General features: G+C 43.6%; 1 protein-coding gene across 2 annotated transcripts; it reads right to left on the bottom strand.

Moving 5' to 3' along the window:
* Positions 1-33,473: 33,473 nt before the first annotated feature.
* On the bottom strand, positions 33,474-128,797 carry sema5a (sema domain, seven thrombospondin repeats (type 1 and type 1-like), transmembrane domain (TM) and short cytoplasmic domain, (semaphorin) 5A). Of its 2 annotated transcripts, XR_005114534.2 has the most exons (23): positions 128,214-128,797; positions 102,702-102,913; positions 93,798-93,897; positions 91,914-91,959; positions 84,322-84,384; positions 81,677-81,775; positions 77,854-78,067; positions 76,489-76,774; positions 74,331-74,466; positions 70,337-70,541; positions 67,690-67,897; positions 65,995-66,112; positions 63,125-63,306; positions 62,294-62,437; positions 58,928-59,075; positions 51,070-51,295; positions 43,841-44,050; positions 41,523-41,693; positions 41,173-41,328; positions 39,420-39,464; positions 38,652-38,863; positions 36,860-37,097; positions 35,604-35,736 (listed from the first exon to the last, which is right to left on the bottom strand). XR_005114534.2 is itself a non-coding variant. In XM_037455904.2 (22 exons), the coding sequence occupies exons 2-22, from the start codon at positions 102,847-102,849 to the stop codon at positions 35,617-35,619; spliced, it is 3,237 nt and encodes a 1,078-aa protein (XP_037311801.2). In that variant the 5' UTR covers positions 102,850-102,913; positions 128,214-128,795; the 3' UTR covers positions 33,474-35,616. The 2 variants fall into 2 exon arrangements, 1 of the variants encoding a protein (XP_037311801.2); XM_037455904.2 differs by lacking the exon at positions 36,860-37,097 and having other exon boundaries at positions 33,474-35,736; positions 128,214-128,795.
* Between the last annotated feature and the right edge of the window lie 15,382 nt (positions 128,798-144,179).

Here is a 144,179-nt window from a genome sequence, read left to right as displayed (position 1 = left end):
AGAAGGCCCCTTGGGGAAATTGTTCCCTGCATTTGACCCACTGGGGAAGCAGTGGGCTGCCGTAAAGACACCCGGGGATCAGTCCGGGTTTGGGTGTTTTGCTCAGGGACATTGAGCGGCTGGTTATGGAACTGCCGATGCTGCGATGCCCGGCCTCCCAGAAGGTCTTCCGAATGTTGCTTCATGGCCTTCTTATCCTATACCAGGGCCTGTTAGTACGAGTCAAATTGTCCCTTACCTGAAGGGTGCTCTGCAGTTCCTCAACCTGCTGCTGAAGAGTGCAGTTTTCAGCCGTCACGGTTTGGTTCTCTAATATAACTGCATTGTTTTTCTGCTCATACTCCTGTCTGCTTGAGAGCTTGGCTTCCAGGGACCGATGTTGCTTTCTCAGATTGTTATTCTGTTTCACTGAGACTTTTATACTGGCCTTCAGTGCTTTATAGTTTGCCTTACAGGCATCCAGATCCGTGAGACTGTCCATTAGAGCGTCAATCTTGTTTTTCCATTCAATCATGCTCAGCTGCAAGTTGTCATTTAGATCTTTCTGCCCGTCATACTCTGACTTCCAGTCTTTTTCCCCGAGAAGCTGGTTGGAGGCCTCCGTGTGGGCCTTGATTAACTGTTGATGCTGCTCTTCCAGAACAGTCTTTTGGACTTTCAGTTCAACTAACTGGCTCGGCAAAGATTTTCTGGACGTGAGCTCTTCATTGAGGTCCTGGATTTGCTGTTTTAAACAGTTGTTTTTGCTCTCCAAAGCGTCCCTGTCGTGCAGCATTTGGTCCCGCTCGTCACGCAAGATATTCACTTTTTTGACCAGAGGCTCGTGTTCCTGCTGCAGGTCTATCATTTTCTTGTTCATTTCCTTTTTTTCTGCAAGGAGAGCCGGAACCTGTATATTTAAGTCCTCTATCTCTGTTTTCAGCTCAGCCTTCTTACATTCCAGACGCTGGATATCCAAGCGGGTCGTAGCTCTTGTGGTTTCCAAGGAAGTCACCAAAGATTCAATAGTCTTCTTTTTTATTTCAAGCTGATCGATGTGCTCTTTATTAACACTGGACACATGTTTAAATTCATCTGATGCATTTTTCAGTTCAGTTTCAAGGTGTTTAATCCTTCTGTCGTGTTCCTCATTCTGTTTTGTCATGACTGCAGTGTCCATCACAGTTTTCTTTAAGTCGGTCAGCTTTTTCTTCTGTTCTTGCACCTCTTCTTGCAGTCTTTTCTGTTTAGAGGACATTTCTTCGTTTAATGCCTTTTTCTCTTGGTAAATTGTTTCAAAATATTGATGATTTTCCACCTTATCAATCAGACTCCTCAACTCTCTCTGAAGGGTTTCACAAGCTTTCCTTGCAATGTCTTCCTCCTGTCTGTGGTGCTCAAACTGATCGTTTTTTACCTTTAAAGATTCCCATCCTGCTACCTTTATTCCGCTCATATGAATTTTCATGCGAAGCATTTTAAGAACTTGGGAGATCTCCGGCAGGCTCATATCCTCTTCGCTGAGCCTTTGAGTTGATACTGATGATCCCTGGTTTAAAAGGGAAGCCAGTGTGTTTGCTTCAGCCATTTCAACTGTTGGTTTTAAATGTTGATTAAAATACTTCTGTGTACACGATACAACTTAAAAAGTGTGTTGTATTGTCAGTGTTCAAAAGATTATGAGCCAATGAACTGATTAACAATCAAGAACAGAGAATGTGTGCCCCAAGAACCAAGAATGTGTGCCTCAAGAACCCCAGTGAACTAATGATGGCTCGGAATGGCAACAACAACACATCAGGGCCAGTGACATCATTCCCTATGATGACATCATTCCCTATGATGTCACTGGCTGGAATGGATTGATGCGTGTAAACAAATTTGCTGTTGCTTAGTAACAAGGACACATCAAGGCCAGTGACATAATTTCCTATGATGACATCATTTCCTATGATGTCACTGGCTGGAATGGATTGATGCGTGTAAACAAATTTGCTGTGGCCTTGGCAAATAGTGTTTTTTTGTCGCTGGAAATTCTTAATATGATTTTTATAAAAGGCAAAGGTTTCAAGATCTGCCCGAATTTCTAATGAATGGGGTTTTGTCTTTGGGAGGAGTATAATCTTTTAAGATGCTACAAATTTGTTGAGAACAGGCCACATTAATGGACACAAATAATTTAATCCTGGTCTGACGGGATGTGTTAGCAGCAGCCAGGGCCGGCGCTAGCCATTTGGGTGCCCTAAGCACAAATGCCTGGTGGTGCCCCCCCCCCCAACCAACCAACCAACCAACCACCACCAAAGGAATAAGAACCATTCAGAATGTCTTAGTTAGGTTCTCTTTATTCCCCAAATAACTTCTAAACATAAATAATTAACATAAACAAACATGAAAAGAAATAAATGATATAAAAGATAAAATTATAAATACCAAATACCACCACAATTACTAAAAACACAGATTTGGAACTGATCATTGTAAATGCAGAAAGTATTCAAGTATATAACCGTGTAAGTAATGTGCACATTTCTTCTGTAAATAATATACACAAGTACAAATAATAATAAAGTGCAAATAACCATACATAAGTACAAACTGCATGTATCTAAGCATTGACCCTGCATTCAGAAATACAAGACAAAATATTAAGGGATTCTACTAAAATGCATTTTTGATTGAACCATCATACAAACATATTGCACACATTAGTCTTTGAGGTTTATATAGGCCTATGTGTCACTGGAACATTTAAAATTCAAAACTATTTTACCTTTAAAAGAGGTCTGATAAGGCACAATAAAACAATTCTGTACATAATTTGACAACTCTGTGAATATGAAAATCTACCAACACTGAGATTGTGTTTCCCCCCCCCCCCCAATTGTAGTTTAACCAACAGATGTCGCTTTGGCCTATGAACCTCTTGAAAATTACAGCACAGAACAACAACTGAACTTATCTAAAGCGGTCTAATTTGGCAAAATCACGTCACGTTCAGTCGAAGGGTTTTTCCAAAGTTAACCTTACCAAGAGCCGTTTCCCACTCATCATTTCATTACGTTGTGAAAGTGTCACTTGTAGCTAGGCTACTTTTCACTACACAATAAGATTGTTTGAACATAATTGATAACAAACGCAAAAAAAGCATCCTGAAGTGCAATGCAAACTAGGCTAACGTTACCTGACTATATCTCTGATGGCTAAAAGAAATAGCAGGCCCAATTTAAGCATAATCAGAAATACCATTGCTAGCTAGCTAGCAACCTAAGGAATGATTGTTAGTCTTATTGATAACGGTAACAGAAACGATAACTATGACATCAACGATAACAAAAACGTAAATGATAACATAAAAAACAAATGATAACAAAAACGGTAACGGTAGCAGAAACTTCGGGCGGCCCGCGGACGAGTACCGAATACGGCCCACCGGCGGTCCGTGTGGACATTATGAGGCGAGTACATGCGGCCAGCCGGCCGCCCGGTGACCGCTAGCAACGGTTCTCACGATACAAAGTTTGGGGACCACTGATTTAAAACACTGTCTTACCTGAGAGCGACGCGCGAGCATCATCCCGCTGTCTCTTTTTTCCGCCCCCGACTCTTGATGCCTTTTCGAAGCTATTTCAAAGCTGTCTGCCACATTTGAGATTTGAGGCATAATGGAACAAACCACTGGGAGGGGGGGGGGGAGGGGGGGCCGCACAGGAGGCTCCCCTTTTTGTCCACTAATTTGGTCTAGGCCTATTACTTTTGTATTGCTTTTGCATATTAAAATGCTTTAGACATATTTTATTTGTTATTTATACTAGTAGCCTACTGTGATGATTTTTCACGTCCCAGATTTTTTGGTGCCCCCCCAGGCACTTGGTGGCCTACGCGCAGTGCGTGATGTGCGTGTGCGTATGGCCCGGCGTCAGCGGACCGCCGTCGGACCGCCAGCCGCCAGCCGTTCGCGCCGATCGTCAGTGGTCCGCGTTTGTCAGTATCTGGCCCGAACCTGAATGGAGTTTGACACCAGGGCTGGACTGGTAATCGGGCATACCGGGAAATGCCCGGTATGCCGACGCACTTGGGGGCCGGTCGATAGGCCTATACAATTTTTTTTTGCTTTCGACCGGCCCATAAAGCAGGGACAGCGGCCCATTGGTTCATTTTCCATACTGACACTGGGCTGGCCCAATCATCTCCTAGCAGGCTCCACCCCCTCCCTCTCCGTGTGTCAGTTAGACGCATTCAGTGGCTCAGAGCCAGAAAGTAATGTGTGGATTAGGATGGAGAAACAAAAACTTAAGAGCCAGGGGGGTGCGGAGAAATTGCGGGCCAAAAAATAAAAAGGTTGATGCCTCAAGATGTTAAAAAATAACCGACATGTTTAGTGCTGTAGCTTCAGTTTCCAAAACTACTACAGTACCTGACGACATGTTGCAGAAACATAGGGTTGCCAACTCTCCCAACCCCAAATCAGGGACACTTTCGCGGGCTGACCGGGGGTGCTAGCGGTCGGCGGCCGGGCTGGCACAATCTATTTTTTCTTTGCAGCGCCAGCCTCACTGCTCATTTCAACAGATAGGACAGCTTTCACCCGGCACCCGCGCGCACACTGGTCTGATGCGTCACAGCTTCACAACAACCGAGATTTTTTCGCGCGTCATTGACTTAGCAGGCTGTGATTGGAAATCGGGACTGGAGCTGTCAAATCAAAATTGCCCATAATTCGGGATGTCCCGGGTAATACGGGACGGTTGGCAACCCTACAGAAACATTAGGTCAACATGGCACATGGAGGAGGAGAGGTGACTAGCCATAGCGATAGCGGTGCTTGCGTCTCGCAGGCAGCAGAGGAGAAGGTGCAGCAGGTGTCCGAGTCTGACAGTGAAGTCAAGGAGGGACAAAGTGAGCGGGAGAGTGGAATTGAAACGGTAAGCAAGCTGGTAGCTACATGAACAGGGAGGGAGTGTTAATCAGGGCGGGTACATGAGGATAGTGTGTGTGGGCCTGGCTGGGCCACAACGAAGATGATGGCGATTTAACAGTTACCTAAACTAATATTATAATAAGGCAACAAACATAATCGTTGTCGGTTGTTGCTATTATAAAGTCTGAGTGTCCGGTTGTCATTTGTCAAATTGTCACTTAAAAGTTACTGCAATGGCCACTCAGCTAAAGTCAAATAACACAGCATAAGCTATTTGGCACTGTTTTTGTAGCTAGCAGAGTTGAGAGTTCACTTATTCAATTGGAACTTGGGATATTCTAATGTAACCATTTAAACTCATAACGGCCCCTTCTTCTCTAGAAAAAAATTTAAATGATGCCATTTGATTATTTTAATTATTACTCGCCCACAATGAGTTACACGTTAGGAGAGGTAGCTAACGTATGTTATTTGGGGGTTAAAAACCCACTTTGCATTTTGAAAGCTGTATATTCAACTAACTAGATATTTTCTAATGTTTCTTCTGAATTTCCAATATCATTAATATGCAATATTACGGCAAATGAATACTCTGAATTGTATATACTATCAGGAAGTTTTGTGTAATTTGTTTGTATAGGTTTTTTATGGGAAGTATCTCAACAATTAGAGGTAAATGTTGTTTGGTGTCATAATCAGACAGTTGATGGACCCCATTGACTTCCATAGTATTTGTTTTTCCTACTATGGAAGTCAATGGGTCCATCAACTGTCTGATTATCAACATTCTTTAAAATATCTTTCTTTGTGCTTAGCAGAATAAAAAAAATATACAGGTTTGAAACAACTTGATGGTGAGTAAATGATGACACAATTTTCATTTTTGGGTGAACTATCCCTTTAAAACAAAGTAACCTATACTTGCAATTGTAAACTGGTCCATGGCACTTAGAGTAGTTCTCAGCTTTGTATGGGTTTTTGGGAACGGAACAGTAGATATGCTTATCTACAGGGACTGCAAGGATAGTGTACTGTTTGGTGGTTGTGTCCGACCGATTGTGGTGGGCCGGTCTGAGCGAAAATGCCAGGGCCCTTTTTTTGTCCCAGTCCAGCCCTGTTTGACACCCCTGCCATAGAACTTCTTCTCTTCTTCTCAAGTACTTTTTATGAAAAAATCCATACGAAGAAGTTCACATGAAAATCATTTCATGTTCTCCAAAGCAAATGCAGGTGTGAACTGAGACTTTATAAAAATTTAAAAAAAGAGCCACGAAAGAAGACATTTAGGAGCTTCAGCAGATGTTGTAATATTTCATGTGTCCACGTGTACTATAAACCTGAAAGCCATTTCGGTCATTGTTTTAAATGAGGTGGGCTTCTACTCTTCACAAGTTGTGTGAATGGTAATGGCAGTGCTTTTACCCGAGTCTTCCCATCGTCCTCTCGCTGAAACTTCGCTGGCACCAGTGACCGTCCTCCTCTTACCCGATGCCTGATAAGCAGCCATGAGCTGTCTGGTGAGTGGGGCAGATTAATGTCCATCTGTACTTCCCTGTACCATGCTGGGAAAGAGGTGAACAAAAGGGAGGCGGAAAGTAGAACATTGCAAAGAGGGGAAGATTGATTCTTAGTGCCTGGAAATTGGGTAAAATATAGACAGAGGAGCAGAGATTGAGAGATCTACAAAAAAGTATTTTCCTCTGAGGAGGGCAGGATGAATAGAGGAGGGTTAGTGGGGATAAAACAAGCACCGACAACAGGAACAGGCAGGATGCACAAGGTCCCTAACTCTGAATTTATTACCGTGCTTTCTGCACAGTGGGAGGTGAACCAGGGTGAGTTACGACATCGCCTGACCCTATTCCAGATTTGACTCCCGCAGAGATGGCCTCAGAAAAACACACACAGAGCCACACACACACACACACACACACACACACACACACACACACTTTACACCTCGAATTGATGGGCCTCTCGCGTTACAAGGGTCCAAGAGCAACGTGAAAAGTGATATAGCCTCTAAAGGCATTACAGATGTATTTAAAATGAGCAACTGTTCATACGATGAATCATCTGCTCACATTGCAGTGAGCATATATGGGACATCTGGGATTTTGCTCAGTAATTACTGTTTTATTGAGAATTTTTTACCTACAAATAATTCCAGCTTTGAGTATGAAGTACTGTTTTGGATACAGTTTATTAATAATCATAGCAGAGCAAACTATGAATTCGCAACGGATGTGCAATTTAAATCCATCTGTGTGTACTGCGACCTTTAAAAACAATGTCTCCCATATTGGCACATTGTGCTTAATTAATAATATATTATCGTTATTATTGTAGTGCAAACTATGATCTTTTCGCCTCTACAAGTACACGACAATCTGATGTGGGTGAGGGAAGAAATCATTAAGCACTGTCATGGTTGTGAAAGAGCGGATTTGTGCGGATGAGAGAACACTTGCAGTGCCTTTTGGTTAAGCTACCGGGTACCAATGGTGGCATTTGTGCCTAAAGGTTGCCTGCCCCTCAGTGAAATGATTTGCCATTTTCTGCAGAACACGCCGTTGGTTCCTTGGCAACCTCGCAGTGCCAAGACCTCAGGAGGATACGGCTGTCAGCCAAGAAATGCAACAAAAAAAGCACCAAGCAGACAGTAATTATCCTTCATGTTCCAGACCACCTGAATAAGTGAAGAATTAACTCTGGTTTTAGTTCTGTTTTTATTTGGCTGCTATTTATTGCACTCTTTAACCAGGTTTATAGTAGTCAAAAGTTTGGAAACATCATCTCATTGTAGGGTTTTCCTTTTTTTTTTCTTTCTATCCGCTCAACTTTTCTTCATCTTACAAAGATGGGAACCAAAAATGTGAAATTTGTCCAACATACAACAGATTTCCACTGGTTTAATGTCCATCCCTTGTGTTTATTGGCCCAAGCGATTCTCTTCTTGCTGTTGCTCTTCCTCAGTATTTTCTCTTTTCCACCATGAAGGGCTGATTCAGGCAGTCTCTTCTGAACAGTTGATGTTGATGTGTCTGCTACTTGAACTCAGCAAACCATTTATGTGGGCTCTAATCTGAGTTGCTGTTAATTTGCGGGTTTCTCAGGCTGGTAACACTTGAGGGTACATTCTAAGTTCTTCTTCTTCCGGATTGACTGACCTTCCTGTCATGGTGTGAGGTTATTTCCTGTTTTCGCTTTACTTTCTGCCCTGGTGTGTTTTTCCCTCCCTTGGTCTGCGTTGTCCCTAATTGTTCCGTCTTGTGTCCCATTGTTGGTTTGTCAGTTATTTTGTGTGTTTCCCGTCCTCCAGTGTAACAAATCTCCTATGATTTCTTGGTTTTTGTCGATGACCCTTATTGGGGTGTTTTCTTGCTTGCAGGCAATTAGTTTCTTTGATTAAAGTATTTTGTGTGTGATTCGAAAGAAGACACACTTCCTCCTACTAAACCTCACACTTCCTGTCTTAAAGTAATGGACTCGTTTATCTTTACTTAGTTCAGTGGTTCTTGCCATATTATGGATTATAACTTTATTGGTCAATTATAACCATGCTCAATGCACAACACGACTGATGGTCTCAAACACATTAAGCAGGCGAGAAATTCCACAGATTAACTCTTGACAAGGCACACCTGTTAATTGGAAAGCATTCCAGGTGACTACCTCGTAAAGCTACTTGAAAGAAGAGTGTGCAAAGCTGTCATCGAAGCAAAAGGTGGCTACTTTGAAGAATCTAAAATAGAACATTGTGCTTTAACACTTATTTTGTTCACCACATAATTCTATATGTGTTCGTTCTTATTAATCTACAATGTAGAAAGAAATTTAAAAAAAAAAAAAAAACGTTAAATGAGATATTAATAAATGAATTAATGAATGCTGTGTTTGGAAGCCCCAACCACTTGACAGGCCTTCTTGAACACTACATTTACTATAGTTTCAATTGTAACTCCGGTACTCCGTCCAAATGGACCAAGTGAGCCCCTTCTATCAGAGAGCAACGCTGTGAGAATATGAGCGGCACATTATAGAATGTATTGCATCGACCGACCGAACAATTGCACGCCCACACACTTAGTTAAGGATCGGATTCTTCCACAGAACCATCACGCCGGTGATCCGGAGCCGATGATCCAGAAGACTTTACACAATGCAGTCTTCTTTGTGAGCCGTTTTGGTGCTACAAGACAACGATGAGGCAGTTGCTAAGTAACTGGTAGAGAAATTAATCTTTTCATAATTACGCTAAAATTGAAGTGCTTTAAAATTCGCACTCAACACATTTTATTTTGAAACCAGTGGTAACAACGTGACATGCAAATGTGAAGGACGCTTTTTAAAGAGGGACCTCGCTAGTGGCTCTTTAGTGTAGATTTAGTTACACACTTAGGATGATTTTTTTTTCTTTTAATCAAAGGGTAAAATGCAATGGGTTAACCATAATGAGAATAGGAAAATACTCCACCTCCCAAGGTCTGAAAGCTTATTAAATGAATACTTCAGCTCTGCTCTCCAAATGTTATCAACTTTTCAACAAAGTAACAAGATTAAACATGCAATTCCCTGGTATTGATGAGGTGAAATGTAAAATTTACATTGATTATATTTTTTTAAATATGTCCTTGTCTTTTATACAACCGAAATATGACACCCATAGTACACCATAGACTTTTACATATATTATGCTCTAGTGTTCTATTGAGCCATGACAGCGGGATAGTTGGCCAACACGCACAAAAACCCTCCAACTGAAGCAGCTAAATGGAATTCAGCCATCGTTCATTTGATCATTTACATCTTTGACTATTTATTTCATGAGTATTAATTAGCTAAGATACATAAGCACTTTTTTATTCTAACAGCATGCTTCCATTGCCTGTTTAGTAACTGATATATTTGGGTTCTCCGTGATGGCAACAATCTGCAAGTTGCCATTTCCGGATGATTGATTTCTTTAGTCAACAACGATTTTGCTCGTCAATATGCCCGGAAGCAACCAATTTAAAAGAGCAGCCGACGCCTGGCAGATAATTCCCTTCTGGTGTGGCCGAACTCTCAGTCCGCTGCTCACGTGGAGCTCTCGTTCCGTGCATCCAAGGTGCTGCCACGAAACGTTACTGCAATTATGCCAGCGTCGTTCCATCCTACGGGTCTCGCTGATTTCTTTTTCTCTCCCGCCAGCCAGCTAATTGGCTTAATTGTGATAACCTGTGTGTCCAGGTGTCTCCTTAATCCGTCCCTGATTGAGTGGATGGGATAAAAAGCAGCACGCGTTTGGGCCAGCGAGGACTTGGGATCCAAGGTCACTGCTGGGGGTGTAGAGCATGTCATTACATCAATGAATTGAGAGGCCTACCGTGCTTTATAAAATCCTCATCATGTAATTTTGCTGTATGTGTCTACAACATATTTCCCACGAGAGTTGGCGGAAAAACTTGTGCATGCGTGTTTACGTGCTATGCGCGCACACACGCACACACACGCACACACACGCACACCTACCTCGGAACAACTGCTGATGCATAAATGTAGTCCTCTAATGCAATATCGTGAACATCACTCTGTGAGAAGGGGGACTGAGTGAACCCTTTGAGTGTTGAGAATATTAAATGAAAATCCAAGAGGAGGCAGGCCAACCTTTTGAGAGTCTGACTTTTGACAGTGTAATTCTTTAAGAAATACAGAATAATTTTTGCTAAATGCTCTGGTTTAAGACGTTGATTGCTGCTGAAATTGTTCAAACTTTACAGTACGTTGTTATTCTGTGTGCTACCCAGAGGTGTCACAGCTGTACTGTGAGAATATTTGCATGATAATTCTGGAGATTAAGAAAACAAACCACATTGTAGCTGTCATCATATGAACATTTGGGGCATTGCATTTAAAGCAGTACAAGATGAAGACAGAAAGCATCCCTTATCAAGCCCTTTAACAAGTTTTAATTAGAGGGTAGTACATCGAGCTTCTTGTCTTCTCTGGTATTCCCGGCATCCCTCCGGTTGGTTCTGTTTGATTGGGATTGTTTGAAGCTATTGTTGGGCCTCGGAAAAGCAAACTTTGAGGTGAGAGAGGAGAGCGCTCTGTGTTGCCACCAGTGCAGAATAAAAGTCAGATTTGTTCACTTTTGTGGACTACTAATGACTGTGAATTAGATTGTATGGAGCCAGACGTAGAGGTAAATTGGAGCATGTGGGCAGGAATCACACATTGCACCTAAAGCGGAAATGTATTAGGCACATTTTGAAGTATTGCATTAAAGATCCTGAATTCTGCCCTTCAAGCAGTTATACCTTCAAAACAGTATCGTCAGTCCCGTCCAATGTCTTAGAAATAAAAGGCAGGATAATGGTTGCTACATGACCCAGTGCTGCTTCCTCCAAGTTTGCTCCTTCTGCGGAGGAAGCCATGCCCACACAACATGCACACATGACCCCACCTTGCATAACAAAGGGTAATGGCTCTTAAAAGCAAACATCTCCACGATTATTGAGTTCTCCCTATCGAGCCCAACCTTTTTCTTCAAAGTCTCAACCATCTCATTGAGCGTAATGGGAAGTCGTGCTCGGGTCCTATGCGGACTCCCGGTAACCAACGGTTACTGCTGGGCTAGTCACGCCGAGGGGAGCGCGGTGTTATTAGTTAACTTTGGCACCAACGGGGTCTGAACAGAGAGACCTTATCTAACTACTTTCTGTACGCAGAGCAGAGTCAGCTAATTATGCATTCCTCCGAGTGGTGAAGATGATGGGAGGGCAGACAAGCGTAGAGAGATTTCTGAATAATATGCCACTCAAATACCTGAAACGTGGATCTCTCCAGCGGCCTATTTAATGGACCTAGTTTAATATGTAGCTTTTCGTTGGTCATGGGGGGGCGGAAGAGGTCAACATCCTTCCATTGAGTTTTAATGCAGAATCAAAAATTCAAGTAGAGAGGGAATGAAAAAATAATAATCATAAGAGTTTCATGTTCATGCAATTAAATTTAACGATGGTTTTTTCCCCACTGAAATTGTGGAATAATATTTTGGTATTATTCCAGATTAATTTTTCATCTGCAACCAAAGACCTTGAGCAACCAGCTTGAAGAGAGCTGGTCCCAGAGATGTCAATACGCTCCGGCCTGCTGAATTAGGAGCAAAAGAAAATGTTAAGTTAGTGAGAATATTTATTTTTCAAAGCGTTTTCCAAATTAAATCAGACGTTTTAGAATTTGTTGTATTCATTCATCACTATTTTAAATAATGAATAAATACTTGCAGATATGTGACAGGAGTTGTATTGACATGCCAAAAGGCTACAGTGCACATAGCTAATTGTAGAACAAAGATTATTTGGCTACTACAAGGTAATTTATATGGTTTACTCCTTATGGTTAACGAAGCGAGGCGCTTTTACCCCACAGAACTCAGTCATTGTATAACATTTTATCAAAAGGTATAAATTGATTCATTTCCCATTTCTTTGGCAGCCGATCTAACCAACAGGAAAGTGGTCATAAGTGGTCATAAGTGGTCATAATTTAATGAATACAATTAGGACCAGATGATGGCACAAGATGAAGAATGTTTTTGCAGTATGCAAGGTCTGGCTTTAGCTACTACTATTTTAAACCAATAAACAAAAAGCTAGCTACAACAACACAACAGTACAAGTTTTTTTTAGTTGTAGTCAAGATGTCAAACCTTAAAAACGTTGTCACAGTATTGTTACATTCCCTTGGCACATTAAGTAAGCGAGCCACGCCCGCGGCGGCCTTTGGAGCTTTTCACATTTGAAAAGTCCCTGTTTTTTTTCGGAATGGACATTTGTGTTCTAACAAACAATCCGCCATCGGGGAAATAAAAACCGGTTCGCCTAAAAGGCCGGTGTCTAAGCAGCCCAGGGATGCAATCAGAGTACTGCTGCTCCAGCCAGCGCCCCGCGGGGCCCGGAATCACAGACAAAAATTGTTTTAAAAAAAGACGTTCTTTTGGGCTTCTCATGTTGTGACAATAAGGTACGAGATAGACTGCTCTGATGCAAACTGGGGATTCTTTACCAACTATTAAAACTAGGGACTTTTAAGCATTGCGTGGATGCTGATTTTGTTTGTAATCCATGTGCTTTATTTTGGCCAAATCAGCACGTACTACTATTAATGTATGCGGTTTGAATACAGCCAGAGAGAGGAGGTGTGGGGGGGGGTGCAAGAGAGAGAGAGAGAGAGAGATGAAGACAGGTTGGTTCAACCTTGGTGTGGTCCTGAGGGAGATAATTGCTGGGGCCAGAGATGGAGACTAAGCGACTAATGAGGCAAGTCACTAATTAGCCACTTGTGTCATTGGCCTTTCTACATTCACATGGTATGTGTGTGGGATTGTGCATGTGTGCATGCTAGAGACAGATGAGGAGACAAAGAGTCATTATTTCAGCCGGTATGCATTCCTTAAATATTAAAGAAAAATAAAGAAAAAATCCCTAACTCAAATATTTTGTTCTAAATTGGATCTAAAATGCTAAAATGTATTTGCAGGTAATAGCACCTCACAGCAACATCAATGCATCAGGTTCACAGTCTCCCATTCATCCCAGTTTCATACCAGGTCTTTAAGATAGAGGCACATCTATGACAAATTGTGTGGAAGGTCTTGACCAAACAGTAAGGTTCAGTTACACATCGGTGGTGGCTGCTTGCTGGTCGTCATCCAGGTCCCCGATTTATCCAAAGCCCCCTGAAGCTTTTGTCGCTATCCTGCTAACCATGACGTCATCCAAATTTTAACCCCTAACCCATTCATTGTCTGTCAGGCTGATACTGGGGACTTTCAAAGTGGGCATTTCACAGGTCCATATTCTGTTGATGCTGCTGTGCAGATAAAGGGTGCCACATTTCCCCATTCCCCGTACTATGAGCAGTTACACAGGCCTGGCTGTGTCTGCTTCATGTCAGTGGTAATAGGTGTGTCCGCTGCTCCCTTATCTAACTGATCCTGTCTCAAGCCCGGGTCAAATATTGCTGTATTAGTCCTCTCGCTATAGAACCAGCCAGTGTGTAATGACCTTCAGACATCACTCAGCTTTTGCTGCTTTCTCTTCTTCAGCTCCTTATCTCAGGGGTGGAGGAGATGATGGGATGTTACTGTAATTGCTATAGAAACGACAATTGGAGAGCTGCCAATCTAGTTGATTCCAGTGGCCACAAGCACATCACTCAGTGGCTAGAAAAGCTCTCAATCGAATTGATTGGCTTCAAAATGGTTCCCCTTTGACGGCTGAAAGGGTTATTTAATACATCTTTTGTAAGTGTAATCAATGTTGTTAAAACAAAAAGGAAATGGAGTGTCCTTGACTGAGCTTTCTATACTCTTAAAGATGACTGCAGACAATCAATGGGAGTTATTCTTCAGATGGCAGAAAATAAAAATCAGGGATTTCTTTCCATTTTATCACAGTACTTTGTAGTATGCATTTTCATGGGTGGACGTATCAATTCAGCAGTCCAGCCACTGCCACCTTTTCAGTGCAAAACTAGGATGGGATGAAACTCACAGCCTTGTTATTGTCTTTGGAAGTGTGGCATGATAAAGACATGTGAAATAATGAGCCTGGCATTTTGCCCCCGGCCTCTCGCGGTGCTTTTAAACTCTCGTGGAGAGCGTGTTCTCCGTGTAAATGGCCGGGGGGGCCGCCGTCCTTTCCACTTCCAATTGCCCTTCCGTTGCTTCTCATAGGTAGCACAGCTTCGTCTCATACCACTGTGCCTTGTTGCATAATCTTTAACTAGCACATTAAAACTTTGAGATTGTCCCCCAGAGCCCTCAGGCGTCGATTGATTGGAATAAATATGTGGCACTTTTACCACCGCATCCTCTCCTCGCCGCTCAGCAGGCCAGTAAAATGAATCTTAAGCGAGGGATACAGAATACTAAAGTCTCTGAAAAGGTCAGTCAATATCTAATTGCTTTGTCAACTCAGTCTTTATTCAAAACTTAAATATTTAATATTGTCATTAAAAATGTAGAGGTGATGGTGCAAATCACAAGATGGTATCCGGGAAGATCTCATTAAGCATGTTTTATAATGAATGACATCTTTCCTTTCACTAACTGGCTGCTTAACATGGAAACTCACACCTCCAGGAGAGATCCCCTGGTCTCCGATGTGTGAAATGTAAAACAAAGGAAATGAGAAAGTGTTTTATCTCATCACCAGGATAAAAGATAAGAAACCCTGCTGCTGCTTTAGGCATATATGGCAATGCCAGCATTGTCTCCTTTGTGATAAAGTATTTATTTGATGAGATTTTTTCCTTCTTATATTCCTTCCTCCTTATCTCACACTTTTCCCAATATTAACACTTCACACGACTTATTTCTCTGTTGCCAAAGACGACAAATTCACTTTATTTTTGCACTCTGTAGACGCGTTCACTGTAAGACGAGTGCAGCATCCGCCATCGATCCTTGCAGGAGCTAAAGCGAGAGCGCAGATAAAACACCGGGCTGTGAGTCACACACTGAAGCGCAAACTTTGTCAAGCTGGATTAACACTCCCTAGCAGCAAGGCAATTACTTGTGTTAACACTGATATCCACTGCACCGCCCCCCCCAAGGCTGATTTCTCTTTGTGTGTGTTCGCGGATGTTTAATGTGTGTGTGTGTGTGTGTGTGTGTGTGTGTGTGTGTGTGTGTGTGTGTGTGTGTGTGTGTGTGTGTGTGTGTGTGTGTGTTAACCAGCGAGAGGAGATGAAGAGCTTTCCTCCATTCTTGCCCTACATGGTGTACACATCCCAAAGAGGGAGTGAATGCAATAAAGACAAACAAACAGTAATGAGGTACCACTGTGGATGTGTGTATCCGTAAGAGAGAGCCTAATTTGCACCTCTTGAGCACTCTTCCTTTTAAACTCCATTGCATTGGTAAATATATATGTATACCACGCACAGCCATGAGCCCGCTTTTCAACCACAAGAGAGTGATACAACCGACAAGAGCGTAAAGGAACTCGGTCAGAGACACGGAGAGGAGGAGGAACAGCAAGAGAGCGAAAGAAAACAAGGATGAGACGGAGATAAAAGCCAGTCAGAGACCATTGAGTGTGCAATGTAACGATGGCATTGTAAATATCGAGCTCTGTGTGTTGGCTAATACAGTCGAGGTAACAGTAGTGTTTGTATCGGAGCTGCAGGAATACGTGGGACTAGTGGGACGCTAGTTGAATAGCTGCCGTGGAACCGCTGGCCCACGGAGCCATTAAACACTAGAGAGCCTCTTAATCAGCCGGTGCAACCTCGACCCGGAGCCCCATCAAAGCCCAGTGGCAGCAACACAAACACAAATACACACACACGCACACACAAGCACAACAATGGAAAAGCTCATTTTTAAGGAGAATCAAGTGAGTTAATAACAGGCGAGAGAACAGAGTGGTAGAAGGAACGATGCCTTTTCTCCTTCTGTTAAGGGCTGTTGGTTCCGGTGTTTGACATTTACTTTGAGGTTTTACTTGGATGAATTATTGAGAGACTTGAAAAATGCAGTGAGCAGTTTCTTCACCTTCGAATCTGAAACCATCAATCAGGTTACAGTATGATTTTCAGAGTATTGTAGGACGACTTGGGAAATGATTCCCCATCTTTTATTTTTCTTCTATTTGTAATGTAAAATTGTCCTGCTATATCTTTAAGGCCTTTTCACGTCGAATAAGCGTTATTTTCTCAGACAGATTCATATGAATTCATTTGTCTGATTAATCTGAAATCACATTCAGTATATGTGGCCTGTATGAACATTATCAGCCTCAGACTATACACACTAAATCTCATTGTCGTCTATGGGCTCCTCATATCTTTGTCTACATTAAACAAAAAAATCTTCCAAAATGAACACTGTTTCCCATTTTCTCAATCTGTTCTCTTCAGATGTGATGTATTGATCAGAAATCTCCATGCGTCTCCTCCCGCCTGTGTTCATATCTGTGCTCAGAGATCTTTCATCACAATTTCCGTATTAGTTGAAGACAAGGAGCGATGGTGCACACGCCTGAGCTTCAAGCCGAGCCCCTGGATGGTGCAATTGAGATCTTTCTGGGAAAAAAATCAGCAGCAGCAGGATGAGAATCGTGTCCGACGGCTCTTGAAGCCGAGGACGTTGCTTCCTCTTCTGGACCCATTATTTCGTGATGATGAATTTCTGCTAATGGCTGGTCTCTCCTGTGCTGCTCTGTGGTGCTCACAATGGGCTTCTTGTTAATTGGCCTTTTGACAGTGAAGCCCACCCACTGGTGGCCAACTGGGGTTTGATAAATGAGGTGCTCCTTTTACTTTCACCGCCTCTTTGCTTAATATTTTTTAGAGTTGATGGAAGTGGGTGTTTGTTTTCCAGAGCACTTAATCAAAGGCAAAGTACGCTTTGATGCACACAACTACTCATAAAAAACGCACAATGCACTATGCTTGTTTGTAGGCTCTCTGCACACCCACCGTCAAAGGATTTGGCAATTTTAGTTCATTCATATGCTTTTGTATTGAAATCTAATTGTGTGATCGTTTGCTTGAACTGTTCATAAACCTGATGAAGCAGCTTGAGGGGTAAACTTTAATCCTGATTTTGCAGTTTTTTCTTCTTAAAACTTAAATCTGACTTTTGAATATTAAATATTGCAAAGAAACACAAATATTTGAAATGTTTGAATCATGTAGACAAGGTTTTAAAGTCGCAGAGGATGAAATGGGTCGTATGCTGCCATAATGTATTTTTGTGCACCGTGTAACTAATACTGCAGAAATGTCAACGTTGGTTATTAAACAGCTAGAATACCGTAGTGACCTCCACAGGGCACCGAATTAACCTCAGGTCAGCTTAATTTACCAGACACTCTATTGGCATTTCCACATTCATCTAACCAAGGTGGCATTATTTAATATTAGAAAAGTCCTGCTACCATTAAAATTCTCGCCATGCCCCCTCTCTCTCTCTCTCTCTCTCTCTCTCTGTGTCCTTGCAGGAATCATTTGTTGAAAGTACGGTTGCTTTTCAAACTTTATAAGTGGAGTTCAATCAACACGCTGTGGAATTTTTCGCTCTCGTTATGTCTACACAGGCTTCTGTTCTGTTCTTCATCGCTTCCTCTTCCCCTTCTCTGTGCCTCTTTTTACCATTTAGTTTTAACCTTCCTCTTGTGTTAGGGTCGGCACTGACCCGTTTTTGGTTTTTAAATGCATAAAAGAACCTCATTAATTTGTTTATTGCATCAAGGTTTTTTTGACTTCGTCAGGAATCTCTATTTCCACAAAATAAAACAAACATTTTTTTTCACTAAATTCTAAAATGCTCTGGTTAAAGTTATGACCTTTGTGTTGTTACGGTCGGTTTCGACCCAGTTATATTAATTAGAGCCTAAATCATAAGTGCACTGACAGCCAGCTCCTCTTCCAATCATGTGAGCTTCAGGGCATTCTCATTTTGCCTTTTTATCTAGTACACCGGCACAAAAACAAAACAAACAAAGATGGGCATGTGAGGTCAATTCAGGTGGTCACCAACTGACAAAGAAAAGGCCCAGACCAAAAATATTAAAAACAATATTTTCATGGATGAGGAAGACTAACAAGGTAACCAAGAGATGAGAAACAAATTGGATGGTAAATCATTGTTATAGTGTAGTTTACAGCTGACTTTAAGACAAAACCGAACCGTTACCATAATAGATGGTAAAAGAGAGCGAACACAAGAGGAAGGTTAATTCAGTCCTGTACTCCACGTTTCTCTGTACACTGTGTTTATATGTCCCCACATGCTGAGTCTTCGCATCCTAATGGATTGATCGAAGTGCTCTCCTGGTGCTCTGCACCTGCTTGTTGTTCTTCATTGCAGCGGAAGCTCGGCCTTGAGGCGATGCCGTTTCTTTTCTTTGTTTCCCCCGCAGTGGGACCACGAAAGATGCCCTTGATGAGGTGGACCCGTCGCAGTCAGACTCATTAGCCAGCAGACGGGAGGTGTCACCGCATATGACAGCAGGGACCGGTGGACACCTTTTTGTTTACAGGTTCTCTCTCTCTCTCTCTCTCTCTCTCTGTTATTATGCAGCAGTAGACGTCCACTATCTGCCTCTGTTTAAACTCGAGCCTTCAGCACACCTGAGCACAGGTAACACTCCCTGGTGGAGTCTCTGGGTAGGATATGTCACACTGTTTGATAATATTCGGGAGGACGTTCTCAACAACGGAGGAGATATGCGTCCTTTGACCTTCAAATCCTGTTTGGTCGGGTAAATTGATTAGAGCATTCCTATGTGAGGAGGCCAAATCAGATCATGTTCGCTGCTCCCAGTTTGATTACGAATTAATTGAAATAGGAACCAAGCCTTGTGGGAGAAGGGTGGAAATAACAGGGGTTACAAAGCTTCACACACGCTTCAGCTCCCTCTCGCTTTTTGCTATCTTTGGTTTGGCTGTGGCTCCCGAATTGCCTCTCATCAAAGGGGGAAGAACAAAACAACTTGCATGCATAGCCATTCATACTAATAATGTTTGCTCTCCTTGCTTAAAATACCTTTTAATTCGGCTGACATCAGTGCCTGTCGGCCTTTTCAAAGGAAACGTTAATCTAAATAACAGGCAGTTCATGTGAATTGTTTGCGTGCCTGTACCTCTGTGAGTGAATAAGTGAGAGTGCACACGACTGATGGTGGGGTTCGGCTGCATTATATTTCAGGTGGCTGACACTTTCTCAAAACACTTTCTATTTCTCTTCTTTTTTTTTTTTTTTCACCGCCATTGACTGCCTGTTGACTCTTCTCTCACCGTTATTAACTGGTGATGACACAGCTGAGTGCATCTTCCAAATCCCTTTTCACTTCTCTGTGCCCATGCAGAGACGCAATGGGGGGGGGGCGCTGTTTGTGATGTGTTTGAATACCAGCCAAGAGAACGACGCCGCTGTATCTCGGTATGTTTCATTTTGCTTCATGCAAGTGTTTTATACGATAACTTCAAGGCCGATTGCCTGCACACTACTTAGTGTAGCTCTCTACGAGGGTAATAGTGTTGTGGGCACAAAACAAAGCTATTTTTTTTTTCTTCATACATTTTTTACCCCGGTTTATAGAAATTGAGCGTCGAATTGCACCTTGGTTATGACCATATAAACTTGTAAGCAAGACATGCTGCAGATTATATTGTAACAGACAAACAGTTTGCTCCAATTCATATTTTGGAAAGGCCAAATAAAACTCTCTCTTCGGTCTCTGGCATCATTCTTACTACACCCCCATTCACATCACTTCAACATGTGGGGTAATGCAGAGATTGACCTGCTTTCTCTCTTCATATTTGCTTTTGTGGGAGGCTTATTCAATTACCATGGCCTTAATCTGCAAGATGGGATATGGGTTAACAAAATCACATGTGAATATAGGAAGACAAGAAGTTACCAACAGCCAGATCAGCAGTCAGCATCACATCCCACAAAGGAATAATTTACATGTGCAAACAAAGCAACAGTTTGTTACGATTGTATAAAGAATTGCACCTCACTGACTTGACATGATCCTTTGAGCGCAAACATTAAACGCCAATGGCCCACGTCCATTAAAAACTTAATTCAAACAGCGGTTGGTGTAAGTGCTGGAACAGGCACTGTATAAGTTGAAACGCCTCCGACCTCCTTACCCCACAGCAGGGGGGATATTATCACAGTATTACACTGTGAGAACTGCCTGATGCTCAGCCATTGTAAAAGGCTTGATTGCTGTCGTGCCGTTTAATGTGGGTCTACTACCGCCCGGGTTGCTCCATAAATCTCCCTCGTTCAGCTGCTTCTGCTCCTCTGATCATTGCTTCTTCCTTTGATGGAAGCCATTGACCAGAAACATTAATAAGAGGAAGTGCTTTAGTCATGGCCCGTAAAGTTAGACTCTGCACACAGTACGTCAGAGAACACATAGGGAGGGAAGCGTGTGTCGTACTTTTGGTGCGAATACCTTTCACAGGCAACAACAGAGTTTTTTGGAAAACAAGACAGAGAAAAAGAAAAAAATTAGTTCTGAAGCACTAAAATCTGTATTTGAAATGAGCTTTTTTGAGATACAAATGTGTCTTATCTTTTCATTATTCATCATTATTGGGTACGGTATTGGCTGCATGGTTGATGATTTTCCATCTGCATATCAGCTCAGCCAACTTCTGTGCTGTGTATCAGTCAGGGAGTCAGTATCCGCCCCTCTGTCCTCAGCGGAGAGATCTGATCTGAATGTAGACGGTCAGTATGAATTGTTTGTGTGTATGACTGTGTCCTTGAGGCGTGTGGACATGGGTCTAAATGTGAGGGTGTGCAATAACGGTGGTGTGTGTGTCTCTTTGTTGTTTCAAGACGAGCAGTGCCATCCGTCTTCTGGGCCCTGTAATGGGGGCTCAGGGTGGCTTATGCTCGGCCCCCCGATCTGTCCTCATTTGGTTGGCATTTCGTTAAGGACCAGACACTCTCTCCGTGACACGGGAAGAACCCCTCACCCCCCCCCCCCCCCCCCTCTCCATCTGCCATATTCTATTTTCCTTTTCTTTCTCTGATGCAGGGTTGATTGCCAAACTTGGTGGCTTTGACTGACGTGTCCTTTGTAGATTAAAAAAAAAGAAAGGGGGTTTGCAATACAAATAAAGTCCACTTCAAAGAAGTGTAACCTGGAAAAGAATATGGCATGCGCTCCAATGTAAGCTCAATAACCTGTGGCTTAAAAAGCAGAGCCGACAGCAGCCTCATCTCAGGCAATTCCCCTTCCCAGTGCTTTCTTTAGCCCCCGAGCCGCAGGGTCCAAAACAAAGCCGCTCAATCTAATCAGGTGAAAAAGTGAGAGGGGAAGGTACGAGAGAAATAGAGATGGAAGTGGGGGGGGGAAAAAAAGAGCCATTGCGTGTATGTGTGCGTGAGAGAGAGTGAGTGAGTGGGAGCTAGGGCTCTGCTACATCAACCCGATGAACTCAGAGGCCCCCGACTGGCTCTCAGAGATGTGTCTAAAATCCAGAATAATCCGGTCCATTGCTCACGCTGTCTGAGAGAAAAACTGGGAGGCGATGCTGCTTTTTCTCTGCCCACACTCAAACTTTTCCTCTCTGATTCAGCGTCGCAATATGGACGTCTCAGTTTGTGCATATAGTAACCCTGGTGTGCTTCTATAGAATGTGTCCTCCTACAGAACAACCCTCTTCTCAAGTGACATTTTCTACAAACTTTACACGGCGAAGCACGTCAAAAACACACAAAACACACCCACCGAACACGCACATGCACACTTCATGGTTGTTTCCAGGGTCGGCCCTTCCTATAGGCGACCGCCTAGGGTGCCAATTTGTGGGGGGGGCGCCCTCTAGGTGTACCCGTAAGCATACATCTTTCTCTCAATAACATTGATTAACAAAATATAAATGAAATAAAACCCTGGTGAAATAAAACCATCATTAAATCAAATAAACATGGCGCCCCCGCCATATGTTGAAATTCAATCTTATATGTGTTTGGGGAAGGGGGGGGGGGCCAACGATCCCGCGCAGCGGACCTTATGGTTGCGCGCTTATGTTTGCCTGCGTTGCAAGGCAATGGTCACACTCAAGCTCAAGCTAACGTAAAATCAACGACGAAGAGGAGGAGGAGATGAAGGCCCTGCATAGAGAGAGGTCTGTATCTCAGGCAAGTCGTTTCATGTCACACATGCGATGCTTTAGATTAACACTGTCGTTTACATAGCTAGTGCTGGCATTGTTGGCCAAACTGCTTCATGCCTTAAGGAGCCTTCCAACTAGCATAGTGATGGTGCTCTTGACACATTCTAATCACTAATCAAAGTACACCAGCGCCTGAATCAGGGTTGTATCAAATCATTCAGTGCCACTTACATTTTGCTCAAATGAATGATTACTTTTAAGAAAGTACCACATGGGTTTCAGGATCACTGACAGTAAAGCTGCTTTACATTTACAAGGGAAATGTCTGAGTGTAAAGAGAAAAGATTTGCAATGGGGGTGTCAAACATCCAGCCCACCGGGGGGTCCAGCCTCATTTTGTCCATCTCCGTCTGCCGGTCTTGCATCCGCCATCCCGCTTCTTTTTTTTAAAGTTGGGGCAGATGTTGTCAAGGACTGTTTTGTCGTCCTCTAAATCTTTGATCCTGGTGACGAGGATCTGATCTCCTTTGGCGAAGGTATCCTCCATCTGTCGGATCTTTGCGATCAGGCAAGACTCCGTGAAATCACTGGTGGAGACCCTGTCTTTGTGGGTCTCCTCTTGGCTCTTTTTTTTAACGCTGCCAGAGCCTCTGGTTCGATCTTCAGCAGTTTGCTTCTGACTGGTGGTTTTTGACCCTGTTACTTTAGACTCCAGGGACTGTTGTTTGTTATTCAGTTCGTTGGATGTCTTTTCCTCCAGAGCGTCATACTTCTGCTGCCAGGTCTTGTTGTTGACTGTGAGTTCAGCACTTTAGACAGACCAGCTGATCATAGGCCAGGTCTTTGGCTTCTAACTGCTGACAAAAATTGGCCTTCACAGTTTCAAAGTAGGCATTAAGGTCGCTCACTTGCCTTTTCAGGGTGTGCACTTCATTGTTGGCACGAGACTAAATATACAATATTCACATTGTTTCCAGTCGGAGGAAGTCCGAGCAGTGAGGGGCGAGCTCCAGCTCTAGGGTAGTTTCCGCTGTTCATAGTGAATGATGCTTGTGTAGTCTTTAAAAGGTGATGGTATCTTTTAAAAAGACTCCTTGAAAAGGGTGAAATGCCCTAAGAAAGGCTGGTGTTTGTCGGGAAACCACTCAATGTAGTCTCTGAAAAATGGTGATAAATCTTTCAAAAGTCTACTTAAGTTAGTAAAGGACAAACGTCGCAGATACTTCTCTCAATGCGATGCATTCCATAAAAAAAAAAAAAAGTTATATAATAACATCCTGACACAAGTAGTGTTGGTATCAATATTATCAATATTCTTATTTAACTTTTAAAAAGGTTATGGTTTAAAGTGGGCCTATGTCGGGGGGGGCAAAATTTTAGTATTGCCTAGGGCAGCCAATGGGCTAGAGCCGGCCCTGGTTGTCTCTTCATCTCATGGGACTAAAAGGTCCATTGTATGTAAGGTGAGGTGGGCGCTGGAGTCTACTCAGCATAACATGGCCTCTCCGAGCTGCCGGATAGCCCTACTGCTGAGCGCTGCAAGTACAGTACATCTCAATTTGGTCTGGGAGGATCAAATTCCTCTGCCTTGCAAATCTCAGCGAGCAGCAGGCGAGGCACACGGTGGATAAATGGAGAACTGTGGGAAATATAATAGAACTGTGTTTGAAGCACTAGAATCCGAATGGATCCTGGGGGTCTGTATCCATGAAGTATCTGAGGGGTCTGGTCATGAAAGATGTGAAACATATCAATGAGATTGAGGATGAATACAGGCTGATTGTTTGGCAAAATTGCTTCTCATTTTCGCTTCTCTTTGTAGATAAAAAAAAGCCTATTTCCTGTCAACATCGCTGTATTGGTGAATGATAATAAAAACATCTGAGTCTTCTTTTCCAGGAGAATTTATACAAATCTAAAGCCTATTCTTAATCACAGCCTCCTGATTGATGGCATTAATCATTAATTCAGAAAAGGTCTGAGACGATGCAGGATAAAGTCCGTAAAGGTGCTGGAGAAGGTTGAAGAGCAGAGGTTGAGATGAGAAAGGACAGCTCCGGCCTAATTACCATCATCATTCAGCTTTGACCTTAATGTATCTGATACTCTTCAGAAAATGTAAATCCTCAGCACCAATCTGTTATTTTATCCCATTATTTCTTCAAGGTAGTAAGTGATAAAGTGAATCACCATTTGTTTGCAGAATGACAAACCAGCAATTAAGTTAAACAGATTCATGATTGATTAACATTCATTTATAAAAGGTAAGCTATTACCCATTATATGGTGACCTTTATTGCTATGGCCAGTTTGGTGACGCATTGTTCCTGCCCTATTTTAATGTGACTCATCACTTATTCCTCAGACCATTTTCTCCAGAAAACGTAAAACTTTGAGCACATTGAAGCATAAATCTATCCACTGTGTGGATGCAAGTGTCTTATGTGTGAAAAAATCATCATATAGCAGATTATGTAAATAACATTGGAATATAAGGATGAAAATAGTTTAAATGTCTAAAATATCTGCTAAAAGTCACGCTGTATTGTGTCAAAAAATCATGTCATATAATTTTGATGAAAACAATATGCCCTACATCTGATCCTAGTTGTGAAAACATGTGACACAGACACAGTCAATGCGTCCCTTACATGAAATACATGTGTTACATTTCAACCAACTGGAGTCCATTGCAGGAGAGGCTTGATCAGAATATACAAATAACTTATTGATCATGCATAAACATGAATTGGGAGTCTTTGGTGATTGGAGTACATCCTGAGTTAGGGATGCCGAGGTCATTTAAAGGCTTATATTCAATACATTACATATCCCAGCGTCTTCATCTAACTGCATCCCCCTAAGAAATATCTCTCAGATCAGGAATGAAAACTTGTAGAAAGCGCCTGGCGGCACACCTCGAGTGCTGTAGGAAAGAGGTTCTGTCATCATTGGTACTGCTGTTAGCCAATGTCAGAGTTATGAATGGACCACTCTGCAGTTTAATGTGGAACCGAGATGGGAAAAATATTTTGTTTTATATTTGCGCTTTTCCTTCGCGGCCCTCAATCATATGCTAGATTGGAAATCATCATTCAAAGAATGATGAATTTTTTTTTTTTTTTTGAGAAGCCCTGGTTTTCCCCTAGTTTTTTCTCTCTTCTCTCACTTCCCGAGACACCTTGCTGAAGATCAATAGCTCATCACAAGGCCCATTAGCAAAGAGGATAAATCTAATGGGGAGTCGAAATGAGGAGTTGGTGTAATCTGAAGCTGTTGAGCCTGATTCTAATTGTGAGTTGAGAAGAGGTAGAGGAGGACGGGTTACAGGCTGTTTTTTAAGTAGGGCACAAATGAACACTGATTAATCCACTAAACCGCTTTTGCGGCCGACTTGTCTCTCAGAGCCAAATGTGCAATTTTCAATGTAATTGCAAGGTCGTCCAAGTTTTTATAAAGGAAAGGAAGAGCTGAACTCCTGTCTTTGTGATGTTAATGTTTCATTTCGTTTTATGATGCCGTTAGTGTGGGAATATGTGTTTTTTCGAGATGTTTTACTCTCGCTTGTATGACCCATTAATATCAGAGTTTTACAAAATATGGTGATTGCTTTCCTGGACCATGTAATGATAGATAATCCATTTTCTCATGAGCGTGAATCCCTTAATTGTTTCACTGCCTTTTCTGAGGGCTTCCATTAATCAACTGGACAAACCATACCTTGGAGGGATGCTCGGTCCTCTATTGTATATTCTAAAAATGGCAGTAAAACAAGAACTTAATAACGTGTAACAATGAAAAGGTACTACAGCACCCGAAGAGGCAATAATAGGAGTAACTCCCTCCGTCAGTTTTTTCCCTTTGCCTGTATCAGTCTCCACTCTCATCTCTCTGTCTCTCCACCACCAGCGAGGAATCAGCCGCTGCTTCATGCTCCCACGACTGAGGCCTGGGTCAAAAAACATCTTCAGTGTTAAACTAAAGTTATCACTTTTCCCTATTTTTAGCCCTCAAATAATACTTATCCTTTCCCTTAGTATTGGTTTCTGAAAATGTGCATATTGGTTGAAAACTTTTCAACTTTCTCTTCAAGCCTCCGCAGTAAAGGGCCTTGGCCTCATGACATGTATCTTGATGACATATGTCCTGTTATGAACTAAAATGGAAAAAATGAAATGTTACAAACTTTGTGATAACGGATTATGAGAAAATGCCAGACAAAATCCCAATTTATTTAATCCAGTCTTCCCTTAAACTAGAAAGATATTATTTATAACAGGTAAAATGCAGTTGATGAGAGTTACAAGTAGATTGACACAGTGCTTATGCACTAAATAGGGAGCAATGGCCAACATTCAGTTAGCAGGTAAAACTAATTTCATTTTACTTATCAGGCAATACTGCTACTTATTGAATTACATTTTATTTAACATGTTTTGCATTAGCAATGTTATGTATCAAACCCTTGCCCAGTATTCATGCATTTACAGTTGTATATATGTCACTAGTACTGCTAATAACTTATGAACGGATTAATTTATCACAAGCAAAAAAGGCCAGAAACACTAGTTAAACGTTTCATAAGGTACTTTTTTTTTTACTTTTACTTTTTTAATTACATGTTTTCTGATACATACGAAGGGAGGTTAAGCAGAAACATCTCTCACACTGTTCAACCAACATTTTACAATGACTCACGACTTTGTTGAAGAATTGCTTCTTATTCTGACTTACTCTTATTATTACTTCCAAAAATGATCATAAATAAATACATTTAGCTCAAGGCTGTGCTGAAGATTTTCATTTGATTGTTTTATAAAAGTCCTAACAACAGGTCAGAGATAACGGCTTATTTTTTTCCCCTCAAGAAGTACAATCGTAGTTCAAAAAGCAGAATAGTGAGTTTTGTGAGAGAGAGTGGCAGCCAGTGAGATATATAATCTATATTAGACAGATGTTGAATTGTCTATTTGAAGCCTAATTCGATATGACTTTTTACACTTGGTCTGGATATCTCAGGTGGGAGATATGTAGATACAGAATCTTATTGAATTGTTTTTGTCTCAAGTTGCATACTTTATATAACAAATATGTTGACAATGTTGTTGACATTTGACATTTTCCCTCCATTGACAATTATTTATTCCCTGTATCACTTTATGTTGCACAAGCAGTTCTCATGTCATGGGACTAAGGTGTCCATCAACACCACAAACATAAAACACGACTAGTTTTACATGAGATGCTTTCATTTTTGCAGTGCGTGCGCTCATTCAATATATTGAGATACAACCACTGAAGCTATGAAGCTAATTCCGGCTGACAGGTCGAGACCACTGCTACTCTGACTTACTCTTCTCTTTGCAACATAAATTCAATTCACCCTTTGAATGTGGAAGCATACTTGGAGGGGTACCGCACCAATTTTCCACATCAATACCGCTCAACCCGAAAGCGATCTGCTCCTTCCATTTGGTGCTACACTTTCTGCCCGCTATTCATGCAACTTTTCACAGCTCCACTTTCACCTCAGAAGTCACCTACAGGCCTTGACTAAGATGCTTTCAGTTCAAGTTGGATGACTGAAATATGTTCACAGATGTCTTAAAACCTTTTCTTGCCATGGCTTTCTTTTGGCTTCTGCTCCGAAAATGGTCTACCCATGATACCCTGGAACTGCTTTGTCTATTTGGACAATTTCCTTTCTGTCAGGATGTCTGATGTTTAAAAATCAGCTTATGTTACAGGAGATTGATGAGAATAATTGATGAGAATGATGTAGGCTTTACAGGGAAAATGGTTTTCTCGGTTGGTTTGAATGACAACGGGGCAACGATCCTTAGTTACCTCTATGTAGTGATCTCAAAATGGAAAACTAATTTGTTGACACACTTGATCAGAGGTGAGTCTATAGATGAAATGTTTCATTGCATTTGCTAAAAAATAGTTTTGAAAATTATGAAAACAAAACCTGTGAAATACCCAACTGAGCATGGCTTGTGCCTTGGGTCCGACCACTTTTCGAACCCGGCGTCACTGCTTCGTGTCATCTGCAGGCACACACAGAAGCAAAAGGGTCTCTGAACGGTTCATGTTTATACTTCTCATCCAACCACAATCAAATTCACTCTATCTGGATGGTGCGATGTGTTGGATAGGTTTTTTTCCGTGTGTGTTTTTGAACGAAGACGAGCCGGAAAACAAGCCAAAATGTAATCTGTACAAAGTACAGATATTTGCGTGAAAATTTAAGGAGTAGAAGTAAAAATAAATACTCCAGTGAAGAATAGATACCCAACATTTCTACTTAAGTAAGGTAACAAAGTAATTTGTTACTTGACACCTCTGGTGCTATAGTTTGTAACATTTACCAAGCCTTAACACAACGTACAGCTGAGGCTGAGAACATTGCATCTAAGCCTATATAAATAAATAAAAAATAATGAAGATGAACGGAACCAACCATAGTAATTTAAATACTTAGTAACTCAACTTTGACCAACTATAACAGGGGTCCCCAACTAACGGTCCGCGGGATCCGTGGGCCGTTACACAGAATTTCTTTTTTTTTTAGGCATTTGACTTAAAAACGTTTTATTTTGAAAATCAACCGGTCTCCTGTTTAAGTAACGTTTTTTTTCACTTTATACAATTGCCCGCCACTCGCTGTGTTTTGCCCACCAACGGACAGTGAGCGCGCAACTACACCCCCCCCCCCGGTACGCCGGTTATTTCATTGTGTTTATGCGCCACACCTCCAGGACCGGTCCACAAAACATTGTCATGATAACGGTCCATGAGGCAAAAAAGGTTGGGGACCTACAATATAGTTACACCGTAACAGTGTGTGTGTGTGTGTGTGTAAGTTTGTATATTTATTTATTTCCCTGCCTCACGTATCCATGGGTTGGCGTGAGTTTTTACCACCATCGTTGTTCCCACCTGTGTCCTTAATTGTTCCCACCTGTGTCCAATCACCTGCACGGCCCCAGTGTATTTAAGCCCTGCCTGTCGCTTGTCTCGCGATTGACTCGTGTGTTGTTCCAAGTCAAACCTTGATGGTGGTTTCTGATGCATTTCCTGGCCTTGTGCGTTCTTCTTTTCTGGGCGTTCTTTGATTTATTAAGTTATTTTTTGGGGGTTTCTGAGTCCAACTTACCTCCTGAACCCTGACACACACTCCTCCCAGAAACGTAGTCTGTGGGTTGAGGGCGAGGACACAACCAAACTACTAGAGTTGTTTTCTCGTTTCTGCCACTTTGGATAAAATCCAACTAACTAAATGTAGATACATGACAGTCCTTTCATTTTGGACAAAGGCTAAAGTGGACATGGGCCACTTTAGAGAAAGATGGGATATTGCAAAACAGGACAGGCCAAATCCAGATTTGTTTTTAATACCCATGTGGTTTTAACTTGTAATTTAGTAAATGTTTGCTCACTTCCACCACTACCTAGTTGAGACATAATTGTGTGCAGAGGGCAATAGAAATATCCTTCAGGTGGCAAATGATTAGTAATTCCAAATAAATTGTAGCTCTGTTTCCAGACTCCAATATTGTAATTAAGACTAATAATGAACAACAGAGCTCTCTGACTCTGGACGCCAGTGTTGGCCGCTGATGTTGCACTTTGAAAGACCTGTTGCACCAAACACCGTGCTGTCATCAATTGCCCCCTGTGAGTGGACCTAGCCCCTGACAGAGCCCTTCTGTTCTGAAAGGTCTCCTTCTGTGTGGACACTGAGGAAGCTGAGCAGCGCCAGAGCAGCTGGGCACGCTGAGGAGAATCAGGACTTGTGGGGAAGCTGGCAGGGGAAGATGCAGGAAACGTGGTCGGGTAATTGGAGCCCGGCGGCATATCCGCCATCTTGGCTCGTTACCTAAATAACAGCTTTGAGAGAGGTGAATAGGCCCATGAAAGGCTCGTGGTGGAGATGATAAGCTTCAGCGTGGCTTGGCTGGCGTTGCGAGCCTCCTGGCACAAACGAGGGCCGCGTGCGCTTCCTGCAGCTGAGACCCGGATCGGCGAGATGGGGCACCTGGGATTCCAGATGTCTTGGGACGGAATCTATGGTGGCATCACTGAGCTTGTATCAGTGCTTACGGTGACGTTCATTCTTTAGTCGAGCATGCTGGAGTTGGCACACTTGAGGCCGCTTCCTCTCCGCCCACACGTATCCGTCTGAGAGTGAAAGTTGTTCTCCCGCCTGGGATGAAGAGACCGCTTCATCCCAGACAGGGAGACTGCTGCTCTACCTGGAAAATCTTGGAATTTATGCAAATACTAATGTAATGAGTAAAATATGAGCAGTAAAACACATTTAAAATGTCACAGAAATAAAAAAATATGTATCCTCAGGCATCCAGCCAGGGCATTATGGAGATTAAAGAGGCTTTGAATACGTAGCAATGGTAATCTGGACGGAAGCTGCATTAAGGAATGTTTGCTTCAAAACATACAAGCAGGGAGAAAAATATTCTTAAGAGGATGATCTAATGCTTTGGGGGATAGTTCAAATGTATTTACATCCTCATAGTAACAACAAATTGACCTTGGCATCGGGTGGAAACCGATACAGAGGGAGTGTAACTACCGTAGTGCATTGCTGTGAAGGGTGTCTCATTCAAAGAGGCTTTTTGTGTACAGATGACTGTGTGCTGTTTGTGGGTTACGCTGCATGACACGCGTTGCTAATCCGTTATTTTTCTACAGCAAGAAACACAACTTTTCAGGATGGCTCATAAATTGTTCATCAGTCTTCCCTCGAGTTGTTTAGTCAACATCTTCCTCGATCTCTTCTCAAGAGCTCCAACAAACATAAACAAACTACATACATTCATCACTGGCATTTCCTCTGGAAATAATTTTTCTAAATTCACCGTGTGTGGCCTGCTTGGGGTCTTGTCCCACACTCGGCTATCAGTTTTTTTCATTCTCCCCACATCAAAATGCTGGAAAGTTTTTGCAGGATTAGCAACTGGTTTTGCATAATAACAGCCAATGAATTGGTAGTTGGGCGACATCATTTTTGGGGCGGTTTGTATAATTATTTCAGATGACCGAAGGCGGGGGGAGGCAGATGTGCTCAGGAGGTTCTGAAAGGCCAGCTAGAGCACAGTTATACATGTAAATGAGAGAAAATCGGGTCTCTAGAGGGAAAAGGAGGGTTTAATGGGACGTTTACGCTCTGTTACTCACTCACCTTGTTTGCCACTCAGTGGCGTCTGTATACTGGCCGCTATTTAACAAAGCTGCATGACCCGAATGGTTTCAATGCACAGAGAAACGTGGCTCATATGGAGAAAGCAAATCACATCAGAAGCGAATCAGTCAAAGCATTCAGAAAATGCAGTAGTTGAAATTATTTGATGTACATATGTATATAAATATATTTTATAACTAGATAAATGTAACTGAGTGAATCCACACTTTTAGACCCCTAATAAAAATTCCATCTGATCTACAGAGGAAATTAATTTGCATTGTCCATATGAAGTTGTTAATTATGAGCTTTGGAGGCCTAAGTTGGTGCATTACAGTTAATTGCAGTTACACTGTTATCAGTGTTAACAACGTCCAAAGTGCTGGCAGAACTATAAGCTAACAGTGTCTACCCAATGGGGACTAGGCTATTGATCTGTATTCAAGTGTTAAATGAATGAAATATAAATCAACCATTATCTTTCTCATGCTTAACTCGCAAAACATCTGAGATAACTGGATGAGATAATGATGTAAAAAAAACTTACCTTAGCAGTTAAAATATGTGTAATTAAGAAATTGAAGCTCAGCTGGCGGAACAAGGATGCTGTGAGATAAGTAAATCAGTGTGAATCTTTAGCAAGTATAAGTATTTAGCATAATCAAAAAAAATAGTTAAGACTCTCACATTTTCCTAAAAATATATCGACAAATTACAACTGAGGAAAGTGCCATTAGCAGTAGTAAAGTTAGAGGGTTGCCAGAGTCAATAGGAAACATCATCCGGGAACCATGCATATCTGAACCACCATTTGCATGCACATACTTATAATAAAATAAATGGTAGTTTATATCATGCTGCTAATCACATCTGATAACACTTTGTACACATGCAAGTATTCCCATAATCATTTTTTCAGAGGGGCACATGAACAGCACTTGTGACCTTTTTAGATGTGAACATTCCTAAAGGAGTCTGTTGCTGTGATGAGGAATGTCCCGTGTCTGACTGCTCACGAGCTGCATAGGTTCAAGTTGCTATGGGGGTGCTGAAGGAGCTACACAATGCTGGCTGTGGAATTGCGTGTGAATGTGTACGAAATATATATCATGTGTACATTCCCGAGTTATTCCCTATTCGCTAAGATATGATCTCTCCACCGAGTCCCCAGGCCTTCCCTGAGGCCTCTTCCCAGCTGGCCGTGCCTGGAAAACCTCCCCAGGAAGGCGCTCCGGTGGCATCCTTACCAGATACCAGATGCCCAAACCACCTCAACTGGCTCCTTTCCACGCAGAGCAGAGCTTCTCACCCTAACTCTAAGGGAGACGCCTGCCACCCGCCTAAGGCAACTCATTTCGGGCCGCTTCTACCCCGTGACCTAGTTCTTTCGGTCATGACCCATCCTTCATGACCATAAGTGAGGGTAGGACGAAGGTTTGGCGCATACACCACGAGGCACCCTCCCTGATCCTTGCAAGAGTAAATAGCTGGTCTGTTGTTCCACGACCAGGACGAAATCCGCATCGTTGCTCTTCAATTTGTGGTTCAACTATCGGCTGAACCTTCCTTTCCAGCACCTTGCAGCAGGCGAGCATTCAGGGTTTGTTATGGATTTATTTTTATTCGCTTCGTCAGTCGGGCAAGTGGATCTGATACCTACTCGCGCAAGGTATATTTTGTACTTCAATAACAGTTATCAAACAACAACAAAGACTGAAGTGAATAGTCACATTTCATCTTTATTTAAGTAAATTATATGTTTGTCATAGATGCAAAGCAACAAACATTCATCATCTTCTTCTGATAAAGCAAAGCGTTTAACTTTTGCATCAAATCATGTTTCTGATAAGCCCTGCATGTGCTTACACTGTTGCACATAGACTCACTATCCTCCAACCTCTTGCATGTGTGTGTTTGTGTGTGCAATACTTTCTCAGGTAGTTAGACTGAACTAAAAGCAGAGAGATCAATTCTCTAGAGTCAAATGGCACCGGGCTTGGACAGCCCCCCCCCCCCCCCCCTCCCACCCCAAAGCGACCAAACGGCGAGGTGATTGATAACACCCCCTCCATTACCCTCAGCACACAGAATGGACGTCAAGTTGAAGGTTGATGGAGAACGAGCACTGTGTGAGGTGCTGCGCGCCATCATAGAGATTAGAGTTTAGTCTTCAAACATCGCCCCCCCCCCTCCACCTTTACCCTCCTGCCTTTGTATCCTTCAGGTATCCCTCTTCTACTGCTGGATTGCTATTTTCACAGCAGGGCTGTGCTGAATCTCCTGTAAAAGTCAGGTATAGAGACTCTTCTACTCCAGTCGTGAGTGATTTATGGAGTGCTGGTGCTGTGGTACAACAATACTTTCTTTGAGTTACATCAAAGTTTTCAAGTTGTCAGAGAAAACCCACACAGGAGAGAGGCGTTCCACACTTGTACCTGGTCGAAACTATCTTTTAAGTTAAGAGCTGCAGTGATTTGAGATCGAGGGCATCAAAGCTCTGCCAATGTTTTATAAATGGACCTGTATAACTCAAACTCTGACAAGTCTGTTGTGTACGAAGCAGATTTTAATTTATGCACAGTAACACAAGCAAACTTAAAAAGAGTTAGTTGCAACTGAACTATTGAACAACCTTATATTTGGTTGCACATTTGTAACAGAAATATCTCAACTTGATGAATGGAATTCATCTCAAAGAAGGGCCCTCCAGCTGGGGTTCAGGAGAGAAGCCTTTGCTATGCTCCATCTGTACAGTAATGGACTCACAAATTAAGTATTTAATGCAGAAGCCAAAGGAATAGCAAACACTATCAAAATTCAAAAACATCATTTTTTTTGTTTTACAAAAAATATAAAAAGTATGGTGACACAAGACTGAACATGATGAAGGCTGATATGAATACTACTGATTACTTGTCAGAATGCACAGTAACCTTTTCTTTCTTTTCAAAAGGAAATGTTTTATTCTTTAAACACTTAAGACATTGAATAAATGTATTTAGAAAATCTACCGACAAAGGCTTCAAACTTAACATTCTGTACAAAACGGATGTACCCTTTTTTTTTTTTTTTTTAAAGCAAACAAATTACAAAAAAAAGGGAAAGCAAAAGAAATGGTACGCTAATAACTGCTAGCTGCTAGAGCGTTTGACAAAATAAGTAGACAAACTTGACCAGACTTAAAATATCTACATCCTGGATTTCGGACTCAGGTGGGCATTGATCCATCTGCAGAATGCTGCAGCAGTAAATGGTAATAGCCATCAGACATCAGCACAGTCTTTGTTTCATGACTTACCAAACCAGTCCCCAATTAAAGAAAAGCAAAACATTAAATGCTGCTTGCGAGTCTCCAAAACCCTGGAATGCAATCAACCATGCAAAAAAAACAAAAACCAAACAGAACGTCAGAGGAAACACATCAGATGAAGTCATGCAAAGCGGTTTTGTGGTTATTTCCCATCATTACAAATACAGGTCTGTTTTAGAGGCGTCACAGAAAAGTTTAAGGGGGATCATATCTCCCAGTCTCTTTGAGTTGAGTTATATTTTTCCCTTTTTTGTCCACATTGGGAATTCCAGTTGTCAGTTTCTCGGGCAGAGAGGCAAGGCAAGTTATCCCACAGAATTTGAACTTTCCGAGTGTACCCCAAGGCACCTGAGAGAAAGTGGGCATTTCACTCTGTTGGCAACACTGCGTGTCTTGCGTTTTCACTACATACCAGTCTTTAGAGTGGGAATATCCCCCGCATGGTGTCACGAATCTCAATACAAAGCACAAAAAAAAGAAGAATACGGTCAAAATGGATGATCGGGATGGTTTCCTAGCTATGGTGTGGTGTCTGAACTGCCAAATAGAGGCTTAATAGTCATCATAGGTGTTGAGGTCGGTGAAGTATGCGTTGGTATAGGTCTTCCCGGCAAGCTGTGGGTTGAAGTACTTATTTCTTTCCTCCAGAATCAGATTGTTTTTGTTGAAGGCCTGTGGAAGAAAAAAAAAAAAAGCAGGAGTCAGTATGGATTAAAGGGCTGTTCAGCCCTGATAGCAAGGTAAAAGTAAATCCATTTAGCCCAGAAAATAAAAAAAAAAGGAGCAACACAAATCAATGGGAGGCCGCTCAGTGAATGAAACAAACATTTCACAGAGGAAGGTCAAAGCGTTTGCAAACAGCCTGGAAAAATGATGTTTGTTTGATGCATGTGCGTATGTCCACCTCTGTCATCTCTAATACCCAGCATCAGCAGTTTTTATGGCTCTCCAGTTGTTGGTCCTTTAGGACAATCCAAGCCATAACAATTGATCAAGAGTGAGTCCCTTTCTGTTAAACAATAAGAAAGAGCCTCGGGGGTATCTTCCCTGTCCCCACGTGACGGAGTAAACATGGAATGAGCTTCTGATGTGGTGCTCAATACAGCATCAGCAATTTGCCAAATGGATCCGTTCAGAGGCAGTCTGTGAGTGTGTGTGTGTGCGCTCCGGGTCCCTTGGGGCGGTGTAATTGAACACTTGATGATGCTGCATTTGCCGTTGATGGATGTTTCCAACCGACACCGATGGGGGAACGAGTGTGCTGGACAAAAGAAATATATAAAATAACCTCATATTTTTGCTCGCTTCCCGTTATGTGATTTGCACACAGAGGGAATGTAATCAACACCACTGCAGCTCCGACGATGGTGATGTGTCTCTGCGGGTGGCCCCCGCGGCTGCGTTTAAACAGCTGTGCTTACGATGCTTATTAGCATGATCTACTTTGTCCTACCGCTTTTAAACCTCTTTAATTGGCCGAAGAGTGATTGCAATTTTGGTGCAGTAAACAGAATTGATCAAGGAAGTGACATTAGTGATAGAGGTAACAGAGGAGCATAGTAAACAACATAAAAATGGATTTTCTTTGTCAACATCAAGTAAAAACAGAGGGCGAGAAACACGAACGACGAACATGAAAAAAAAAAGAAACATGCAAATGGGGGGACTTGAGAAACACAGGAAGGATACACTGCCTTCTCACATTCTGAGTGGGGGAAAGGTTTGGGGGGGGGGTTGTGACGGAGGGATGAAGGGGTCTGAGGAGAAAAAGAGAAACTAGAGTCTGTACTCCAACCTGCCAAACACAGGAAGTGCCACAGGAAGTGGAAGGGCAGGGCGCGGTGGGGAGGAGGAAGTAGTAGTGGTGGTTGGGATCAAAGAGTTGTTGAGGAGGGGAGGGGAGGGTATCGAGAGACGTGATGTTGTAGAGGTTAGTAGAAAATCTCCAGGCCACGCATTGACACCCCCATGTTAGCAGAGAGGGGCTGGTGCATGGCTGGGTCGTCCAGTGGCAAGAGTACCGATACGTCTGGCTGCAAGGAGAGGAATGGGCAAGAATCATCCTCAAAGAAACCCCGAGGCCATATTCTGCCTCCACAGTCTACAACATGTAGCTGTACATCGTACTTCAGCTACTGGAAATACACAACAAAAAGTCAGGACTCATAAACATTCAAGATTCAAGCCCAATACTTGTGATTTGGTATCAGGCGTTTATCATTTCTTTCTTAAATGAAGCTCCAAGAATGTTCAGTTTTGCACACTTGATTGTTGTGAATATTTACAGGAACGACAAAAATGGTTTAGGCTTAGCGAGTCAGGGTTAGAAGTAGAATGTGCTTTCTGAAAAAGAGACAGTGATTTTGTTTTTCATCGCAGTCTGTCTTTATTTATATTCGCCTGTATTTGCAATTGCACCAACTGAATTATGCTCCATGCGTCTGACTCTAATTGTATGACAGATGAACGCTCCTCACACCTTTATTCCGCAATGACATTATATTCAGAGATGTTTGCCTGGAGCTAAAGGATCTGTTCTCACTTTGTGACACTTTCATATATGATAAGTAGATTTTGCGAATGGAGATTCAGGCATTCACTTAGTTTATAACGCGTGTCTAAATTTGAAGACTTCCTCTGACAGGATCTAACACAAGCAAATAAAAACCTGCCAAAAATGGCAGATTTATGAGCACTGCAATAAAACCAAATTCTGATACCGAGCCGTTTCAATGTAAAACTTTACAGAATACCAATTTATGCCTTAAACGCCGACCCTGAGCCACCACTGTATGGCTTCGCATTTCCCTTCATGTTGAAGAGGAGGCTGAAGCAAAGTGAAATAGCTTGGAGCGTTCAACGTTTTTACTTTACACATTATATATATATATATATATATATATATATATATATATATATATAATGTGTGTGTGTGTGTGTGTGTGTGTGTGTGTGTGTGTAAAAGTTTACCATGAGAAACGTCTTGAATAAATAACGGAAGGCCCTTGCAGAGGTGAACGATATGTGTGGACATTGTCTTTTTGGGCTCTACAAGGGACCAGAGTAACAAAGCTAACAAATAACTATGTACAGGATGTTTAGAGCAGTCGTGGTCTTTGGAAAAAAAAGCAGTTGATTCCGAGACAAACATTTAAAAAGTGGTCTGAGACCTGCAATTATGGATGCGATAGTTACACAAAGAACCCTAGCTATGCAGGATTACCTCCGCGCCCACCGATTTAGTGTGTTTTGAGAAAGCAGCGTATGACCACTGACACAGAACAAAGTCACACACGGAGACACACAGCAGAGGAGCACACGGGGGAGAAGACGTACCCACACCCGTCTGTCTGTTAGAGCGTCACTGCGACGGTGACAGTCATGCAGTAAGAAGTGTATTTAATCACAACTGACACCGGAGGATGGGGGCGTGAGAGCGTGACATCCATCGATTTTTGATTATTTTTTTTTTATGGTCAAACCCGCGAGGAAATGTTACAGCGTTAAACTGCCGCCTCGCGTCTACGCATCTGGACGCCGGTCAAGTGTCACCCGCAATGAAACCCAGCGCCAACCTGTGCACAGACCTTGATGGCTTCCACCGAGTCGTATTTGTCCAGTTTGTTGATGTGGTTGGTGATGCTGGTGTTGAGCGGCGCCGCTGAAATGGGGTGGATGACCGTGGCCTCGTGGGACTGCCGCTGGTAGCGCTGGCAATACGAGTACACCAGCAGGGTGGCCAGGCAGCCGAGGATCGAGCTGCTGAGGCCGACGGCGATCATGTGGAAGAGGTTGAAGTCTGGCAGAGGGAGGAGCAGGATGCAGGTAATTCTCAGTTAGTTCACACAGGTGGAAGCAGTAATCGTGGCTGCAATTCAAATGGTGTCGATGGTGTGTCCTGCACCACAGGAGGCACTTGAGTCTCTATCTGTTGTATTGTTCATACTTTGTGCGACTGTGTGGGACTGTATGGCGGATGTGTGCGCAGTTTGTATCTACCATTCACATGCAACCTTTACTTGGATATTGACTATATCAGCTCTATTTACACTGCTGTTCTCATCTTTAATTACTTCTGATGCCAGTGCATGTTGCCAGGATAAACTGAAAAGAACAGAGTATATTTATATATTCAAAAGAATAAATAGTGTAAATGATATTCTGATTTATTTAGCAATTTGGGAACATTTCACTAAAATGGCAGTCTAATACATATGTTTTTGTGTTTTCCTTAAAATGTTGTTTTCTTCTTTCTTGGAGTGAATCATATTTAAGAAGTAAAGTGCATCTATCTTATTGTCGTCGACATGTAAAAGGCCTGGTGTGAAAAACACACACACACACACTTCAATTACCTCCACAGAGCTTCTCCTCCTGACTGGAGCGTGCAATCGAGACTTCTGACAAAGGCAAAAAAGCAGCAAAAAGCAGCAGAATTAGGGTTAAACACAATGTACACTACACATAGAGCCCTGTTAGCATGACAAATTGTACCTTTGAAGGTTGAGTGTGGAAATGAAAGCTGTACCCAATATGGAGCAGATTATCGCAAAAACCCCGAAAAGCTAATCAAGGCTGTGGCACCTGGAGTGGTTTATGAAAAGTATCAGCTCTCATTAAAGGAAATGAAGTACAAGACGTATCTAATGAACCTTAATGGACTACCTTTCCCATTAAAGGGGATGGATGATAAGGTATAATGTCAAATGGGTAATTCTATAAAGACCTGTGGAGGCTTTTCATAATTATTATATCCCCGCTAATTAATACCGAAAGGTTACACGTTTTTGTTTTAATCAAATGTTTATTCTGAAGCCACAACTAATGATAATGTTTAATAATGAAGAGTCTTAAGCCACAAAAATATGATTTTTTCCAGAATATTAATAACCATTTTATAGCATTTCCAGTGTTGGCAGTGATCCGATTTTAATTTCATAATCATCTTTTGGATGAAACCGCTACTGGCTGTCAATAAGGAGATGCCAGTCCAAGATTATATATCGATGTTAATGGTTTGTGTGTATGTTTTTTTTAGAAGGACTTTGTGAACTTTTAGTTTTTCAGAATGTTTTTTTAAAGAATTGTTCAACAGACCTTTTTCTGCAGCTGTACGCTGAACATTGATTTAATTTTTTTCTTTTTTTACTTTGGAATTCCTTTTTTATTTCAGCCTCCCCTCTGAATATTTATTATATCTTGAAAAGTAGATCAAATAGTTACAAAAAAAGATGGCTTTCATGTGGCCAACAGATCAAAGAGGTGCTCTCTACGTGGAAACTATTATAACTGATGTTTATTTAAAAAAAAATGCAACACAAGCCATGCTAATTAGGTGTAGCTGGTTTAATATCTAGTGAATATGGGCAGATTAGCAAAAGTAATCCGGTCAAGGTTTACTCAATTTTCTGGAGTTGATCTTGTCTCGTCTTACCATTTATAACAAAAGGAGTTACTGCATAAACTGTTAACAGAAAAAAATCTAAATGTTTAACTCTACAATGATGTATTAGATAATACAAAAGAGCTAAATGATCACAGAATAAGTCTAAAAAAAACCATGAAAGACCAAGTACAGATAACTACACACAGGAGCCATTTCCCCCATCTGACAAAAACATAAAACTGCTTGTGTAAGTGGTTTTAACTTGGCTCGACAAGACTCCCACACTCGTAATGAAACTAATATAGCGGCGGAGTTAGTGGGGAGACTGTCCTTACGTGTAGCACCCGGGTTCACGCCTCCGTGTAATAATCACCTGCCGCATTTAGGAGTCCTTGAGCGGGAGACACTATCACTACCTTTCCCCAAAGTGCTGCCCTGCTGCTGAACCTGACCTGCGACCTGATACCAGTCCCTTAGAGGGATCACTTATGTATTCCATTATCACGGGATTCTTGGAAAGGCACTGAATTACCGCTGAGGGCATATGGTAGTGGGTGATGGAGTAGGAGTGTGTGTGTGTGTGTGTGTGTGTGCGCGCTCAAAGCTGTGCATTAAGTCATGCACGAGTGGCCAAGACATTTCAGAAGAGAAGCAGCGTTTTCCCGGACACGTAGACAGCTTCATACGCGTGTGTGTGTGTGTGTGTGTGAGAGAGAGATCACCTGGTATAAAATTGGAGTCAGGGGAGCACGGCCTGTTCTCGCTGTTGTTTCCGGAGCACTGGTTGCCGGTGGGAAACAGGACGTCGCAGTGACGCACGCGCATCTGGGCGCCGTTGGAGTCACAGTGGGACCACGCCGACCAGCTGGACCAGCTCTCTGGGAATGGCATTGACAGTTTATCTCACAGCCTGTGAAGTGTGTGTCCATATGTAAGGAGTGGCCTGACCCCCCCTCAGCTGCATTTTAGTCACGCATGAGACCAAAGAAAATAAGAGATTGGACCTGTGATGGATTGGTGGCCGGGTCAAGGCCCAAAGCTACTTATCACTTAGGTGTGTGTGTGTGTTTACCTGGACAGGATTGTGTGTTGCACAGTGCCTCTTCAGTGTGAAGGCCTAGACAGATGTCCCCTCCGTGAGCTGGCGGGGGGTTGCTGCAGGTGCGCGTCCTCATGTAGTGTCCCCCTCCACACGTCACAGAGCACTTGGACCATGAAGACCAGCACGACCAGCTGCCGTCCACTAAATCAAGGATATCAGGGTCATTTTCTTTAAACTATTGCTCACAAAACTGAATGATTCTTAAAAAAAACAAAAAAGCTCCATTACGGCTGCAGGAAACAGGTCAGTAGATTTCAAAGTTTCTTGTTTTTCTGGGAGAATTCTCCCCATAATGTGTGCTTTTGTGTTTTCTAAAATGTATGTTCCAGGTCATTTGAAAAGACAATTTCCTCTGAACACCGAGTGATGAGTGGAAGTCATTCCAAGCCATTTCCAACTGCGATGCGTGACGCAGGAATACGAAGCCATTTGGAGATGCGTGTGCGCGTAAGTGTTTTTGAAATGACAGGAAGTGTGCTTCAACCAGCTGTTACGCCGAGCGCCTGACCCCCACCCCCCCCGAACTCAACACTGTCTCCTCCGATTAATAAAGACAAATGAAGCATAACAATCTGCCTCTGTTGTTGTTCGCAAATGTATGCGCGCGCCAAGTGGCGAAAGCGGGCAAAACTCACAACGGCACCGGCACACAAAGAAGATGGACGTAGATGGATGGGGAGAGAGAGAGAAAGGGAGATGATGGGGTGACGTTAGAGAGGGGAGGGAAAAGTTAGAGAGGGGAGGGAAAAGAACAATCAAATGGCGGGAATCTTTGGCCGTGAATTTGCAGCAGAGGGAAATATCCTTCGCCAATCCTGTCGATAAAAATTGACTTCATTGTGGCAGAGAAATATTACCTTTTCGGAACCACTTGAGAAATGCCGTTAAAGTGCTAATGACGGCTGGCAGCACAGTGCAGGTAATTGAAGTTGCCGATGCTTTTTCTCATCTCGTCGTGTAATTTCTTTGTCACAAAGCGACACATAGGTCGATTCCTGGCCTTCGATGACGGATCGTCTCATCGCGGCCGCACAACTCGGGGAAAAAAAACACTGATTTGTTTGTTTTTCCAAAATAGATATATGGTGGCATTATACCACCTCCTTACATTTAAAAACCACTGGATTATTAGCTAAAACCAGCACGGTTCCGCTTGCCTCAGTGTAATATCTCACTTTCAGAGGGGGTGCTAATTGAGTGCTCATTAGTATTCATAACTACTCCGGCTGGGTTAAGTCCATCCCTTTGGGGAACAGGAGTGCGGAGTTGTTCATCAACATACTGTAGCTTTGGTATTATTACAGTCAACATCCCAGAATAGGTGTACTACATGCATTAGCATAGTGATGTGGGGCAGGAAAATCAAAGCGCATTCACTCTACATCACACTCACGGGGAATATTAGTGGCAAACCACACAGGCCGAGCTTTTCCTGAACAAAGCAATTCGGATGCTCTTAGATCCGGAGACTTCATCTGTGCTCGCAGCTGATAACAGCTGCAGCCTGTTAGAGGCCAAACTCAAACTGTTGGGAGCGGGATTGCACTCTCACAGCACGAATTAACCGTCTGTAGAAATTGTGTCAATGGCTGCACACCCTCGTGTTTTTTTTTTTTGCTTGGTTACGCCGCGGCAGCAGTTATGAAGACTAATTGCGGCTGCTGGAGATGACATGCAGATCCAGGCTTTGTGTGAGATACCTTGCTCGCCTCCCAATGGGTTGATTTAAAAAAAAAAAAGCTTCTCTGCATGGGGCCTGTGCAGGATACTAGGTGTGCTTCATGGCAAACTAGGCATTGGATTTCCATTTAGACAGCTTGCCTCCTTAGTCAGGCAGAGTATTCTTTTAATTGGAACCCTTCCTCTCTCAGCCTTTCACTAGAGGAGTGTTGAAAATGCATTGTCTAAGGGCTTTTCACAACAGAACAAGGCCTCCCATAGCTCGCTGCATAATTACCCTGCAATGTAATTACATACTGGATTGCCATGGGGATTGTCTCTTTGATTTCTGGTGTAAATTGGGGTCTTTGTTAGACCTCTTATCTGGAACTGATTTCTTTTGTTTTCCAGATGATTTGAAGTCATTTAGTCACTTTACCCCTTTATCCATTGATCATGGAAAACCATATCTCATACCTTTTTAGTACGGTGTGGCGGAGTATGTTCTTATCTATGTGTGAGTGACAACGACAGCTGGCCATCTCAATGACTTCCAGCCTCGGAAATATTCTTATTTTGATGTTCTCATGTGTTTTGTCTTGTAACGTGTTAATGCGTGAATTTCTCACCTGGACAAGGTGTGACGTTACACTCTTGGTACTCCTGCGCTGGACCCAAGCAGGTCTGACCTCCGTACTTGGGCTCCGGGTTACTGCAGGTCCTCTTCCGGCTGCGGATCCCACGGCTGCAGTCTCTGCTGCACTGGGACCAGGAGCTCCAGGAAGACCAGCCCCCGTTCATCGTGTGGCCTGAAATTCTCCCGAGACGAAGCACCTCTCCTGTTGTGAATAGATTGGGGCGAAACAAAAAACTATTGGATTTTTGTCAAAACAACTTCTGCTCGCTTTTCTCTGCATTAAGTCGTTACTTCCTGCGTTCCTACATGTTTTGTGTAAAAGTGATCTGTGCTGCAAAGCGGATCAACAGATTTGAATAATAATCACCTGTTGGAACATTATGCGCATTGGGCGTAAAGGCTCATAGACACTGTCAATCATAAGTGGGCTGTCTGGTTATTCAATTTTATTTGACTTAAGTGTTTCAGAAACAATGGGATTGGATTTTGCTAATTCATGGTCCCAAGTGGATGTAGTTTAATAATTTTTCCTTTAGCGCCAAGTTTCAATTTGTGGTTTTGAGTGAATACTCGACAATAATTGGATAATTGGATTCATTTAGGATTAACTGTCTTAACTTCAACCGTAGCTTTTTATCAAGTGTTGTCATCGGGCCAAAGTTTGGGTTTATTACCAAATACCTGTATGACATTCAGAACTTTGTGTTGAGTGTCAAATAGCAACTCTTGGCATGATGTAAGTATTTTTTTTTTTAACTAATATGTAGTAAGCAAGTTAAGTAACTATTTTGATGGATACAATCAGTACCTAGACAGATGCCACATTGATGCTGTCATAAATGAATGGCACAGATGTTATCCATCATTTAATTCTCTCTTCTCAGTCTCTAAAGATGAATGAGAGCTGAGTGTGTCCTGTCAACACATGAAACGTTCCCCCTCATCAAACAAAATCAGTCCACTAATCTGTGTGCACTCATCTGGAACAAGTCGGACAGGATATTCCTAATGAAATATGAAACCGTCACTTCTATTACGCTGCAATTACTGCATGCATTAATCAATGCTGGGAAAATGAGCAGAAAGGGTGAGTGGAGAATTTTGGCCATTTTGAATGAAGAGAGTGAACTAATCTGTTAGAGTAAATGGTAATAACTTTAGATGAAATCACCAAGCACTTCTCCAATGAGTCACTCACTCAACAGACCAGCCTTTTATCTACTTTTTCGGGTGGCAGTGGAGGTCTTTATTGTGTGTCTGTGCAGCTTCTGCTTTATGTCATTATACACGCTGCACTATTCTGCTATCTCCATCTCTATTTGTCTTCAGAGGAAAGAGCATTTTTGTAATTTTGAAACCAATAGCTGAATCACATGTGGACCTTTAATGTAAACCCATCGACCATGCCCCCGGCAACCTTCCATTTCGTCTGGTTCTATAATCTCTGATCCATATTTTGTTATTTCACTGTCTCACCTATTATGCTTTACCCTTCTCTGCCTCTCCGTCTATCTTTCCCATTAACCTTCTTTCACATTTTGTCGCCACCCACTCCTTGTCCTCCAACCCGGCCTCGTTGTTTTGTCAGCGCGTGTTCTTTTCACTGACAGTTAGCGTGGCACTGCTGCTTTGTATTCTCACGGAACAGCGGCGTGTTTACCTAGCCCAAATCCTTCGACCTCCTCATAACTACGGGGCGACCTTGGCAGCGCGCTGGCCGACTCTCTCCGCGGGCATCAAGCTGGCGTGAGTGCTGACAGGCCCGTCGAGGCTCCCGCTCTTTATCGATTCTGAGCAGGCAGTGGCACGGACAGCTCCCCTTGCTACTGTGACCCCCTCCGAGCCTTTTATCCAGCCCTCTGTGGCCCAAGAGACCGGGCCGCTGGTCTGACGGCTACGGAGTGACCAGCCCTCGAACATGCAAACAAACACGTCAGGAGAGCCAGATCTGGAGAGACAAACACAAGCACCTCCGTACACTGGCGCCCACGCTAGAGACCGCAGAATGCTAGTTTGTGGGGACAAAACAAACCGCATGCAGCCCCCCCTTTCAAGAAGGCAGCGACTGGATACAAATCAATCTGCATACGGAGCCCACGCGGCCGGCCAGAATGTATCTCTCCTGACGTGCTCGGCCCGAGCCGGAGCCAAGAGGGACCCCGAAATAGTCCCCGCCGCGAAGAAACTAGGACATGAAAGGAGTTCCCTCCTCCCTTTCCTCGCCCAACCTCGCACCATCCTCAAAGGCGAAATACACTGTAAACAAATGTTTGAACTTCTGTGTGTGTGTGTGTGTGTGTGTGTGAAAGCAAAAAAAAAAAACATTCAATGAGGGGGGGATGAAGGACAGGGACCCTATGAGGCCACAGAGATATGCAATTCCGTGCAATCGAACGTACACCAGAGGGAACTGTGAAAACCATCAACTAGAAAAGAAGTTTGGAAAAATAACGATAGAGGCAGAGATGGAGACGAGATGTCATCTGCAAGCCGGAGAGACAAATCCGCTTTGCGTCGGACTGATAGGAGAGATTTTGCTAGATTCCAAACTGCACACTTTGTCTCCATTACTCTTCCTCCCTCCTCCTCCCCATCTACTTTCCCCATGAGATCAGACCTGCAGATATGTGTGTTTGTACATAAACTATTTAAATCTTAAAAGCTTATGGCTCCTTTTGCATAACTCGTGCGATTCGGCGTTGCTCCCCGAGCTGTTCTGTGGTCTGCGGAGCAGCGGAGGATCCTGAAACTCCCCCGAGCGACGTTCCCATGGAAGAGCAGATTTAAACTGTGTAAAGGTGCAATTAAAACCCGGGATCAGTGCACATGCTCAGGAACACAAGCGCACGAGAACAACAACAACGATGTTCATGCTGACCTGATGTGAGCCCAGGGAGGCGTTTTACGGGACGTTTCGAGCCGATCCTTGAGAGAGTGACACATTTATAAAAGTAGGATTTAAGCCCCTACTTGCAGCGTCCTGTGCCGACGCATCTTTCCCCACTTACAGGTTTATTGTAGTGAAGGAGTTCTATTCACTGTCTGCCACATTTATTTACTTTGTTGTATTGGCTGGTTTTACTGTTATGAAACAGATTTGTAGGTTAAACTTCAATACAGCGTTGCAATTTGAGGGAACTTCAACTCCCATAATGCCTCCATCACTGCCGACTGACATCAACGGGTTATATTTAGTCAGCAGGAAAAAAACAGAAAGCTTCCAATGCAATATCCGATCCCTTGTTTTCCCATCATCCATGGATTTGTCTGTCAATTTAATTAAGCATTGCATGCCCTTTCAGCTTCTGACTGATTTACCCCTGAACGAGTGTTCAAATGGCTCCCAGCAACAAATACAACTTTGACAAGAAAATAAATAAATGTTTACTGTGGTGGATCGCTTTCCACAACCGGGGCATCTTCAGATAGATCAACAGAAACTGGTTCAAAGCCAAATCAAAGAGAGGCGTGTCAATCAGTCAGGGAAACATTAGCATTCTATTAAAAAAACACAGTTTGAAGAAATATTTTGTCCCCGCAAATAATCGCAAGATATGTCGGTTTAATATCTAATTACAAAAGACGTGTTTAATATTCATATCGTTTGTGGATTTCCTCATTATCAAACTCCTTTTTGTTCTGTTTCTTCCTTGATGAACTGTTAGAAGTCCACAGACACAAAGAGAGCCCCGAATGAGAGAGAGAGAGAGAGACAATAAGGATGCCGGGATGGCTGCCATCCGTCAGAGGCCTCCCTGCACACCGTCCTGTGTCTACTCAGTGTCTGCTCATGACATCCGCGCAGGAGAAACTAATCTGTTGCCCATGAGAAGGCTGTGGCCTTGATACCAGATCAGCGGAAGTGAAACACATCGAAAGCCGCTGACACTCCACCGTTTCTCCCTGGGAAAAAGAAAGATGAAGCCATCACTCACCGTCACAAGCTGGCAAAATTACACACTCGCTGTCTCCTACAGAAATCTCCTCCATCTTTCCAGTGCGTTTTTTCCCCCCCTCAATGTGTCTGGTTCTGTTTGTGTGAGATGCAAATGGGGAGGGAGAATACTTTTTTAGAGCTTGATTTTACTGCTTCTGCATCGTAAGACCAGTTACGAGTAGAGTTTGTCAATCAATATATATCTGTTGATCTTTTTCACACTTGCCGCCCGCATTGCTGGTTACACAAGGACGTGCTGTGTCAAAGTGAAATATTAATAAGAAATAAAGCCTTGACTGAGTTGAGCATGTCGTCGCAGCGGGCCTTTACAGGGCTGAGGCTCATTCACTACAGTTCACTTTTGAGGCTGGATGATGGATGCATCAACTCTACAACCAAACTCTTCATCCCTTCATCCGTCAACGGAATCAACCTCCAGTCATTGTATCCCGACCACGACATTAAAGGGATGCAACATCCCACCCAGAAGAGAAACAAATATGATGAGGGCAGTGTGCAAGATGGAGTAAGACGAATGCAAATGTCTTGTCTAAGCTCCCTAGAAATATAACATGTTTTTATTAACACTGTATTTTTGAGTGAACAGAAGAGTCACAAAAATGGGCGGGAAATGGAAAGCCATGTTTTAAAAATTGCTTTTAGAATTTTTACTATGTGGATGTCGAAAATTGACAACTATCAATGCAATTAAATATCACATTTTGTTGTTAATTCATTCATTCAGGGATGTTTTGTGAATTCATTAATTCAGGGATGTATAAAGTGATAAAAAGGAAAATTTGCGCCAATTGCTCCAAGACTAATGATCGGGTGTACAAGACAAGATAGGTCTTTAAATCACTGAGGATATGAAGTAATTAACTCATCGCTATCATTAAGCTATGACCACTGATGTGAAACAAGTCAGTATGTTATATAAAACCTCACTGTAAATGCTTGGTTAAATCCTATATTCCTAATATAACTCTCATAAAGAAAAAGATTCTGGCCAGAGGTTGAAAAAGTTGCCAACATATCACAAACATCGATTTATTCTCTCGATTGGCGCAGGGATTTATTTCTCCATATCTGCGCTTCACAGATGAAACTTCCAAGTGTTTGTCAATAACGTGCGCCACGTCTCAGAATACAATCCAATCCGTCAAATGTCAGGTAGATCTGATAGCTTTGATGCTCAGAGCTACAAACATTGTGACATTCTGCCTGAGCAGGGAGTGATGTAGAAGATTTAAGACGGCGTGGCAGAGGGGGCTTTTTTTTATCGAGTAGCGGGGGAGCGACATCACAGCGATGGCGAGACAGAGAAAAAGTATTTTAAAGTTCATGCACCCGCATCAAAACAAAAAAAGGACGGCGCTGTCTGTAGGGAGAGCAAAAAGTCTCTAACCCCCGATTGCGTCAGATGTTTGGCACCGTTTAAAAAGCATCTTCTTTTTGCACACATTACAAATTATTGTACATGCATACGACACAACCGTATCATTTTGGCAGAAACACAGGATTTTTAAAATAAAAAAATGAGTTTTAAGTATAAAGTCAAGTAAGGGATTACACACTGAAATTCAACATCACAGATGCAAATGATCGCCATTTCGGCAACAATTTGGGGTATTCACTTGTTTACCGTCTTAATGTGATTTTAATGAGGAGTTGAATACCTGGCTTTGCTGGGCATGCAAGAAAGAGACTGCAGTGGGATGTACGGGCGGCTCGGTAGGAGGACAAATCGGACACCGGTCTAGTCACACATTTAAAGAAAAGATCCACATGTCGACACACTCACAGAACAGGCCAACACGCGCCTTACCCCAAGCATATACACACACACACACACACACACCGGTGCTCCGCAGATGGATCCCCACTTTCATACTAGCTGAAATGAAGAAAGGGATCACGGGATTCCATCCTTCCTTACAGTTATGGTCTAAAACTCCAGAGAAGAGAATCGTTTTGATGTAAGTGCAGGGGAGTACACATACACCCCGATAGGTCTAGTCACTTGTGCTACTTTGCAACTGCAGTGACATTTAACGAAATTGAATATATTTTAGATCTCACGTAACATATATTTTTTGCTCTGCAGTATTGCCTGATGAACCATTTGCTTTTCAATTGGTCTAATTAGCACCAAAGCTAATCTGCAGTCAGGCTTGTGGTGACAACCTCTAATGAAACGCATTGTGTCACCCACTAATCAGAAGAAAAGAGAGAACTATTCAAAGCTCATGTCTTTGTTCACTAATAACGTCTTGGATGTGGGCCTGTCAGTGCTCTTATGGCTTTGAGTGTCCAGTCACGCTTTTCTCTGTTCCTGCCAGCGAGCGCTCATTGAAAACCCTTCAGACACATGAGCGTCGGCGTCGGAGTGCGAGGGGGAACAATTTGTACCAGCGACAGCGCTGGAGCAAAGACAGTGATGAATAATCCAAAAATTAAATCAAAAGAGAGGAAACCCCACTGATTTTGTACATTAGGGCTAGGCATGTGGCACAAGAGTGGTGTATTAAAGGACCACCCAGAGTCATACGGGAAGTCAAAGTTAAGAGGCCGGCACATCGCAGCTAAGAACTCATTTTTAAACTTGAAAAAATCTGCTTTTCCCTCTGAGGCAAAGTGCCATAAACAAACTTTTACTGATGCATCTGAAGTCTCCCCTGTGGCGTTGTGCCACCACGCTCCCCCCCCCCCCACTAATATGCATCCTTCCACTTGACAACATAAACAACTTGTCAATTAGTTGCCGGCTTGTACAAACGTTTACAGCTCTTAATTCTCCCGGGGTGTGGCTGTGTGTGGCAGAAGGGAATATGTGGGATGGTGGATAAAGAGCATGTGTTTGTGCTTCTTAGCCAGACAATAAATGAACTTTGTGCACGCCTCAGGGTGTGTGTTTGTATCTCAGTGTGTGTGTGTGTGTGTGTACACTGGTGTGAAAGAGAGCTAAAATAACTTTTTAAACTGCTGATCGGCTTTGTGAATTGGAAGTTCATTAACAAGTCTGACGCTTTGATCTTCTGACAAAGTCGAGGGAAGACGCGACCACAAGTGCGAGCGCTGACTGAGATGGCGCTCATGCAACTTCGGCAGGACGGAGAGTCAAATCTAACGAACAGCCGAAAACAGAAATGGCTGGAGGCGAAGAGGCCAATAACTGGCCTGCAGAGACACAGACGGCCAGTTGGAGCGAGTTAACCGAACCATCCCCGAGATGGAGACAGCTGGAAGTAGACCGCCCCGTCTCCCGTCCGCTCTGCACTCACCGTCGGTAGAGCAGCCGGTGGAGCCGTCGCTGGAGCAGTAGCGCATCTCGATCCTCTGCCTGCCCACCTCCAGCAGGCTGGGGTCTGGGATGCGAGCTTTGCAAGTGTAGCGGAAGCGCTGCTCGTAGTGCCCGCCGTTGTCAGAGATGTTCACGGGCGTCCAGGGAGTCCAGGGCGTGGTCTTCTTCAGGTCAGGGCATGGCAGTGTGTTGCATGGCTGGTACTCCTGCAATCAGAGACATCAAACGTTTAGCTGCATGTAACATGGGCTTGATTGATGAGTTTGACATGCTCCATGCAGGAGGCATTAATCACAAATTATTGCAGGAATATTTAAACACGACAAGCTCGGAAAGAAATTTGTGATGTCTTTCCAAAGCATAATAATGGCTTTTGAAAGTGACTATTACAAAATTAAATCTTTTATGAATGAGCCCTTTTAAAGGCTTTCGCCATCCTTCATCCTTAAGAGCCTCTTGATTCCAGTTCTGGCTGGTTTACGCTACTGTATGCTGCCAGATCCTGTACCGCTCATCCCCCAAAATACCCCTCAGAAACCAACTAAGCAATGTTTGCCTGGTCCCAACACACCTGCCATTCTGCCCGCATGCGCTTCCTAAGGATACATAATCTTTACGCCACTTGCAAGAGGCAAACAAACAAGCCAGGCAGAAAAAGGTCATTCATCAAGTTAATTCATAACCAGCGGGAAAGGATGGAGGAGAGGAGGAGGTAAGCAGGAGGATGTGGGATAGAGAAGAAGCTAAATAATGGTAACTCTATCTCCTCTCTGCATCTGGCTTTGAAAGCCCGGCAATAAAAATGAAAAAATGCAGCACAGAGGCACCAACGGTATGATATGTGAGTCTCATTCAGGAGTCCCATAGGTATATATCTTGCCCCCTACTTCTCCCAACCAACTTTTATTTGGGTGAGAAGTTTAAAAGAATCTTCCGTGGTACTGGATTTGATAGCTCTGGTCCATACTCAGGATGGTAATAGGTGGGTAGAAGGCAGTCCAGATCCCGTTTGTGCCATGCTAATACAATGAGGGCACAGCGGTAGCGGTAAGTATGGAGGCAATGACAGCAAAAAAGAGGAGGGGAGGTGGCTGCCATTTTCCTCAGCGCGTGTTTATTTATGCTGAATAGGCCTTGAGTGAGTGCCAAACCTTTACAAAATAAGATAAGAGTTACTTTCTGCAATCCGTCAGCCTGTCGCATAGGATGGGCTGACAGGTCAGGCGAGGAGAGGACCACTATACATTATACAGTATGCAGGTCTATCTTTCACCTTCTTGCCTCCTCTTTAAAGCTTCTCTCCTGTTCTCACTCTCCATCCACCCATCTATCTTCATATTTCTTTCCCCCTCTTCCTCACACACTGTTCATAACTTCTCTTGTGTCAGCTCCTTTTCTTCCCTCTCTCCTTGTTTCTTTTTTCCCTCCGCGAGTCCCCTTCATCCCTCTCTGTCTCTCCGTATCCACCCTCTCGTTTCTGTCCACTTCTTTCCCTCGCTGCCCCCCACCCCCCTCGGGGTACCAAGGTTAAAAACACAGGAAGGATTTAGATTCTGTTCGGGGGCCCCGTGATGAATGAGGGTGTCACCTCCACCGCACTTCCTGTCTCACTCCATCCAGCGCAGTAATCATCTCCGGACATTAATATTTAACAACATCACACTTCACAGACCAGCACACAATCTGGGATTATCAGCCAATAATAAAAAGGAAGCAAAAAAAAAAAAGCCAACCTCAGCTGTCTATGGAGCAAAAAAAAAACAGTAAAGCATCACATGGCACGGATGGGGGTAAAAGGCAAACGATCTGTCTGTGTTTGTTCTGTGAATGGTTGATGGTGGCCAAACACAGTAAATGTTTAATGAGCCTTGTCTGGTAAGCGTTTCTTCCTGCATTCTCTGAGGATTAGAGTCAATGCAGAGGGCGAAGGAGATAATTAGTGGGTTTGAAGCTAAAACCTCAATCAAAGAATGTATCCACATGGACAAAGGGTGCCACGTGATTGGCCACAAAGCTCTGTGGCTTGTCGAGTGGACCATCCATGCAAAATATTTTCAAAATAGACAGAGTTTTTAAATGTGAAGTACCAATGGACTAGTTTTATAAATATAGATTTATATATATTTTCAGGTATTATACCTCAATTATAAGCTATTTTTGAGTTTTATGTTTGTTGAGTTTTATTTAGAAAGTATAAAAAAAATAATGTGAAGAAGAAGTAGGAGTAATGGTACAAACTGGGTGTCCAGGGTATAAAAACGTTGAGCCCCGAACAACAAATGCTGTAGGACAGCAGACAGCTTATTGTCTTTTCTTGCAATAAAAGCGCCTTGTGGTACTGGGTGTGCGCGCAAATACCACATCTGGCATAATAACGAAAACAAAAACAGTCCCCTTGCTTTTTTAGTGGCAATTTTTATAACTAGTTTTGAATAATGCATTAAAAATGGACCCGAGGATATGAAATAAACATCAGTATAACCCTGCACATGGAAACCCGTAAACCCGACACACACAAACAAATAAAAGAACTCCATTAAAATGACATCACTGAGCCAGAGCAGTGAATAGGTCATCTTAGGCATATATTACATGTTGGATATGTAAATGCACCTCTCAACAAAACAAAGGACCTACTCTGTAATTCAACTTTGATTCACTATTAGGCAAAAACAAACAGATCAAAATAAACAATTTAAATGTTTCATCACAGTCTTTCCAGCATATAAAAAACAATATAATAAAATCACAAGAACAACAACAAAGAAAAAGAGGAAACATTTTCTGTGTTTTTCAGCTGCACTCATATTAAAACTTTAGGGAAATTAACCGAAAGTGAAAACATGGCGGGAAGCAGTGGGATGTGACAAGTGGCATGTGGAACACAAAATTGGATTCAATTAGTCCGCTGATGTCGACTCGAATACGTGCCCACAATGCAGCGGTGTGCATTGCGGCCAAATGGAGGCCAGCGATTCGATGCTGTGCAACATCCTCCAACAAGCAGCTGCTCAGAGAGACGGGCGGCGCTGCGTTGTGTGTCTGGAGGACCTCCGACACCGTTTCACTGCTGCCTGGCTGCTCAGTACGGAAGTGTTGGTCGGGGTGTTTGTAAGCGCGAGACTGTGTGCGTGAACGCGTCGAGTCGACCATCGGGAAAGTTTGACTTTAGATGCACTTCTGCACTGATTTGTGAGCGTGTGTTTGTGTGTGATGCGCGTGCATGTGCGTAACTTTATGCATGGCTGAGTTATGGATTCGGGCCGCTCCCGATCTCATTCTGCCTCCATCCGCAGAGCTTCCTGCTTATTTCTTAGGTGTTATAGACTGGGAGTGGATACAAATTGCGGAGGAAAAAGGGCAAAAAGGAAATAGAGCGAGAGTGTGTGTGTGTGTCATTATAGTGTGTGGATGCTGTAGAGCCCTAAGCCATCAGCCTCTTCTTATTTGTATTGGAAAATGTGAGACTGTAGAGTGGAGAGTGAACATTGTATGTATTTATTTCCTTATTGGCATGCATGAGTGTGTACGTGTATAAGTGTAGGTGTTCGAAGTCTCTCTGTTGTGTCCGGCCAGCGGTGGGAGGTGAATAACACGGAATCGTGCTTCTCAAGCCTCCCACCATTATTACACTCATTATACATCTTATTGGACTGGGAGAGCTGCGAGTGTGTACGAAAGAGAGAGGAGAGGAAAGCGCGTGTCGGTTCATGTCCGCATTTACCCACTCGCACCCCGACGTTTCAGGGAACGGTCCAGATCTGAGATATAAAAAAAAAGCGACTTATCCTCTCGAGTGCTTACATCTTTATCTAGTGCACGGAAATGGAGGCCTAGTGCTCTTCAAGTCTCCGTGAGACATCACTTCAATTAGCAGCGCCGACCAAAAGCGCACTTTGTCAAACCCTGACTTCTCCCTCCCGCTCCTCCTCCCCAACAGTCTGACTCGTTAATGAAGCTCGCTGTCGGCCAGGAGCAGGTCTCCTGGCTACACACCAGTGCACACGTGCGCGCGCACGCACACACAAATGCAGAAACACACAAGGGTGTTCGCACGTCAAGTCTGCCAGTGGCTACACAAACACTGGGTACTTAACTTTCATTTTGCAGTCTGGCTGCACGACCCTGCAGGTAAATAGAACAGCTCTTGGTGCCATTAAGCAGCTCTGTGCATCGCCGGTTCTGCGTGGTCCATATTTGATTTATTTAGCTCTGAGAGGCAGAGTCAAGCTGTACCGTTCGACTGAGGATGGTGGTCCTTTATAGTCCTTGCATGAAAGAGGTATTGATGTACTTTTCTGTAAAGTAATGAAAAATACCATTCTGAATTAAATGTTCTTAAAGTCCTCTGAAGCAAGTATTTTTCCTCCAATACGACTAAATATGTGAGTGAGGTGAAAGTCACTTTGCGATAAATCAATGAATCAGCAAGTGATTTATGTGTTTCACTTTCTATTGTCATTGAGTTTTCAGATCTACAGATTTGGAATTTAAATATTCAGGCAAAAGAACAATATTCTGTGCTGAGCTCTGAGATGTATTGACCGATCATGTTCAAACGTTCCCTATGCAGAGCAAATGAGAAGGGATGCATGGCAGAAATCCAATTTGATAACATTTTAATATTGAAATAACCTCTCAGATTACATTTTCTCTGAATTCCAAATCTTGTCTTGTAACTCAATTTGCGCAATTCAGAGAAAAAGGAAGTCTTGTTCCGGATATTCATTGGCTACACTGGAGCAACAGTTCTTTGCCCCCAGAGGCTCATCCATCGTCAGAAAGATAGCTGTAGGGTTCCAAGAGTTACTTAATGAATGCACTTCATGATTAATTTTCAGGAAATGTAGTACAGCAAGAAAAAAGCTTCCCATGTAGGAAGACCATTGTGTCTTTAGCCTTCCCTGGTTGGTCCCATAATGCACAATATGAGCATTTAATGGAGGTTTAAGAAAGTAATATTGATTTCCTGGAGGAGTGACAGGCGATTTTTACTTAATCCCAAAGATGGATTTTATTGCTGCAGCAGTTGTTAACAACACAGAACAGATTCCTAGCTGTGGAATTGGTAGCTCTACAAGTTTTAATGTAATTTGTGGACTTTTCTTCAACATATAGCTAGTTCTACTGGATCTGTTGGACATATTTCTTTGCAAAAGTGTTTAAAAACACAGCACGGAGGTGAAAAATGTACTGTAGATGTATATTTTATATTAATAAAGATTCATTTTCTTTTCAACACCTCAGTCATCTTCACGTTGAGATCATCATCAAGATGGATCGAATTGATTACATTCATTTAGCAGCACTACAGTTTATCAACTTAAATGTAGTTATTAATAACCACCATTCAACCACCATTATTAATAACATCTTCCTGCTTTATTTATTTGTGAAAAGAAAATACCCTTTCCTCAAATGATTTGTAAGGGTGTTTAGAGTTAACCGGTGAAGAAGAGCACTTCACTGCTGGGCCACCAGAGCCTTGCTTGTTTATTTCCAGCCACAGCTTTTTCTTGCTCCTTTGGGGATACTTAACCTGTAATGCTGTAATGCGGATACAGTGAAACGAGAGAGACGGAGCAGCGCTGCATGGAGCTCAGACTGATGAAGTCGCAGTCATGTGACCTTTTGCATCAGCGAAACGAGGACCCCCCTCAGGACTAAATACTTCCACGGCGATAAGACTGCCGAGGAGGCGTCTGTCAATGACACACAGGGCAAACGCACGGCAGGTTTAATCCAAGCAAAGCGGCGTTTTGTTTTTAGGATTTTCATGGTGGCAAAGCGAGGATAGAAACTTTTGTTAAAATGGAAAATGTCCTTGACCTAAATCCCTACATGCTTCACTTGAGCTACTGTGCGTTTTGACTGTGCACTGAGAGGTCCCCGCGGAGAGGATGGAAGCTTAGACGCTGTTGCTTCAGGGATCAATAAGAGAACCAAAAAAAGAGGGACCACTTGATGTTGGGAGTGTTGACCAGAATATTGTCACCAAACTTCCAGTCCATCTATGAAAAACCTTTTCAAAAATAAGTTGCATAAGTAAGTAAGTTTATTGCAAATTGTCTGCATGAAATTCCAGTGAAACTCGGAGCAGATGTTGGCTTGTCACTGTTGATTAATGTCTGGCATTAATCCTGACAGCTAAACATTAATGCACACATGTACCTTTGCGCTACAACATCCAAGAAACACACTGTGTTCATCTTTTCAGGTCTCAGTAGGGGGTCGGTCTAAAACAGTAGTGTCGGTGATGACAGAAGCTGCAACCTGTGTGTACGCATGGGTTGGTCTGTGTGTGTGTTACTATGTGTGCGTGGTCTCCTTCTGTTTAATTTAGGATCTGTCCGGGGAAAGTAATGACAGACAGATGGCGCATCAAAAAAATGACTCCATCAGCCTCTTCACTACTTTGGGGGGGGGAGAAAGAAATCAAAAGAATATTTTCCCTTCCACTGGATATTTAAGGGAAAAACTTGATTTTATGATATTAACTCTATTGGGAAGATGCTTCCTGTTTCAAAAACCATTTCCTCTATTTCACGCTTTATTTGTTCGGGGTTTAAAATGCACCGAAGCAATTGTTAAACATTGACATGTGCATCATTCAAGCACCTTTTTAAAGTTCTTTGATCTGAGGAAATATCCCGCAGCAACGCCAGTTGCCCAAGCTGTCCAAATAAAGCTCTCCCCCCGACACAGAGAAAGTGTCACTGAAATCTGCATAATTACAACTACCGTGGTAAGATGGCCCCAATTAAGTTCAGGTTGAAATGGCTGAAGAGACAGGGGGTGAACGAGGTGACTAAACAAAACCAAAAGGGGAAATTAAGTAAACGTAACAGGTCTGTAATCAGAAGACTCTCCTCTCCACCACCAAAACTACTCCAGGATGGCTGCTGCATTCCCAGTATGCCCCAGTGGAGACAGTGGTCGATGTGCAATGAGAGAAATAGCTTATAGCTGCCATCTGATGAGGCACTGTGTTTATGTGTGTGAGACGTACATGCTATTGTGGTAAATTGCAACGTATTGCCAAGTCAGTCTTTTCATTTTTGGTTTTCTGAAGCTGCTAATGTGTCATGGGTATTTATCAAATGCTATGTGCTCTTGAGGGTCGACTGCTTGTGTGGGATGTTTCACACTTGTGTGGGAAGTTGGCTTCACAACAGGCCATCGCACAACCTGCAGGATGTGGTTTTTTTGGCTTAATACGATGCGACTGTTCAATGCTTCTTTAGCATTCTGCAGATAAAAAAGAAGATCTTTTTATTTGCCAGTGTGAATGACAATAATCCAGATGTTTGAATCTTAATCCTAAACCAGGATAACTCTGTGCCTTAATCTGAAAGAAAACTGACAAACAAACACACTTCAAGGATCCAATTGATCCACCAGCCCATAACCCATATTCTTCAATCCATCTCTGCATGTTTTTTTTACCAGGAATGTGGATTATGGATTGTTTGTTTGTGTGTGTGAAAATAGCACTGGAAATAACACTAGCATAATTCCGCAGACAAAGAGAACACTCCTATTTCAACACATCCTTGCGTCATCTGTGCTTTGGAGAAGGCTTTTTGACAGAAAATAAGCCCATTCATATGTGGAGCGATTACTGTGCGTGTGGTATTAAATACGCCTTGGTAATAAATGTGATTGCTTCTGCCACTGGATAAATATAGCCGGGGGATTCGGGTCGCATAAAATGTTCCAATTTCATCACCACCGACTGTTGGGATTAAATGGCATGTCTCTTAACAATGAACCCGCGGAGACAAAGACGGATGTGTAGACGGCTCGTGTGAGACCTCGTTGTTTTTGTGTCCACGTACCTGACCACAACCGGGACAGTCGTTGCCGTTCTCGCAGGTTCTGCGTCGCGACTGGACGCCGCCGCCACAGGGCACGGTGCAGCGTTCCCACGCCGACCAGGCTGACCAGTAGACGTGCGGCGGGCAGGGCAGGTGTTCATTACAGTACCTGCGAAGCGAGAGCAAAGACCGCATGAGATCAGCACACAGCTGCATTCAATGAGATTTATCGCAAACTCTTTGGATACATTGTTAAGTTAGAATAATGATAAGTGCATCTGTAATTAAGTTGTGCATTGCAGTTACAAGACCTACATGACAGAAGATATACGAGGTAGTTAGCGAGCTTTGACAACAGAGCTTAACTCATACTGGCTACATAAAACTGGATTATGAACTGTATGAACATTTCTTTTAAGTGGTCTGTGGAAAATGTAAAAGCTACTTTATCCAACAGGCAACAGGTCACTAAAATTATATGTCAAGGCAACTGGAGATGTCGCCACACTTTTGAGAACGTGCCACTGAATTTAATAAAAATAGCTACAAAGAGCATAACGAGGCTTGGATGTTGCGAAAGACGTGTAAACTTTGCATAAAAAAATAAGAAAAAAACTCCAAGCCAACCCAATATAAAGCTTTGATGTGGAGAGAAAACAGAGCTGTGAGAACCAGAACTTGATTGAATCCATCCACCAGAGACGGCTCTGTGTATGTTTCTGTGTGCGGTGTAATGGCTGGTTTTCCATAAAACTACAGCTAAACTTCCATCTCAGATCCCAATGAACGTGCATATGCATTCGGCATAATTGATCAATGCAGCCCACTAAAAAAGCCATCTAGATGCAAACATCAGCCCTAATTGCATTGTTTTAACAAGACAAGAATACAGCAAAAATTCAAAATACTTAATTACTCTGTACCTCATAAAATAACAAGAGACAATTGCCTGCTATATTAGAGCCATACAATTTATTTTATAACTTGTACACTTTCTATAAAATAGATTTAATTGCTATTGTTGGGTGTTTCGGCACGTTTGAAGGAAAACTGAGTCTATTTGGGTTAGCTTTAACTTCGTATAATTCCTATAGAGGCCCAGCCTGGGTATTTCTATTGTACAATTTCCAAATACTGTGCGATTGTTCACGGCAAATCGAAAGCTACTCCCTGTTTACTCCTGGTTGTAAAGATCCTCTGTGCATTGTGTTCCTTCTCTACTTGATCTGCACGCTTGTAGTGGGATAATACAGTGGGGAAAGAGGAGTGTGGAAGGACCCCCCCCCCCCCCCCCCCCACACACACACACACACTGATAGACATTAATGCACACTTAGGCTTTGTAACCAGACCCCAAATACCCTACTACACCATAGCTCCATGAAAAACTGCAGTGATGAAGCGTAAGGGCTTCGAAATCATCCATTTCTGTTTACTCTAAAACATACACAGCTGATTGGACTAAAACTGTAATTACTCCGACGATGTCGGTGCGCTCAGGGAAAAATCAACAGACGGTTCATGAAGGCGGGCATTAACGAGCCAGATTTAAGCCCATAGCGCTGTCCTGCATGGCCGCTTTCAGGCCTATCTTTAAAGTTTCTTGCAGCTGCAAACAATCAGGGCCAAACCTGTGAAAAGCCTATTGGCAAAAAAAGAAAAGATTTCTTTTTTCTTTTTTTTTTGTAAACGTGAACTTGTGAGCTCACACCAAATGCATGCATGTTTGAACACAAGTCTTTCAAATAAATCCGGACAGGGTACTCGACATGAGAAGAACAAAGTGAGTAGTTAGGCTTATTAGTCTTTCACAGCATTTTAAGGAATCATCGTTTTTTTTAGGCCGGGCGGATTAAAGCTTGTACAGATGAGCTGTTTCACACATGGGCAACTATGAAGTACAGATGTTTTTGGACATCATTACACGGGTTGAACATTCATGAGAAGATTTCCCAGTATTTCTAGTAGCATTGGTGGTATACATGCCAGAGCTCACACTGAGGAACCGGGGGAAAAAAACACATTTCGGCATCCCTATCTTAGCCTTGTCTCCCTCAGGCAGACTTACACTGACACAGCATAGTTCATCTGTTAACACATTTTCTCGATCGCTCTGCCTTACTGTCCATTCCCCTATCTTTCACTGACACACACACACACACACACAAAAACACAGAAAGACTCCTCTTTTCTCAGTCCTCCCTCACAACGATCTCTTTCCAACCCTCGCAGCTGCGGCCTAACTGGCCTAAGGTGTTTTTTTAAAGAGCTGAACAGAGCAAGTAGAAGAAGAAGAGATGAAACAAAAGGAGATTAAAGCTCAGAGAAAGGAAGGAAGGGAGGGAGGGAGTGGCATGGTGTGGTTGGTGAGGAACAGGGCCGTGCGGGCTACTCCATTTATTTTCCTCAGTCTCTCTGGCGTAGTCCTTGACAAAAAGGACTGCCCCCACAAGGAGCATCAGTGAGGAAGAAAAAGGAAAATGGGAGGTTAGGAGAGGGAGAGGGGAAATGAAAAAGTGCAAAGAAGGTTGGTAACTTGAGGTTGATCCTTGAAGGCCATATCCTATTACTCATCCATCACAATCCTGTTTCTGTTGCCGTGGCAAAGATTGGTTCAAATGAATTTCTTTGCTCTCCTGTACCCTATCAACTGTATTTATTTGTACTTTTTTTGCCTCTGGCTCTGATTCACTGCAGGAATTGGATGAAAAACATACGTAGGATGCCTTGCTTGGAGACTTTATAGATACATAAGTGGAATGCCTCAGCTCATTGAGAAATATCCGTTCTACATTAATAGAAATAATATCATATAGCCACTGTTGTCTAATCATCAAACACCGTGGAAGATGTCACATCTTTCCTCAGCCACTATATGATTTGGCAAACACAGAAATAAAGTTTGAGCCAGAAGAAAATTGAGGGACAAATAAAACTTTAACTTCAGAAATACGCATATCTTGACCTGATCTACCTGGACTGCTTTGTATTTCTCTTTGTGCTTCTTCACATACTTGGTCCTTGAAAAACAGAATTTTTCAGACCTAGAAGGTTGCTTAGAAACCACACAAACACTTGTATAAAAAGGCGATTATTTCTACTGCAAAGCCTCAAAAGCTTCAAAAACGTATAGTTGGTGTGTGTGCGAAAGCCAGATAATTACCCGAGCCCAGGCCTATCCCACTCATTCATTAATTGCCTGTCACAAAGTTCGTCAGAAATGATGAAAAAAAAAAATCACACTGGAAGTCATGCGACTGCTGACTGACGCCTTCTCCTTTTTTTATAGCATGCACAGAAATACGAACACGCATTACAGCGTGTATTTGCTTTAATTGGTACGTGTGAATGCATTTATAGATCCGTGTGCGCATATGCGCGTTATACCTCTCCTCGCGGTTCTGGCCCACACAAACTCGTCCGCCGTGGCGAGGTGTCGGGTTGCTGCAGGAGCGCTGACGGACCTGGAAGCCGATGCCGCAGCTGGTGCTGCAGGGAGACCAGGAGGTCCAGGGAGTCCACGCTCCGTTTCTATGGAGACACACAGAGACCGCATCAGTCCGATCAGCTTTAGCACAAAGAGGAGACTGCTGCAAGAAGATATCAACTATTAGGTTCCATGCATCTCAGAGTCTTTGTTACCTCACAGAAAACAATATTTAAGTTTAAGTCATGAATAAAAAAATCGATACAAAGCAGTTCTGTATCATGGCTTTCATATATATTCTTTGTTTTTATTGCTAGTCAGATGATTTCATTTGAATGATTTAATTTGGCTCTGGTAACTAATTCATTAATTAGACTCAAAGAATTAAATTAATTATTGATGGATGGTAAATGGACTGTATTTGTTTTATAGTCTTCCAACCACTCAAAGCGCTTTGATGAAGATGAGGTCGTTTCTGTCATCAACAATGTACACATTGCATCTTTCATGCAAGGGTATGTTTGATGCACAGCAGCAGCATCTTGTAAATTCAACTTTGAAAGCGTTGAAGCTAAGAGGAACCACATCTGTTCAACACCCATGTTGCTACAACACTTAACCACTTAGTAAGTATTAAATAAACAGTAATGTCTCAAAATCCTTGTGTTTGCACAAATACTTGGCCAATCAGACGGAGTGGGTCTCTCAGCTCACAATCATCCTCCCTATTGCAGTAATAGGTACATTGATATTGAAAAAAAGTCACATATGCGTATCAACAAAGAACGTACCTGGAGCAGTTTGCGACCTCTACACTGCTGCCATAGCAGTGCTCGCCACCACACTGAGGGGCGGGGTTATCGCAGGCTCTCGTCCGACACAGACAGGAGCCCGCACTGCCTCCATCGTTATGACCACACGTGGACCAGCCCGACCAGGCGCCAAAGCCTCCGTCGACGGTCACATTACGGACCTGTTAGAGATGAAAAGGGACAAAAATAAAAGAGGTAAGTAATGGCTTTTCTCAGAAACTGGTGGTTGCATCGGGCTGATGCTCTCAGGAATGTATTGCTCTGGGAGACGCAGCCCACGGCTAGATGCAAACAGAAATCAATTTTCCTCAAATAGATGCAAAAATAACTGCATGACCTACCAACTACAGCAAATCCGAAATTGAGCACTTATATGGACAAAATGTGCTGAAAACATGAGGACGTTATAGGACAATTCTCAGAATACAATGATATTCCAAAAAAGCAAAAGAGAGATTCAGAAAGGCAAATGAAAACGGCGAATGGCCCCATTACAAGAAAAGAAATAGGAGGAAATAAATGTGGCAGCATAAAAAGATATCTGAACTAAAACAGAATGAAACAGGAAGGCTCAGATATCACAGAAACTATGAATTACCAGATAGAAAAACGCTTTGTGCCTGATTCAGAGGGGCAGTTGATATGAGCTATGTAGCTGCTACATTTTAGGATGATTTACAAATGCAAAGAACAACATTTTGTACTTGGAGAAAAGAGAGCATGATCATTAGCTGCTTTGGCCAGAGCATAAAGAATGTCTCTGCTTTGCTCTTTTTGGTAATAAACATTTGTATCAATGGGATGCCTTGAAAAAGACATACAACATCTTTAAAAACACCAAAGATGTATCTGCAACTAATATATATATATATATATGTCACTGAAAATAGTACATAAAAAACGTAATTAATTTTCTCAGAATGGTAAAGCAGAAATGAGAGAGTGCCTGAAACAGGATGATTGATGATGTAAAGCATCATATGTTGTGTATGGAATTTATATTTCCATTGCTGGAATTATAACAGTTTTTTATTTGTTATTCTACATATGACTGTAACATGTTGTTTGTAAAGTGATGGTTTAAACCACTTTTAGTGGGGTACCACACAAAAACATCTATTAAGTATATATTTCCATTTCACTTGAGTTGAAACACACAGAAAAGAGTTGTGTTCCTTAAATAAGAAGAAACTACTTGCTAACTAACTTCTTCCTTCCATATCGACGTGAATCCGTGTTGCCAGATGGCATATGTGAATAAGCTGGTAAAGCGTATCTCTTGTCTGCTGCCTACACAACCTGTGTGTGTGTGTGTGTGTGTGTGTGTGAAACCTTGACTGCAGCTCAACGCTTCCACTTTACAGCAGAAAGCAACAGAACAACATTCAGCCAGTTTAGCTGTTTATAAAACGGACTCATAAGGAATGAAACGCTAACTGATGAATGACAACGTCTTGTCTTCTTGTTGTCACGTCTTGGCATCAAAATCATGCAAGCAGAAAATATTCCTCTTCTGGTCTGGCTTCACAAGCCCTGTTGTTAAGCCATTTATCTCTGTCAGCATACAAAGTCATTACCACCAAAGTTAATTCATGTCCACTATAAATGGATTGGCTCTGTTAAGAAGGTTTAAGTGCATAAATACATATTCTATTACCAGTGTGCATGGAAATACACAAAGAGCAAAGGATTGGCGGTTACACAGCTGCTGCTTTTAAAGTCATGGACACAGTTAGCTTAGCATCAAGGCTGGGAAACCTCTACAAGCAATAGTAGAGCTCAATGAAGATATTACTTGAAGGAAACATGTTCTTATTAAGACACATTCTTGTATTTAGGTTTTCCTAAACACGTTCACGTGCTTGGATGTCCCTGAAGCCCCCCCTCTCCCAAACCAGACCAATTTTTGCGCAAGTCCAGCTTTATATTTGCCCAGGTTGAGAAAACAGTCTGTTTCAAAATGATTTGTGCAAACCCACAGCTCTTTCCCAATTCTTAATCTTCATATGTGCTTTCTAAGCCTGGGACGCGGTTCTGTGCGGCGCGACTGCACCGCATTTTGAGGGTTGAGGCTTCCAGCTGACTGGTTTCAGATGAGATAGCTTCCATGACGGTATGACTACGTTTGATGCAGTAATGGCTACAGCATTACTTTGATTGGCTGATGGCGCATCAATAAAACCATTTTGAGCTACAACCGTGACTTTGCGAAATGATAATGTGTGTCTGTTCATGCGCACATGCATGTAACATTGGGGGGTCTCCATTAATATCTGAATGCATACGAGAACACGGTGTTTCTGCCAGAGCTCTGCAGACAGATGCCACCGGGTGCAGCTCAGTGGCCCGATTGCCAAATATTCTTCGAATCCACATAAAAGAGCACTGAGACACACAGCACTCTCCGTGGTGACTGGCTTGAAAACGTCTGAGCCGAGCAGAGCTGCCCGTCCCCCCCTAATACTGCTCCAAAATGTGGTGCATGTTAAAATAAATGGAAGAGCTGTTTTGCTAATGAACAAGCAGTCGGAGGACGAATGATTGAGGCTGCGCCCTGGATCACTCCCGGCGAACATGTCGCTCACTTAAAGTCAAGTTGTTCAATCCCAAGATGCCTTTCTTTAGCGCAAATATTTTTGTCAGGGCGGTTTTAGGGGATGTAGCTGGTGAGTGAGCGCATGCAAAGAATACAAAGCAGGCTGAAGCTTTCAAACGGTGAATGCGAGCATTAAATTCATGTGAAGGGGAGAGCGACCATGAAGGCCAAGTAAGGATAACTCCGTATTCCACCAACTTTAAAGTTTCAAGGTAGGCATATACAGGCCAGGCAGCAGCTCTGTAATACTCACAGGGCATTTTGTGATGCTTTGCTCCCATTGGCTCATTCTGACACTTTCCTCCAGCGTGGTACATTTCTTCAACAGCAGGTCCCACCCGCAGTACGGGTCCCTGGCTCCCACGCAGGCTCTGCAAAAGAGAAGAAAAGTTCCACTTTAATGGGCTTTTATGGAGCAGTCATGTGAAAACAGATAGCTCTGTTTGGTGACAGGGTGTGCTATCTAACATCGGGTTGAGACAAAGGAGGGAGATTAGGGAAGCGGGAGATAAAGCGTTCGGAAAAGTGATGGACAGAAAAGTATGAAATGGGAGAGATGAGATAAAAGAGAGAGGCAATAGAGAGAACTCGGAACTGTCAGAGAAGAAGAGACAGATAAGAAAGAGAACATGTTAATGTGTATCTTGCAATGCTCCACAATGCTTACATTGGATCAGCAGCCTAAAATCATGTCATTACACAATGTGCTGACTTACTTCTCAGGTAATCTGCAGCCAAGCACCGAGATTATAGTTTGGAGCCCGCATGTGCGCACACACACACACACACACATACGCGTCGGACTGAAATGCCTCATCAGCTCAGGGAAGATTCAACGTGAGCATCTTGTCGGAAAGAAAGCGGGTTTTCTTTTGGCCACATCTGCTTCATGTGGTTTGCGGAACGCAATAAAAAGGCCTGATGTCACTCTCTTCGTGCAAGTACGAGTCTGCGGTGGCCGCACAATGTCAATTATACGAGAGCCACATGCATCGACGGGGCATGACATGCTCCTAGTTATATATATAACTAAAGTTGTCTGTGGGTTTCATAACAATGAACTGAGCACAGACACAAACACCAGGGTGAAGATCATAGGCACCCATCCATGTGAAAATGAACAAAGGCAAGCCCCACTTGCTTGAGCACACTCTCGGGATTACACAGGGTGGCTGACATGACATCTATGTGGGTAAGGAAAAGATGAGCATTATGTACCTGCACCGACAAAGATATCAGAGGGGACGACAGCTGAGTGGGCCAGGCAACAAACAGAGGCCGCCTTCCTTTAATATCAAGCAGGTAAACCTCAAAGTCCTATCAGGGATAAAGGGGCAACGCCCACAGTCAGTGTGCATTGTTTTTGACTGTTTTAGCCTCTGAAAAAAAGGAAATGCACGACACAAGGTAATGAAGCGACAAACGAGCCGCGGCACATATCACAGAGCGCCGGCTGCAATATGAAGCCGAACTCTTCTGTGTATTCACAGCTTACTGTGCGAGAGATAAGGAATTGCGGGTGTGATTTGTTTTCCCTGAGCGATGGATGGATGGATGGATGGATGAGATACCGATCTCGTGGTGAGTCTCGAGACTCTGCCCTTCTGTCTGACGCCTTACTTCGGGCAAAACATTTGCCTGATCGAGGCGTCTTGCAGACAAAGAGAATTGTGCACACAAGGCAGAAAAGGCACAGTGCGATGACGGACGGCGAGCGGAGGCAGACATCTGGAGGCCAGCCGTGGGCACCTCCAGTGGTTCAAACAGAAGCAGATTTACGGGTTTTAAGATATCAGCCGAGGCCCCATGACCAACAAACCGGCCTGGCTCTCTCAGATAAAGAGCATCTTATGGAAAGGGGAGCTTTAAAACTTTGCTGGGTACACATTTGCACATTTTTTGACAGCTTCCATCGTGATTAACGGTGCTGGTTTGTGCATTTACTCACTCTCTGCTCTTGTGGTAACGGCATCTCTTAAGCGGGATCTTGATGACCTGGTCTCTAACACCCACATAAAGCTCACTGCGGCTGTGCAGGATCAGCAGGCTTCGGATGGGCTGCCTCTTCCTGGGCGGGAACAACTCAATCTCCTCCAACAGGCAGCTCCCTGTCGACTGATTGAGAGGGGAAAGCACTTTTCTGATAGTACCGTAATCTGGGAGAGAAAGAGGGGGGGGGGGGGGGGGGGAGGATTTGGTCACAAAGAGGGAGGCGTTTTTTTTATCTTCACAAGAAAAAGTAAAGTAGTTGAGAGGAACGGTAACAAGAGGAGAAATACACAGACGATCGATGTGAACTCACAACAATCATCCTAACAGAGGTTTTGAAAGACTGGTCTTCGCTGGCTTTGTGGTGTATGTGCAACCTGGCAACTGGTACTCTATGGCACATTGGTACATGATTTCTGGCTTTTTGTTTGAATGGTTATTTCATGAGAGTGCACAGTGTGGACACCCATGGCAATGTTAATGCGTCATGACCCTGATCTTATGTAAGGAAAGGCCCTGGGAGATAAAGTTGGGGGCAATTTCCTTTGGGAGAGCATAAAAAATAAAAAAACATGATCACTTATGCAATCTGCTGGGTGAAGAAAAGGTAATTAGGTGCACAGTAATGCTAAAGATAAAAGGGTGAATTGCTAATATGGGGTTTCAAAGTTAAGCATTGCCCAAAGCAGTGTAGGACAGTCAGGCGTTGCTTAGTGACCAGCTAAAGTAATGTGATTACCACTTCAAGTACGACTATTTCAACAATTGGAGATTTGATCAATTTGTTAATTCAAGGGGAGGGTGGATATCGGTTTGGTCTCTGGTCCAGGAGTGCAAGCTACATAGCTAGCCTGAAAATGTTAGCCGCTGTTCAGCAGCAATCCAAATATTTCCTGGTTTTGTGTACAGTTTGGCATTGTGAGAGGCAACAAACCTCCCCCTGAGATGTGTGTTAACGGTGAATAAGGATAAGCAAATAATGTTAATGCTCACCAAGACATTTTGAAAATGTAATCCGGAGGCATGCTTAAAACCAGTACATTGAATCGTACCGCCTTTACAACAGTTACTCTATACATTTGTGTCCATCATTTTGTACCTCTCCATTTTTGAGCCTTCGTGTGTTGGTGTAATTACTTTTTCAATTATTAACACCTAACGAGAAACGAGTTTTTATTTGACTGTTTTTCCCCCAGGGCATTTACCGTTGCTAACTTGGAGCTTCAAAATTGGTTAGAAACCAGAAACATCAAGAAAATGGATTAAATAATGGGAAATCTGTTAATCCTGCAAGAGAAAATGTTGCCGCAGGGACGGGAGTTACTAATGAGGGACGAATAACGAGGTCGGGTAAATTTTGCTGCGAGCCACATGTTTGAATAAAATAACCCTACACCTTGACATCTTTGGCCCCTCAGTTGGAGCTATTAGGTTTTCCGAAATGGCCCCGATGAGCAGGGTGCTTTTGAGCGTTAATAATAGCTTGTGATTAGGTACAGTATGTGCGCTGGCCAATGGCCTTGGCAGGGATTCAGATGTTTTCATTAGCGTCTGGTTAGTGTCTGGGGAACCTGCAGAGTGGGCAGCTCTGCTCCGATGCAACATTGATCACAGCACCAAGCAAATAATGAGAGGGGAGTTTTTAAAGGGAGATGCCAAACATGGAGCCAGTGAACTGGAACTGTGTGTGTGTGTGTGTGTGTGTGTGTGTGTGTGTGTGTGTGTGTGTGTGTGTGTGTGTGTGTGTGTGCGCGCACGCTTGCAAGTGTGATATCCTAAAATAACACAGACTAACAACAGGACGATCATGTTGACATTTCCCAGAGGGGGTGCGGCGTATTAGCACAATGAATACGTTCAAATTCTGTTCTGGTACATCTGAATATAATTTAAACTGCGTGTTGTATCATAATCCAGCACAGACGGCAAACGGGTGTGTGTGGCTGGCGTCGAGCACGTTGCCAAGTCTAACGTCACACGCTGTCACACCGGCGTGATCAAACAGCGCACTGATAAGCAGGGGGCACCATGCGGTTCAGACAGGGGAACCAAGGAAGGGTAAAGTGAGAGCCTTACGTGTGTGTTATTAATTAATTTCTTTTGTCAACGACACCTCAGCGAGGGATTGCATGGCAGCTCTATGCGATGTGATAAGTGCGTGTTGTGTCAGTGCATGTGGAGGACATATGGAGGACATATGGAAGGAAAGAGGGATCAAACTTCAGGTCAGAAACACATTTTCAAGCGTTCTCACAATGGTGTAATTTTTCTTAAGTGTTTTTGTTTGAAAAATCTTCATGACAAATGGAGGTAAGAATTCAGGGTTCAATTTACAGAAATTAAATCCATGCTAATTCGCTGTGCAGGTTTGAATCCTGATCAGATGAGCGGAGCCAAACAAGCAGGGAAGATAACCGTTGGCAGTATAGAGCAGACCTTTTTCAAACATTTTCTCAGGGTGGATCGGTGGGAGCAGAAACTCTCACTACTAACCACATGACCTGATCCTGATTTCTGCCCTGACGTATATGACATCATATCGGCACATGCTACAAATACTGTCTCACGGTCGAACGCAATGTATACAAATATTCCCCAAAACTTACCCGTAGCCAGGTATATGATGTGAAACAGTATGTCTTTCCCCTGCACCACATCCACTGCAACATGAGTGAAGCGAACGCTGTCCTCCATGAAGTAGGGCACGGGAACCACGGGTTGGACCACCTCATGCATCAGCAAAAACTTCTGAGCGTCCTGCAGGTTCCTCTCAGTCAGGTTCACGTAGGAGCCAGAGTCAATGGTGCCGCACTGTGCAGGTTCGGGAAGACAGAGAAGAAAATGATGGACTGCAAGCTTCAAGCTCTTTGGGATGAAAAGCCATCTTCATTTGGTTCATTTTTATGCCCAGCAGTACCACGAGAGCTGAGAAAAGAGAGCGATTGAATGATTAAATGAACTTAATGGTCGATTTTGGCCTGGTTGTAATTGTTTGCTATCCTCACAACCTCAAGGCTTTGTAGTCAATACGCTGATGGAAGAAAGCTGAAGGAATGTTTGAGTGAGCAGGTAGTGAGCTTTTTTTCTCCCTCATATGCATGATGAGTTGGGTTTTTATCCCCCAATTGTAATGACTGATTAATCACCTCTTAGCTGATATTTAAAAAAAAATTCATTATTTTAATTCATAATATTCCAGAATAAAATGTGAATTCTAAAATATCAGCACATCCTGCAAACAGTCCAGTAACATATTAATAGGAAGTATTCATCATTACAAATTAATTTGTTTGTGTTTCAGCACTGGGTTATAATGTGAAGTATCTAATATGTAAAACATTTATTAAAAGGATTTCAATAGAGGAGACTAACGTTTCATTCCAATATAGAGTTTATTAGTATATTTTATAGTTGTGTGATACCTGAGGTTTATACAAATTGTTTTAACAATAGAATGTGTATATTTATTTAGGTGGTATTTGTGTTCAGGGAAACAAAATATTAAGGCCTTTCTTTATATTGCTCCAACCAGCATTACATATATGACCTATGTATTGTAAATAGGATACGAAAATCAAACATTTTAAAACACGTTGTTGCCGTCCAATGTCAAAATTCATGCTTTTAAAGGGGGAAAGTTGGGTTGCGTTTTTTTTCCTCTGAAAAAGCACAATGGCGCTAAACAAGGCCAAAAGCCAGTCCAGCTGAGGCAGAGCTGGGTCACTCGAGCTAACCACGCATCTCCTTCTCAGGGAAAGAGGTCCCTGGTTGGCTTCAGGAGGATTTTGTGGATGAAGGCACAATCCACAAAGAATGCTCCGAGTCCACAGGAACCCAGAAGAGAAAACCAAAATAAGCCAAGCTCTACAATTACGCCGACCCAAATGACTGGTACAGTTTTTTGTTTTATAGATCTGTTCGTGCACATCCAGCTAACCGTGCGCCGCCTCGTTGTACCGAGCTGAGGCGGGACCTCGGGTGGCGATGGGTTCCTGTTGACTGGCTACGGTAGAAACTGCACGGACCCTTGATAGAGATCCGTGGGCCGAAAGGATGAGAATCACAGCGGAGCTTCTCCCGTCACAGGGGGGGGCGGATCGGCGTCCTCGACACATCAGGGGTTTGGGAAATCAAAGCCCTGAAGGACGGGGGAAACGCTGTGTGTTTCTGCTGCTTCTTTCTCTCTGTCAAAGTGTGCAGTGTGTCTGTGGTGAGTGCTGTATAATAAAACATATGGCTGAGGTTTCCTTCCGTGGGTTTGTCCTTGCACGTGACCAGCGAGGCTCTACGACGGAGAGACGGATGTGGTGATTTCCTCGGCACAGTCGAGGTGAGGGACGGAACCATCATTTGGCCAAGGGCCCGTCCAACGCTCAGCAGCCGCGGCCGTCGAAAATCCGCCCTAAGTCATTAAATATTCCATCACACGGGATCTGGCTATAAAAGCTGATCAGTTTAGCCTCTACATAATCACGTTAAGCTAAAAGAGAGCCCAGAAAACGGACATTTTTTTGGTTCACTTAAAATATCTCATACGAAAACATTCTAGAGCACTTGGCTCACACACAACGTGGCAATTTGGCCCTTTGATGTGTATTTCAATGTCGATGGTAAAAGCAGTCTACTCAATCAATAAATTGTGTGCTGTATTTACCCAGAAATCACATTTCGCAGCTGCAGAATCTAATGTTCTTTTCACTTCCCACATCCTACTTATGTGGCGTATGACTTGACGGTAACGTAGCTGGATGCAAGTCAGGATTACAGGCAGCCAATTTCAGCGTGGATTTCTCAGGCTAGCCGAGGGGGTGGAGGTGGGGGGGGGGGAGACGTGACGTGCCGCTCAAAAAAGGCACCACCTTGTTCGATTCAATATGCTTGCAGATGTGGGTGTTGCGGACGAGAATACATTTGACAGTGTTTTGCCGGACTTGGACACCCAGCCGCATTATTCAAGCCAGAGTTTATGGACAAAAGAAATGCAGCGGAGAGAGGCCGGACCCTCCAGCGGGGATTATATGACCAGAGAGAGCAATGAGGTGCGAGCAGACGAGAGAGAGAGAGAGAGAGAGAGAGAGAGAGAGAGAGCGATCATTTTAGCGGGGACATCAAGTGAATGCACAGTGGAGATGAAAGTTCAGAGGCAACGCCGGAACAGAGGCTTGCGTGCGATGCATCACGCTGCCGTGACATTCAGCACTAACACTGATTGGACATCGACATAAAAGGTGTCGCATTTACCGTATCTTTCGGCACAAGGAGCCCAACAGTGAATGTGTTTGTACAGTAAGCGAATGCGGGTGTCACAGAAAGCCTCTAGAACACTGGGACCGGCATCAGCGCCTAACGGCCAACGAACATGACTCACAGGCTGAATAAACCAAGCAGGATCAATCTGCAAATAAATGGGGGGGGGATTTTCTCTGCAGACAGATGGGGAATTAAGCTCTCAATCAATGACCAGTGTGTGTGTGTGTGTGTGTGTTGAGTGATGCGTTCACAGTGTGATAATTATGCCTATTTGGCAGCAATCAACAACAATCCATCTTTGGGAGCGTGTTTCTGTAGAATAGATATGTACTTGGTCGTGGGCTTTTATAGGTGCTTGTCTGCCCTAAGGTGTATGTTGCGTGATTGTAGGTGTGTGTGTGTGTGTGTGTGTGTGTGCGCGCACAAAGGGCTAGGTAAAAAAACGGGCATGCCATAAATCTTGCGCTCGTAAATCAAATCCTCCAACATTGACAAATGCTTGATGAAGATGTCACTGAAACCTAGATAAAGTGCGCATCGGTCCAGTGGTGAGGAGCAGCTATTGTGCCCGGGCATAAATGGAGAGATGAGGATGGAGCAGAAGACCCGATTCCTGTTTCATCCGTGGGGGAAAACAGCCTCATAAAAGCCTATGGGATACAGAAGCATCCTGGTGATGTACCTACAGTATATTGCCAGATGGAAGGAATTGGTTCTTGACGCTAGGTGAATTTAAAACGTATTGATATATAAGGGCAGGGAGAAGAAAACTGCCACAGCTTGCATTTTCCGCATGAGCGCTTCATCCGCTTTTTTTCTGCATGAGCATGTCGTTATAGATAATGTGTGTGAGACTCCTCGATAGCAGCCATCGCGAAAGCTGGTGTAGCTGCTGGCTTGACGGAAACGCGATCGAGGGCCCGTGATGGGAAATGTGTGGAAGCGAGGCGTGTGTCACACATTGGCAGCCAGACCTCAGAGGGAACTCAATCCCTCACGGAGAGCGCCGTGGATTAGCTCCCTCGCTATCTGCTCAGCCCGCTGCAACTGAGAGGCACTTTGGCTAATAAGACCAATAAAAGTTTTGCAGGAAAGAGAATAAACATAAAGTTGCACTTGTTTAAACATAGAAAGTCCATAAAACACCTTAAAGGCCACAATGACTATTTGGCTTGTTCGGCATCGTGTTGGATCTCATCATCTCAAGCATGATTGGATGATCGTTAAGCATCCGCTTCAAAGTGTCACTCACACTCCAGACTGAAATATCTCCTAGGAGAAAGAAAGTGTGTAGTCTCTTTGGTTTTCAAATGAATAACAAACAGGGCTGTTGTGTGGGGGCTTTGTCACCTGAAAGTCCGGGTTGGGGTTGGGGTAAGGCAGCCACGCTGACCTGGAGTTCTCCTGGTACTTGAAGGGCCCGTTGAAAACCTGGGAGATGGCGCTGAGATTGAAGGCACACACCGCGGATGCAGCAATGCTGTTTCTTAATGTCGGGAACGGAAGAAAAAGTGTGTGTGTGTGTGTGGGGGGGGGAATAGAGGGAATGATGGATGAGCGAGGGAGAAACCCAGGAAAGTGTTGGATTAAAAGACATTTCAAAAAAAGGACACCAAAGCGCAAGTAGAGGACTCTGCAGGGAGGCTGTTGGTGCAAAATTTGTGTTTCTGACCTCGCAATGTTTGTATTGCTCCTGGCCAACAACACCAATCAAACACAGGAGCGACGGACGCCGGCGTAAGTGATCGCCATTATTGGATTATAAATCCAGCCAGAGGACACAATTAAGCTGTTCAGCCTGTCTCGATTAACTGTACAGATCTCAGGCCTGAAATACAGCTTTGACTTTTCAAGCTGTCAGTTTAAACAAGTACCGGTCTGTGCTCTCCGAAGAGAGAGTAAAGAATGAGAGTATTAACTTTCAACTTAGACTGAGTGACTTGGGCGATGTGAATTATAATGCTATGCGGCTGTTCATTAGACTCGCTGCCTGCAGGGGGGAATGTTTCCAATACCCTTCAAAAGACTTCTTTTTTCAGCAATGTGAAGGCATTGACCATAAAGAATAGATTACTCAGCTTTTACAGTAGTAATAGTCTGTGTGTGTGTGTGTGTGGGTGAGTGTGTGAATGACAAAGTATTGGAAAGAAAAAATGATTTAAAAAAAAAAATGATGGAGCGACAAAAAGATTAAAGGGGGAGGAAAATAATACTTTTGCTCCATGGATGCCTCGCAGCCTCCACGTCCCCGATGTGCATGATGCAGTACACACTCTAATATGTGATAATACGCCTCGTTCATGGGATTTATTTGTCACATGGAATTGGAACAAGGAATCCTTGGAACTGGTTTAAGTGTTTATAGAAGGATATCTCAACTGGAAATTATATTTAAGATGCACTTGGCCATGTCATTTCTACATGTCATATCACTCAATTTTATATGATCGTTCTGCATGCTGCAAAGGGGTCACATGCCAAGCGAATGCAGTCGAATGTGTGTTTGTTTACAGAATTTGACAATGTGATGCCAAAAATACTGTAAATTATACATGAAGCGATTCTTTGGGTGCAATAAAACAACAAAGAATGAGGGGAAAATGAGATGATATAAATTTCCATTTCATCTGATCCATCTGATCCATTTTGGTTTAACGCAAATAATAAAGACTTTCAGATACACCAGAGGTCATGGCTGACGGTGGAAAATAACTTAAACGGACCTTTAAAAGTATGGATCTAATAACTTGATTTTAACTGATTATTAGCGGCTGCATTTCTTTAAATCAAATTGTTTTCAAACTACAATAAAACCTTGAACAGGAAAATGTATCAACAAAATAAATAAATTGTGTTGCAATAATATAATAAATAATAATAAATTCTATATGCAATAAGCAGTGTTCTTGTTCCAAAACCAGCGAAAAATCCACTGGGGCCCGTGGTCGTACCTGTAGCTTAACATGCTATCCCATCTATAGCTAATCAAATCTGCTGGGTTCAGTCAGTATAACATGTGGTCACAACTGTTTTCCAGATGCCATCAGAACAGCAGGAAATCAATATGCTTTCCACTACCAACTAAAAGCACACCTCTCCCAACTATACCTCGTATAGGTAGCATTTTAGTAGCACTTACATTGCAATTACTTAAAGCACTTTGTGGTTTCATCTCTCTTAAAGAAATTGCACCTTCTGGATACGAGTTGTTCTGGGCCTGTGCCCTCACGGTTGAATGCACTTAATGTCAGTCGCCTCGGATAAAAAAAACTTCAGCTCAATGTAATGTAACTAATAAAGGAAAAGCCTCTGCTGTTCTTTTCTCTCTGAAATGAATGTCACAATCGTTATTGCAGACTCAATGAACTGAGAGTCGAGGTCATGCAGTCAGCCAGTTGTGGCGGTAGATGCTTTTGTCGTGCATTTTGTCGGCTCATAATGATTAAATAGTAAGCTGTTTGTGGTGATTATGGCCATTGAGCTTCTGTAAAAACATCATCTTACTCACACGTTGGTAGTGAAAATCCCGTAGAGCAGCTCCAGCTCGGGCAGGTAAAAGGTCCCCTGCAACTCGTTGTAGTTGAAGGGTATTTCGCCCGGGCGGGAGCAGTTCAGCCTGGCCTTCATGAAGGTGGTCCACGTGTCCTCGAGGAGGAAGCGGCCGCCGATGTCGTTCTTGCAAACGCGGCCCGCGCGGGAGAACACCGTCCGGCCGCAGTCGTGCTCCACTGCATTTTCCCGGAAGAAGAAGTAGGTGAAGTTGCTGATGTCGTAGGAGGAGACGAAGTTTGGTTCTGTTGAAGGAAAATTGAGTGGGAGAAAACAAAAAAAAATGTTTAAACAAATGGAGAGAGCTTTAAAAGATACATGCAGTGCAGAGAGAGGACAAAAAAACACCAAAAGAAGAATAATATTTAAAGCGGTGGGAGAAGGAGTGAGTGGGAGAGCGGATGTGTTCCGGCTGATTGACTTGCGGGGTTTGCTCGGCCCACACAACAGCAGGTGATCAGGATTAATACCTACAGGCCGTGTTATTAATGGCGTTGTGTTGCAATAAATAAGAAAACTAGTTTTTCACTCCCAAAGCCTAAAGGTTAGGATGAGAAAGGACCCATAACAGGTGAAACGTAACAGCTTTCAACCTGTCGGACCTCCGCAGCGCCGTTACAGCTACGGCGTTGGTTCTTATGTTTGACATTATTGGATCGCAACCGCATACTTTATTCCCACTGACAGTGATTTAATTCACTCTTAAATGAAAGTGTCTTCCACCCCACCCCCTCCTCCTCGTTTCAACCCTCCTCTTCTCTGCACCTTTGGAGGGCAGTGCACGGGGAGACAGAGGGGGGAAAGAAATCAATCCCCCATAAAATTAGTTATTAAATCTTTTCCCAGAAGGTTGCTGTAAAGCAATGTACGTGGTGGCGTTTAATTTATTTTTTTCAATTTAGTTTAAATGTGAATCAGATAAAAGTCACTTGCTGACAAGATACTGATTGACCCACTCCTCTGTGGGCTGGACCCCTTAAGCTGTCTGATGTTCTCCAATCAGCACTCAGGAGGTCTGTGCTTGAAGTGCTTTTAGGGAAAGATGCATTGATTTCAGACAATTCCACAATCTCATGCTCCTGAAAGAAAGATTGAGATAAATATAAAGATTTTTTTCTACGTGCTTAGCAACTAGCAGTAATCAATTTTACTGATGAAATGAAACAGAGCAATTTAAAGTGAGCATATTTTTTTTTCTCCAATATTTGCTATTTTCCACTTTGAGGAGAAAAATGCACCCAACCTGGAGACTAGATGCCCGACCAAGCTTATCTACGTCTACATACATGAACGGGAACGTCTCGTTCACATCTGGACCCCGTACCGTTGAGCCACTTGGAGTTGTATTGGGCAGTGCGCAGGGGGGGCAGGCCCCCCAGGCTGCGGTAGATGGCGGGGTCCCGCCCAGAGAAGTCCATGGCCGTGGCGGCGTAAAGCTCCCCGCTGGAGGTGATGAGGGCGGTGGAATTGTGGAGGGGGTTGTAAGGACACCGAGCCATCCCGCTGATCTGATCGTGAATCTCTGTCAGATTTGTCAGCTGCAGCACGGAAAAATAGGATGTAGGGGGAGGGGATGGGGGGAAAGGTTTAGACACTTAGAGAAAACGGTATGTATATATATATTTTTTGTCCTTTCAGTAAATAAACAAGAATAAGAACGTTTAAAAAAAAGAAATACTGCATAAAAATATAGGAAAGAGTATCAAAGCGCAATATTTAAATACAAACTGGATAGGTGTGGTAATGTTGTTTGTTCCTTCCAATATGCAAATGTTGCATATGGATATAAATAAAATACTCTTCATTATGTTTAGTTTACATCTACTGCAAAACACACACAACAATATATATGAGCAAAACTTTCATGTGCAGCAAAATATAATCAGAAAATACATTTAGATTCATAAACAGCATGAAACACACAAACACAGCAGCTGTTAAGAAGTAACCTGTCAAAAGAGCAATAGAATAACTAAAAAGGGGCAAGTTACTCTTGGCCGGCTGCAGTGTTTTCTCAGCGTCTCTACAGGGCAAACAGCTGTTTGCCTGTTTTTAACATTATTGAACCACATCTTTGAGAAGCCTCTGTGTCCAAAAGTGGCTTGATGTAAGATTCCTTTCCAGGCATTCTGCCTTTTAATATGAGGCCAAATCCAACTCCCTGGTTTTTAAAAAGACTTTACTGGATGACCTCGGCTTAGGCCCGACACACTGCACTGCTTCCTAGTGTTATATATATACACAGTCCATAGTGCAGTGACTCGGCCTTGATTACCAAAAAGAAGTAATACATTTTTTAAATCCAAGCTGGTATTATATGTTAAAAGTCCAAAAGTAAATACTGTGTTCCAAGGATTAGCTCGTGGTTAGTGCTTCCCTTCAAGTTCATCCAAATTCTGAGGGAAAAATGTATGAGAGTTCAAAGATTGGCCTAATCTCAGGTCTTAACATCAGCAAATAATCATGAAAACTCTATTTGCAATTACGTTTCCATCAATCAGGGCTCCACATTTTCTGACTCCTGCTCACTCAAAACACTCACAGCCTAATCTCTGGTCTCTGGTCTCACACTTTGACTAACTCCCTTGTAGACGAGCCTTCTACACAGGAGGCCAGATGCACAAGGGTTGTGCGGGGAGATGGGGGGTGATCTGTTCACTCCCGCCACCTGGGCTCACACCGTCCCTCGCAATAGATGCTTTAAGGTCAATTGGGTGATTTTGGAAAAAAAACGAGAGGCGGAGTGACGAATGGAAAGACGGCCCGGCTTCCTTTTGCATTTTGAGGAAGTGGCGTGAAAGTCGTCTCTGTAGTGCGCCCTGCAGCTGTGTGAGAGGAACACTGAGGAGACTTTGACTCCCTCTGAGACATTTTAGGCGGAGACGACGCACAGCTGACAAGGGCTGCCATGGAAGGCAGTCGGCTGCCATGGTGCTGCTCAGCGGCTACTGAAGAAGAAATCCCTCATATAAAGGTCTAGGGGACCTACCTTAGGAAAACTTCCTGAATTTCCTGCTTTGTGTGGATTTTTTTGCGCCAATCAATCACGGAAATATCTTTATTCATGTAAACGAAAACAGAGTCAAGGTGGCTGAGGACAAGGGAAACTTTACATTTATAATGGAATTTAATGCAGTAAGGCTTTAAGACATTCTGAATTGTTTTCAATTATTTATTTAGATGTATTTATTTATTCAACTTCTCTCGATTTTAATCCCTGCTGAGTAAACACATATCCAGACATGATTGACTCACTCCTGCTCTCTTGTTTCCTTTGTTGGGAGAAGTAATCTCTTTGAATTATATTCTCGTCAGGGATCCATAAATTGATTTTTTTCCTACTGGTGTAGGAAGACGTTCCCAAACTGAGCTAAGGTGTTCCATATTATTATGAATTATGTAGCTTCATACCAAACATTTAGACATGAGAGAAGTATTGATCTTATTGTTCATTTTTAACAAGAATGTGAACAAATGTCCCAAATTATCTGTATTGAATTAATTTGGCATGAATTAGCCAAACCTACCCTGTTACTCCCTGGTGACCCAAACTACTCGTTAAATAATAAGAAGCTAAAACAACGGGAATGCACTACTTCTTTCTTGTTTTGAATAACAATGGCTGTTTCCAGGCATCAGTGTGGCTGAAGGAACAGCTGTTTAATCTGTAACTTTGTTTAAACTATTATTAAACTGACAGAATAATTCTACTGCTCACCTGTCGATCCATCACAGCTGACAGGAAATCTGTCCCAAGAATGATCACGTTGCTGCGTTTCACATTAACAACATCCGTTGGGTAAGTACGACAGCCCCCGATGAAATACTGCTATAATAATGCCATGACATTTCAACTATATGTACTTTCACAGCGGTAAACAGTAAATTATGAGCCTGTGACCTTTTGGATCCAAAATAATGTTGTTATACGGTAAACTCCGGCAGCTTCCTCCTCTCAAATCCAAAGCAAAGCTGACGCACAAATGTTGCAACACAAGCAATAGCCCAACATTTGAGATGGTGGTCCCTACTGAACAGTGAGCACTTGCTTTGATACTTGAATTTGTAGAATCATGAGCGAGAAAGAGGATTGAAAACCGTAGACTTTGCAATAATTGGATATTTAAAGAAGTAAAGACAGCGCGATTCGATAAAACAAAATAAAGAGTTAATGACTCAATGACTCACGAAGAAGGGCACAGCCGCAAAGATGAGACCAGGATGCATTATCGGGAGTAATGAGCTTAAAGCAATATTCTGATTATGATGTTTAACAATTTTGAGGAAACAAGACGTCTTAAATAACCAAGCTAAATGAGATTCATTTTGTAATTAGTCTGCACACCTGACAGCGCACTAGAGGAAGCGAGAACAGTCCCACTACATTAAATCCTTTCAAGCTCACAATACCATCACGTCTTGACTAAATTTGTTGATCAACCTTGGCTTTTTCTATCTGACATTGTCAGTTTGATCAAGAAGACTTCAATTTATTTCTGCAAAATGATCAAGCCTGCCCAGGCTGAAATATCACTATCATGTTGTTATTGAAGGGTAATGCCTTATCCAGATGTATTCCTGGGGTATTAGGTGTGAATGACAAACATATGTGGTTTATAATAGAAAAAAGAAAAAAGCAACCATGGCGGCTGTCACCTTCAATCTTGCCCCACACCGATGGCGGGGGGGACTGTTAATTGCTTAAAGCGAGGGACGTGTCACTGACAGTTATATTAGTCAGAACGGCCGTGGTATTCGGTTAGCCTTGTTAGCGGGACTGCTTGTTCCTTTCTGACTTTCATTCAGTTTCCCCACTGCATTTGAATCAATGCTAAAATCCTTTTTCCTCCACATTGCACTTTTGCTAAATAGCCACCATTGAGGCTGCATCAATTTAAACAAACAACAGGGATGGTTTGTATAAGAGGAGCACAAGTAGACATGGGAAATCTGGATAATCTGTCTGGCTAACATTAGCTACCGGTTGTTGGTTAATAAACCCCTTCATTACAAATAGTTTTATAATGGCAAAAACCTTTTGGATTGTGTTGTCCAGAGAAATACCACCTTTAATTGTCTGGATTCATTTTTTGGTCTTCTTTTAAAAAAGAAAATAACTTTTCAACACTAGTTAAGAGTGAACGTACCGTTCGGTTGGTGCAAATAGGGGTGAATGCGTTGGTTCCACAGGTAAACAGCCTGTTCCCATTCACCAGCAGCACCCTGATGTAGTTCTGGCACTCCTCCTGTGGAAAGACACCGGCACAGCACAGCAACGTCGTAATTTATCCATTGACGAGCAAGCAGCATTAGGGAGTGAAAGCAAAAGGACACTTTATGCCAATAAATGAGAAAAACACCTGCAACTGCGGGGGGGGGGGGGGGGGGGCGCTACTCTAAAACGTGGCCGAGCTCGACAGAGTCAAATCAAGGCTGATGCCCGCACGGCTTAGGCACGTCACCTCTTAATGCAACAGGGACCGGCTTTGGAGAGCGATCTGATTGAGGCGGAGAACAAATAAAAGCAGCAGGCATGAGAGAGAGAGAGAGGAGCAGCTCAGGATTAGTTTAGAAAACTGCCTTAGATTTGTCATTCGGTCAAAAAAGTGAAAAGAAAGTGCAGCCTCTTATATGCTCAGTTAAAGCATGTCGGGCGCGCTCTCTACATTTATCAATTCAAACAAGTTTCCTCTAAATAGGCTGCACGTCCAGCACTCTTTTCTTGGCTCGCTCCTCCTCTGAGGTTTTGGCCCGGGCTTCCAGCAAACCACTCAGCGCTGCGATTAAAGTACGCGACAAATAAAGCGGTGCAGAAAGTGGCGAATGATTGACGGAATGATGAATTGCCACTGAATGTCGTGAACTTACAAGATCGCCACAGGGCTTCCATGCAGGTTTACTGGGGATTTCCATCATGAAAAACAACAGCTGTCAGTATTCATGACAGAGAGCGACGTTTATTTGATTTTTTTTTTTTTTTGTCGCAGGACCCATGTAATAAACTTATTGGGTTTAAAAAGGCCAAGGCTGAGTCGGGAACTTGGGGGAAATTCAGAACGCTGTAAATTGGCTTCTGTCTGAGCCACTCGAGGTTCCCAGAGGCTACATCCCTCCCCCTGCTTTCTACTCTGGATGTAGAGGGCACCCTTTGGAGAGATGACGGGAGATATGAAGGGTTGGGCCTTTATCCCCCCCCATCAAGATGAAGGTTGACTCATAAAACCTTTCTTCCCTGGTGCTCAGTACGTGTGCACGCATTGATGTCTGTGGCTTTTTGAAAACTGTGTTTGTGTGTAGTAAGAAACGTGTTAGGTACGCTTATACATCTGTGCTGATTGTGCAGTCCATTGTGTACTGCATGCTTGTGTAGATGTGTGTGCGTCCTGGTGCAGGAGTGAGGTGGCTTCGTGGGGTGTCTGCATGATTAAATTCTTCCCCTGCAGTTTCTTTCTGCGGTAAACAACAGCATATCTAATATTTGCCTAACAGCCTCGACTTGTTTACAAAAACTTTGTGACAAATGTTCCACGTCTGTACTGTAACACGGAGGCTGTTATGCTCGCCTCCTGCATTATAAAACAAAATTGCGGCTGCAATCAAGTCCTGTCAAGTCAATTTAACTCTCCTCTCTTCTCCCGGGTGAAATAAATCAAATACACAAGAGAAGAGCGGACGTGTGCATTAGTGGGGAAAAAAAACAACAATTACTTGTAAATTCACTCACAGGAACGGTGTCTGTAGAACAGCTTAAGCGATGCTATATTGCTGCCCGCTTAGCTAGGTAATAAACCATCGCCGCCCCCCCCCCTGTCAACTGCAGAAAAAAAAGTCTTTTAATGCCATTCTTGGTGTTCACATGACCTGATCCTCAGAGGGGAGCAGTGAGCGGTGACTCCTGGCGACAGCAGTGACTTTCAAATACTGAGGTAGCTTGGGTCTGTAATTCACAGCTATCATATATGCTGGCCAGCGTGTGCATGGTTATTATGGGCCCCTAACCACCTTTCACAGTAGCATAAATACACAGCAGCGGTGCACAAACATACAGGGATCAGGGCCGGGGCAGTTCACCTACAAGTCAAGTGCAGCTCTGAAGCAGCTGTTTGGTAGACAGGAGTTTGCCAGCTGACCACATACAAAAACATACACATCTGCACTAAACTAAACTACAAAAAACAAAGGAACTCCCTTTTAAAGGTCTATAAATAGGGATGTGGGGCCGGTTTGGAAAGGTTTTTACTTTACAACAAGTTGATTTAGATGTTTTTCGAGGTCTTTGATTCAAAGCAGGGATTCCCAGGGCGTCTATATTTAAAAGCTGTATTAAGAGCTGCACGTTGCTTTCAGTTTTCAAAAATGTGTCATCTTGACTTGACATTTTTTACATTTTATTGAGCTATTTGATGTGGTCTTGAGCTGATTTAATATAACATGCTAACATGTTTGTAGACCCTTGCATTACCCGTTAAAGCTTTTATGTTTGTGAGCCATTTAGCTAGTGGGAGAAACAAAACAATGTTTTTGAGTTGTATTGTAGGACGTTTAAGAGTTTTTCTTTCCTTCACACACCAACAAACTTAAGATAATGAAACGCATGAATACCCCTATAATTGTCTTTATCAAAACTAATAGATTTCATTAGCTGCAAAGTCACAAACATGGACCGAATTCTGAAGTGTACTTTTACAGGGGACGAGTCTTTCTTTTACAATATAACTTGTTTTTCTCGTGTGTCAGGTGAAGCAATATAACAGTGTGACATTTTAAAAGCTCAGACATCACTCAAACTCACCTCAGATTTTCCACGGCTGAAGCAGGCTCCCTTGGTGAACTCATCGCAATGCCACTCAGCCTCCTGCGGAGCGATAGAAAAGCAGCATTAGGCTCAAAATAAACCATCTAGCAGACGCTAGCATCAGAAACATTTGGTGCAATGTCGCCACAAACCACTTTAAAACCCACTCAAATCAAAAGAATACAATGTGTATCTCTCAACTTGCAGAATTCCCACCTTTTTTTAAAGTCAATGCAATATCTACTGATGATGCCTGAGATAGCAGGAGCCATACAAATGCCAGAAAAAAACATGAAAGACAGTCACAAATGTAATGGAAGAGAATACTGCGCTTGTGAAGCATCGACCCCTGGCTGCTGATTATTCTTTGTCTTGAGTAGGAGGTATGGATTAAAGTACCAGCTAACATGGAATGAATTTGACTTCACCGTGCTCTCAATCCCAAATATAGACAACTCGCAAAACACCGAACTCCAGTGCATCCGAGTTTGTAAACCAGGTTAAATACACAGAATCCAATTAAGGTGCATAGCCGGCAGATACCTCGAGAGAGGAGTGACAAGGTGGCGCAGAGAGGGCCGCTTGCCCGATTTGATTTATGCGAAAGGGAGAGAAAAAAGAAAAAAACCACCGTCTTCGAGGCGTAACACGTGGGATCCCCCAGAGTAGGATGTCGACGTGATTTACATGTGAGGACGAAGCGGCGGGGGCCGCCTTTATCATTTGACTACGGGAAAAGAGAGGGATGAGGAGATAAAACCTCGACTCGTCTCCCCCCCCGGGGTGAAGACACCAGCGTGCTCCAATTTCTACCGTTTAATTCCAGCATGATCTCCAGGGGAGGGGGGGGGGGGGGGGGGGCTTTCTCAGTGATAAAAGTTCTCTATTCGTGTGGTTGGCCATCGCCAGAACTACCCGTCACTTTCACCAGCTCCAACCGACAGACAGGAAAGAAGGAGTGAAACACACTGAACGTCGAGCTATGGGAAAAGTCTGCAAAAGTGAAATTATTTGACTTCTTCCTTTCTGGCCACACGGAGAGTTTCCAGCAGTTATAACCTGGCTATTGGCAAAGGGAGTGAGGCACTCATTCCCTCTGGGAGTAGAGTAAATATCGTTAACAGAAAGAGAATATTAGATTTCGCCTTGGAATCAGGACGCTTCTGTGCCGGGGAAAAAAAAGGAGGAAAGTACAAAAGCTGAGCCCCCCCCCTCAGCGCTGAGGAAGACTTATTTCATTTCCTCTTGGAGCCAGCGCTGTGCTTCCTGTGTGTGTTTTATGACGAGGCTTTTGCTCTGCACCCCACTGGCCTTTGGGAGGAGTGGAGCCACCCGACCCCCGTGTGTGCAGACTGACACATAAACGCACACATAGGCAGTAAAAGGAGGGAGCTTAGCGAGAAAAGAGAGCCGGGGGTGAGGGAGTGGGTGCTATTCTGGGGGGGGGGGGGGGGACAAGATATGGAGTATTAATGTGAGCTGGTGAGCTTCTCTGTGGGCGTACGCGTTTGTCGGTTCACATTCCAGGCCAGAGCCGGCTATTCTGGGGCCCGGGCGCAGACAGCGCGCGCACACACACGACCCACACATATTAGGCACAAGCGTACCAATCGGAATTGAGCGAAGGGGCTGAAGAGCGCTTTCACTGATCTCAGGGGGGGGGGGCCCGATGGACCTGTTAATGGCCTGAGACCTTACTCACTCACGTTCACGGTTAAAATCAATCATAACACAATGCGAAATTACAACTTGAGATTACATTGATGCGGGAAAAGTGGTTGCCTTTATCATTACGGGGCGAGAATGTGATGTATCACCACCTGAAACAGTTTTAGTGAGTTATTAAACAGTATTACATCTTCAAGTCCAAGAAGAAAGGAGATTAGAGTTCTGTTAATGTAATGTGACGTATTCTCTTGTGAAACCCTCATTTCAAATGGTTTGCATTTGTTTTGGACCGCTGCTCAGTGGGTTCAGCACTTAAACGGACTTTACTATAATAGAACCTTTTTAACCACATTGGCGTCAACATTCACCTGGTCACACACGCTGATGGCAATGCGTGCTGACAAGCTGACAAACTACTCATCCAAACCGTTGCTTGGTTACACACCAATGGCACAGCCGTCAGGAGCTATTTGGGTTTCAGCATCTTGTCCAAGGCCATGTCAACATGCGGACAGGAGGAGATCAGATCTTCTGATTAGTGGTCTCTGCCCACGTGGCGCCACTCGGGGCTACAGAGGATTGTTGCTGAAAGCTGCATATTGATTCGTGGATTGATTTCATGACTATGTAAGTTTTTATGGTGATACAGAAATGCAAAGAAATACATTTTTTTCATCAGCTTTGATATATATGACAATAGGTGCGCAACATAACAGGAGAATGTTTAATAAAAGGGTTAAAATTGTTCATTTTATCTCGTCTTTAAGTAATCGACTTGAATGCTGAAAAAAGGGTGATGTCTGTAGGTCTGTAAGTGGGAATATGACGGCATCATTGACCACTAGAACCCTCCATCTCACCAGCCTGCACCAAATGGTCCAGACTAAAGAACAGAATCACAAGTGCCATTAAGAAACATTAAAATCTCATTAACATGGTTTTGTTCAGCCACTGTGCTGATGACGAATATGTCTCGAACAGAAATGTGTCTAAAATCTGCTCTCGTTAAATAATTATTGGCTTTATCGAAGAAAGCTACGTTACAAAGACTCCTTTTTGTGCCTTTGTCACCTATAAGAAAATGATAAAAATTGAATAATAGCGAGTTGAGCATGGTTATGATCTCAGGAGAGAAGCAACCATCGGATATCGAGGAAAAGGAGGAGCTATACAACTTAAAGGGGATAATTATGGTTTATTACAGTTTTTTTCCATTTCATTAATAACCATGATAAAATTGCTCACTCAGTATATAAAAGGTAAAGATTTGGGAACCACTGGCAACAGCCAGAGTAAAAAACAGAACAAAAAGGTCATAAAAACACTGTAATAACAATAATAATGCATTTCATTCAAGTGCCTTTCATAATACTCAAAGAAACTACATTAAAATCATCAAATATAAAAATATAGACAGCAGTTGGGAGTGAGAACGTCTTGTCATATCTCAGCAATAACTCGATGACTGGCTTTTTAATAACGAATGGTTTACAGTCAAAACTAAGATAAGTCGATCGAGATTAAGAGGCATACATTTAGAGAGAGGCAGAGATCATTTGGCGCGGTTGGTAGCAGCAATTTGTTGCTTCGGGGGAAGACGAAAAATAATTATAAGATCTTATGTTGCGTCTGTCCGCCCTCTCTCTACTGTACCCAATAACCCTGAGAGACGAACCATTGTGCCACATTCAGCGCTCACACCGAGGGACCATTGTGGTCGAGGTGTCGTTCAGGACGGATACCAGGGAGCGAGTGGGCAGGCAGAGAACCCAGACGGAACAGAAAAAAGGAAAATAACGGAAAAACAGAGACTGGAGAAGAAAAAAAAAATCACACACAACAAAGACAAAACAACGGAGACAGTGTGGGCAGAGTGAAACAGTCAGAGAGACAGAGGAGGGGAGTGAGGAGATGAATTGTAAAACAGCACTGTTTTCCAGACAGAATACATTTTGCACTAAGAGGGTCCGGAGGACTGCTGTCTAGTTCTATGAAACGACGCCTCGACACGAGGGGACAGCGACAAGAGACTGAGAGCTGGACGAGTCCTGCCCGGGGGAGAGCCTAATCCGTCTTATGAATAGCATATATTGCCTTTTGACGTGCTGGCACAATATTATTCACCATACCATTCCCACTGATGTCTGCCGATGCAAGCGGCTGAAAGGTTTACGCATGACATCGGTCTTGATGTCACGCCTAAGTGTGATTTATAATGACTCCCTGCTGCTTGCTAGATATCAATGAATGTGCCGGTATTTGTATCTCCAATCCCCCCCGGATGCGTTTCACCCCCGACGCATGTAAACGGCACTGGTTACTGGGCTCTGGTAATTGAATTAGCAATGCTTCCAGTAACGGGGTCCCTAAGCCCTGATTATCAGCTCTAATTGTCTCTGTTAAAGTAAGATTGCAAGAAGCATAAAACACGACACGTGTGACTCCGTCACATCGACACCGTGCGAGGTGAAGTCAAACGGAGGCATAATATACATCGCAACACCATTCATTGACTGTTGCATGACAGAGGAGCTGTCGCACTTTTTTTTTTTGCGAGACAGAGGCGTATATCCACTATTTTTCCTCCTTAGGTGTGGTATCGAATAGTAAACAATGCCACTGATCCCCCTCATCCTCCTAGTGCTTATTGACCGACGCTGTGCCGCGGTGTGTCTGTTGAATCTCGGCCTCGGCGCCTGCACCCTGGTTCATTTAGCAGGAAAACAGCACGCTAATATTGGATTCTAACATCTTCCTTATTTAATGTCTTCTTACATTAGTACCGCTGCAGCGGATTTTGTGAATTTAACAAGCTCCTACTGTGCCTGCAAATGAGGCACTTTGGCTTTCAAGACCAGTGTGAAAGTGTGCAGCCAGTTGTAAAACCAGGTACACAACAGCGGGCGTGAAAGTGTAAAGGTGTGACTAAAAGCAGGTAACACGGAAGGACCGCATTAAGATATTCAACCACGTCAAAGGACATTACTTAGGGAATACATGGGCCGACAGAAACACAGCGCCGAGGTGTACCTCAAGCCAGTTCGGTCATTCATCAGCACTGCGCGCACAATGGGAGATGTAACACAATGCTGACGCAGAAGGGCCAATTCATCAGTGTTTGTGGCCTCTCTGCAGCAGGCAATGGGAGGTGGATAATGGGGATTACAATGGAGGAACAAAGTTGGCAGCAGACGAGGGGAGGAAGCTGAATAACGGACGCAAGGGAAGAAGGAAAATACAGATCAGATGGGACCTATGACATATGATTCACCTGTAGATGGAGGAAGGAAATTGGATGCTGTTTAAATTGCTATCTTTTTTTCTTTAAAGGTCTTAAGTGCTTGTATTTTTCCTCCGTTTCAACTGCAGCAAGGGGAGCGAGAAGAACATCCTCCAGCTTTTGTTGAGAACGGTCGAGGTGGAGAGGGAGAGGAAGGCCTCTTCAGGCTGTTGCAGAAAATACACATTAAGTACCAGATATTAACTCCCATCAAGGTCAAGGCGATTTGTATCTTTCAAGGTCTGATTCTTCCCACTTCCAACTGATTGCCATTCAGTTTGCATATATTCTAGCAACTTCACGTGATGCGGACGATTTTCTCCTTGTGATTCTCAAATAACTTCGTGTTAAACAGGTTCTTTCAAAAGTGACAAATACTTCTCCCACTTCTAGGATTCCATAAAGAAGAAAAATGGAGGGGTGGCCTCAGAATCTGGCAATGAAAGCATAAAAGTTCTGACTTTACCAAAGTCTCCAACTCTACCAGCCAAGTTCCCCGCTCTCTCCTACATCTGATGTTCTTGTTCACTTTGTATTACTTTCAAGCGAGGAGGGCATTCACTGAAGAGATTAGGGTGGCCGGGCTCAGGCTTATCGATCTGTGAGTCCGAACTCAATATGTGCAATAGAGCAGGTTGGACCAGCAGTGTTTAGCTACCACGCTAAGTGTCATCACACTCTAAACCTTCCATAACACTACGGTAAGCCGACCAAGCACTCAGAGTTTATTGTCTGCCTTGCACAATGCTTGACGCAATAAGGCAGCCAAGGGCAAGAGAAGTGGGCGGGATCAGTCCTTGACTGTTGATTTCATAAATTTTTCATGGATGCACATAGAAGATGAGCTGTGCACGTCATCGATCATATGGTAATGACATCCACCTCTTTAGCTGTTATAGGGGGGTTTGTATTACACGGGTCTAAGCCTTGCCAAACCCTACACAGCCTCCCCTCTGCACCCTGCCAGCCATGCAGGAACAAATCGCCGCCACTGGGCATTATCTGACGCGGCTGATGCACGGGGATGGGGTGAAATGACAATGAAAAAAGCGTAGGTGTAGCTTTTAGCTTGATTTCCTTCTGTGAGAAAGAAAAGAAGAAAAAAAACACCTCATGCAACTCTTTGCAACCAAAAGAAAATGCGGCGGGGCTACTAACGACTGCGCTCAAACTTCCTTTGTTCCCTCTGACGCTCGGCACCATTGTCCCTCGCCAATTTATTTGATCAATAGGCAAAGCATATAATGTGAGTGGGGCAATAGGTGCAAAAAAGGGAAAAAACTCATGCAAGTCTTTTGTATCCAGCCACAGAGGCAACCGAATCTCGGGTGCGATTACTCTCCTGTTTAATGCCGTGGGGGTGAAAAAGCAGGAAGGAGAGAGAAGGATTTCAGATGGAGCCTGAACTTGGCCTTCCCCTTGACTCTGCAGCCAGGGTCCAATCAAATGCAAAGCAGACACTAGGGCGCAGGTCACGTTAAATAGGCGCCAGAGGCTTGGCAGGGATTACCGGTTGCTATTCTCTTTAAGAGTAGATGTCCTGGAGATGACGGGTTGATTGGGTCGGTGGAATCTCCTCTGCGATTCTGCAGCGCCAGCCGAGCGCAGGATGGAGTAAGGAAGGAGGGATGATTGGGTGTGCCGATGGCACAGAGCATGTTTAAAAAGCATTTGTGTCCCATTGAGCGGCCACAAAAGACTGCATGAATCATCGTGGGTTGCTTCCCTCTGTCTGTGTGCTGTCTCGCTGCTCCCTGATTCCTTTGTGTCGCCTGAACCTCGGCTCCTTTTGGAAATTCATTCTTGCCTCTTTTTTCCTCCGAACCGTTTTTCTCATTTTCCATTTACAGGCGGATTTCTATCACCTCAAGTCTCCCTTTTGTTCCATTCTATGCCCTTTGTCTCCTCTCCTCATCCTCTCCCGTGGTTTCCCAAGGTGTAAATGGCAAACACCATGAGTCGTCAAAGCATTAAAGCAGACTGGTTGCTCCCGTCGAGCAGTGGAACCCCTAAATCTGTCTGCATGGTAGCTCAGCGGGTAACACAATGCGTGGCACTACAGGGGGGGTGTGGGCTTATGAGAATGAAGTTAAAAAGTAGAATGACAAATGTGGCAGAAGAGGGGGAAATAACAATTGCTACCTTAAGCATACTTTTATTTTGGTATTTTTGTGTGCAAATTTGTCACCATAAGCAGAGCTTTTGCCCTGAACTTATACAACACATACAACATATTTCAGACCCTTTGTAAAGAATTGCAAAATGTAAGAATTGCATGAAAGAAACTGCAAGATGCCAATGCCCTAAATGAGGAAAAGTATAGCACGGTATTCATGTCCTCTAAACTTCATAACATGCCTCTTTCTTTCGGTCACAGCGCCGTCGCCCCGACCCACTGTCACTCCCCTGGACGGGAAGTCGTTGTGACATGTGAAATGCTAAACCACTTTACTGTAGCAGCTTTAAAGTTGTGGCAGCTGGCAGCGCGCTACAACTATAGCACGGCGCTAGTAGGAGGCGGGCAGGCGCCAGGCGTGACCGCGTGGGAGCAGACAGGGTGAACACGTTGTCACTCAGAATATTCGGCGTGTCAGACTGAGTGAGGAGCAGAGAGACGGAGCGAGAGCGAATTAGCACTCACCTGGATCAGTGTCAGGTCCTCCAGATTGAGCCTGAAGAGGTGATTTCTGTGTATAGAGAGAAATGTGAGATGATGGAACCATTTTCTTCAAAGAAAAAGCTGGATGTTAATACTCTCTACACCATGTCGCAGCTATGCACAGTCTTTGGGATTGTTATCTCTCTTTCGGCTCCTTTGATTTCAATCCGCTACCCATGGTGTCACCAATACCAAGGGATTTCCACCTCCAAGAATAAAGCATACAGACTTAAACTGAAATTCAGGGGGAAGCATGGGGGACAGTTTGGAATATGCTTTAAATTGCTGCAGCCGAGCCAGATATATTTATTGTGTTCGATATTCCACGCCTTCTTCTGTTCTGTTGTGTCAGAACCTGGTGCAGCAAACAATGGACTTCAAGGTTTCTCCAACCCATAATTGGAACGCAAAGAAGACTGGACGAAGGAGAGCTAAAAGGTTTGACAGAGTGCTCTAGGGGAGTTGTGTATTTCTGAAAAACAGAGAAATAAAGATATCAAAAACCAAAAAATCAACCCTGGTTGTGAACTCTCTATCCTGCTTTGCCTGAAAGCCTTTTGTATTTGCACGGTGCAAACAAAACCGTTTCATTGGCATTCACAACTTTTCGAGAACCATTAGGTTCTCATGAATGCCCCCCTCAAGAGGAATATTCTGGATATCGACTAACGACGTCTCAGGCTGTCCCCAAAAACATTACACATCATCATCAGAATGATGTCGTGTGAAACCTAATATTTTGGACTAAAAGCATTATTTATTGTGATTTCCTTCCCCCTTTGAGAGCTCAATGCAAGCAAAAGAAAATCATCTTTAATATTTGGTAAATTTATTGCAGTTCGCCATGAAAGATTGTTCTTTTTGCGGTGCTTAATAACTATTTGGCGAGCAGATATATCGGAATAGCTTGAACAACAACCCATAACGTGTTTTTATATCAGCAATAATTTTTAAATAGCAATAATTTGTTTGTTATGAAGATCCACATGACTCATTCTATATCTTCAAGCATGCTCTCTTGCGCACACATGCACATGCAACACTTTCATGGATATCTATCAATCTCTCCTGATAAGTGTCTATCAGCCTGGACTCAGTGTGGTAGCAACCCGCCGTTTTACTGTATTGATTTGCATCGATCTCTCTTTCCTTCCATTATCACTCATACTCGTAACCATCCTGCAGCCTTCCATCCCGGCACAACACCTTTCACAGTTGGTGGTTGAGCTGGCGCGAGAATCAAGCTTAATCTCTGATTTGATTTGATTTTTTTTTTTTTGTGCTGCAAATATGACGCGTTGATAGAACTGGGAGAATTGTAGCTAAGAAGAAAAGATTAGCAGCAAACAATTTCGTCAGCAGTTAAAGTGAGAATCCACTCGCCTCCTCGACTTTTAATCTTCATCCATCTACACGCACACACTCTTCTTGATTAGCTTTTTCCACCTAAGTTCCAAGGATGCATTAGTAAATTCCCTGGGCTCACTTTGAATCTGTTTGTTTTGCTGCTCACCTTCCTGCTGGCGCTCATGTTGTCTCTTCTTCACATTGTGGTGAGTGTTTGTCTCTACTGACAAGCAAGCCATTAAGAAAAGTGCAGACCGCACTTCATCCAGAGTCAGCCAGAGACTCACATAGTGTGAATGCACACACACACACACACACGCGCGCGCGCGCGGCTGCAAAAACGGACTTAGAAACTCCAAAGCCAACAACAGAAACTAATTACTGACTGATCATCACTTATCAAGAATAGACAAAAAAAACAACAGAGAATAAATGAAAGTGACGGGAGACAAGACAGAGACACAAAAACAAAAAGGAGAAAAATCGAAGGCAAAAAGAACACGCTCAGATTTCGGTTACCTCGCACCGACGATCAGTTCGTTCTGGCCAGGGTCGAAGGTCAGCTGTGAGTAATCCACCGTGCCCTCTGCCTTGAACCTGAAGATCCACGGCTCCATCTCTGCCAACAACATGCAAAGAGCTGCTGTAACTTTTCACAACAATTTTGAGTGATTCAGGTTCCTTTTAGCACAACAAAGAGGGATAGATTATTATACTTCCGTTTTATAAACACGGTAGGAAGAACATTTTTCAAAGTTGTATAATGACAAATGTTAACATAGTGCAATTACTATTTTCTGTATAAGCCGTGACACAAAAATGACCTCTGAAAAAGAAAATGTAAAGGAGATTGAACGCATAACAAAACCTCTTGGAGCTGCTATTGGTAAAAAATCCATTTATTTAAAAGTACATTTTCACGGATCAAAGCACTCTTACATTAGTGCTTCTCAGCCTTACAAAAACAAACATCACACCTCCATTCACGAGTTAATACGTTCAAAATACTGAAATCTAGCTTATTAAGAGTGTGGGCAGTCCTCGGATTTTTTGTAAACCACAACTACTGTTGATCGACCGCTTTCATGTAAATGTACACGACGGATAAGAGATGAAGAGAGTTTTTTACAAGAATTGACCTTGGTAGGATGAATACACACACACACACACACACACTCACACACACACACACGTATATCTAGAGACAGAGACATCTCTGACAGACACTGACATCTTATCCACAGCATGCCTGTGTTCATGGCGCCCAGCCCATTAACCCCTGACCAATCGAATCAAAGGGCCCATATGGTTGCCGAGCGATGAGGCCAGCCTGTCTACCGCCTGGTTACCCGATAGGTTTAGTCTAGGATGGCCAATCAGTCACGAAAGTGACGGGTCATCCCCCGTTACCCCTCACGTAGTAAATCCGCAAGTCATAATAACTCAATGCTTCTACTACTGTCGGGTTGAGTTTCCAAAAAAAACATATACCGTATTTCCTCAATTTCCTCATTTCCTCAAGATAGTTCGAAATGAGTAGCTTTGGTGCCAGAACTCCTGCATCATTTTCAGTAGTGGTTGCAACAGTGATTTACTGTAAAATCATTCATCACTTCATTTCCAATTTATTTGCAGACTACAAAAATCAAAGGGACTTTTTAAATTTACCAAGGAGCTCTCCACCGGGGCTCGTACAGAGGGAGAGGACAGCTTGAATATCCTCCCTTCAACACATTATCCGCTTCTTCACGCACACCTGTCATTTCAAATTAAAGTACGCTCTGCCTCGACTGCATCAAATACAAATACTTCTGGGCTTTCGGTGACAAACGGAGGATTTCTTGGTGATTCAGAACGAAGACAAACAAAACAAGTAAAAACAGGGAGCCTCCGAAGAGCATCTGCCTCCTCCAGCTCACGTTGTGGGACCAGATACCTGGTCTCCTCACCATGCAATGTCACCTGCTGCGTGACAGCACCGCTGTGAGCAAAGAAATGTTCCCTTGTTCTCTTTCAAGTCTCCAGTGACAGGTACAAGGGAACTGCGAGACAAAAAAGCCTCACAACGTCCGACGTCTGGTTTTTATGGAGATGATACATTTTCATTTGCAGAGCTGAAATAAATATCTGGGAGAATCAGGAACAACTTCACCTCCCAAAAGATTTCCTTTTGGTTAATGGCTGCTGCACGGCTTACTCTGGAGGGAGACACAAAGTTTTGGATGTGCCAATCGTTTGGCTCCGCTGAGCTTGTTTTTCACACCATCCAGAGATCTCTGGCATACAAATGTAGCAGTGACGCCCCCCCGGGGGGAGACGCCGCTTGACGAACCCGGCTTCTCCCCATAAATCTCCCTGACTCACCAGGGGAGGCTGGCTAACGGGGTGATGGAGTGTGTGAGAGTCTGTGCCTGGATGCGTGCGTGTGTGTGTGTGCGTGTGTGTGTGTCTGTGTGCGAGACAGAAGCAAAGAACAGAGGTTATTTTTGTAGTATGAAAAAGGAAAGAAAACTTTTAATTGAACGTAACAACAATCAAAGGATTTATGGGCCAAGGATCATTCATAAACCAGCATGGATGGGCCCCCCCGAAGCTGAGCCACTAAATACACGCAGCTTCACAAAGTCAAACTCTTGGGGGTTTAGAAGCTTATTGTTTGGGTTTTCTACATGTGGATATAATAATGTGGCACACTTAAGGATTTAAAAAAAAAAACCTATACGCCGCAGGATATTTGGTTTGCTTTACCAGTGAGACTTATTATGTGAACTCTAACTTGTAATATATATATATATATATATATTTGTTTTTGGATGGGCTGTAATAGCTAAGTGCACCCGGGGAGGTTTTAATGATCCCATGAAACAAACCTTGTTTTTAATCCAATAGACAAAACAAAACAGTACGACGACCCCCAGCTATTAATTATCACAACAAGACAAATCCCACCTCCTCTCCCACTGCCTAAATGTCAGGCCTGCTTTGCATGTTACATAGGTTTATATCCGCTAAACTAATGCATGTGATAGCTTAATCATATCACAGCCATGCTGGCTGAGCATGGGGGGGATTGGACGCCAATGAAAAATAATCGCACACACACACACACACACACACACACAAACACACACACACACACAGACTGGGTTGAAAATGAAGACAGAAGCCAGAGCTCTGAGCCGACATAACACCAACAAACACAGTCAGACACCCACACACCCCCGTCCTCCCTTCCACGTCCTGTTCCATGCCCCTCACCCCTTGTCTCCCTCCTACAGCCCATCACTTTTGACACGGAGCCGTTGATGCAAAGGCCGAATGACGGGATGTGTAAATATTTACACCCGGCATCAGTGGCCGCGGCGGTCTCCACGCCGGCTACAATGGCGGCATGTGGAACCAATTCTGAGACATGAATGGTGTGTCTGTGCGCGGAGTGGAGCGTGGCAACAAGCGCCGGGGTACACGAGGAGCCCCCTCTAGACGCAGCGCGGCGTTGAAGGGCGGCGGAAGGGTGACCTATTTCGTCAAGTTGATTGGAGGAAACGATTTGGCCGAGCGGTCGAAAAAACAACAAACCCACCTGCTGAGGTTGATGAAAGCCCAAAGCATAGCAAAGTTAAGACCTTCCCATGCTGCTGTGTCCTTCATAGTATTTCAAACAAAGAAAAACAAGCATGTTTTATAATTGGGGCTGTGCTGCGGCCCCGGGACGGCAAGTAAATCATGCAAAACCAACCACCATGAAGCCACTAATAAGTGTGCAGTAAAATATTTAAATCTCAGTGTGTATTTAGGTGTCGTTTGGTTTTAGAGGTTTAGGGAGAAGAGACGTTTAAACATTTTTAAGAAGATGGCCAGAGGTCTTCAGGCCACTTAAAAAAAAAAAGAAAATCAACATAGACCGGCACTTCTTCATGGCATCGACAGCCTGTCATCCATTGGAATGAAACATGTCTGGAACATGGCTGACCTCAGACTAAAATGAAGCAGACTTAATGTCTAGTGATTAATGTTAATAAGACTTTGGAGGGCTTTTCATTTGAAAGAATCTCCCCCAAATGACCAATTAAAAAGATCTTTAAAACCTGTTGTAGCCTGTTGCGTTTCTAAATGCTACGAGGCCCTTTGTTTATGTACCTGCTTACCCTCCCCTCTCCATAACTACGCGTTAGCCGTCGAGGGATGATAAAAGCTGAGCTCAGTCTGTGGGTGTAAAACAAGTGAGCCGGTTGCCCTCCTCAGAGACGCGGCCCTCCTTTTACATCCCAGTTTATAACCTTTAAAAGCCTTTAAGCCTCTATCCAGGAGCACTACAACACTTTATTAATACAGCGTATGTATCTCAGGGGCCATGAGCTACAACAACCCTACGAAGAAATAGAAATGTCTTAACCAATGGGAATGATGGGGATAATCTTTCAAAAACCCTTTCTATAAATAATTCTCTAAATGACACGTTGGACCTCTGTTGAAGGTGTATATTCAAACCTGCTCTCAAAAAAGAAGCTTCATTTTGTGCAAACTTTCTGAACGTAACTACTGAGCTGTGCTCCTGAAAAACGTACATTTCTAAAAACCACCATACGGAGCAGAAAGTGTTTTTAAGGCCGTAGCGTCCACTCTACAGTAGCAAGTCTGTCAGCCAAGTGTTGTGCCAAGTCACAAAACCACCATTCCCAGCGGGGTCACACCCATGTGAGGCACACCCTCCCACAGGGAAAGAAATGCTGTCACTAAAACACGCTCAGAGGCTCATTGACCTTGGCTTCCTCTGGTCACGACCTCAAAAAGCAATTTTTAAAACTATTGAATCATTTTGTTTAAGCAGAAAGGTGAACAAACAAGCAGGAATGAGCAGCGTTCAAAGTCTAAGAACTACAAAATAAAAGTAGAATATGACGATTAGCCCAACCTTGCATATAAAAAGACTGTTCCTACCACATGCCAGAATGGATTATTTTAACTGTAGTTGAATTATCCTTTTCTTTCAAGTAAATGTTTGACTTCTAAAAAGGTCAGAAAAATTATGAAAATATGTGGGTCCAACGTGATGTTGTCAAATTTGTAAAAATTGTTTCCTTTTGAAGGAATAACGAGGTTTCCTGGCACGGCACTCTCCACAGCAGGCCGTCTAACTTATAATCAGAAAAGCTAAATCGATTAAACTATTGAAACTATTTCTTTAAGCAATTGTCCATCCTATAGAGCTATAGTCCTCAAAGAAAATCTCCGAAAGGTAAAGGTTTGCCCGAGCAGTGCAGACGTTGTTGTGCTGTTGTGATCCACAGGGGGAAAAATGTGTTTGTAGTCGTCCCAACTTGGCTGAAGAAGAAGCGCGGCCGCCTCGCTCTACAACCTGGGATTACACCACATTACACGGCGCACAATGACACACACAGAGGAAGCATAATAGGTATAATGAGAGGTTACTCTGTCCTCACACACTGTATGCTTATGTGTGTGTGTGTGTGCATATTCTGCAATGACTCAAAGCTCTTTTTTTTGCCTTTATTCCGACAAACCAAGGGCTATAATTTGGCAGTGTGTATACTATACGACTCAGAACAATGAGATGTCTCTGAACCGCACAAAGACTATCATCAGGCCATAAATAGCCATGAATATAGCTGAGAGGGCCGAGATGAATGACTGTTTTCATGAGACCATGGGTACTGCGTAGCAGCTGCTCGGGGAAGGGGGCTGCTTATTAACACAAGTTCAGAGTAAATATGATTGGAATGTAAGTTGAAAAAAAGCATAAAGATAAAATATTTGTGCCTTTGTGGAAAACGCAAAGTCTGCACAGCTCACAGGGCAACGGGCTTACGAGCTCAGGAACTTGGCTGAACTTTTAGCCAGTGGAACTGACACGTGCATGTGTCTGCATGCAAGTGTATTTTTTGAACTAACTAATTGCAGCTGTGTAGGACTGAGTTCTCTGCTTCTCGTTACCCGGCAAAAAAAGCTATGTTGTTAACCAACCTTTTAGCTTTTTCCAACACTATATTTACCACGCAGTGTGTCTCTGATGAAGCATCGCTGGGCAGCGGTGGCTCTGAGCTCCCCTCCCCTTCTGTCCCACCCGGCTCTCCTCCAGTTATCTTTGTCCTAGTGAACCATGTCTGATCACCTCCTGAAATGTCAACCGCCTTTTTCATTAATGCTCCTATATTTCAGCCACAGCATTAAGCCACAGGAGCTTAATGGGCCATTCTTGTATATTAGAGAACACAAACGCGTCAACCACAGCTGACTGCGGCATCACCCTCATCAGGGTTCGAAATGACTTAGGACTCTTGGGGGGTCCCCTAAAATGTAACTATAAAAAATACTGAAGACTACCATTGCTACACTATATACTGCAGGCAAAATTATATTGACATATTTTGAAGGTGAGATAATGGTCTTGGGATGTTTTTCATGGTTTGGGCTAGTCCCAGTATTGTAGTGGTGTCTGGAGAAGTGGATTGGCTATAATCAATCAGGTAACCCTCTAATTCTGGAGTTGCAGCACCTTATATAAATCCCTGACATGACAAAGTGGAAAACAGGTCATTCTTTCCTTGAGCAAGGAAGTTAACTAAGTTACCTAAATCCACCAGGTGTACTCATTATGGCAGCACCATGCACCTATAACTTGAACTAAAATCTTTAGGGACACGTTTAAAAAAAAGTAAGATATTCTAACATGACCGAAAGCCATTAATAAGACAATAATCCAATAGTAACCATATTATTCAAAATCAACATGTTAAGTGACCAGGCACATATTTTATTTATTTGTTAACAACTTCATCAGGTTAATGTTAACTGGGGTTGGAGAGAAGACCGACAGGGCACCCCTGCTTCTTTATTTTTAGTTAGTAAAAAAAAGGAAACGATAGTCAGCTTAACATTAAATTAATTATTAATAATGTAATAACAATAACTTGTAACAAAAACTTATTTCACCAGTAAATTACTGTTAAACGACAAAAACAATGGGAAAAGGGTATTTTACAACAACTTCGAATGCAGCACAAGGCTGGCGAGGCGAATTTCAAGTGAACGCAACATCTGTTTGTTTTTCAGACAACGGCAGCTACAGACTGTTCAGTGAAGCACAGACACACTTTACACCGTTTAGCTGTCAGTATTTTAACCGTGGTTGCTCCATTGACATATTTTATATATATATATATATATATATATATATATATATATATATATATATATATATATACACACTTCAGCTGCTAGCTAACGGTAGGCTAACGTTACCTGCTGTCGAGTGTAGTATTTACTAGCGTCCCGTGCGGCGCTGTTTCAGTTCTCTCTAACGTCTGTTTTCGGAGCATCAGGGAGAAGCGGGAGGCATTTAAGTGGCCTCTAAATAAGGCACCGAAATCAGAGTTGCTATTCGGTCCGGTAGATAACGGCCGTTAAGACACCTGTACCGTATTAGCACCCCCCCAAAAAAACTCTTCGGATCTACACGATTCACGTGGATGACATTTTCCCATTCAAAACTCACAGAATTGAATTAAGTCCTCGCCATCTTTCGTAATCACTGACTGGACAATTAGGTTGGTTTGCTAGCTTTGAATAACTAGTCTAGCTAACTGCTACATGTCTGCTGTTAGCTGGCAGTTTGGCTTCATACACGTACAGCAAGAAACGTTGACAAACGCACTCTTCTAATCATTACGTTACACTGGGTATCTAAGTTAGTTAATGCAACTTTTGATATAGGAACACCAACCCCAAATATTTTACTATAATAAGCAATTATTATGGAGGTATAAACATATTCGAAGCACTTACTTTTCATGAGGCTTCGTTTTTGCCGCGTTCAACAATAACCTACGTGTCTGCGCCACAGACCACAACAACAATCTGTGATGCTATTGGCTGCCCTGATTGCTGCCCAATCCCGCAAGGAAATAAATTAATTATTGTTATGAATATAAAACGTCACTAAAGACCTTTTCACAATCATTTTTAATGTTAAAAATATTTGCATTACATTACATGTCATTTAGCTGACGCTTTTATCCAAAGCGACGTTCAATAAGTGCATTTCCACATAGAGATACAAACTCAGAAGAACAAGTAACAAGAAAGTACATTTTTCATCAAATAAGCAGTTTCAAAACATGTTATAGAAAAGTGCCATTATAAGTACAATTTAAGTGCTACCATTTGTTAGTGCTACGGTTTGCTAGTGTTTTAGTCAAGGTAGAGTCTAAAAAGTTGGGGACCCCCCAAAATCTAAAAATAAATTTTTATAGGGGGTCCCTAATGACTTATAGGGGGTCCAGGACCCCCCCAGACACCCCTCATTTCAAACCCTGGCCCTCATGCAGAAAGCACCAGGCCACGGACGTACATTGTTAGCTGGGCAGTTAGTCATCATCATCATCATCATTGCACTCGATTGGTGCGGGGAGGGATAGTGCCACCTCCACAAAGGTTGTAGAGGAGGAGTTCTTGTGTTTGTGCTCAGGAGCCTTATGGCACATGAGGCACGTATGAGGGTCTTTGGACACATACACACACACACACAGCGACCTTGGTCTTCTACTTCATTTCAATTTAGACAGAATCTTACGCGATTATCTGACTGGGACGTCGCTGAACCGAAAACAGCTCGATGACATTGTGCTTCTTCGCACAGGGCAGACCGAACCGCATTGATTGCCTTTTGATACTATTCTTTGGATTAAGTTTCACATCATTTCATTACAGTTTAGTTTCTTCAGTAGCGATAAAAGAAAAAAGGGGCGAGGACGATAAATCTAATGCGGAGTACACACTGCGTAAAAAAACTGCAGAGCCAGTGAAGCCATCCGAGGAGGGTCGTGTCAAGGGAAGTCGCAACAAGGAAAGGGAGGCATTAGATGTTGTTAGTTTGCAAAGTAAGCCGATGTAAAGTGGTTTGAATACCAGTATTCATGAAATCTGTCTGAAAGTCCCGGGCGGGGAAAGGAAGGAGAGAGTTCAAGTGATTGAAACTAAGAGCAATTTGCCGAGTAGTTGATGAGGTAATTTAGATTTATTTGGTTGAGTGAACTAGCGTGTAACGTTGTGAAGTAAAGCGGTGAAAAAACACAAGCAGCATTTCAGTAAATATCTTGTTTTGCAGCCAGTTTCAAAGTTACTCACCCTCACAGCTACAACTACAGTGGATACTAAAATAATAATAAAAATGCTTAAGCTGCTCTCCCTTGTCTTTATGTGGTCACTTTTGTGTTTGTCTCCTAGCAAAAGGAAAAAAGTCCCAATGAGCTGTTTAGACATCTCAACCGTGTGAAGGTAAAAAGACAAAGGCCATGACGGGTTGGATCGAAAAAGAATGGAGGCAGGGAGGACAATTATAACAGCTTAATTACACACAGCGCACATAGTCATGGCGTCCCCCTGGAGTCTGTGTGTGTTTACCTGAATGTGGGACCAGCGGGTGCTCCGTCTTGTAACAGGGAGATTCAGGCAGCAGCACCGGCCCTCTCCTACCGGCCACGCCTGCGGGCCACAGGACCAGCATGCACTGCAGCAGCAGCAGTGCATGCTGGGTAAGGGGTCGTCCCATGGGGGCCTTGGCTCGGCTTACTTTTCCTCAGGCCTCAAGGGCCAAGAGCATTGGAGAGACACACCTGGAAAGGGACAGAAAGAAACGGATTTTTGGGGTTTAATCTGAGCCTTATTTCACATTAGTTTTAATCAAAGCACTAAAAAAGCTTGATGCGGTAAAGCGATTCGCTACGAGCGCATGGGCTTCACCGCGGGACATGATGAGCGTACAAAATAAATTGTGAATAAAAGGGGAACGAGGGAGGGAGGTATAAAGAGGAGGACGTGTGACCGATTGGGGGTAAAACAGTGTTGGGAGTCTTGCTGAGTGAAACCAGCCGGTGGGCTTCACACCTCTGACACTCAGACTCAGGCGCCGTGCGTTGCCTCAAACACCTAAAGTTTGTGCGCTAGTCCCTGAAACGATGGGCCCCTTGTGCGCATCTTTGTTTCCACTGCAGAGGTGCTTTGTTTGAGTGTAAAAGTGCAGCCCTCGTCCAATGAGCGCTGTTGTGTGAGAGTTTGTCATTGTTCAGAGTGTGTCTGTGTGTGTATGTGAGAGGATGCATGCGTGGAGCTGCAGTGCACAGTGCTGCTTGTGGGTCAACTGACTCAGAGATGCTTTAAATCGGATTGCTTTGTTTTCGCTAATACACACGCTAATTGCTGCATGTGATTATTATATTATTATTATTATAATGCGTACTGCGGTTTTGTGTTTCCCAGAAAAGTAATTCCCGAGAACAACAAAGCAGTTTCCACAAATCAATTGTTCATGATTTTTTTTTTTTCTATGTGTGCGGGTGAACTGATGAGTGTTCTAGACCTTCGACATCATTACTTGTTAATCATTTATGTGATGCTATTACCAGGAATGATTCATACCGCCGGGCTGTATATAGCCCGAGCAGCGTGTGTGGTGGAGTGAGTCCAGTAACTGAGGGCCGCAGCTGTAAAGTGCAACAGCCAGCCAACAGAAACATGCATTCTGCAGTCAAACCTGTGCAGCCTTTACTATCTTATCACATAGTTAGGGTTTTCATCTGCTCTGATCCAGTCAGTGGGGGAAAAGAGCGTTGGTTTTAAGTCATAATGATAGGTTGCAACAAAAAAAAAAACTAGAGGTATTAATGACCTGTTTGTCATGGCAACGTGTAATGTGAAGATAAAACTGAAAAAGACTCGATTGAACCGAGCCCAAAAGGGCCAACGGTGGGGGGGAACGTTTGCTCGCCTCAGAACAAAGTCTCTGAAGCACGAAGGGCCCTCAGTGCTGGACAGCTTTCAGCGGCCATTGGGTTAAACATACAGTAAGGCACCTCGCTTCGATTCCCGCATGTAAACCCTCACGCTGTGAGGTGTGGCGGTTTCATTTCACGTTCCCCCCCTTGAATGGAAAGTTGATTCCGCCTTCAGTGGGCACGAATGGGGATCCGTGACCTCGGGGCCAATTTGGAATTCGTTCAAAGTCCAGAGTATAAAAGGCGCCGGGCAGCGAGGAGATGAGGTCTGCCGTGCACCCGCAGAGTAATGCAAAGCACCTGTCATCCACGGCGGGGAGAGTCGGTGACAGCCGCTGCCGGTTCCCTCCCTCTGTTCTTTTTCCCTTTTTCGTCTTGGCGCTTCACACGTCAGCGTCAGTGCTCTTTGGCTGCTTTGCTTTAGTCAGCCTGTCGTTTCGGGACGTCATTTTTCTTTGTCTGCTAGTTTTCCTTGACAGGCTGACTCATTCCCTTCTCCAAAAAGCCATTTTACCTGTTGCAAGAGAACGTGAGCACGTCACTCCCCCCCCCCCCCCCCAGGTAGTCTGTGCCTGGGACATTACTCTTGTCATTTTAATTCAGTCTCATAAACTTTTATGTCTGCAATCACTAAGGAGAAATATATACCTGATCCGCTGGGCACGCGCTTTATTAGATTATTGATGATTTTACGGTGGTGTCATTGAAGCACATTTTGAAGCTCTTTTGCAAGAACAGCATTAGGATGCAACATGCTTTTTCCTGGTTTTACTGAATCATGGGCTGTTTTCAAACCCCTTTCCCTTCCCCTCTGTGAAGTAGTTTGATTAAATAATAAAAGGTGCTCTGACATTTGAAGCAAAAAAACAACCTCCATACAAAACCTTTGCAAGGCAAGTCTTTCAGTATCTTAAATCGTGCTTCCATCAGTGTTTGCCAACTATGTCCAATAATAAGCTTTTTTTTTGTTGTATATTTAATATCAGACTTAAAATGAACCGCTTGTTGTGTTTGCCTCCCCTTCAACATCTGGATTCAATGAATCTAACTCCCATTCCTGCATTTGCATGCAATAATGAAAAGCTGCCATTGAATGGTGAAACAATTAAGATCTATGAAATCTAAAATAGTCTGAATATGCATGAGCCATAAATTAAAAGAAATATGCATATGCCACCTTAAAGACCTGATTTATGCCCACACATGCATTTGCATCATGACGTTTAAGTGCCGGAGCAGAGACAGACAGCCGCAGCTTGATTTAATAAAACAACATTTGATTGTTTTATTCCCCCTGAAGCGATCTCAGGTGGATTTTATTTTGCCTTTACTTCACCACACGCCAACGACTGGTCCTGTGGGAGAAAACTGAAAGGGCTTTCTCTGCTGTTTGGTGGTCTAAACTCTAAATCATCTCCAGGGCATTAGTACAAGCCTCCACCCTCCCCATCCTCACCCCCCTGCTCTCACTCCTCTCTCTCACCCTGGCACCCGGTGATGGATAACACAGCGGTGCATTCAAGGCACTTAGCGGTGGGAACCAGAGCCGTACTAAAAAATGAAACATGCTGCAAACAATGTTGTCATTCGAAATGCATGTAGAGAACAGATGAGGCTGCACAATACAGTCTTCCTGGCAGGAAGAAGAGAAGACACGGAGCAATGCGAGCCGCAACACAACTCCATTGTCTAAAGTGCACGCTTTAATACCCATGTTTTGTTTTGCCCGTCAGGGTGACATGCGAGACTGTCCCCCTTTAGGCCGTCCATCAGTTATTCATTTGACGGATAAAACATCACAAGCCATAGATATGAAGTTACAATGTTTGAATCTTAATTGTTCTGTGGAAACTAAATACGCTATGTTGTAAGTCTGGATGATAACCCTCAACTGTTTGAAAGAAAATCTTGTTTTTCCTAATTTGCCTCCTGAAGCGATCCATTACACTGCTTCTCTAATTACAGCCCAGACGGCAGGATTAGTTTTTGCATTTTAGGTTTCTGCAAACCAATGTCAGTAGTTTTTGAATTAAAATGATGTTTCATACCCATGATTCTTATCAACCTGGTATCACTGCAGAAAAGGGGTTTGCTCCTAGCAACAAGTTAAGGCTGAAAGAAGATCCTAGTTTGCGGAAAAAATAATAAAGTGGCTCCACAAGGTGGCAAGATAACTACCGCAAAAAAAAGACAATCGCCCTTGAGAGCCCTTCCTGCATAACGGCACTTAAAAAGTGTGAGATCCACAATGATTTGTGGTTTCACACCATCGACGGCCTCTTGTGAGTAATTGTCCCTGCTGACCGTGCTGCTGATGATCTATAAGTCTCAGACGCGTTTATCAACCACCAAACCTGTCAAGTATGAATGTTTAGAAATCAAAAAACAATTAATGAATGAATGATGCGTTTACCTTACGTAATATTTACCTCTACATCTATAAAACCTCCATAACGATGGTTGATTAATATTTTAATTACTCTTCTTTTTATGCCAAATCTAATCCACTGAACCATTGTGCAGCTCGTTCAACTATGGTGGTGTAAGACCCCCCCCCGTTAAAAACCACATTAAAAGACTACACACTAACACACACAATAGTAGACGCAGAATGACACAGATCTAAAGTCTACCTGCAGTTAAAAAAACATTGAGCTGCACAATGGATTGGCTGTGTGCTGCATAGTTAATAACATTATATAACAGTACATTATAGTACACACTGTTACACACACACACACAACCTATGCATCTTTGCACTGTGGAAGTTGAAGTGTCAGCTAACTAATCAATTGACGTCTTGCCGCAGTAACGAGCGCAGAGAGGATCATATTAACACCGCTATTGATTTTGTCTGAAGGGGACTTCATGATGGTCAAATTACACCATATAATAAACGCGCTCCGTAATAAACGCCGGCTTTGGATCCATCGCACTGACGCCCACACACACACACACAACAGTGGCGCGGTGATGATCCATCTGTCCAAACAGTCAGGGGAGGGTTAGTTCTCTCTCTCTCTCAGACAGGACACTTCATTAAAAATCAACCCAGACTTTGCTTTAGACCAGAGCACATAAAGACAGCGCGCGTGTGTTTGGGTGTTATTGCCTGGGTGTTTGCCCGTTTATCACTTTGTCTATCAAACGAGTTGCCCGCCAGTTTTTGTTTGTTGTTCCGAGTCTTTGTCTTCCAATTGGCGTCTTGTCCAAAACACAAGACGGCAAAATCCCAAAGCACACGGAGAAATGAGATGCTTGCTCCTTTGCTCCCGCCTCCCCGTCTGGCTGAGACTGACAGCTGATTAGTTTATGATTGAACTAAGTTATGGTTTGGCCAAAGGAAAGAACAACGGCTGTGAAGTTCAACCACCACTCGGCACTAGAAGACCATCGCGCTGAAGGACAAAGGATCTGACAAAGTGACGGAGAGACTGATGTTGCCTCTGAATGAGCGATCGACTTCCCTCTCGGATCCCTCTCCTGCTTCCACCTGTCGTTGACCTTTTGCCCCTCACTATTTATGCTTTCGGTCCGCCGGAGGATGACCGAGGTGAATGACGGAGGGATGATATCGCCATCAAGGGCTCATTTCCACACAGCAGGGGCCCTTTCTGCTTCACGACCCCGGGATCAGGGGGCAGGGTAATTCCCCGCGAAGAAAATGCTTGTGTCTCACCAAGAGTGAGATTGAAAAGCGCATTTGGATCAGGTGGCTTGTTTGTTTCAAAAGCTTATCTGCGATGCACAGCATTGCTGTTGATGCGCAAAATCAAATGTGCACATGTGCATTTTATCTTTTCGGTCCTTAACATCCTCACATTCGTTCTCTCTCTCTCTCTGTGAAATGCACTCCCAGTTTTCTCTCCAGCCCAGAATGCATTTCACACATGAGCTTCCTTACTTTGACCCAATATTTCTCTGCGTTTGGCTCAGGTTAGTCATTCTGATTTTGTCCTCTGTGTGATCGTGATGCTGCCGCTAGCTGGTATTGTCTCCAATTGCGATTCTGTGTATCCGAATTGGCAAAATATGGTTCTGAAGACACCAAATGTAATGGGAAATACTAAAGGAGATTTTTATTTTCACCAAAAATGAGTGCTGCCCCTCAGCTTTAGAGAAACTCGAAGCGGAGTTTCCATAAATATGTTAACTACGGTAGAACCTTAGGTGGGTTCAACCTTGAAGCCCAGTGGGAACTTGCCTTTGTGACCAAGCGACGCAGAGGCATTTTCTGCTCTATTTCTGCCTCCATATAATCTGACAACAAATCCAATATGTTCCACGAAGAGCTCTATATCCAAATGAACATTAAATCAAACATCAGTTTCCCAGAGTCAGAATGATGCTCCCAGCATGCAATCTTTTGTTAGTTTGCCATCGCTGCGGATGATTTGCAAAGCAGAGGTACGACTTGTTTTCCCGTTTTCGGCATGCATGCAGAGACGTGATGAAGCTGATGAAACACAGGCGCCGGGGCAGAACCGCAGAGAGCTTTTCTCGCCTCGCACTGAAATGTCACAGATACCACAATCAACTTTAAAAAAAGCTAATTCAGCTAAAATGTCATCACTGTGTGTTCTTGATTAATGGTTGCAAACACCTCTTCTGGTATTTACATTTTTTACATTTTTGCCTCATAGTGAAAAACACAGTGAAACCTGAACAGACTAAAGTCGGTGTACTGTAACGAGGTGAAAGGGTTGTGGTTCTGAGCCGCCCTGATGACCCGCCTCACCATAACCACAGCTCTGGCCACGGCTAAATCTGGGACGTATATCCCAAACGTTACGCAAACAGACACACACACGAACACTTGACACTCCAGTGACTTGTTCAAAAAGACACCTAGCAATTTCATCCCAAGTCCCACCCAAATCCTCCAGAGCCTCCAAAAATCCTGCTGTTATTTTTACTCAACTTCGCTTACCCTCTAGCACTAATGCTGATGCGTTACCACCCGCCCGAATGTGGTCTGCATCCCCGCACACAACACGTCTCCAGACGATCCAGGGCCTCGACGACACGCAATGTAGCATAAAAAGTGACATCATGCCTGGAAAGAGATAAACATCTGTGTGCGAGAGCCCTCACACGCCACCAGGCACCAGATCAGCAGCGGGACGTCGCCCGCTTTTTGCCGACTGCGTGAAAGCTCGAGATGCTGTAAATAAAAAGTGACCTGTGACATAAAACCTTTGCAGAGCTTTGGGCCGAAAGGGCCTTGAATGAAACAGTTTGCTTCAAAATGTGGGTCAAAGAAAGGCTTTTGCGTGTCACTATGTTAAAAATAGTCATTTTACAGCACATGGTTAACAAGAAACTTCTCACAAGTAAAACAAAAACTACAAAATGTAAGAAAGCATTTTGACACACGCGGACCGGTCTCTGAAGCTCGTCTCCAGGTTTAAAGTTCTGTGTTTCTTTGTCCAAGTCTCTCTGTATTCTTCAGGGGAAGCATATTATCGTGTATGCATTCAAATCACATGGCCACTACATGGCGTTTTACATTCTTACAAATTCATACAAATCTTTAAAATATTCAGACTGAGATAATAAAGCTTACCATTAAAAACGTAGATCATTTATTTTAATAGCAAAAAAAAAACAATTAGCGCTTCACTTTTTGGTTGAGAACCAGTAACTATCTGGTGTCGCCGCCGGTTGCCTGGTAACTGTTCACAACCAAGAAAAAGCCTGACACAAAAAATCGAAAAGGGCCACATGCGGCGCAGACAGAGGAACAAAAGTATCCGCTCCACCAGGATCTGTGGACAGCACGCAGTCTGAACACTGTTCCCCCGAGAGACGTCTGCTTAACGCAGTGAGAACTTGTGGAAATAAAATCCCGAGGCGGACGCACGCGCGCCGATCGCCTGCTGAGACGAGGGCCCTGACACGCAGCCCGAGCCCCTCAGGCTACTGTCTGAGCTGCTCTCGGTGTCAAGAAAGCGCTGTTCACACGGAGCAAATTGTCACAACAACCTGGCAGCTCTGCGAAGGCTTAAATGTCATAGAAGATACCGGGGCTTTGTTACACCCTGTCCCAAAAAGGGACATCTCGGGGAGAGTTGATATTTCCGTATCCACGTGTGCTAAAAAAACAAAAAAACAAGAGCCTGGCAGAAAAACAAATGTTAGGTTTTGCTACCAGCTCCCTCCTACAAAGTCTCCAATGCTAATGTGATCGATGGCTTTGGCTTAACTGCTAGCGCAGAAGAATAAACGCGGACCCCCAAATCCCTCGGCTGTTTTGCAAGCACAAGAACCGAGCCTTTTTCACCGTGGAGATGATCCAACCCGAACGGCAGTTTGAAGGGTCGTGTCATTTCCTCCATCTTTAAGCTGCTTGAGTAATGCATTGGAATCCAAGATGTCCTGCACTTCAAAGCCTTTGTTCTCCGTGAGGAGTATTAGGAGCGACGTCACCTGACGTCTGATCGAGGCTTTGGTTTGAGAATTTGGCCAAAACACCGGAGAAGACAAAAAAAAAACCTGCCACACACGCAGGGAATACAAATGATTGATAGTGGCACACGTATGACCGACCACGAGGGACTGAGGCATGGGGGACAGTTGTAAAGCTTTAATTACAAGCTTGGCTAACGCCTATTTGATCTCACCGGGCACAAAATTAGACTATGACAGTATGACAGCTGTGCACCGACTTGCCGTCCTCACAGACACACCTGCACCATCGAGGTGAAGGAGCAAAGTGATTGCACCCGCCGCTCCGCAAATATCAAGGGTGACGACTAACTACACGACCACCTCATAGATCTATCATTTCCAAAGGGCACAGGCGCGCCGCTCGCAGCGACGAAACGCAAACTAACCAGACTCTAAATGAAAAGAAAATGACATTCATCCAAGGGTACATTCCTCTCATTCGGCTCTGAATGGGAAAATCAGTGATGGGAGACTTTTTTTTTTAGAACTTGCAGTTTTGAATCATCCCCATTACTAATATGATAATCAATCACACCAACTCTAGCGCTGACAGGATATGACTGGGTGGAATGACGGATGAAATCACATACGGATGGATTCCAATGCAAAAAGGGGGGTTGAGTCTCTTCGGTTCCATTTGCTGTAATTGTACAAAGTGTGTGCTGCTGCTGCTGGAGGGTTTGACAGTACGTGTGCTCAAAGTGTGGCATTTGTTCTCCGCCGCATATCAGAGGTACACTGTGTTACAGACCTGTCCCTTTGATGCAGCTACGCTTTTATAATAACAATAGAACTTTACAATGAAAGATTGACAGCATGAAGTTTGGTGTGAGTGGTAGTGACGTGGTGATGTGAGTCTGAATAGCCTAAACAGCCTCTATAGGTATTGCAAGGGGAAATTATACCACCATGTAATTTTCCACGGTGATTACGTAATTTAGGAACATTTTATATTAGAATTATCTAATGCTAACTTCATTTTTTGCCTTTTGTCATGTCAATTTTTTCTTCACTTTTGATTAACTTGGTTGGAATATAGCACCATCATTATTTTCACAAAACGAGTGGATTGCGCTTTCAGATACTTGGTTGGATCTAACAGAGTTGTTGAACTATAGGGCCAAATCTTTTCTTCTTTTAAATCTGGCCCAATCGTGTCAAACCCAAAGGGAGACCGCGAACTGCATTCAATCTTTCCACATGTTCAACATAACCAAGATAACAGGCTGCCAAACCCTATAGCTCAGTTATTATATGCTTGATAAACAACAACAACAACAACCACCACCTCTGTGGCAAAAAGAAAACAAAAACATACAGTAGATACTTTAACACACATAAAGGACCTACAGATGGGGAGGAAGCCTTAAGGAAACTGCCTCCGGATGACTCGTCTTACAGTATCTGAAGAAATGTGGCAGGAGGCATAGTAAATTAGCTCTCGGCTCCACTGGAACCAATTAATTACTCGGGTGTGCGTGTCTTTGTGTGTGCGTGTCTTTGTGTGCGTGTCCCGGACTCCGTTGGTAATTTGCCCCCCGTTAACGCCGGAGACAGACACAACAGCAGAAAGTTATAGCTTTAATGAGAGGGAGCGATGGGTTTGGTTAACAGCAGCTGTCTTAACGCCGGGGGAGGATGCTGCAGAAGCGCTCCTCGTTTGTTTGCGTGCATGTGCGCTCCGTCCCCCCCCAGCCCCCCGAACGTGTTTCCCAAGGGTTAACTGGAACAACAGAAGGAGCCGAGTCGCAGACGGAGCCCTCGGGCATCCGATGCGATCGTGTCTCCGCCATACCGAGCGAAAAACGGGTGTGGGACGTTCCGTCTCCCCTCTGTCTCGCTGGCGTCCTGCTCCGTCTGCCTGCGTGCTTTCTCTCTCTTTTATTCCTGGTGCTGGAAGGATTGCGTTTCAGCAAGAGCTGAATGGAGAAGTCCAACTTGAGTGAGAGTGAGCCTCCTCAAGAGGAGAGAAACCCGAGGCTTGAGGTCCCGTCTCAGATCCGGCCTACACACCTTAGCCCCAGGCGACGGCAAAAAACAAATACGTAGTGGATCGTGTTCGGGGTTTCTACTTCTACAGGCTTCAACTCCGCTCACTTCTGCAGGAGCAGGGCCTAAGGGTAAAGGCTTTAATTGAGCCTTTCGTTCCCGGTTTGGAGATGAGGAGACTCACTTTATTAGTGAGTGGTACAATTAGGAGGCACCGGGTCTGAAACGCATTGATTCTGCATTCATTTTTACCCTCCAGATTTCGCACACCAACATAATTCCTCGGATTTCAGAGAAACTCATTCACTGCTGTATCTTTAGAGATCCTGTTTGAATAAAGTCACTGGCTCCTCTGGAGGTCATGCTACGCTCACATCAAAAATTGCTGGCTAATAAGCTTATTAACATCCTGTGAAGATGGGGGCGAGTAAATCAAATGATTTGTGCTGTGTCTTTGAAATCCAGCGCATTAAAAAGAGGCCAACTTTTAACATCAGGGCTCAGTGATTAAGATTCAGCTGGGAAGCGGTAATTGCATTTCCTTCTGCGTGATCCAGTGAATATTCCCCATGAGAGCGGCCGGGCTGTTTTTGAGGAAGCACAACAGTGTACGCATCTCGCAACACACTCTCCAAGGGCTAAAACTGCCAAAGCGAGGAGCAGCATGGGCAACAATCACAAACATGAATAGATGGGTAAGACGCCCATCATAACAGGGCTGCTGCATGAGGACAATGACTGTGGTCTGCTTTGACTACGTCCCCACAAAACCTCCAATCAAACCACCCATTTCATTCCCCATTTCCTGCGCAGTATGCAGCACACACCGCCTCGTGGTTTCAGCGTTCTTCTGTTTTGTTTTTGTTTAAAAATAACATATTAATCTTGATGTCATTAACAAGCCTTATTTCCTCCCCCCAAAGCAATTGTGCTTCTGTAAGCTTAAAACAAAGTGCAGATACCCAGAGGTAATCTGGGTATTCCCACCTACTATTTAAAAGATGCAAGCCAAGGCAAGAACTAAGCTGGAGCGGCTTTGCGAACTCGTCGCCCCCCCGCGCAAATTGTTCAAAACAAGGCCGCTAGCACAACACAAGCAACATCCATGACCTTCAACAGGATCAGTTGTGTCTTTCTCTCTCTCTCTAAACACACACACACACTGAATTGAAATTGACAATTTCTAAAAGGTTTCCTGACTCCTCCTGTCTCCCCGTATTTTTTGCACGTCGGGGCGAAAGCTTAAAACCACACAAATAACAGCCCCCAACATTCTGTCAACCACATGAAAAGGGAGCCATAATCTTCATGCAAAAGGTCCAAGGGCTTAATGATCAGGTTGTCCTTCCCTTTCTGCTCATTAGCCCCAGTGACAAAGCCTTTGGTACAGGTGGGTTATTTCTGTGAATGCCAATTGAAAGGTCAAGAGACGCAGTAAGTAAGAGAGACACTTTGACAGAAAGAGACACAGTGGTTTCAATGCGCCCGGAGGGGGCTCGTGGTGATATATGTTCAATGGTGAACTTCAGACTGTGAAATGTAAATGTGTCTTTGTTGCATTTAAACACAATCCATAAGGCTCCTAATATCTGTTACACTTTCATAACAGCCTACAGAGGGAGGGGTTTGGTGCATTTAAGAGGCTGCCACTTTGTAGACAAGGACAGGAGGGCAGACATCAAACTTCTGAGGGGAATAGAAAAACTCCAGCTCAAGCTGATTTTCTGCCGGTGACGTTATTGATGCTGATCCCTTGGCGCGTCATGCTACACCCTTACTAATCAGGCCTCACTGTAATGTTTCCACACTGTCTCCTCCTCTGATCAATGACACCCTGCCCTCCTTTTAAAAGCATGCAACTTCAGACAGACGGCGTGACCTGCGCCGTTAATCGCCTCCGACAGCTACTAGATCATCGGCATGCAGCATTAGATGGAATGAGGGGCGGAGGGAATGCAAATGCACACACGTTACAGGTGTGCACAACTAAAGACACAAACACACGCATGCACACGACTGGCATCATTTTCCATATTTCACCAAACTGTGCTCCATACGCGAGTAACCGCTAATCGCAAAACTTGACACAGAGAATGCTCCTCCTGTGTCTACATTAGAAAAACCGCTTGCGTAAGAGCATGCACAGACACGCACCAACATAAACACACACACACACACACGTGCAGCCAAGTCTCTGTTCTGTCAGAGCTGCCTTGAAGCAACAACTCCGCCTTCTGAGACCCCACACGACAAACATTTGTGAATATTTGAAGACGTCACAGTCAGACAGCTAATTGGGGTGCGCTGCCGCTGTTGTCCCCAAAACACGGACAACACAAAAACAAGTTTCCTCTAATTCACTTGAACGAGCCATGTAACAAAACAGAAATCCTTTTGAGAATGTGTCATCACTTCCTTCAAAAAAAAAAACAGAGAGCGACTTAAGGATTAAAAGGCGTCAGAGAGGCAGAAAATGCATCCTGTCGGTCACAGTCTGTGAGGAGTTAGTTCAACGTCGGGACAAATCGTATATCGAACTGACTTAAAAGGCTGCAAATTGCAGCATGTCACAATTTTATTTAAAAATAGTGTCTGAGTGAAGCAGCAACGAGGGAAAACAAGATGTGGAAGCTCTATAATTGTTACAAGAATGCGATTGTCAGCCGAGCAGGTATATAGTGTGTGTGTGTGTGTGTGTGTGTGTGTGTGTGTGTGTGTGTGTGTGTGTGTGTGTGTGTGTGTGTGTGTGTGTGTTTAAATGAAATGAGCGGCTTAAGGCTTCATGTTGGTATTTAATGAGTTTTGTGGGGGAAAACTCAAAAGGTTCCAGGGATGAAAGTGATAGGTAGTCTCTACTTGGGCCAGTATTAACTCTCCAACGCTGCCGACTCCTCTCCTAACTTGATGAGGCAGGTACGGGGCAAGTGCTTTGTGACCTCACTTTCTGGCACAAGGGCAAGCTGACCCCCACACACACACATTAGTTACTCAAAGCGACATAAACCCACCATCTTTTTTTGTGTTTTTTTTCCTGTTTTTTAATACATACATGCTGCCACAACCCCACCCAAAATGCCACCTGGGAACAGACAATACCATCTAATCAGCAGGAACAGCTACACCAACCTAGTGGAGATGAAAGGACACACAAGCCGGTGAGGCGTGTGTGTATAGCTGTGACAGGTCTAATTTAAGCTCCCGGCTAAATACAGTAGAGCGCACAAGCTGCCCTTTCTGAACCGAGTTTCATGAGGCCTTTGATGGCTTAACATCAAAGCTCAATACCACCAGTTTTAACTCCAATATATTCATTTTTCCTTCTATGTTTAGGTTCGGCCTCGTGCTGCTGCAGACACGGGAGAAAAGAAAAAAAGTTAACTTCTCCGCACAATGCATATTCATTTAGCGAACGCCTCACCCGAGAGACTCAAGTCGCGCAAGACGTTTGTCGACGGATCCTTAATTTCCTAGAAACTATGGCACGTACTTGTAAAGTAACGTCCTGTATCATTATGATAACGATTACAGGTTGTGGTCCTGGTTAATACCCCTTTACTGCTCAAAGCTCCCCCGCAGTCAGTCGCAAAGGACACCGGACGACGTATTTGGTGTGTGGTCGGCACTGGTGTTGACGCACCAGCCCTCGGGTCCATCTGGGCTTGATTGAAGGCCAAAAACAGATGTTCCTGCCATATATGCACACGTGTATGTTTCTGTGTGTGTGTGCATGTTTTGTTTCCTGTACCTTAAAGTATATGTGTCAGATGTGTGTGCACAGTACCTGACGCAAATGTGTCTATTATTGCTCAAACACCTCTTTTTTTGTGTGTATCTGTGCTTGTACCAACTTGTATAAGTTCATGTTTACTTGCATGTACCTCTGTGAGGGCGTGTTTCTATCTGTGCCTCTTTATATGTATTTTTACATTATATCCCAACAGCTGCTGGAATGATCTTATTCCTCTTATTCCATGTCTTTTCCTCCAGATGGTCATGGTATGTGGAATAGAACATCATTTTTTCATGTATCTGTGTGTGTGTTTGTGATTGACGGATTAGTCTTGTTCTCTAAACCCATCTTCTTAAATGTGAGGATAAGCTTTTTTTCTGTTCTATATAAAAGTTAAATAAATATCTTTTGAACTAATGAAAATAAACTAATTGGATTTCATGACATCATAGGGGACTTTTTTTAATAACTTCTGATATATTTATGGACAGGGTGGTTATTTTAAAACCACCAATAAAATTATTCAGCAGTCATTTTTTGCCCAAGAAATTGAGAGAACGTTTACATGTAACCCCACAGAGGGATAATAGTTTATAGGTGTGAATATATCTCAGTAAGGTTTGGGGTTTATTTGGATTTAACTAGTATGTCAACAATTTCCCAACCTGAGACATTAAATATGTTTTTATTGCGTCTTGTTAGCATAATTCCTTTTTTTTTCTCTTCCTTAAAACAACTGAATCAAACAAAATCCCACTTATATTGTCAACATGTGTTGCAGATTAGCGGCAATTGCTTAATTGCCGCTAATGAGAGACAGATCTGCTCTCTATGATTACGCACCACATACCCTGCTGTAAATAGGTAAAACAATGCATATTAAAATATAAACAGAGAAGAAGCTAGACATTTTAGCTCTCCTTTCTTTCTGTCCTGTGTTATTAAGCGTCTGTAGTATTATGCCTTTCAGAAATCCTCAAATGCATTATCACATGGTTAAACTGACTTTGATTACAGCAGGGCTGCCACTTACGCTCCGGCAAAAGTGTTTGGATTTTCTGCGTGAGTATGTTATTTTTGTTCAGGAGAGTAGGCATGAAGAAGAGGGAAAAAAAGAACATACATGTGAATGATTGCAGGGTTTTGTGAAGCAGTAATGGCTTTCAGGCTCGCACCGACCCGCTCTTCAGAAACACGGAGAGGTGCAAAAGACTGCAGAGGAAGAGGCTTCAAGAAAGTCGCTTAGGGTCACTTGAGGTAGATTACCGGAGAAGGGCTGGTAATAATGAGAGGTGTGAAGGAACAAAGGATAGATGAGATGCAGCAGAGGATGAAGAGTAAGGAAAAGAGCAAGAATCTTGGGTGAGATTAAATGAACGGACGGGTTTGAGTGGAGGAGATTCGACGGAAGAGGAGAGCGGGGGGTTAAAGAGGTTAGGCGGGAACACAAAGAGAGCCGAGTGAGGAGGAGAATGGAGAGGATTAACGGGAGATGAGTTCAGATCGACGGAAAGGAACGGGAGAGAGGAGTTTCGAGGCACTTCAGAGAAAGGAGGTCGGAAAGTGCGAAGAGAGAGCAAAGGATCCCCGTGAATAACGTGCATCAGAAACTGCAATTCCTCACATGCGCCGTGTGTATGGCGAGTGTCAGGAGAGTGGTCCCTCTCGGGTAATTGAATAAGGACATGAAAACCACAGTGGAACAGACTCAGGGTCAGGCACAGCTGGAAAAGCAACAGCCTCTCACTCGGGGGGGCGGAGGGGGGGGGGGGGGGGCAGCAATGTGGTACGACCAGAGAGCTGACTCCACACGGCCTTTCACAGGTCTCTTTAACATCCAATTAGATTCCAAATCCTTATGAATGTTTCTTTTTGCCTCTACCCGTCTGTGTTTTCACCTGCACACCAGGTTTTTCATTATTTATTTATTTTTCGTTTCATGTAAACGGTTACCGTCCATCGTGGTGAGAGATGATCACAGAGTGGGTGGAAATTGGTGCAAACTCGCAGAAAAGTGCCTATAACAACGCTGCTTTTCCAAGTTTTGAAAATGTCGCAGGCAAAAGAGCCAAATTTGGGTGAGAGGCAGTTAACAGCATCCTGTTTCCGAGGCCTTGTTTTTATCAGGCTAACTACTGCTATTGCTAAAGGGGAAATTGCTTGTAAAGACCTCCAGTCTGCTACCTCATGCCTCCAACTGGAGAAATCTAGAAGAAGAGGGTCATTGTGTGAGCGCGGCGTAAATAAACATAAACAACACAAGGTGTAAATGAGCTTAATAGGGAAATAAAAAAGTTGGGTTAGAGGCTTGCACAGCTGGCACAGACTGTTAATGTCTGCACTTTTTCTATTAGACGGGATCCCCTGGCTGCCTTATACAATTATGTTATTCTTCTGGGGCGGGGAGTGTGGGTGTGTGCATTGAGAGACTGTGTCTGGAGGTGATAAAACAGCAGAAAGCACATAAATAAGGACTTAATGATCTCCACCCTTTGCAGTAATGATGACAATGGCGTTTTTCCGAGCCGGGATGCCGGTAGGGGCAAGGCGGGGGGAAACCACACGTGGCTTCCAGGTGGGCCAGACTCCATCTCTTAACCTCCCAACTCACCGCGGACATCCGCCTTTTACTTCATCCACCCTTTAGCACCGTCACTGTGTAGCCATCTCTGAAATGCACTCATCTTTTTGCATATGTAGAAAGATGTGCGTGAAAGCTTTCTGCTCCTGAGGGAATGACACGACCAGCTGATCTGCGTTAATACAAATGCAAACAAGCTGCCTTCTTGTGTACACAGAGAGTGTGCGGAAGTGGCAACCAAGTGATCGACACAGAATAGAGGGACAATAAAGGAGAGAAATGCGGCATTTTGAATGCCGCAGGATCAGATGACAGTTCAGCTGCCGAGGGAGAAATAACGGAGGGACTCAGTGTAAATGTTTCTACAGGTGGGTTGTTGCAACCACACAACAAAAGCAGTGAATTATGTGACTGTAAACTGCAATTAACGGCCTTTTCTTCCTCGACAGTAATTGTGCTCTGTGGCAAAATATGATAATTTGATCAAGATTACTTGTGTTAAAGGTATTTCTTGCCTTTACTGCTTTTTATATCGACGCCTGACCTGACGGTGAGTTGCAGCTGCACACAAGCACTATTTGGTGGCAAGCGTTGAGGGAGGAATCCGACTGTCATCGACTCACACGGCGGGAGAGGAGAAAAAAGACGACGGTGAAGCGGCACGGGCTGAGAATCAAAGCCAAAACAGTGACTCTAACCCGCCAATTACTATAATTGCTTCAGCTAGAACAGATTATCTCTGGATATCTGAGACGGTTTGAAATGATCCTGCGCTCATATACAATTATAAAACAACACCCCGAGCCAAGAAGAAACATATATTTGCAATGAGAACGTCTTAATTATGATAAATGGGGCCCGGGGTGGGGGGGGGGCAGAGGGAGGCACTGTGGGTGTGGAGCTGGGCTGAGGACAATGATTACAGGTTACAGTGGGACCGAACCACAAGCAGAAAGTGCAGTTGTTAACAACACACAGCCGAACACAAGAGTTTTCAGTGTCCTTGAGTAAGTTACTGCCCCCCCCCCCACTCCGGATCAGTCTACCGCTTATTTTCCCTGAATGAAGTATTGTGTTAATATTGTAATAGTTGGCGCTGAGTGAGAAGGTTACAGGAGCTGGAAGTTTACCCCCCCCCCCCCAAAAAAAAATCCTCTTTTGGAATGGTTTGCCAGGCTCCAGGTATACATTTTTCTGCTTTTGCAACACCAGCAGAGGCATTAAAGAGAAACAAAAAAACAGTTGTCAAAGTTGTCTTTACTCGCACAATTACCCCCCGAGTAGCGGCTGCTCGGCGGGTTGGAGCCACAGTTTCCTCTTTCGCGGTTGTGAGAGACGACTCCTTTTTTGTGTGCTTTTCTCGAGTCAATAAAAAAAGACGTTGACCCTGCTGGATGGGATCTCCTCTCGCCCTTAACCGCAGCGGAGAAGAGAGTGCTTCTCCACCTAGAGAGCCTTAGGGGAACAGCGCAAAGCTCAAAATAAATCCGAACGCCACGGGGCCCCCGCGCTTCGGAAGGGCAGAGGTCCGTTTTTAATGACAAGAAGTGAACTCCAACACCAAGTGTTGTCCACGGGCGAGTCCAGAGGAAAAGCATCCTCTGCGTAGGAGTTGCTCCCTCACTGCGCCTGTTACGCAACAGCCTGAGGTCCTGAAAACAGAATCCATGTTATCCTTCATTTATACTGATTGGCGGCGCTGATCTCGGCTTAGCCTAATTAAGCCAATTGTCTTTGTTTTCCTCTTTTAGTCTGCCACTGAGAGAGACAGTGTGTGTGTGTGTGTGTGTGTGTGTGTGTATGTGTCCTCGTAACTGCGCACCTTTCCTCCTCACCTGCATGTGGAACTATTTAAAAGGGTGAAAGTGGAGGAGGAGGAGGCGGGGGGGGGGGGGGGGGGGGGGTCAGGTCTGCTCGAGCTAAGGTCAACAGTCTCTGTGAAAGTGACACCGGAGCCGTTCCTTTCAGTAACCCCTGCTGACCTCAGGAGGCCTGACACCAGCGCGTGAGAGCTGCTGCATGTGAAATAAGCAGCAGAACTATTAATATTTTCCCGTATTTGCACACAGGAATATTTGTGTCTCTCTGAACGCCTCTTCCTGCGTATCTCTGTTTATACTATTTGACGCGGCAAGGTTTAATGCTTGTATCTTCTGTTTAGAGCACTGTGTGGTGGCATTACAGGTGTGGTGAGTGCACAGGGAAAATTCAGTTATTTTATATTACTTTATTGAGAAATAATATTACAAAAGTTCAAAGTACACGCTAAAACGTGTTTTATCTGTATTATTTGGCTTACACCTGCACTAATTTTGTTTTGAAAAGATAGTGTAAAACTCTATTGTCACATATTTAAACTTATTTTTGTTGTTTACAGCTTACCCTTTATTGTTATTATCTGGAAAAGATGTTCAGTGCAAAAGAGGTTAATTGCAGCCACAATAAACCATTTTCTGCCAAATATTCGTTATTTTTGCAGGAGCCTGATGGTTGTACATTTAAATTGTTTTTGTCTGATGGCGCAATCTGGTTTACTTGAAAGTAATTGCAATTTCGTTTTTTTTCTTCATCATTCAAGCTTGATGGGAGAAATCACGAAATGTTATTTCAATCAAAATTCAACTTTTTGTTGCGCTCGTGTGTCATCAATATTTTTCTCCAAAAAGTGCACTTTGGAAGGAAGTGGGACGTGACAGAAAAAAGTGCACTTTAAGGAGAAAAAGTTTGAGCTCCACCATGATGGGGCGACACAGCGGCACACTGTAGGGTACACTGGGATGCGTGTTTTTCGACACGTCGGCGTTGCCTTCTGGCTTCTATGCCCGACGAAAAAGGCATCTCATCCCAAACAACGTTTCAACAGTTGACTTGAGAGTCGGCACAACTCTTGAACAGCTAGCTAGGCCCACTTTTGCGAGGTAACACAGCGAGGGCAGAGCGGGAGTTAAAGAAAAGCTTCTGTCTTTTCACGAAAAGCATAATCAGGCTCAAGAGAAGCACATTGCTGACCACACGGCCAGAATGACGCCATTGTCTTTCACAGCAACTAATACCCTCGTCACTTAGAGCCGGTACGGTACCTTGCAAGACTTTTAACAGACTTAATGTGCCATAACAAAATACCCCTTAAAACCAAACTCCCACTAGTTTATAATCGCTTTTCGACTCCAAATGACCACCACTTCTTGTGCAAAGAGCTTGAAAATGTCAAAGTCAAGTCAGCCTCGGGGTGGTGTGCAATAAACCAAAGAAGGTGTTCACCGCTGGAACGCAGCGAGGCAGGTTTTCAACTGAGGGTTCATTCTTCCCGGGTGGTTTATCCAATGAGATGTTATTCTGGAGGAGTAATACGTGGTCTGCTGTATCACGGCTGGTGGTTTAGATCAGACCACACGTCCTGAGTGTGGTTTCAGCGTCAGAACTGAGGCAGCATTGTGTCTACCGAACGGGGGTAGACTACACATTCACATCGGTGCCACGCACACAGACCACAAAAGGGGCATGACTCACGAGGGTCACATGTCTGGAGTGGGTGCTGGGGGGGGGGAAAGAAAACAGTAGGTGTGTGTGTGTGTGAAGGAGACTTTTTTCTTTTCCTCCTCTTTAAAAAAAAGAGAAGTTTGATGTCAGAGAAACAATGAAGTTAGAGGTCTTTTGGTTAATTGCTTCGTAAACTGCTGCATTGTTAACGCGGCATCTCCTTAAATACCATTCAGCTTACCTTGAGACTAAATATTTGGCTCTTATTGATTGTTTTTATTAACAACAAATCTCTGCAGAGGGGCAGGAGAGCTGGCTCCTCACAGACCTCCTGTAATAAGGGCTCCGAGTCTAAATACAAACATCAGTTGCACAAGTCCTTGTAAATGTTAGTTTGTTGAGAACAAGAGGCCATTGGTTGGAGACATTTTCTCGTCATCTTGGTTGCTTTTTCTTTCATTCAGATATCCTCTTCTGTCTTCCTTTATCTTGCTGCCTGCGCCTACTTTGTCTCCCTTGTCCCGACCTGTCTGTCTGTCTGTCCGTTCCTCTCGGAGGACCCACTGGCGCTGACAGACGAATCCAGACAGACGGATGCATCGGGGACCGGCGATGGCCGCTAGAACTCCTTCTTTGTGCATCAAATCACTCCCCCCCCCCCCCCCCCCGAACCCGCTCGGTTTTGCCCGTTTGCTTGAAAAAAAATCCTGTTCTCAGCCCTTCCATCTGTGTGGTATTCCTCTTCCTTTTTGCTTTCGCCCTTTCTTTTTCTATTCAAAAGGCAGGACGGCGCCCTGCTTTGTGTCTGCGAAACTTAAGTTCTTATCTTTTCACCTCTATCTCACTTCCTCTCTTTATATCTCTCCCGTAATCTCACTCTGTATCTCTGTATTCCGCTCCCAATTTTCCCGCGTGGGCGAACTACAAGCAGTTATCTTTTTTAGATGTTATCGTTAACTTTCATATAAGGTCGGATGAAAAGAAAAGAGCGCGCAATGTCATTTCGTTTTCTCATTCATCTATTGAGGAAAACATCCTTTTTGCGAGCAGAGTGTTTATTTTTTTTCATTTGCGGAGAGTATTTCTCCGATTAGCTCGTCCTAATGATTTCAAAGTACAGATAAATGCTTTCAATTGCTGAAGATTAAAGGATTTCTCTGCATTTACATCCACTCATTGATCAAATTAGGGCTTCTCTGGCTGTTTGCAGCGGTGCGATAGATGAAGCTCTGATGGCTCTAAACACATCACATCAAAAGAGCTTCTTATCGTCTGATGATATGCCGTATAAAGATAAGACGCTGCGGCAAGCGTCCCGTGAGGGCTAAACCCCCCCCCCCCCCCCCAAACCCACCAAAGACTTCGGTTACGTCTCCCCCTGCTGATGTGGAAAACATTAGGCCAACACAATAATAAAACACACATAATCCACGCATCCGCTTCAGTAATAGGTGGAGGCTGCTAATTTTGCAGTGACTTTAACACAGGAGGCCGTCCGGTTTCGCCCCCCCCCCCCCCCCGCCCCCCCCTCAGAGGTACAAGCTGCAGCAGCTCCTGCAAAAGAGAAATATATATACGAGCTGAGCGCCACTATCAAATGATGCTCTCATTCACGTTTCAGAGTCATTCATCATCCGGGGGGAAATGCCGCTGGGTGCCGGCCCAAAGAGTGAGAAGGGGGGGGGGGGGGGGGGGGGCGAGCAAGGTGTGTGTTGCTCTCTGTGTGTGTTTGGTGACAACTCATGACTCATTTCAGCCTTCAAATGGCCCTGTGGCGCTCATTCAGTCGATAAACAAAGACCTGCGAAGCCTCTTCGCTCTCTCTTCCTCGAGTTCTCATTTGAGAGTGTCTGTTTTCACACGCACACACACACACACACACACACACACACGTACATTCTCTCCTCGACTGCTCTCTCAGTGGCCTAAGTAGTAGAATAAACTCCAAACTTCAAACGAAGTTTACAAGAATGGCTCCTCCCGTTACAGAAGTTGTGCTCCATCTCTATTTAACCTTTCAAACATCGTCTTGGGCTTAATCCCCAGTGAAAAAGAGGATTTGGGGATTATTTAATCGTGACCCAAATATAGTATATCCTCTTTTTTTCCTGCACTGGTGGTTAAAAGGACAGATTCCCCTGCTATTGGAGTGGGGTTTTGAGGTTGTAGCGTGGAAAGGGGCAGAGCTAAATGGGGCGTGACCGTGCAGGAGAGTGAAGGCTGCTTCTGATTCCCTTTTGACGTGCGGACACGAAACGGGTCGTTTTACTCAGACCACAGACATTTCTTCTTGGATCCGAGCTGCAGGAATAATGGCGCATCCAGGATCACATATTGCTTTCCTGTGCTTATCCAACTCAAATTATTCCCCACACCTGTGTGCTGTTTCTGCTGTTTAGCATGCGGTGCGAAATTATCACATCTTCCCCTGTCTTGTTATACAAGGAGGTCTCACATTAGAGAACCACTCTGTGTGTGTGTGTGTGTGTTTTAACACTTAATTCCCTGCTCTTTATATAAACTTGTTTGCTTTGTATGTGTGCGTGCAGTGTCATTACTTCAACTCACTTAACTCCAGCTGTCTGGCATTATGTTACAATATTCCTCACAGAAATACAGTCACAAGGCGTTTGAAATAATGCCTCTGTACAAGCGACACATCTTTGAGAGCTGATGGGAGGAGACTCCCCTATATCAGTAACAAAGACTTTGTTATAGATAAACGACAGATGTTATGGGCTCCCTGTGTACATCCCACTCCATAGCTTCCTTGCGATATCCATGGCAACAGCTACGCCCATTTGGCCTTTAGAGAACAGAAGTGCTCTGAATGACTAACTTTCATTTTTCCAAAATGATCAGTTTTTGTTGTGACTGACGGGGCACTCAAAGCCACTGCAGGAAACCTTGGAGTAGCCATAGCAACACCACGGCATCTTACTTGAGAATGGTGGAAATGAAAGAATTGTTTGCACACGGCCAACTTCTTCTGTCATGTAGGGATTGGTCAAAAATGTATCTGAACATGCTGCTGCTGGACATTGATATTTTGAATTGGCACACCTCGCATGGGCAATGATTCTCTGGAGTTACGGACTTCAAAAACACATGGGAGGAATGCGATAATGGCAACGTGGTTTGCGATGTGCCAAAGCCTGTGGTGGTGAGAGGACAAAGCACAGCGCGGAGGAACAGCAAACCACTTGAGCTGTTTGTCAGAGTCTCCAGGTCTACTTGCATAAAAGCAATAAATCATCCGCTGAGGGGCATCCGTACAACCGGGGGCTTCCGTGCAATTCATGGCCAATAAACTGAGATCTTTTGTGAGGCTGTGTGGACGGGGACAAACTATCACAAAGCCCCATCTTGCGGTGTCAGATAAATAAGTAACAAAAAGGCCTTAAAGAGCACCCGGGGGCCAGAGGGTAATAGCTGTTTGCTTTACACGTGCATGACAATGCCTTTCACTTTCACCCCCAACAGGGCTCGACCCCCGAAGGGACGCCGAAATCACAAAGGTCGACGACAATGGGCTTGTCATTCAACCGGGTTTCCATGGCGACCCCGCAGCCCGCTAAGGCCGCTGGGGTCACTTTCATCACGGAATCCGCCTGGCTAGGGCTAATTGCTGTGTTTGTGCCGGCGTTCTGTGTCAGCGCTCGGGCAAATTCCCAACACAGTGCAAACATCAATCACGCTAATCATATGCTGCTTTTCAGGAGGCGCTGGAATGTGTGGCTGGAATCCATTACCGCGGGCTCATCTGCATCTTTGGCTCATCTCGGGGCAGGAGTGTAAGTGGTAATGTTGTTCAGGGCTGCGACTAATAATCATATCCTCTATTGATTGATCCGTCAATTATTTATTTTCTCAATTAACCAATTAATTATTGTCTGTAAAGTGTCAGGAAATCCCCCATCAATGGATGTAATCAATGTTCTTGTTTATTCCATTTAATAATCTGAATCCCAAATATTGAGTACAACAATGCTAAATAAACCAGAAAATATTCAGATGCGAGAGCCAGTAAGTTTGCATTCTATGATATAAAAAAATTCTTAAACTTTTGCTACAATTAGCTGGACAATGTCTTCAAATTTAGAATGATAAGCACTAGATATTCAGTTTCAAATCATATTGAACAGAAAAGTATAAAATTCTCAAAATGGAGAAGCTGCATCCAGACCCTATTAGGTGTTTGAAAACGTGAAGTAATGAATTATCTAAAAAGAAGAAAAAAACATAATTTGTAGCAAATCTGTTTTTATTCTTCCTTCACGCAGCTTTATTGTGCAGATCCAAAAGGCATCATGTCACATGATTGCTTGAATCAGCATCTTCATCCCTTCAGAGAGACAGAAATATTCCTCTCTCTCCTTCGTATGTCTTGATCCAACTTCTAATAAAGGGCCGGACGCTGTGAGTCCAAAGTACTTTTCCCCGATGGTAAGCAGAGTGAGACAGGACGAATGAGCCTCGTGGGTCCAAGGCCATAAGATCAGAGGAAGTTTATCAGAACTGCAGCTGTCAAGTCCTGAAAGCCAGCGCAACCAAAACAGCCAGCGACCCGGCGGACGAATTCCAACGAAAAGGAAAAAAATGCACCGGGTGCTTCAAACTCGGCACGCAACGCCGGAGAAAGAATTTGCATGTTCTCTAGAAAGGCTCCCGCTTCGGGCTTAAAATAAACAAACAAACAGAGGTGGACAATTGTAGGAGTTAATGGGACGGCAATAAGCACGATCAGGACCGGAGATTAACGTTCATCTAAATTCACCGAGGGGAGCCAAGGACGGAGCCGTGGGTCGACTGAAGCACGAGCATCTTATCACGCCGTTTATCTACAGCACAAACCATTGCGTGTTTACTTGGTGTCCTCTTCTTGAACCCGCCCACAGACAATAACACTTTGGAGGCCGAGGCAGGATGGCTTTTTTGTGGTGGAGATGTTCCCGGATACATTTGGATCATCAGAAAACATCAAATGAACTATTTGTGAAATAACTACTTGGGATGGATTTAGAAACTTCCAAGGTCTCAGCTGTGGCTCCACAACTGAGTGTCTGATGATTGAGGTTTATGAATGGAAGGTCCTTCAAGCTCAACAAAGGGCTGTGCAGAATAAAAGAAACTCGGCTCACCCACTCACTTTCATTAAGTCTGAAATGCAAGTCTCAAACGGTACACAGTCAGCAAGTCTGTAAAGGGCACAAACACTGTTTATTCTCCTAAACACAGTGACGTCACTACACCGAAGGCTCAACTTAACCTTGCAGGGAATTCACTTTGAAGGTCACACAAGGAGACAAGTGATCTGAAGCCACGGACAAAACACTTGTTCTATTCACAATTAGTATTAGATTCAGAAATCTTAACACAAATGGTAACAGTGTTGGCAGAATTCAATTGACTATTTTCAGAGGAGGATATTTTGTAGGCCGTATTTACAATGCTTGCATTGTTTGTGGACTATTTTTTTTTTTAAACAACAACAATTATGATACCAGGGCCAGATCACATGTCAAAATAAATATTGAAAGGGAGTTGAACTCCTGGGCACCCTGGTGGTGGTTGCACTCTGCCAGCACCACCAAGCGGTCACACGGAGCAAAGCACCATGCAAAACTTCTCAAAGTCATTATTTAGATTTGTACAAGTCAGGATCTGTGGATCACTTCATTTAAGATGGGACACTCTGGCGTATTCCCATTCTGTGACACACGTTGTAACTTATTTCAACGTGTGCATTGACTGTGAAGTCAGAGCATGCGACGAGCAGTAAGAGTCGTGGGTTTATCTTCAGGGGAAAAAACAAACACCTCGCTGTTAAAAAAACCCCGAAATACCTGCAGAACCGACAGGTTACATCGCAATAATACTACATTCCACGATAAAAATACGCTCATTCTTACCAAGTAAGGTGCCCAACTCCCGCTCATCTAGTAGGGAGCGAAGCTGTGTCTCGTCCCGGGGAGAAGAGTGGCACGGAGACACCAAAAAAAACCCAAGAGGAGCCGAAGAAGATTTATATCCTCCGCTCTGCTGTGTGTCTTCTCGGGATTTGACCTCGGTTTTTAAAAAAAAAACTCCTCCTTCTTCTCTCTCTCTCTCTCTCTCTCTCTGCGGAGATTCCTCTGAGCTTTCTCTCGCCCTCTCCGGAACCTTGTGAGCTATTTTGTGCTCCACGAGAGAGAAGCGCTCCACGCCGGTGGGCTGCTCGGCGCGCGGGTTTGTAATCGGACACCGAGACTGTCGCGCTGCGCCACGGACACTGCGCCTCCGCTCCGGGGAGGGGTGGTGTGCCAAAACAACAACGGCGCAAATACAACACACACACACACACAAAGATGAACTGTCCTTTTCAACTAAAGCGGTGCAGCGGGCGCGCGGCGCGGCTGTTTGGTTCCGACGTGTCCGAGGCTCGCTCCCGGTCTCAGCTGCGCATCTCACGAGCACGGCTTTTGATCGCCGAGGAGTGCGCCCCCACTTTGCGCGTCGGGGAAGAAACGTGGCAGCGGCGCACAGCTGTCCTGCAGGTGGAGGAGAGGAGTGTAGCCCACTCACAGTGGGATGGCTGACATTTGGACAAGTTGAGCTATTCTGACCTCTTTACCTCAATATGTTTTTTTTGTGTGATTCCGGCAGTTAAATTCCCTTGTGTGTGTGTGTGTGTGGGGGGGGGGGGGGGGTCAACACCAGCCACGGAAAAGCAATCACGCCCCGAGCATTTGCATGTTAATCTGGGGGTGTTAGCCTATATTCAAAACCTATAGCCCCTGCTTATAGACAGATCCCCCCCCCCCCCGTAAATCCCAGACAAACTGCACACTCTGTGACAGATAAGGATTCGGTCTCAAGGATGCTTAGCGAGAGAGGGGCTTGAACCCCGGCGTGCATATCTGTCACCGCTGTCCAGTGTTGCCGATGAAGGGTTTTGTAATTGCTTTAACAGAAAAAAAAGCATTAAACAGATATACTCTTCCACAACTGCAATGTCAGGTGTGTGTGTGTGTGTGTGTGTGTGTGTGTGTGTGTGTTGGGAGAGGGGAGTGATAGCACTGAGTTTCTTTGCCTTTGTGTATTTTAATAACATCCTTAATTCAATTCCTTATTTATCCTCTGGTGAATGAAGGCAGCTTCTGTCAAGCACCAGAAGCCCACAGAGTGTTGTTGCAGCTTTAGGGCTGTGACAAGCGAGTGTGTGTCTGTCTTCTTGACAGACACAAAGTGGAGTCAACAATTAATCTGCCTCTTCGTGCTTCTGGGAAGGCCCTGGATCCACATCTGTATTTCAATTTGTCGTTTACATAAATGTTGCCACACACCGAGGGGTGCACGTGTGAAATGCGTGGGTAACCTTTGCTTTTCTGACGCTGCTCTGGGAGCTTTCCTAAAATATTGGAACAGTTTGGCCGATGGCACGCCAGTGGCTGTGACGGCACTCGGCACAACAACAAACTAAAGTCTCAAATGTTATAGCTGTAAAATCCTAAAATATCATCCATGAGACCCCCCCAAAACGTACTTTTTCTTCGCTTCGGCATTGGATAGATGTTTTTTAACAAACGTAACACACAGTAATCGAGCAGAACTTCGGAGGGAGGCTACAGATCCGAGCTGCACCCAGAGATCAACTTTCATCAGTTAAAATAATGCGGCATCTTTGAATCAGCCATCAAACTGAGCGATGGATGGTTTGAAGTACATTAGTTCATGATAGGAGGTCTGAGAAAGAATGAATCAAACCATCACTGGCTTTCAAGTCTCCTCTGGGGTGTGTGTGTGTGCGCGCGTGTGCGTGCGTGCGTGCATGCTTGTGACCATCATTGTCGCTCGGCATTCCTGTTTGGATGTCAAGGAAACAAACCGAAGTTGCCAGGCAACCACAAGTTAGTTTGAGAAGAAGCCTCCTATATTTCACCTGGTTGTTAAAGATCTCAATGGGGTGCATTCATGTACAGGTGTGTCTTTGCAGTGTGGTTAGTGGTGTTTGATCTCTCAGCTTTTTTAAATATTCTTTGTAGTCTGCTAAGTGACCAAATCCTATTTTCAAAGCAATGTCACACTGAAAGAAGCAACGGACGTGACGCTATAATGAGAATATTCCCTGGCATGACTATTTAGTATATAAGTATCTTATGAGTGATTGCATCTGCGAACGCTGTATCTACAACGGTGGAAGGAGGGGAGATGCTTACATCAGTCTAAAATCTTTCAATGTTGCCAAACCTTGGTTGGAAGTAACCAAGCTCCCAGAATGCATCTCTCAAAACACGCCATCTGTTGTGCAGTTTATTTGCCGTTACCCAGCACAAGGTCAGCTCATACCTCGCGAAGAGAAGCAGCCAAGCAGCCAGCCAGCGGTACACGCGAAACCCGCTCACTGACACCTCCACGGCAAACTTCCCCATGTGGGGGCCGAGACGTTGGCACGGCTCGATGCTCGCACATATGCACGCTTTGTGCAATACCGGCAGAAGTGACTCAGAAAGGTGAGAGGATGGGAGCAAATGAAGGAACATCAAAAGCAAGCAAGGGTGTATGTGCAAGAGAGAGAGAGAGAGAGAGAGATGGAGCGCTAAACCGGCCAGCTGTGAGAGACTGCAGTCATTCCTCACTCTGAGCTTCATACCTGCAGACTCAATGAGGCGTCCCACGATGCAGCAGGGCCAAAGCCGTGCGATTTCTCAGGCTTACTCAGCCTTACTGTGGCCCTGCAGCAGCAGCAGCAGCATCAGCAGCATCAGCATCCAGGGCCTTGTAGAGCCACGACTCCACAAAGTCTACTTTCATTGCCACGCTCCGCAGGAGGAAGGATTAGGCAATGATGCCATAACTGTCATGGTGTCAGAGGAAGTATGTCTGCCACAGCGGGGACGGCAGTTTTGGAGGTGACGGACTCAGCATGAGTCCCATGATTAAGAGAATCAGAGTTTTATTAGATCTCAGATGATACACTGACCCCTTACTTTTTCTCAGTTATGCTAATCTTAGGAAGCTATGCCAGTCTGAGGGGTCGTCCACCTAAGAGTCCAGAATGAAATACATCCACAGTTATTAGTTTGATTTGAGATACTCGTGGTCCCCGGAGGGTGAACCTTGATGACTTTGGCGATTCACTGATGCTACACCAGCAGATATGTCACAAAACACACCTTCATGGTTAAACAATGATGAATCCTGAAATCTCAAAAACCATCTGGTTGGCAGCAAAAATAAATGTTAAACATGCCAACATAAAACGTGTGGACATTTCCAAACTAAAAAATAAGTCTCATTGATACATTTCATATTCATCTAGCCCTGTATAACACTATAGAAGTGCACAATGCCACATGATTAACCTTTTGAAACAATTGGGCTGAATTAGAGATACTTGAAAAAAAAATCATAGTTTGTGTTTAAATAATATCTCGCACAAATAAATCACACCCGTCTCAGCATTAAAGCAACGTAACATGCGCAAATTAGCTTTGAGTTTTGGGATTTTGATTCCAAATGAAAAACAAACAGCGGTTTCTTGGTGAAAGTTGTTCAGTGTTTGTTTGACAAATCCACCCCCCCCCTCCCCCTCCTCCTCCCCCATCCATCCTTACTGGACTTTCTCGCCACCATACATGTTTTTCTACCACGTAAACATACCTGCTGTACATCTCAGCCTCCCACGTTAGCATGTGCCGTACCAATCAGTTGTCCAGCTGGGCCTAAGTAGCCTCCAGCCTCACAGAGGCGCTGCCATGGCGGTGGACGATTTATTTAAAAAAAACAAAAGTAAAACAAAAAAGGTTAAACCAGGTCAAAGTCTGCCGCAAAAAAAAAAGAGTGACAAACAGAGTGAGGTGTATACTCCCTTTTCTCCCTTCTAACATCATTACAAAAGTTTACCCCATCTTCATCTTACTCCTGCGCGTCACAGGTCACAGCGGCTCCGCCACAATGCAGCGCAGAGGTGTGATGGAGTGTTGGAGGGCCCGGTCCGTCCACAGGTAGTGAATGAGTGGGCTGTGTGAGATAATGAAATGCAGCACCACAGTCCAGAGGGGTCATCTTGCTCGCTTTCTGCCCAGATTCTGGCGGGCTGCGTTTGTCTTTGTCCTCCCCTCTATCGCTCATGATGGATAGCAAAAAGAATATGGCTGACGGTGAGAGGTTTCTTTTTCTTCTGCTCTTCTTCTTAAAGTGTCTCTCTTGTTTTTTTGGCTCACTATTAGCAAAGTGGCAAAGTTAGGGGCCCGAGATGTGAACTCTGTGAAATTCAATCATGGGAATTGAAGGTTTGGAGGCGTGAGGTCTTGGCCCCATGGGCAGTTTGGAGATTGCCTGAGATTAATTAATGTCAAAATGAAGAGGATGAGGCTGTAGAGGACAATTATGTATGTGACTGCGGGGCATGGCGCTCGCCATTCACAGTAAAGAGTGCAGTCTGCTGATTTTCCACTGTGTTAAGAATTTATTTTTTTTCCCAGTCAGTAAATTTGAGAAGCCAAAAGCAATTTAAGTGAAGATAAAGTAGGCAAAAGCTACCCATGGCTAAATGGATAGAAAAATAAAGCCACTTATGTAAGTACTCAAGGCGCATATAATCCAGAGAAGCCACAGTGGGTAAAACTACCATCATCTCCTGTGCATTGTAATCTTCTGGAGGCAGACCCAGAGTGTGAAAGACACTACCACTCAATTAAATAATTCATGTTTAACTCATACAGCTCAAGATTGTCCAACATATGAACCATCACATTGTGTGTTATTTTTGAAGAAAGGATCTTGTAGTAGAATGGCAATACTTTGTAAAAATTAACCCCCATCTGCAGAAATTCATCCTGTAATCACAGCCACTGTCCTACTTCCACTTCATAGTCAGTGGAGATTTACATCCCAGATTAAGCAGACAAACAAACTGTTTGCTTCTCTTCGGGGGGCCGCAGGGGGCCCGAGTCATTGTTTACCAGCGTCGGCGCCAACCGTCTCCGAAAACCGCTTCAAATCCCCTAATTCCAAACGGAGCAGAAGCACTTTCTTTCAACGGTATTTTGCACTTCGGGATGACTTCAAGGGGCCTCCCTTCCGCACGGACATCATACTCTCTTAAATGAGTTCACGTAGAGCAGATTAAAGCAACGTGCATGAAATACTTTCTGCCTTTGTCTCTGTCGCGGAGCGGAGCTGCACCTTCGGACGGGCAGACGTAGAAGGAGTTTGTAGTCGTGTGAACAGTGGTGCACTCTAAGCAGGTGTGTGCAGGAAATCCAGATTGGACTTCTCGCCGGGCTGCCTTTCTATCTATTTCGATTCATGTGAGCTTCTTAGGTCTGCAGAGAAAAAAAACCTGAAACATGTCAAAAACCCGAGGAGCTTTCAGTTTGCTCGCCTAAAGCGTGCAGACTGCTTTAGAAGAAATATTCTACTTACATTCAAATCTGTATTCCCTGAGTAAATGCAGCACATCGATGGCCTTGTATATTACAGAGTTGATCCTCATATTCCTCTCATAACATAAACCGGCCCAATACAAGACAGGAAAAATAAGCAACGAGGCTGACAACAGCAGCCGAAACTTTACATTAACTGATTCTGATTCTGATGCTCATTGCTGGGCCATTATCTTTTCTTATTATTCTCAGTAACGGGGATCCTTTTTATTTATTAATGAAGCTGCGACATGTCACGCAAACTCATTAGAAAGACGGCACAACTGTAAATACAGACATCCATCATCTCTGTACGTCTCCTGTTAGGGCCAACTAAAAAAAGGAAAAACGTTAATAAGCGGCCTGTTCTTCTCGTGCTCATGCTTGGGTGATTATTTTTTGCCTCACTTCGGACAACTTAATTAATTTTAATTACTGACGGCTTCCCCGGTTGGAAGTTAGGAGTCGATGCCGGACGAGGCTCTGTGGGGGGAGGTAGAGTCTGATTTTTATTTTTACATTTATCAGAAAAAATACCCGCACCTTTTTGAGAGTCCACTTACCTGCGAGTACGTTTAGACACACTTCTCTGTGTAGTGGCCTTAAGAGCTGCTCTACCTGCTGATACGAGAGGGTGAGGTCACGGTGAGTCCAGCGGTCTCAACACAGCGGAACGGGAACCATCAAAATAGCATTTTTAAGATGGAAGCATCGTCTAGTTTAAGAAATTCAGGCCACTCTGCAAAAAGGAATAAACACTTTTTCTCTTTTGCTTTGAACTGCGCCCCCCCCCTCCCCACACCTCCCACCTCCCAGAGTGACTTTCACCTTTAACCATCTTTGAGGCATGACTTTGCACCAGATGAAAGTAAATGTCTGAGCACTTCAGTCAGGATACGCTGGACAAACTGGAGACAGCTCATGTGAAACAAAGTGCCTCTAAGAGCAAGAATTCAAAGGAGAACAAGGGACTCCCAACAGTTTGTAATGCTTTAATGGCATTGGCCAGACTGCATACTTTTGCACTAAATTGAAAAAGCATCCCCCACTGGGTGGAAGATTTTTAAAAGCAGCAAACTCTGTTGAGCAGGAGGGGTTTTGATTTTGTTAAGTGGGCACGATGCTCTGCTGAATAATAAAGTTACATAACTGATCAATTCTGGTAATTTGTTCCAGCACTCAAACGGGGTGTCTCTTTTACCTAAACAACCGCTCTGCTCCTCTGAGTTGTCATGTTTGACTTCTTTGAACTTTATGTAGGACATTTTGGTTGAATTTTCATTTTGAATGCCTCGCTCGGAATCTAAATGTTTACAGCGATGCTGAGGAATGATTAACACACAACAACCCCCCCGTTGGTGGGAATAGAACCTGACCGACGCTGCAGCGTGGGTCACAACGCAGAAAAACACTCTGGCAAAGCGTTGCCTACACCAGTCACTGTTTATCTCACAATTTGTGTGACTAAAATATATATATAATTATTTCAAACAACTTTGAGTATTATAAATTATTTATTTTAATTTTTGGGGATTTTCCAGACATCTGTGATTAACGTCACCAACCAAAAATATAAAGTCGGTCCCGTGCATTGTCCACCTCATGGTGGCGTTAGAGGAGAAGCAAATGGAGCGTCCAGAACATCACATATATGCACCCACTTCTGATGTATTATTGCAACTACAAAATATGATCAACCACCGGGTGGACTTTAATTTCCAAAAGTAACGTGACGTTACGTTTCGTGATGTTAGATAATATTCACAGCTTGCTTTGAAATTGCAACATTCAATATTAGATCTCAAGCTGTGTGCTTTTCATCTGGTGAAAGCCGCCTGTGCAGCATTAGGAATAATCAACTTCTCCCGCACGCAACACCTAAAGGAGAAGGCCCCATATGTGAGACATTTGGATAAGTGATGCCAGGAGATTAATGCCGCTCACTCCGGTCCTTCTGATTGGCGGAGATAAATAGCTTGTGGGCTTTTTAAAAAGATATATTGCTTTGTGAATCATGCAGAAGATGGATCAACGAATATTACAAGCTTTTTCAATATTCATTTCCTCCCAATCCATTATTAATTCCGGTGTTCATCCGATGTCTGGGAGAGTCAACATTGGAAATGGAGACATTCATTCTCAAGGCCATCATGTATCATTTTGTATTTTCTCACAGAAGTGCAGGATCTGCTGCATTAAAGTCAGGGTTCGAAATGAGGGGGGTCTGGGGGGGTCCCTATAAGAATTTATTTTTATATTTTGGGGGGTCCCCGACAAATATTTTTAACATAAAAAATGATTGTGAAAAGGTCTTTAGTGACGTTTTATATTTATAACAATAATTAATTTATTTCCTTGCGCGATTGGGCAGCAATCAGGGCAGCCAATAGCATCACAGATTGTTGTTGTGGTCTGTGGCGCAGACACGTAGGTTATTGTTGAACGCGGCAAAAACGAAGCCTCACAAAGAGTGAAATCCCTCATGAAAAGTAAGTGCTTCGAATATGTTTATCTCCATAATAATTGCTTATTATAGTAAAATATTTGGAGTTGGTGTTCCTATATCAAAAGTTGCATTAACTAACTTAGATACCCAGTGTAACGTAATGATCAGAAGAGTGCGTTTGTCAACGTTTCTTGCTGTACGTGTATGAAGCCAAACTGCCAGCTAACAGCAGACATGTAGCAGTTAGCTAGACTAGTTATTCAAAGCTAGCAAACCAACCTAATGGTCCAGTCAGTGATTACGAAAGATGGCGAGGACTTAATTCAAGTCTGTGAGTTTTGAATGGGAAAATGTCATCCACGTGAATCGTGTAGATCCGAAGAGGGTTTTTTTTGGGCGGGGTGCTAATACGGTACAGGTGTCTTAACGGCCGTTATCTACCGGACCGAATAGCAACTCTGATTTCGGTGCCTTATTTAGAGGCCACTTAAATGCCTCCCGCACAGGACGCTAGTAAACACTACACTAGACAGCAGGTAACGTTAGCCAGCAGGTAACGTTAGCCTACCGTTAGCTAGCAGCTGAAGTATATACATATATATAAATATGTCAATGGAGCAGCCACGGTTAAAATACTGACAGCTAAACGGTGTAAAAGTGTGTCTGTGCTTCACTGAACAGTCTGTAGCTGCCGTTGTCTGAAAAACAAACAGATGTTGCGTTCACTTGAAATTCGCCTCGCCAGCCTTGTGCTGCATTCGAAGTTGTTGTAAAATACCCTTTTCCCATTGTTTTTTTCGTTTAACAGTAATTAACTGGTAAAATAAGTTTTTGTTATAAGTTATTGTTATTACATTATTAATAATTAATTTAATGTTGAGCTGACTATCGTTTCCTTTTTTTTTACTAACTAAAAAAAAAGAAGCAGGGGTGCCCTGTAGGTCTTCTCTCCAACCCCAGTTAACACTAACCTGATGAAGTTGTTAACAAATAAAGAAAATATGTGCCTGGGTACTTAACATGTTGATTTTGAATAATGTGGTTACTATTGGATTATTGTCATATTAATGGCTTTCGGTCATGTTAGAATATCTTACTTTTTTTGAAACGTGTCCCTAAATATTTTAGTTCAGGTTATAGATTGACTATTTTAAAACAAAGTAAACCATCTAATGTAGGTACAGTCTTTATAGACATCATTATTATTCAATCCAGCGGCTAGTTGTTTTACAAATTCCATTAACATAAGGGATGAGAAATGCCATTTGAAGGTGCATGGTGGTGCCATAATGAGTACACCTGGTGGATTTAGGTAACTTAGTTAACTTCCTTGCTCAAGGAAAGAATGACCTGTTTTCCACTTTGTCATGTCAGGGATTTATATAAGGTGCTGTAACTTTGTTGCTCCAGAATTAGAGGGTTACCTGTTTGATTATAGCCAATCCACTTCTCCAGACACCACTACAATACTGGGACTAGCCCAAACCATGAAAAACATCCCAAGACCATTATCTCACCTTCAAAATATGTCAATATAATTTTGCCTGCAGTATATAGTGTAGCAAGGTAGTCTTCAGTATTTTTTATAGTTACATTTTAGGGGACCCCCCACGAGTCCTAAGTCATTTCGAACTCTGATTGAAGTATCTGCACTGAAAGTCTCCATTTCAAGCAGCACGTTTGTAATAATTTCATTGTACACTTGCAGCGTTCCCCCTCAGGACAAGCCGCTGATTTCTAAGCGTGACATCTTGCTGCAGCCAACCCAATGAGTAAATAGCCTGACTTCTGTCTAGCCAAGGGACTGCTCTTTACTCCACCGACACGTGTATTAACATAATAGCTACATGGGGCCCAATCAGCCCCCTGATTGATCGGTTAATTGCTCGGTTTCCCTCAACCTCCCCCCGCGGGGTGACGGCGTGGGGATTGTGCGATTGTGTCAACATTTCCCCATGCCATCTCATTCATTCCCTCTTTCTGCTACTACCCTACTTCCACAGAGCGTGAAGCATGAGATTGGATTTACAGTGTAATGGAATAAAGCACATTGTTTCTCTTCTGTGAGGGAGAAGGATGGAGCCGATAAAAGCCCAGACTTGCCCAACTGGAAAGTTGATCAAAGCTATGCATACAGGAAGGAAGAATTGTGGGGGGGGTTGCCTACAAGTTACGTTTACTTCCCACAAAACATCAGGCCTTTTGGTTTCTTTGTGCTGCTGTCATCAGTTTGTTCTACCGTCTTATTCCCGGTTTCAGAAGAAAAGTAGGAGTGAATAAAATCAAGGGCTTGGATTTAACAGGTGTGGTATTTTCCTCCAAGAAGTGCAATTTGTATAGAAATAGACATGAGGAAATTGTAACCAGTTGGTTTAGTTCATTGTCATCGCAGCTTTTTTTAGTTTTTGGCATTGCAAAACTTAATCAAGAAGAATAGAATTCTCTACTTTTTTGTTAGATCTCTATTATGTATTCCCATTCACAGGCTTTCATCTCAGTGAATAGAGCGCCATTATCAGATAATTAACTCTCATCTGCCCTTCTGTTACTACGCCAACGGTCTCCCGTGTCACGCCGAAGCACAAGTTACAATGTCGTCGTTTATTAACACAACTTTCTCTGTGCGTAGGGAAGTACAAATAGAGAGAGGGAGGAACTGTAGATCTATTTGTTCTTGTTGAAGCAATGAGAATGGAAGGTCAGAGTCGATGTAATTAGTCCGAATCCTAATGACTTCTTTTGCGTCCCGGTGTTGGCAGCCTGTCGTTCAATTTACGCTCTTGACTTTTCAGTTGCTCTTTATCAGTGTGATAATCACCATCTCGGTGCAATGGACGGCACTTGGATGGAAGCTGCAGGTGCCACTGGCTGGAAATAATGAAATAATGACAATTCAAATTAGCATTTTAATGCATTTTAATTGCATTGTAATGGGTTGGGCTTCGGCCCGTGCCATCGCAAATGAGACATAGAGTGAGTACGGTCTTTTACCTGGTTCTTTGTGTTGCAGGAACACAAGACAATGCCTCTTAAAATAGTGCAATGAGAAAGTTTAAAAGAACGAATGTTTTCAAAAAGAAGACTGTGCCTTAACTAAATCTTGCATGAGTGAAGGAAAACAGGGTTTTAAGCAGCTTTACTCCAACTTATTTCAGTACTGTCGATCTAGTAATAGAGGACAAAGTAAAAAAGAGAGAAAAAAAATCTAATGGGACCTGCAATGGTAGTTAATACCCTTAGCAAAGCTAGTTGATGAATCAATTAATAAGTGGATCAGAAAATCGGCTGTGTGAAGGTCTATCATCTAAAAAGATGAATAATGATTTTGCTGATCACCTGACTTTTCACTATAGATAAACCATGACACATTTGATTTATTGTTATTTAATTAATTGAGAAATTAACCTGCAGAGGAATTGACTTTAAGCTTTTTGCATCTCAGTAACTCACTTAATCCCCGACAAGTTTAAAAAAACAAGGCATTACAAAATCCCCTCCTCTTGTCCAATTTAATATTCTAAAATAGAAAGCAAAAGGTTGCCAGAACAAAGACAGGTGCTGACGAATCATATATTTCATCGAATATCTTATAAGACAGAACCTCTAACATCAGCAGAGTTGGCCAACATGTCACATCTAAGAGATTGGATGCGTCCATTCTAATTAGTGTGATAGAGCGCTCTATCTCGCACACAAATCCCTGTACCATTCTGTTGAGGACCTCCTTCCGTATACGTAACAATAACAACTAAATGCCCAACCCAAACCCTAGGCCCTAAAACAGGACTTTTAAGAAGTTAGGACTGTCCACACGTCTGAAAATGGTCCTCACAAAGATAAGTGTCCAAGTGCACACACACACACACACACACACACACCTGAGCCTCTGATTCCCTGCTGTCTGCACACACACATTCTACCCCTTACAACAGAGGCATGAAAAATCTTGGCACATTCAAACTCATTAAATCAAAGCCAACGTGAAAACATGAACACAAAGCCCAGCTGTAGTTTTTTGACATTTCCAAATACGCAGACACACACACACACAATATCTTCAAGAATATTCCTGGTGACGGCAGCCGGAGGAATCTTGGCACGTGGAGATGAATTCTGCATAGTGGATGTGAACGTGTCTGACGGCTTGTCATCTTCTGTGGACTCACTTCAGGCTTGTAAGTAGTTTCTGTGAGCGAGTTCCAGTTACTCGGCGTGCATGAAGTTCGGCCCAAACATCAGGATTCAATTAAAATGTAAATTCTTACTAAGCTGATACAGCGGGAAACAACAGCGCTCTCCCTTTCTCAGGCACGAGACGGGAGGCGTCATATTTTAAAGCGACTTGGAAGTTGTCGCGAAGGACAGCAGGCACAGTTAACATGAGGTCAAAGGTCGGCAGGACTCTGGCCACTCGGAGGGATTTGCAGACCGGTTTGTCTTGTTCGTGCCCGTTTTCCCCTCATCGCTTCTCTGGCTTCCTGCACAAACACCCGTCTTCTGTGGATTGCAGGTCTTTGTCTGGTGTATTGACAGCTCCCACAAAAACTCCATCTGCTCTGCACCTGCAGCTTTTGAAGTTCTTTCCAAAAATCTGCACAAGTGGGAAGACATTGTTTGAAAGGAGCTGACACGCTTCTTCCACTGGTGGAACTTAAAGAAAAAAAAAAAACGTATACGCTAAAGGGCAAATGCAACACTCCAAGTCAGATAAGAATTTCCAAACAGTTTCTGCACCAACTCTTCGCTGGGGAGGGTGTTGCGTCCCCTTGACGTAGTTCGGCAGGCAAGTGGCTCTGAGGCATAATACCAATCTGCCCCCCCCCCGCTAACTCCGTGAGGGTTACGCTCTGTCCCTCTGCCAAATCTTTGAGTGCTCCGGGGCTCTCTGGCAGACATTTTGAAGCCCTTTATGAGCCCTTTCTGTAGGTCGGCATTAGATGCTGATTTCGCTTCAGGGAATTACCCTTCAGCCAATTAAAAGGTGAACTAAGAGGATGCGTGTGTTCGGACTGCCATAATAAAGTGTATACACTTAAGATGGAGAAAAAGACACACGATAATCAGACAATATTTATTCATCTATTCATTAAATATTTTGTCACCGAAGCAATTTTGCCAAAAGACAGTAAAACATTATGTAAAAGGATGTCTTTCTGGCTCTTTCCTGAGACATTTTAAATCTGTAACAAGGATGAAATGAATTCCCTCGGTTGTACTTTCACATTTTTTGATGCGACTCTCACATTCAACCAGGTGACGTCAGTTAAATCCCAGAGGGTTCTGGGGGGGGAGGGGACTGCTACGCCCCTCATCAACCCCCCGATGAGCAAACCTGCAGCGCATCAGACGATCAGCAAAAAGCTGCAGGCCAACGCCTCCTTGTCTGCTCTCGCTCTCTGACATTGGTTTTAAGATCCTGTTTTTTTCCGTTTCCTTTTGGTGTTAGGAAGGGAGTTCGGTATAGCTTTGCTTTATTTCTTTAGGAAAAGGAGATTTCTAATTTTCCTTTTTGTAATTGTTCCGATTAAGTCAGCGGTGGATACAAGTCACAGAACCACCAGCCCGGATGACGGCTTTTACACTTCAATACGTTTTCTCAGATTAAAAAAAGTGCACAACATGCCGACTCCATTGGCCAAAGAAAAGTGCTTTCCTGCCACTCAGCGGGATGAGTACGAGGGCTTTTTAAACAATGATTACGACAAATTCCCTGTTACCATCACACACACCTTCCTGTCTGCACGAGGCTGTCGTCCTGTCCCCTTCTCAGACATCCTCACTTATCCTGTCATCACACAGGCCTGGCCCTGCCCTCAAGATTACATCTGTACGGGGCGGCCAAGGAGACACGATGAACCTGCTTATCATGCTGTTGACACTTGATGTTGATGGAAGCTGGGATGCGCGACAGTGTTTTACCAAAACACTACGTGAAGCAAACCAAACACTCGGTGCTACTGGAGAGAGACCCTGCTGTCTCCTTATTGAATAATAAACTTCCCCGATTCAATATCACTCAGTTGTCCCTTGCAATCATGGAATTGCTTTATTAGGGTCCTCGCTATGACTAGTCGTTGAGGAACCTATTGTATTTGATATTGTAAGAAGATATTATGGTTAATTAACTTTGCAAGGGGTGTGGCTTAATCTGGCAAGATTTATCACTTCCAAATGGCTTGGCCTGCCCTCACTCATTGAAGATTAGGGGGCGCTGCATTTAATCATTAAAGATGTGCCTTTTTGGCAAATTTTCATAATTTCATATAAAGTTAAAGACAGAACTCCTCCCAGGGATTAAACGTGATTCTTTTCAAATCCATGCAGTGTGCTCTTGAGACCTTGGCCTCTAAAAGTTGCATTTTGCCGGAAGAAATATTAAACTGTGTGTAGGGCGCAATTTAAAAAAAAAACACCTTTTAAAAGATTTCGAAGGAAGTTGGATCATGTATGGTATTTTGAGAGGCTTTTATTTTGGGATGGAACATCAGAATGTCCTGGTTATCCAAAAGTGTCACTTTGGGGATGTGTACTATCAACCAGAAGTGGAATGGTCATGTATGTATGGTCCGTATTGATTGTTTCCTTTTAAATATAATCTGAAAATGACTAAATGTAGTCTGGTGATTGAGATATTGAAAGAAATTGGCTCTTGTATGGTATTTCGAGAGGCTTTAATTTTCGAATGGTACATCAGAAGCTGTCTGGCCAGTGGAGTTTTTTCAAAAGAATTTGGAGAAATGGGTCAACTTAAGTCACACATTAAAGTAAATCATTAATGAAGAGATTAATATGGAATCTAAATAAGCACTAAAATCCAAGTAGATGGAGTGAATATGAAACTTTTCCTCTCAGGTTTCTGTGTTCCAGCATGGCGGCTCGGTGGTCTACAGGTCAACAGGTCAACAGGAAGTGGTTCCTGCACAGCTGAAAAGCAGCAGCTCCCCCTCTCTATCACGGTGGGCCTGAACTCTGAGGTCGCTTCTGAGATGGTGCCACGTGTTTACTATCCAATAGAGGACAAGTGTGATATTCAAGGCTATTAAGAGAAATGGTATACAGCAGGGGTTGTGGTTGAAAAATTACAATTAAACAACAGTGTTTAAAACACACTCATTCTAAAGTAATTAGTCTTTAAATGAAAACTTTTAATTGCGATTAATCTATTGACAGCCCTATTATATTTATAATATATATTTATATGTGTATTTCACTGAGCGCTGTGTTTGTAGCCTTGTCTCCATGGCGACTGAATGCATCGGCCCTCGTTTGCATTTGAATTTGAACACTGCTTCCATCCGGAATCCCATGATTGTGGTCATTGCCTTCAGAGTTCAGAGCGAGCGGTTGAGTTTTTTTGAGAGAGAACTAATCAGTGCTATCTGTCCTTTTTTTAGACCTAAGTGTCCTTTTGCAAACTTCAACACCCTGTTTCAAAGACCACACTTATCTCATTGTATTTTGTATTTAAAACAACAGCCTTTTTCAAGGCTTCTAGCCTTACAGGCTACCAGTCTTTTTAAAGACTACACAGAGGTGTTTACCACTCAGAATTGCCTTTTTTTGTTATTTTATTGTGTTATTGTTGGATTGTCCTCACCATGTCCCAGGGAAACAACCACCCTTCATTGCTCGGGACTCCTCAGACAGGGTCCGAGGTGAGGTCTCATGCTAATACTGAGGTCCACAATCTTAAAAGGCAGCTAGAAGAACAGCAGCTGGCCTACAGTCGCCTGGTTTCTGAGCTCTCAGACCAGAAGACTCAGAACCAGGTTCTTGTTGAGCAGAACCAGGTACTTGTTGAGCAGAACCACCTGTTAACTGTAAAGCTCACTGAGGCGGGGGATGAACTTGATGATATCAAGGTCACCATCAACACCTGGCAGCAAGAGTGCAAGGGACAAGCGGAAAGGACCATCAATAAACAAAATATTGAGATCCACACGCTAAAACAAAAGCTAAAAGATGTGAGGCAGATGACCTACGATTGCCTGGTTTCTGATCACTCTGACAACAACAAGAGTCAG

The sequence above is a fragment of the Pungitius pungitius genome, chromosome 19, assembly GCF_949316345.1.
Source record: "Pungitius pungitius chromosome 19, fPunPun2.1, whole genome shotgun sequence".
Classification (NCBI taxonomy): domain Eukaryota; kingdom Metazoa; phylum Chordata; class Actinopteri; order Perciformes; family Gasterosteidae; genus Pungitius; species Pungitius pungitius.
Note: the sequence above shows the minus strand (reverse complement) of the source record. Positions and strands in the feature narration are given on the sequence as shown.

Excerpts from the sequence above, each read along its gene's own strand:
- sema5a (XM_037455904.2), bottom strand. The coding sequence starts at position 102,849 with ATGGGACGACCCCTTACCCAGCATGCACTGCTGCTGCTGCAGTGCATG. Across the intron at positions 62,438-63,124 it reads GAGGTCGCAAACTGCTCCAG|AAACGGAGCGTGGACTCCCT; the intron begins GTACGTTCTTTG and ends GTGTCTCCATAG. Across the intron at positions 51,296-58,927 it reads ACTGTCCCGGTTGTGGTCAG|GAGTACCAGCCATGCAACAC; the intron begins GTACGTGGACAC and ends CTCTGATTGCAG.